The sequence below is a fragment of the Sapajus apella genome, unplaced genomic scaffold (assembly GCF_009761245.1).
Source record: "Sapajus apella isolate SASKATOON/1434 unplaced genomic scaffold, GSC_monkey_1.0 scaffold43, whole genome shotgun sequence".
Taxonomy (NCBI): Eukaryota; Metazoa; Chordata; class Mammalia; order Primates; family Cebidae; genus Sapajus; species Sapajus apella.
In genome coordinates, this window is record NW_022436983.1 from 19,162,989 (window position 1) to 19,302,038 (window position 139,050).

Sequence of the window (139,050 nt, forward strand, 5' to 3'; positions counted from 1 at the left end):
GAGTAGGGGGCTGCCTGGGGTAGGAGGTGGGGGTAAATAGCAGGGTGTGGAGCTCAGATGGAGACCCTCTGTGCTTTCCACCCTGTCTGCAGCCCAGCCCTGCCCAAGCTAGGAGTCCCCTCCATGGAGATACGTCACCTGCAGCCACCCCCACACAGCACAGCCCACGGACCTCCTTTGGCTCTCTGACAGGTACTGGACTGGAGTTGGGAGCTGGGCTGGGGGCTGGGGGAGCACATCCTCATCCTGCTCCTCCCTCCCACAGACAGCAGTGAAGAGGCACTGGAAGGAATAGTACGGGGGCTGAGGCAGGGTGGTGTGTCCCCCCTGGGCCAGCCATACCTGACCCTGGATCAGTGTCGGAGCTCTTTCATGCGGCGCAACCGAGACCCCCAGCTCAATGAGAGAGCGCACCGTGTGCGGGCGCTACAGAGCACACTCAAGGTTAGGTGGGGGCTCTGGGCATGGCAAGGGACTAGGCTCCGGGCTTCAGGCTTTGGTTTGCAGCTCTCACCTCTACCCTGGGCACCAGACTCCAGACTCGGATCTGGACTCTGGGCTTAGCAGCTGACAATGGGCTCAGCTGTGGACTGGGCCAGGTTCTAGGTTCCAAGTGGGGATTTGGGTCTCACCTAGGCTCCTCACACCATGCTGACCAGGTGCTGGCTTCCAGGCCCTAGACTGCAGAGTGCAGTTGGGGCTCAGACTCTGCCTACTTCCCAGGGTGATTGTGGTCCCTCAGCCCCTCCTCTCCACATAGGCAAAGCTGCAGGAGCTGCAGGTCCTGGAGGAAGTACTGGGTGACCCAGAGCTGACTGGGGAGAAGTTCCGTCAGTGGAAGGAGCAGAACCAGGAGCTGTACTCAGAGGGCCTGGGGGCTTGGGGAGTGGCGCAGGCTGAAGGCAGCTCCTATGTCTTGACCTCTGACTCCAGAGAACAGTCCTTCCAGTCCCTGCCCTCTGACCCTGAAGATTCAGCACTCCCATCTCTGCCCTCTGACCCCAGAGAACAACCTCCAACCTCTTGACCTCTGACCCTGGCCAGCACCCTAGCTCCTGACCTTTGACCTGACAGCCACCTCAACCCTAGCCTCTGACATGTCCAGAACAGAGCATCCCTGGATTCTGTTCAGGGTGGGAAGTGGTACTGCTAGTCATGGTCCCACCCCGAGCTGACCCCTCTGCCTAGGCCCCCATCATTCCCACTCCTGTCCCCCCTGGAACTGGGTAAAGTGAAGTGAGCTTTGTGCCACCCTCTCCTCCCTTGCCAAAGAAGAAATTCTTCCACCTCATCCTCCCATCCCTGGGGACACAGCCCTGCCCCCCAGCCCTAGTTCCTTGGCAATTCTCCCCCAAACTGGGTCTGCACAGGTGTTCTTTATTTTACATGAGGGACACTTTCCAACCAAATAAAGTCAATTTTTCTAAAAATGAGTCTATATGTATCTTTACTTTCGTATTAGAATTGGAAATCTGCCCCCCGGAGGGGACTGAAGTGAGTGCTCTTGGCCAGAGGATAGGTGGCTGACCCTTTGTGCAGCCTATCGGCCTGGGCTGCCCCTGAGCTCCAAACCTGCTAGGGTGGTGGGTGGATGACCCATGGCTAATGAGGGCTCTGACTCATGTCTACCTCTCCCCAGCTCTTAGAAGGCTAATGGTGATCTCCTACCCCATTTCCGGGGGGACACAAAATGAGAAACTCACTTTGCAGATGGAGAAACACACCTTGCACGGAAAAGTGGTAGGGACAGCGCTGGAGACTGGGCAGGTAGGATGAGGCAGCTGGTGGGGAGGGGTGCAGGTTGAGGTCTGCCCTGAGAAGGCCCTGGGGAAAACATTTCCTCCACTCCTCATGCCAGCCTCACCTCCAGCCCCTGGATCCAAGGCAGGGACACATCCCTGTGACTCCTGCCAGGCTGCACAGATCTAACCTGCTCCCATCAGCCTCTGACATCCGCCCCCAGCCCAGCATCCCTGCAGCATCCCCAGACTTCTGTGGGATGTGGAGGAGGGCCACTGGGAAGAGCTTCTCTCCAGGTTGGAATTCCTTAGTAGAATGCAGAAAGCTGGAGGTCACAGAGGCCTCTGTGATATCACCACAAGGGGAGTGAGACCACTTGGAAAGAAGACTCTTTGAAGAGAAGGAAGAAACTAAACAACCATGACTTACAATGAAAAGGCCCAGCGGCAGCAGTGGAACGCCCATACCGTCCTCTCCAGGTGGAGCAGGGCTCAGGAGAACCATATGGAGTTTGGAGAGGCAGTAGTTGCACTGAGGGCCCGCCCCTCTGTCCTGCAGAGTACCATTCACGAGTCCTACAGTCAGCCAGAGGAGCAGGTGCTCATCAACCGCCAGGACGTCATGAACAAAGTGGTAAGGATAGCTCTCGCCCCACAGTGGCCTCCTGCAGCTGTGCTCATGGGCAGCAGGCCCTCATGGTAACTCTGCCCCCTCTACTCTCTAAACACTCCCAGAGGACCCTCCCCAGCAGTGATCCCTGAGTGACTGCCCATGGTATGTTAGTAATTCCCTGGCAGTACCCTCTGTAGGAACCCTTATATAATGATTGTCTTCACTGTCAGAGAGTCCCAAAAGATTCTCTGGCAATGACTTCCACAAAGATCCTCCAATAGTAATCCACTTTTAGTGGCCATTTAGATAGTGACCTCTACACTGATGTCTCCACTCCATGATCCACTCTCAGATGACTTCCCCCGAGTAGAGTGGGCCCCAGGGGCCCCCATTCTCTAAGAGCAAACCTCCAGGCAGAGGCTCCCTATGGTGACAGCTGCCTGAAGGAACGTCCTGCCCTCTCCCAGGATGCCTGGGACGTGCAGGAGTTCATCACTCGCATGTTCATCAAGCAGCTGCTTCGACACCCTGCCTTCCAACTGCTGCTGGCCGTGCTGCTGGTGATCAACGCCATCACCATCGCTCTCCGTACCAACTCCTACCTGGACCAGGTGGGATGCCATCATGGCCTCTACCCCACTAACCCTAATGGGGGCTTCCCTCTCCCCAGCCTCAGCCTCCTCAACTGTCTATGATAGTTGAATTGGATGCTCTTCAAGCGTCTGTCAGCTCTGACCTTCTAGCAATCTGGAGATCAAGGAAGACTTCATGGTGGAAGGGCTCTGTAGCCTGGCTTTGATGAATGCATTGGATTTGTAGAGGAAGGGCAGGAGAAGAAGGATGTGAGCAGAGGGAGGCAAATGGATACTTTCTGGAGGAGGGGTATTCAATTCTAACCAGCAGTCACTAAGGGAGAATCACTCAGTGCCAGGCAGGCACTGACTGTGCAGAGTGCCAGGGTCCCAGGGATAGTAGGCACAACTGGGTCCTGTCGCAGACACACAGAAAATCTCACTACAAGTGCCTAAGTAGCACCCAGAGTACATGGAGGCTCAAAGAAGGCACTCAAACCTAATCTGGGGCATCAGAGCCGGCTTCCTGGAGAAAGTGACAATAGAGCTGAGAGTAAAAAAGCAGTAGGATGTGGGCCAGGTGCGGTGGCTCACGCCTGTAATCCCAGCACTTTGGGAGACCAAGGTGGGTGGATCACAAGGTCAGGAGATCGAGACCATCCTGGCCAACATGGTGAAACCCTGTTTCTACTAAAAATACAAAAGAATTAGCCGGGCATGGTGGCGGGCTCCTGTAGTCCCGTCTACTCGGGAGGCTGAGGAGGCGGAGATTGCGCCACTGCACTACAGCCTGGGCAACAATTCGAGACTGTGTCTCAAAAAAAAAAAAAAAAAAAGAAATAGGATGTGATCTTTGTCACTACAGCAAAGAAAAAGAAAACAAGGACATGTAGGAGTTGGCCAGGCAAAGAGAGGTGGGAGAGAGAGCGTTTGGGGCAGAAGAAACAGCATGTGAGAGACTTCTCTGTGTCCAACTTGAAGTTCAGTATAATTTATCTTTGATGTTTTAATTTCTTTTTTTTTTTTAGAGGCAGGGTCTCTGTCACCCAGGCTGGGGTGCAGTGGCGCCATGTTGGTTCAATGCAGCCTTAAGCTCCTGGACTCAAGTGATCCTCCTGCCTCAGCCTCCCAAATAGCTGGGACTACAGCTACAGGCACAAGCTATGATGCTTGGCTAATTTAAACATTTCTTTTTGAGCTGGGCACAGTGGCTCACACCTGTAATCCCAAAATTTTGGGAGGCCAAAGCAGGTAGATCCCTTAATGTCAGGAGTTCAAGACCAGCCTGGCCAACATGGAGAAACCCCATCTCTCTGAAAATACAAAAATTAGCCGGGTGTGGTGTTAGACATATAATCTCAGCTACTTGGGAGGCTGAGGCAGGAGATTCGCTTGAACCAAGAAGGTGGAGGTTGCAGTGAGCCGAGATTGCACCACTGCACTCCAGCCTGGGTGACAGACTGGGCGACTGGAGCGAGACTGTGTGTCAAAAAAATTTTTTTTTCTTTTTTAGAGGCAGGGTCTCACTATGTTGCCCAGGCTGGTCTGGAACTCCTGGGCTCAAGCAATCCTCCAGCCTTGGCCTCCAAAGTGCTGGGATTGTAGGTGTGAGCCACCACGCTGGGCTGAAGACTATTTAGAATGCTTTTTTGAATAATGGTGTGGATGTCCTATTGTCTCCGGTGGCCACCAGGGTGGAACTGAGAGAATAAACAAGGGAAAAGAAGCTTTTCCTCATCGTAGGCAGAATTCCCTTTGGGAATTTGGAATAGTTGAGGAACCCATAAACCTTAACCTGTCATCTGAGTTTAAGCAGCTCAGCTCAGCCTGGCATTGGCCGATGGATAGGAGTGGTGGCAAGGTGTGGGTAGCAGGAGGCCCTCCCAACCCCGTTATGTGGCAGTGGGCCCTGAGGCACTGAGTCTGTTGCACATTGGGGTGAAGAAAGGGAGTACACATTGGGAGGCTGAGGTGGGTGGGTCACTAGAGGTCAAGAGTTTGAGACGAGCCTGACCAACATGGTGAAACTCCATCTCTACTAAAAATACAAAATTAGCCAGGCATGGTGGCGTACACCAGTAATCCCAGCTACTTGGAAGGCTGAGGCAGGAGAATCGCTTGAACCCAGGAGGTAGAGTTTGCAGTGAGCCAAGATCTCACAAAAAAAGAAAGAAAGGGAGGAGACACAGTGACTTGGGTGACTGCTAGGTGGAGTTGGGCACTGTGGGGGCTGTTAGTGGGTTCGAAGCCATGTGAAGCTGAAGGAGAAAGTTTGAGGTTGGGAGAATGTGAGTTAGGCTCTGGACAGACCCCAGTCATCCATCTACCAATTCATCCATCCAGGGTGCATGTCCTGGACCCATGAGTAGCAGGATACCCAGGAGTTTGGACAGACCTGACCTGGAGAATTTGGAGAGCTAGAGCAGCAGGAGAGGTTAGGACAGATGGAGCTTGGTATCCTCCATTCTCAGGGGCCAGGCCTTTTCCTCCCAATCCTGGAGCCTGTTCTGCTTCTCCTACCTCCTTCTCCAAAATATACCTACACTAGAGGTTAGGGACAAAGGTCTATAATCAGACAACAATCTTTTTTTTTTTTTTTTTGGATACATTGTCTCGCTCTGTCATCCAGGCTGGAGTGCAGTGGTATCATCTCAGCTCACTGAAACCTCTGCCTCCTGGGTTCAAGTGAGTCTCCTGCCTCAGCCTCCTGAATAGTTGGGACTATAGGCGCCTGCCACCACGCCCAGCTAGCTTTTTTTTTTTTTTTGTATTTCCAGTAAATACGGGGTTTCACCAAATTGGCCAGGCTGGTCTTGAACTCCTGACCTTGTGATCCACCCACCTTGGTCTCCAAAGTGCTGGGATTACAAGTGTGAGCCACCTTGCCCAGCCCAGATAACAATCTTTATCGACTAGCTGTGTACACATAGGCACCACTCTGATTCCACTTCTGTAAGACGGGAATGAAACCTTCTTTGCAGGATAACAGTGATGGTAACATGAAGTGATGCGTGAATGGCCCTAGCACAGTGCCTGGCACACACATGCAAAGTGTGCTTTAAAGGAAGTGACAAGGGTGCTGAGGACCAACAGCAGCAATGATATGGGCCTTTCCTCCCCCAAAGACATCGTCTCCCTGCCGGCTTACCCAGGCCCTGCTCCACTGACCTCTCTGCCCCTCTTTTTTCTCTGTCTTCCATGTAGAAACACTATGAGCTGTTCTCTACCATAGATAACATTGTGCTGACCATTCTTATCTGTGAGGTTCTCCTTGGCTGGCTCAATGGCTTCTGGATTTTCTGGAAGGTGAGATCCCAAGCCCTTTGCCTCTACTCCTTCATGGGGACTGCACACCACCCAGTCCACCCCTATAATCCTGGCCCTCCAAACTGAGGGGGTGTGTGTGTGTGTGCGCGTGCGCGTGCGCACGCGCGCAGAAAGAAAGAGTTGTGTGTTAGTTCTGAGATGTGTACAATGTGGCAGAAAGTAACTAGTACTAGAAGTGCAGCCTCCCTGGGCTCCAATTCCAATCCCTGCTTCAGCCTTCCCCAGCTCTGTAGTCTTGGATAAACCTGACTTCCTCATCTGAGAAATGGGGCTGAGAGCATCTACCTTAATTTACAGAGGTCAGCAGGGATAAGCACACTTTTTCTGTAATTGGCCAGATAATAAAGATTTTAAGCTTCATGGCTGTACAGTCTCTGTTGCAATGACTCACCTCTGCCGTGGCAGCACAAAAGCAACCACAGACCACGCAAAAATGAAATGGGCACGGCTGTGTCCGTGGATGCCCAAATTGGAATTTCATGTAATTTTTACATGTTACAAAATCTGATTTTCCCTATTCACTTGCTTTACTCCTACTTACAGACTTGTTCAGATGCCTTCTCTTCCAGGAAGTCTTCCTGTGTCTCCCAGACTAGGTTAGGTGCCGCTTTGTGTCTCCATCATGCTATGCACTTTTTTTTTTCTTTTTTGCATGGAGTTAAAATTTGCTGTTTATCCATCTCCCTCAAAATAGTCTGTGAGCCCAACAAGGCAGACACCCTATATTCTCAGAAACTGGATTTGGATATGGCACACAACAGGAGCTACATACTGAATGGATATACAGGTGGATCTGTAGACAGGCAGACTTGTATCTCCTTGTGTGGAGAAGGTACAGACTCCGAGTGTGAGAGGCCAGGAGGACTTGTGCTTATGGGGCTGCCCAATACATTTAAGAACTTTTTTTTTTTCATTAAATATAGTTTTCTTGCTGGGTGTAGTGGCTCATGCCTGTAATCCTAGCACTTTGGAAGGCTGAGGTGAGAGGATCACTAGAGGCCAGGAGTTTGAGACAGCCTGGCCAACATGGTGAAACTTCGTCTCTACTAAAAATACGAAAACTAGCTGGGCATGGTGGCGCATGCCTGTAATCCCAGCTACTTAGTGGCTGAGGTATAAATATCTCTTGAATGGCGGAGGCGGAGGTTGCAGTACACTGAGATTGTGCCACTGCACTCCAGCCTGGGCAACAGAGTGGGACTCTGTTTCAAAAAACAGTTTTCTTTTTGAATCTTTAACACAGATGCTGGTCAAAACTATATTGAAAGGTACCCACAGAATTCTTACTTCTTTCTTGCCCCCTCATCCCCTTTCTCCCACCCCTATACTTTCTAGGTAATGTTTTTATATTTATAGTCTCTTTTTTATTGTCTTTGTCCATTTAGTGTTGCTATAAAGGAATACCTGAGGTTGAATAACTATAAAGAAAAGAGTTGTATTTGGCTCCCAGTTCTGCAGGCTGTATGAGAAGCACGGTGCCAACATCTGCTTCCAGTGAGGGCTTCAGCCTGCTTCCACTCATGGCAGAAGGTGAAGCATGTGCAGATCACATGGCGAGAGAGGAAGCAAGAGAGCATGAGGGGGAGGTGCCAGGCTCTTTTTAACAAGCAGCTCTTGAGGGAACTCACTCATTGCCATCAGGATGGAGCCAAGCCATTCATGAGGGATCCACGCCCATGACCCAACCACCTCCCATTAGATCCCATCTCTTTTTTTTTTTTTTTTTTTTTTTTAAGATGGGGTTTCACCATGTTGGTCAGGCTGGTCTTGAACTCCCGACCTCAGGTGATCCACCCGCCTTGGCTTCCAAAGTGCTTGGATTATAGGCATGAGCCACCACACCTGGCCAGGTCCCATTTCTAACACTGAACATCAAATTACAACATGAGATTTGGAGGGGACAAACATTCAAACTATGGCATCCTCCCAGTAGTTATTTTTACAATAATCAGCAAATATGTATATACTCTCAATCTTCTCTTTCCTAACAGTAACATACTATAAACATTATTCTGTACTTTACTTTTGTCACTGAATGGATCCTGACAATCTGTCTGTATCAATACATAGAGATCGTTCTCATTTTTCTTTCTTTCTTTTTTTTTTTTTTTTTTTTTTTGGTAGAGATGAGGCCTTGCTATGTTATTCAGGATGTTCTCAAACTCTTGGCCTCAAGCGATCCTCTCCCACCAGCCTCTCAAAGCACCGGGATCACAGGCATGGGTCATCGTACCTGGCCTCGTTTTTCTTTTTATAGCTACATAGTATTCCATTGAATTTAATGTAATTTAATGTGCCATAGTTTATCCAGTCAGTCTCTTCTGATCATTGGACATGTTGGTTTTCTTTTCCTTTCTTTCTTTCTTTTCTTTTCTTTCTTTCTTTTTTTTTTTAAGACAGGGTCTCATCCCTGTTGCCCAGGCTGGAGTACAATAGCACCCATCTCGGCTCACTGCAGCCTCAGCTTCTTGAGCTCAAATGATCCTCCCACCTCACCCCTCTAAGTAACTGGGACTACAGGCACACGCCGCCACCCCCCGCTAATTTTTATATTTTTTGTGAAGACAGAGTTTTGCCATGTTGCCCAGGCTAGTCTGGAACTCCTGAGCTCAAGCAATCCTCCTGCCTCAGCCTCCCAAAGTGCTGGAATTACAGGCTTGCACCACTGTACCTGGCATGTTGGTTATTCTCAACCTTATACAAATATCATTTTTACCTCGACCAGAGTATCTGCGGATCAGATTTCTAGAAGCGGGATCACTGTTCAGATTTTTCATACCTGTGAGTTTCCTCCTCTTCCCCACCTCATTCCTGTGTAAGCGCTTCATTGGACAAGGGGCTTGTAAAGTGTGCCTGTCTCCCTTTCCTGTGCTGTGAGAGCTATTTCTTCTCAGAACTGGCTACTGAAGCAGTGTTCCTTGATGTTTCCACTAGGATTCATTTTTATGCTGTTATTAATTGTAGTGTGTGTCACATAAAGGCAGGAGCGGCCAAGTGTTTTCAGGTTACCTAACTGCAGGGCAAGGCTGTTTTGAGCATGCTTTAGTCAAGCTGGGCACTCAGCTTAGGGACCAGCTGTGTATCTGTGAGGGTCTTCTCTGTGTGTCTGAGACTGTGTTTGGCTATTGACACATGTATGGGACAGTGAGTACACATGTGTTTTGTGGTACATTTGGGGGGTGGCAGGGTAACAGCAGTGGATGGTAGCTGACTGGTCCTGCTCCGAGAGGGACACTGAGCCACCATCTTTGGGATTTGGGGAGGGGAGACCTAGAATGCCCCCATGGGCTGGGCCTGACAGACTCCACTGGGGCTGGCCTACCCCCCAGGACGGATGGAACATCCTCAACTTCATTATTGTTTTTGAATTACTGTTGGGGTTCTTCAGCACGGAAATCAATATCCCCGCCATCAACTACACTCTCAGGTGAGCTGGGAGCTCTGGAGAAATGAGGGGAACCTATCTGGAACCCAGAAATGAGATGGGGGGATAATGACCAGCTGGAGATCAGCTCTGCCTCTCTAGGCAGCTGGTGGAGGGTGGGCGAAGGGAGGGGGCTGGGAAGGGACTAGGGGCACCCCTGAGAGGCTCTACCATAGGGCACTTCGTCTGGTGCATGTGTGCATGGCGGTGGAGCCCCTGGCCCGGATCATCCGCGTCATCCTGCAGTCTGTGCCTGACTTGGCCAATATCATGGTCCTCATCCTCTTCTTTATGCTGGTCAGTGCCTGCCCCTGCCCCTGCCCTCGCCCCCAGCTGTTTCCCTTCCCCGTAACAGGGCCCTTGGGTCATTGTGAATAGAGGGGTGTCTGGAGGAGCAGAGAAGCCTGTGGGCCTGAATCCCTGTGACTCTCTTGGCAGTGTTCATTTGCATGACATTTTCGTGTCCTATTTCCAGGCCCTTGGGTGAAGTTGGGGTGGGGCTCTGTTCTCTCTGGCAGGTTTTCTCCGTGTTTGGGGTAACCCTCTTTGGTGCATTCGTGCCCAAGCACTTCCAGAACATGCGGGTGGCGCTGTACACCCTCTTCATCTGCATCACCCAAGACGGCTGGGTGAACATCTACAGTGACTTCCAGTGAGTGCTGGTGGGACTTCTAGCCTCATCCTGCCTGTGGGGCAGGGAAACCAGTAGGGTGTGAGGGCTCTCCCTGAGAGTGGGAGCTCCAGGGATTGGGATGAGGATGGTCCCGTGGAAGCGGGGGTTCCCAGGTCTTTAAACAGAGGAAAAGGAAATACCCAGGCTTGTGGTACCTGATGCCTTGTCCCCCTTGAATCTCCATACATTCAGAGTCCCATTCCAACCCTGTTATGGGGACTTCTCCCATCATGCTAACCAGCTGGGTAGCTGGCTTTGGATAGGGAAGTGGGTCTGTAGTGTGCCTCAGGTTACAGAGCCACCTCCCAGCTCAACAAACTGCCTGAACTCCTGGAAACATCAGGTCTCGTTTCAATCATTCTTAAACCCACTGCCCACACTCATTTTTGTGTTCTATTCTTTACCTCTTTTCCATTAAGTCGACATCCTATTTCTTTCCATACTCCAGAAAGTGGGACCCCTTAATTTCTTTTACCTCCTACATGTGAGTATAGAAGCCCAGTAGATAAAGGGCCTCTATAGTTATTCTCCATTATGGCGTAGGTAGTGGATAAAAATCAGACTGGCTGGGCATGATGGCTCATGCCTGTAATCCCAGCACTTTGGGAGGCCAAGGCAGGTGGATCACCTGAGGTCAGGAGTTCGAGACCAGCCTGGCCAACATGGCGAAACCCCGTCTCTACCAAAAATACAAAAATTAGCTGGGCATGGTGGCAGCTGCCTGTAATCCCAGCTATTCAGGAGGCTGAGACAGAAGAATTGCTTGAACCCAGGAGGCAGAGGTTGCAGTGAGCTGAGATCATGCCACTGCACTCCAGCCTAGGCAAAAACGCCATCTCAAAAAAAAAAAAAAAGAAAAAAAAAAAAGATTGTAGCTAATAGATTAAACTTAATGTACATGTTAATGTGCACATCCTCATCTTGCAGGGTTGGTTAGAGAATCAGCCGCAGTCTGTCAGCACAGCGGATGCTTAGGAGAGTGCAGCTATCGAGACAGGAGTAGGGAATGGGATCTGTACAACAGCAGTGACACAGGCAGAAGTCCTAGTAGGACTTGGGATGGTTTTCCCATTTCATAGATAAGGAAACTCAGGCCAAAAGGGCCAGGGAAGTGATGGGGCCCCTGCCTGCCATCTGCAGGACAGAGAAGAGGGAGTATGCAATGGAGATTGGGGGTGCCATCTACTTTACCATCTTCATCACCATCGGTGCCTTCATTGGCATCAACCTGTTCGTCGTCGTGGTGACCACCAACCTGGAGCAAATGATGAAGGCAGAAGAGCAGGGACAACAGCATCGAATAATCTTCAGTGAGGTGCATGGGATGGGGAGAGCAGAAGGGAGGAACAGGAGTGTGTGTGAGAGCGGACTTGAGCACATGTGCATGTATGTGAGTGCTCGCATAATCAAGGGCCTGGAGAAAGTCAATTTGGAGACCTGGAGGCCGCAGCCCCCCATCTTGAGTACCCACATACCAACTGGAGCTTCTAAAAGGTGTGGATTTTCTAGATGTTAGATTTCCAATGCAACTCAGAACTGAGCATCTGGGTGACCTTGGGGCATTTACCCAATCTAAGCCTCAATTTTGTTCTTCTGTAAAATGGAAATAATAATAGTACTTAACTCATAGGGTTCTTTTATGAGGGTTATATGGATAAATGAATAGTGCTTGGTGCATGGTAAGCACCCAATTAATGTTAGTTACCGTATTATTCATTCAGGGGCAGTACTTCCATAAGGTTGGGGAAAGGAGGAGAGTACTTCTAAAAGAACAGAGAGCTGGAGCCTTGGGCTTGAGAGTAGGCAGGACTTTAATAAGTTTCCGGGTAGGGTTTACCAGGGTTGAAATCTGGGGCAGGACTAAGTTTTGAAAAGCGGTGAGAATTTTTAAAGAGGTAGGGGAAGGGCATGTGCATTTAAAGTTGGGCTCCCCCAGCAAGGTAGGGAGGCTAATATTGGTGAGAGTGAAATGAGGGCCCTCGAACCCCGGGATCCTAAGAAACTCATCCTCCTAAAGCCAAGCAGGAAACAGGTGTGGGGGACATACCTGCCTGAGCTGTCCCAACCCCTCTCCATGCCCCGCTTCCCAGACAGGCGCAGAGGAAGAGGAGGACGAGAACCAGCAGCTGCCAGTGGTGCACTGTGTGGTGGCCCGCTCGGAGAAATCTGGTCTCCCCCAGGAACCCCTTGTGGGGGGCCCCCTGTCGAACCTCAATGAAAACACTTGCGACAACTTTTGCTTGGTGCTTGAGGCAATACAGGAGAACCTGACGCAGTACAAGGAGATCCGAGATGAGCTCAACACGTAGGGGAGGGTACTGGGGGTGCCCTCAAGTCATGTGAGTCAGAGCTGGGTGGAGCATCAGAATCTTCTGGCCTCACGCCCTCACCATTTTATAAAGCAGACCCTGGGCCCAAGAGAGGTCCCCCAGCTTATTGGTGGAAGAGCTGGAATCCAGACTCCGGGTTCCTCCCACCTCACACAAGGGCACAGCTCGGCCTGGGTCTCTGTCAGGGCTGCGTGAGAGTGAAGCGTGGGTGACTCCAGGGAAGAGGTGGGAGAGCTGCTTCCCTCCCCTGCAGCCTTCTGAAAGGCACTCACTGCTCCACCCCCAGGATCGTGGAGGAAGTGCGTGCAATCCGCTTCAACCAGGAGCAAGAGGCAGAGGTGTTGCAGAGACGCAAAACAAGCGGGTCGTTGGAGGCTTTGTCATCCAAGGACCTCCGCCAGAAGTCTCACCAGCAAGACTTGCTCAGTGCTCTCATTGACATGGAAAAGGTGTGCCTTCCCTTTCCCACCCAATGGGCACTCACCCTGACACTCCGCCCAGTCCAGCACAGACCGGCCTCCGGACCATTTGTCAAATTTTCTGTCTATTCCAAAATCTGGTCTGCCTCTTTTTTTTTCGAGACGGAGTCTCACTCTGTCGCCCAGGCTGGAGTGCAGTGGCCTGATCTCGGCTCACTTGCAGCCTCTGCCCCCTGGGTTCAAGCGATTCTCCTGCCTCAGCCTCCCAAGTGGCTGGGATTACAGGCACCTGACACCATGCCTGGCTAATTTTTGCATTTTCAGTAGAGACGGAATTTCACCATTTGGCCAGGTTGGTCTTGAACTCCTGACCTTGTGATCTACCTGCCTCGGCCTCCCAATGTGCTGGTGTTACAGGCGGGCGTCACTGCACCCAGCAGTCCACCTCTTAAATTTCCACCCACTCCGCTGTCACTGCCCATTTGGTTAGGTTCTGCACTTTCCTTCTTGGAGAGGTTTCACCCTTCCAGTTAGTTTCCTCTCTAGCATCTTCAAACCTACCCTTTCTTAGTGTGTGTGGCATCAGCCAGCTCAGTGCCTGACCAGTGACAGATACTTAGGCCCACTGTGGGTACAGGACCCCAGGATCTATCTAAAGTACATAGAAGCAGCTGCCTCCTGAGCTTCTGGCACACACCCATGTTACTCAGTTTCTTTTTCTGCCCCCACCAACATCTGCTCAGGATACACCCTGGGCTCCCAAACTCAGAGGGGGTACTAGGTAGGCTCAAGTTAGACCTATGAAGAACTTCCCTGGGAGGCCCGGCTGAGGCAGCTGGTGAGACTACAGGAGGTGAGTAAGGGAGCCTACAATATCAGGGTAGGGAGATTCACAGGACCTCTTGGTTTGCAGGTTCATGACTCGAGCTCACATATGCTCCTTAAAACACGCAAGAGCAGCCACTGAGAGGCCAGGATGGGAGCCAAGGGGCCTGCACACACACACTCCCAGCTGCTGCGTCTTCCTGTGCCCTTAGTGTGGCTTGGCACAGCCTGGCCAGAGGACATCCTCTCCCTTACACCTGGGCAGAGGCCAGAGACTCTGAAGGTGGCAGCATCCACAGGGCTTGTGCCTGTGAGCCCTAGGTCCAGAGGAGCCAGGACAGAGAAGGATGCTGGATGATGAGAGTGGGAACCCTAGCAGCAAGGATGAGCACAGAGAGGGGTGCTGGCCAATGCAGCCAGGATTTGACCTAAGGATGGGCAGCCCTGGCCCCTGCTCTCACCCAGAGCTGGTGGGGGGCCTCAGTGGGCCCCAGCACCAAGAAGAGAAAGGCAAGGCCAGTGGGGCCAGACATCTGTGTATTGACAATAAAGTTTTATGTTGGAATCAATGTCTCTGACTGGTAGATTTCCAACCCCTTGGGGCAATTGCCTGGGTCTGATAGGGAAGACAGATCTTGCCCCTCAAAATCCTGTTTGTCTGGTGGTAGAGTCACAGACTGCCCTCAAGAACTCCCAGTCTAATGGGAGGGAGAATTGCACCCCTAAAAATTTCTGACTTAATAGTGCAGCTATAACACTTGCCCTCAGGGTCCTAAGCTTTGTGGAACAAAGTCTGGTCCTTATGGGTGGGAACCCCTGTCTGCTGAAGGAGATGGCCCTACCTGCTCTCTCCTATCTGAAGATGGAGACTGGTCCTCGCTCTGGGGAGCCCTTGTCTGATGGGATCACCAATGACCAAGTCACACAAGTATAGGCAGCTCCATCCTAGGGCAATGGAGCATGACTGGTTAAAGTATGGCTCCTGGCAGCTTCCTGGAAGAGAGCAGGATTTTGTGGGTCAGGTGAATGAAGTCTGGTGGGGGACTTAGGAGCTGTGAAGCCTATTTGGGACCTTCATACTCAGGGCCATTGAGAACCTCAGCAGGTTCCAGAGCTATGCAATCAGGAGGGAGTCTGAGAAAACTGTGGCAGTTATGGGCAATAGAAAGAGCTACCTTGGAGGACAGGAAACCCGGGTTCTGGTCCTTCAGTGAATCACTTGGCCTTGTTTTCCCCATCTGTGCAATGGGGAGAGGGTGAGATTGATCTTCAGCTCTAAAATCAAAATAATCCCCTCTTAGCCCAGGAATTGGAAGACCAATAGGATCAGCTATGTCCCTGGGATGCAGGTTCACTGGTGTTGGGTGTGTGGGGATAGCCTAGAAGGTCTGGACATCTGCCCTGCTGTTCAGTGAAGCCTGACAATTAGGAGCTGTGGGGATATTCACCACTTGAAATGGCAGTCCCCAGAGGTCCACTGATTGCAGCTGATGGGAAACCCCACCCTCCATCCTCCTCCCATCAGCATTGGTTCCAGCCCTGAAAAGCCCCCTGGGGTCTATTGGGAAGGAGCCTGGGCACTTGGGGATGGGTGGTGCATTCAGCAAGCAGATGAGAGGCAGCACCAGAGCCGGCAGTGCCTTCCCATCTTGGAACCGTTAATCTATTCCCCTGTTTGAACCAGGACTTCTTCCTAGCACCCTCCAGGACCATTACCAGCATAGACATGGGCAGCCAGTGGCTTTTGCTGTTGCTGTTGCTACCTATTGGGGATGGCACCCTCCAACTGCCTGGGGAGTATCTACACAACTTTTCCATCCATCCTTCTCTGGGGGCTCTTTTAGCCCCTCTTCTTGCTGGCCAGAGAGGGAAGAAGGTGGCAGATCAGGTGGTGTCTTCAGGAGGAGCTAATAGTTTGAGCATCGCTATCCTATACCCCCAATTGTCTGAAAGGCTTGGAGCATGGCAGGATGACCTCCATGGAGCTCCTGGCCTTGACCACCTATCTCTTCCAGGATGCTATTTTGTCTGTCTACTCCCTTCATCTTGTCTGTCATCTCTTCTGTCTCTGCCTTTGTCTTTCCCATCCAGGCCAACCTAATAGCCTGGAGTTTCAGCAGGCTAGTTCCCTCCCGAGCTGGCCTGGAAGTAAGGGCCCAGGAAGTCATACTCCCTTCCCCAGCCCTACTCTAGCAAAGAGAAACTACCACTCCCCTTGCCTCCCTGAACCTGAGTTAGGAGTGCAGCCCTGGATTCTGAGCTCCTAGGATGGTATGAGGACACATATTAGGAGGTAGCTGGAAATTGTGTGTCTCATCATCCCTACAAGTCCATAACTTTCACCAGGGACAGGAGCATCCGGGGCAAACTTTCCAGGAAGCAGACACCAATTCTGATGAGAGGAGCAACAGGGGATAATTGTTCCCAATAGCAGGTCTACTCATTGAGTACCCGCTAGGTGTTAAGCACAGTGCTGAGTGCTTCACACGTACTGTTTCATCCTCATGACCATCTGTGAAGTGGGTACAATTGTCATCCCTGTTTCACAGTTGAGGAAACTGAGGATCAGAGACATGAAGTGATTTCTATGTCCCCCATGTCCCCATGGGGGATGTATCCTCCATCACAGAGCTGGGATGCTAACCCAGATCTGACTTCAGAGTCCAGATCACACTTCTCAAGGGAGCTTCTGTAGGCAGGAAGCCTCAATATCATAAAGATGTCAATCCTCATCAAATCTATAATTGCAGGGCACCTCCAATCACAATTCCAGCAGGTTGTTTGTAGAAATTGTTAAGCTGATCCTAACTTATATAAGGAAGAACAAAAGACCAAGGATAGTCAAGATAATTTTGAAGAACAAGGTGGGAGACCCACCCTACCAGATATTGGGACTTACTATGAAGTGCAACCAACCAATGGTGTTGGTTGGGGGAAGGATGGACTTTTCCATAAGATGCCAGGGATAACTGATTAACCACATGGAAAAAACATAAAGTCAGATTAAATGAAAACCTCTCTCCCTGCAAATAAAAACTTGAGACCCCTATAGCAAGACATGTAAGTTAGTTCAAACTAGATCTTTGTTGCAAATGAACCCCACAGACGACTAGAGTTTAGAATGCCCTTCCACATTGAACCAAGCCCCTCACTGTGCTGAGAGAAACATAAAGGCCCAGAGAGAGGTGAGGCCTTCCCACGTCACCCAGCAAGCCAGTAATAGAGCCAGGTCTAGAGCCTTGGTCCCCCTACCCTTTCCAAGAACCCTTGCCAGTTCCCCTGCCCTGTTGCAATCCCTTAGCTCTGTACAGGGCTGGAAGAAAGTGGGTGTGGGACTGGGCACAGTGGCTCATGCCTACAATCTCAGCACTTTTAGAGGCAAAGGCAGGAGGATTGCTTGAGGCCAGGAGTTTGAGACCCGCTTGGGTAACATAGTGAGACCTCATCTCTACAAAGAATTTTTTAAAAGGCCAGGTGCAGTGGCTCATGCCTGTAATCCCAGCACTTTGGGAGGCCAAGGCGGGTGGATCATGAGGTGAAGAGACCGAGACCATCCTGGCCAACATGGTGAAACCTCGTCTCTACTAAAAACACAAAAATTAGCTGGGCATGGTGGCACACACTTGTGGTCCCAGCTGCTAGGTAGGCTGAGGCAGGAGAATTGCTTGAACCCAGGAGATGAAGGTTGCAGTGAGCCAAGATCACCCACGGCACTTCCAGCCTGGTGACAGAGCTAGGCTCCATCTCAAAAGTAAATAAATAAATAAAGAGAAAAATATTAGTCAAGTGTGGTGATGTGCACCTGTAGTCCCAGCTACTCAGGAGGATCGCTTGAGCCCAGCAGTTCGAGGCTGCAGTGACCCATGATCGCACCAGTGCACTCCAGCCTGGGCGACTCAGACCCTGTCTCTAAAAAAAAGTGGAGGTATGGATGGTACCAGAAAGGATGTGTCCCCATAGCGTTGGGGACAGAGGTTGGTGCATCTTCAGAAACAGGTGATGGGAAGGACAAAGAATGAGCCTGCCACCTCGGCTGGGTCATCTCCAATTTTCTTTTCTTTCTTTTTCTTTTTTTTTTTTGAGATGGAGTTTTGCTCTTGTTGCCCAGGCTGGAGTGCAATGGCATGATCTAGGCTCACTGCAACCTCTGCCTCCTGGGTTCAAGCAATTCTCTGACCTCAGCCTCCTAAGTAGCTGGGATAACAGGCATGTGCCACCACACCTGGCTAATTTGTGTTTTTTGTAGACATGGTGTTTCACCATGTTAGTCAGGCTGGTCTCGAACTCCTAATGTCAGGTGATCTGCCCACTTTGACCTCCCAAACTGTTGGGATTACAGGCGTGAGCCACTATGCCTGGCCAGCCTCCAATTTTCTGAATTAGCCTTTTGAAAACTGCCAAGAGGCTGGGCATGGTGGCTCATACCCATACTCCCAGCACTTTGGGAAGCTGACGCAGGCAGATCATTTGAGGCTAGGAGTTCGAGACCAGCCTGGCCAAAATGGTGAAACCCTGTCTCTACTAAAAATACCAAAATTAGCTTAGCATGGTGGAACACACTTGTTGTCACAGCTCTTGGGAGGCTGAGGCAGCGTGTAGAGGTTGCGGTGAGCCAAGATGACACCACTGCACTCCAGCCTGGGTGATAGAGTGAGACTGTCTCAAAAAAATAAAAAAGAAAAAAATAAAGAAAAAAAAGAAACTGCCAAGAATGCAAAAACAGCATATCAGGGGGTGGGCCTATTTCTGCCCATTACCCAGGAGAAATAAGAAGGTTTCCAAGGGATTCAACTCAACATACTTGATTTGGGCCTTTCTCTCTAGAGAGAGCAGCTGGCTCAGGCTTAAGAATGAAGCTATGTTTTCGTATGGCAGTACAGTGTGGTAGGGAAGGCACTGGGTTCTGGTGTCTGATAGACTTGGTTTCAAGTGCAGTGGCAACACTTCCTGGCTATGTGACCGTGGACAGATGTCTTCACCAGTCTGAGCCTCAGTTTCTTCATTTGATAAATGGCAATAATAGTCCTTTTTTAAGGTTGGTTGTAAGGATTTAATGTGCCAATGTTGTGCATTGCAGCAACACTTTACCTGGACAGAGTGACAGTTGAACAATATCAAAATGATCCTTGACTGCTATCACACTCAGTGAAACACTTGGCTTGCAATTAGGGGGTCACATTGTTCGAAAAATTCATATCTTGCCTGGCGCAGTGGCTCACACCTGTAATCCTAGCACTTTGGGAGGCTGAGGCAGATAGCTCACTCGAGGTCGAGAGTTTGAGACCAGCCTGGGCAACATGGTGAAACCTCATCTCTACTAAAAATACAAAAATTAGATGGGTGTGGTGGCTCATGCCTGTAGCTACTCAGGAGGCTAACGGAAGAGAATGGCTTGGACCCGGGAAGGGGAGGTTGCAGTGACCTGAGATCACATCGTTGCACTCCAGACTGGGTGACAGAACAAGACTCTGTCTCAAAAAAAAAAAAAAAAAAGGAAAAGAAAAAATATGTATATTTAAATGCTAGAATCATATTCAATGCAGTAGGAAACTAATATCAAACAAGGCATCAAGAAACCAAACACCAATCAAGATAACAGATTTCTATCTTTTGCTGACTTTCACTGTCTAGAGTAGCCATCGAGTGTAATGAGACATAGCTGCCTGCACAAGTAAAATTCTCTCTCCCTGGTATATGTCATTGAAATCTATTGGCACAGAGCTGGCACATGAATGTGAACTGGTAAGATTTATATATATATATAAATCAATACCACCTATATTATATAGATAATATATAGATTTACATATTTGTGTGTATATATATATATATATATATATAATTTTATTTTAGAGACAGGGTCTCCCTTTGTCATCTAAGCTGGAGTGCAGTGGCACAATCAGAGCTCACTGTAACCTCAGATTCCTTGGTTTAAGCTCAGATTCCTCCGGCCTCAGCTTCCCAAAGTGCTGAGATTATAAGCATGAGCCACTGTGCTGATTTGATATGATTTTTAGAGAGTCTCTGAATAGAATATTTGGCAAGTCATAATATCTGAAAATAACTCTGGTTTGGTGGAAGGAGCAGGTAGATTGCTCTCCCGTTTATTTTTATTTTTTATTGCTTCTCACTATGTTGAAAAGGCTGGTCTCGAACTCCTGGTCTAAAGTATTTCTCCCATCTCGGCCTCCCAAAATGCTGGGATTACAGGCATGAGCCACCACACCCAGCCTAGATTACTTTCTGTTTATTCATTATTTTTCACAGGTAGTGTTATAATCTGGGGAGTTGTATCAGATACAACACACTCTGCACCTGAGGAAACTATGTTGTGTTCAACTACAACTGCGATTCTATTTAACAAGGGGAAAGACAATGTCTCTCCAGCTGTACTTAACAGTTTACCAACAAGACATCAACGTCTGAAGCATACAACACCAGCTACTCCTCCAACCTCTCCACAAACCAGCAGTTCTACTGTGTCCACTGAGCAGACAGCTTTAATACATGAAACTCAAGAAGAGAAATTAAATACAACTATCAGGACAATCTCCAACGGTACACTGCTGTCAAATTCCATGATGACTTCTACATTGAAGGACCAGGGAGGGACATCAAGAACCATAGCTTTATCCAGCATGGCCACTTCAGTGGAGACCCCAAAACAGAATCAGGGAACTCCAATTATAACTCCATCAGTATCAAACACCACCATCAATGGGATAGACTCATCAGTGTCCATTGGCTCTCAGGAATCTGACACAATCACATCCGCCACAGCATTGAACACACCAGGTAGTGATATTCAATCATCTGGATCCATGGCAACCACTGTCTCTGGGGAGTCAGCTACAACTACCTCCTCAACAGCACTGAACAAACCAGGCAGTGATGTTCAATCATCTGGGTCCATGGCAACCACTGTCTCTGGGAAGTCAGCTATAACTACATCCCCAATGGCAATGAACACACCAGGCACTGATGTTCAATCATCTGAGTCTCTGGCAACCACTGTCTCCAGGAAGTCAGCTGTAACAACATCCCCTACAGCATTGAACACACTGGGTCCATGGTACTCACTGTCTCTGGGAAATCAGCTATAACTATATCCCCAACAGCACTGAACACACCAGGCAGTGATGTTCAATCATCCAGGTCCATGGCACCCACTGTCTCCAGGAAACCAGCTATAACTACATCCCCAAGAGCGATGAACACAACAGGCTGTGATGTTCAATCATCCATAGCACCCACTGTCTCTGGGAAGTCAACTATAACTTCATCCCCAACAGCCAGTTTTACTTTTTTTTTGAGACAGGGTCTTGCTCTGTGGCCCAGGCTGGAGAGCAGTGGCACAATCACAGCTCACTGCAGTCTCAACCTCAGGGGCTCAAGCGATCCTACCACCTCAGCCTTCTGAGTAAATGAGACTATAGGCACATGCCACCATGCCTGGCTAATTCTTAAGTTTTTTAAGAAAGGGAATCTCCCCATGTTGCCTAGCCTGGACTTGAACTCCTGGATGCATGCGATTCTCCCGCCTTGGGCTCCCAAAGTTAATTTTACTTTTAAATTACTAACTTTTTTTTTTTTTTTTTTTTTTAAGACGGAGTCTCGCTCTGTCACCAGGCGGGAGTGCAGCGGCGCATTCTCAGCTCACTGCAACCTCCGCCTCCCAGGTTCAACTGATTCTTCTGCCTCAGCCTCCTGAGTAGCTGGGATTACAGGTGCCTGCCACCATGGCCAGCTAATTTTTGTATTTTCAGTAGAGACGGGTTTAACCATGTTAGCCAGGATCTCTATCTCTTGACCTTGTGACCTGCCTGCCTCGGCCTCCCAAAGTACTGGGATTACAAGCCTAAGCCACCACACCCGGCATAAATTACTAACTTTTTTTTTTTTAAGATGAGGTTTCACCATGTTGGCCAGGCTGGTCTCAAACTCCTCACCTCAGGTGATCCGCCCACCTTGGCCTCCCAAAGTGCTAGGATTACAGGCGTGAGCCACCACACCCAGCCAATTACTAACTTTTAAGCAGTTCATCCAAACTTCAGCAGAAAGTATGGAGAGGGCAGATGCAAAAAGAAGGGAAGGTTAAGTATTAGCTTTTCATTCATCACTCAAATAGTACTGGTACTTGGCATGTATCAGTTTGGATAACTTGTGTTGCAAGTAGCAGAAAGCCACCTCTAATTGGCTTGAGTAAAATACGTAAATCTTTTTTAAAAACTGAAAACATGAGCCTTGCCAACATAGGGAGACCCTGTCTCTACCAAAAATATAAAAATTAGCCAGTGTGATGGCACACACCTGTAGTCCCAAATATTTGGGAGACAGGTAGGAGTATCACTTGAGACTAGGACTTCCAGCCTGAAGTGAGCCAAGAGTATGCCACAGCACTTCAGCCTGGGCAACAGAGACCCTTACTCAAAAAAAAAAAAAAGGAAAACATGAGACCAGGCACAGTGTCTCATGCCTGTAATACCAGCACTTTGGGAGGTCAAGGTGGGTGGATTGCTTGAGTCCAGGAATTTGAGACCAGCCTGAGCAACATGGCAAAAACCCATCTCTACAAAAAACATATAAATTAGCCAGGCGTGGTGATGTGCTTGTAGTCCCAGCTACTCAGGAGGCTGAGATGGGAGGATCACTTGAGCCCAGGAGGTGGAGGTTGCAGTGAGCCGAGATTGAACCATTGCACTCCAGGCCTGGGCGACAGAGTGAGAACCCATCTCCAAAAAAAAAATAAAAAAAACTAAAAAAAAAAAGGAAGAAAGAAAGAAAACATGAACAAAATAAAACAAACTTTGTTGGCTCATGAAACTGGCAAGTCTGGGAGGAAGACCTGCAGGCTTGAAGCCTCTCCCTCCAGGCTCTCAAGTGCCCGCAACTACCCTCAGGGCTCTCCTCAATGAGTTTAGGCTTTTCCAGACTGAAAGAGTCATTGACTCCGCGCAGTTTAGGTCCCTCAAAAAAACTACAGGGCCTGGCTTCCAGATTGGAATAGGAGAAAAATCAGAGGACAAAACAAATTAATACCTCAAAAAAATAATCTTAGGCTGGGCGCAGCGGCTCACGCCTGTAATTGCAGCACTTTGGGAGGCCAAGGCCTCCTGACCTCGATCATGAGGTCAAGAGATCGAGACCATCCTGGCCAACATGGTGAAACCCCATCTCTACTAAAAATACAAAAATTAGCTGGACATGGATGTGGGCGCCTGTAGTCTCAGCTACTCAGGAGGCTGAGGCAGGAGAATCGCTCGAACTCAGGAGGCGGAGGTTGCAGTGAGCCAAAATCGTGCAACTGTATTCCAGCCTGGCAACAGAGTGAGACTCCATCTCAAAAAAAAAAAAAATCTTGCCAGACAACTAACAGAAACCAATTGGGCTAATGAAAAACAGTGTCTCACAGAGACCAAGGGCAGGCTCCAGCCAGGTTCTCCAAGGACTGGAACTAGAACTGGGAATGTAGCAGGAACCAGGGGCCACTTCTCTCTCCTCTCAGTCTTGCTCCTCCCATTCCACACCTGCACCCACTCTGTCATTCTCACCTCCCAGTCCGCATGACAGAAGATGACCACCTCACCTCTCAAACTTTATGCTTCCTCTTTTGAGGCCCAGTTCCTAATTCCTGGGAAAGAGATTTTAAGTGGATCAGCTAAGGCCAGGGGCCAGAGCCTACAGGGCAACAAATATGGCTGTGAGGAAGAGTCTTTGTTTGTTTGATTGTTTGTCTGATTTTTGAGACAGAGTCTTGCTTTGTTGCCCATGCTGGAGTGCAATAACAAAATCTCGGTTCACTGCAACTTCCGCCTCTGGGTTCAAGTGCTTCTCCAGCCTCAGCCTCTGGAGTAGCTGGGACTACAGGTGTGCACCACCTCATCTGGCTAATTTTTGTATTTTTAGTAGAGAAGGGGTTTCAGCACGTTGGCCAGGCTGGTCCCAAACTCCTGATCTCAGGTGATCTGCCTGCCTCAGCCTCCCAAAGTGCTGGTATTACAGTCGTGAGCCACCCTACCTGGCCAAAAGTCCTTATTTAAGGAAGTGTTTGCAAATTGGGCTAATATCCCAACAATGTCTCCTTCCCCAACAGTAGAACTTGAATTTCCTCCCATGGCATAATTCCAGGAAGCCTCAGGAGGCCCCTGCCCTGTGTCCTCCTGCAGAACTGTCTAGGGTGTCGGTGAGCCTACACTGCTGGACACAGAAAATCAAGGTGGTTCTGAGCAGCTGCTTCCTGCAGACTCGCCACCGGATGCTGACGAAAGGTGCCTTCTCAGGATGCTCCAGCATCAGCAAGAAAGAACAGCATCTCCATGTCCAGGTCTTCCTGTTAGAGAAGGAGGGTACTTGTGGACTTTGCCTCTCTGTAAGTAAGCTGAGAGGCCACCTGATGGCAGGAGGGGCCAGGAAAGGAGTCATTGGCCACCAATCATGACTTTATTTCCATTCGACTAAGAAATTCTCTGGATTGGAGTCAAATCCCAGCCATCAGACCAGTCTTTTTGAGGAAAGAGACTGGGTTGTCCCCCTTCAGACTGGGAATACCCTTGTGGGTGATCCCATGTTTGATGGATTGAGTTATTGACTTCCAAACTGTTGTCAGTCACGGAATCCTCTAAAATAATAACAACCCCAGCCACAACCAATATTTATTAATTTCTTACCATGTGCCATGTGTCGTGATCAAATATTTTTTTTCTGAGATGGAGTTTCGCTCTTGTTGCCCAGGCTGGGGTGCAATGGCGCCATCTCAGCTCACCATGGGCTCCACCTGCTGGGTTCAAGAAATTCTGCCTCAGCCTCCCGAGTAGCTGGGACTATAGACGCGTGCCACCATGCCCAGCTAATTTTTGTATTTTTAGTAGAGATGGGTTTCACTGTGTTGGCCAGGTTGGTTTCGAACTCCCAACCTCATGATCTGCCTACCTCGGCCTCCCAAAGTGCTGGGATTACAGGCATAAGCCACCATGCCCAGCCTTTGTCAAACACTTTTCTCACTAAATCGTCACGATAATCCTGTGAGGTTCCCATTTTACAGATAGTAGATTTGGGATTTTCCCAAATCACACAGCTAGCTATTACAGAGTGGTTTGTGCTTCTAACTGCTCACTGATACTGCCTATTCTGTTCCATAACCTAAGCAAGAGATCCCATGAATCCCTGGGTGGCAGAACTAGAGACAACGGCAGACAACTGGGAGGAACTAAATCATCTTTTTTTTTTCCTTTTTCTGAGATGGAGTCTTGCTCTTACAGGAAGGAGGCAACCTGGTAGGGGTGGGTTTGGCTGACATTCACCACCGGGGCTATGCACAGCTGATGCTGAGCGTTGTAGAGTCATTATTGATGAAGCCAGGGAGAACCTGCAGAAGCTGCACCTCCAGAGAGTACAGGGCGCGGCTGTTGTTGGTCTAGAAACAACAAGAAGGCTGCCATTATTCTCAGGTCTCCAGAGGAAATGCCTTCTCCTACCTTCATTTGCTGCAAGTTATTTTTTAATTTTAATTTTATTTTATTTTGAGACAGAGTCTCGCTCTGTCGCCCAGGCTGGAGTGCAGTGGCGCTATCTCAGCTCACTGCAACCTCCGCCTCCCAGGTTCAAGGATTCCCAAGCCATAAGTTGTTTATTTAAATAACAGTGGGCCAGGCAAGGTGGCTCATGCCTATAATCCCAGCACTTTGGGAGGCCAAGGCGGGTGGATCACAAGGCCAGGAGTTTGAGACCAGCCTAGCCAACATTGTGAAACCCTGTCTCTAGTAAAATAAAAAGAATTAGCCAGGCGTCGTGGTGGGTGCGTGTAATCCCAGCTATTCGGGAGGCTGAGGCAGGAGAATTGCTTGAACCTAGGAGGGGTTCAGTGAACCCAGCAGAGGTTACAGTGAGCTGAGATCGTGCCATTGCACTCCAGCCTGGGTGACAGTGCAAGACTCTGACTCAAAAAAAAAAAGAACACTGAGAGAGTTCTAGGAGCCTAGCCATGCACTTAGCCATTCCATATTGAAACTGCCTTGTCTGCTTCCTCTCTGGCTCAGCCCTGGGAGCCTACTGAGTTCTCTACCTCTCTACCTCTAATCCAGGCACATAAGTCAGCACCCTCAGGACGTTGCTCCCCTATGCTCACACAGAGGCACCTCTTAGATGGAAATTCAAAGCATTAGTGAAAGAAAAGAGATGGTTCAGGCTGGGCTTGGTGGTGTGTGCTTGTAGTCCCAGCTACTTGGGAGGCTGAGGTGGGAGGATCGCTTGAGCCTGGAGGTCAAGGCTGTAGTGAGACGCAATCATGCCACTTCCATCCCGCGTAGGCAACAGAGTGAGACCCTCTCTCAATTAAAAAAAAAAAAAATGCTACTATGAAGGAATACATCTGAGTTGTTTATGTAAATTACTGTGGATGGCTTCAAGGGTCGTAGGTCTGGGGATCTATGAGGTGGCACCTCACTTTTTAGGCAGACGAGGAAGAAGGTAAGCAGGTTTGTGCCTCCTGTCCTTTATTCTCTATGATTACCAGTGCTCAGTGACTTTGGGGAGGCAGAAGGTGTGGGTGAGTGTCTCTCCCTCTGGAGTTTCATGATGAGAGTTTCACTCCTGTCCCTCTCCAGATATAGCACTATCCGTGTTCCGGGCACTGGGGACACCATCATCATCTTGTGCGTCTTCACAGACCCTCAGCTCTCAACTCCGCTTGAGAACAGAACAGTTCCTCTTGGCATGCCCCTCTACGTGGTCCTCAAGGCCACAAGCAGTGATTCAGGCTGATTTGCCCTGGTGATCAGTGAGGTCTTTGCCAGTACCAACATCTCCAGGGCAGGTACCGTTAAGGCCACCTACCACTTTGTGAACAAGAGGTAAGGGTCAATCAGGCCTGGTGACCTCCTGTGTGTGCCAGACCAGCTGTTGGATCTGGCTTGTGCTGGGTGCTTTTAGACCCTTGAGCACAGATCCTGTCCCTCTTCTTGGTATCCCTGGCATGCAAACACTGGAAGAAAGTAAGTGCTGAGTGAATGTTTCTTGAATAATACTATCATTCCCATTTTGAAGATAAGTAAATTAAGGCTCAGATATTAAAGCCTGCCCAAGATCCTTCAGCCAATAAATAACATGCATTTCTTTTATTCTTTGCTCAAACAAGTACTAAGGGCCTACAATGATAAAACTAAAAAACAAAGACACAACATTTCAGAGTGCTATATATATGTTATATATTGGACATTCATTATATTTAGTAGCTAATAATATCTAATACTGACATAGCATTGACTCTACGCCAGGCAGTTTGAATCACTTAATTCATTTAAGCCTCACAACACACTCTATGAGATAGTTATATTTTCATTCAGTTTCATTATAGAGAAAGTGAGGCTCCATTCACACAGTTAATAGATCTTGCCAAGTGTTGGGAACACAGAGACCATAAATCCAAGTTCTTCCTCAACATTTTTGGGAAGAAGCTGGGTCTCCAGACTTCTAGGTCATATTTTATTAACAAGGCTTCACAGAACACAGGAAATCATTTATTATCCTATTTATTACTCCAAACAACCCTATGAAGTATTATTTCCCCCACTTTACAGCTGAGAGAATAAGAGAGGACTCTGAGTTTAGGCGACTTCACCCAGGACACACCATCGGTCTCCAGAGTCCAGGCTCTGACACACCATGTCAAACCTGTCCTCGCCTGTTATTCCTTCTTTGTCAAGAGGAAATAGAACCCATGATTAAGGGTGTGGGCGGGCGCTGGGGCCAGGCTGCTCCCTGCAGAACCTTGGGCAACCCTCTTTGAACCTCAGTTTGAGCCTCAGTTTCTTCATCTTTAAAAGCGGGTGGCAGGGGGCAAAAGTATGCCTTCTTCACGGGATCGGTGAGGATGAAACGCAACAATTCATGTAAAGTTGTCAGCATGAGACCAGCCTCTGCACCTATACAAGCAAACGTAAAAAGGGCACAACGGTGCTCGTCCATCGGCACCGGCACCGCAGGCACGTGACGCTGCCTTCTCCCCACAGCTGGCCCAATTGGGCCTCTCTGGAGGTGACGCTGGCCTTCAGCCTGATCCGCTTCTCGACCAGCGATACACTCTAGCTGCACAGCCGAGTGACCCTGTGTGACAAGCGGGTGAGACGCCAGTGCCAACCAGTAAGCGGGCAGTCCCAGGGCCTCCTGCGCAGCCGCCCCAGTCTCGCCTGCAAGGCAGTTCCCGCGGGGCAGGCCGGGTAGCCAGACTCCCAGCAGTGCAGTCGTCACAGAGGCGAGGCTGAGGCGGGGCCTGGGGGACGGCGGTGCTGGGGACAGGCCAGTCCTTCCGGGGGCGGGGCTTGTTGCAGACGGGGCGGGATTTTGAAGATCTAGGTCTTGTGGATTGGTGAATTCACTTGGGGGCGGGGAGGGAGGTGGGGCTACGTGGGGTCTTGGGCAAAGTCCCCGCCTGGCCGGTCTTGCTACCCTTGTGCTGGCGTCGCCCACAGACCTGGAGTCAGAGGAACTCTCCTGGGAGGGATCGCTCCCGAACGCGGCAGGGCCTGGAGCGCGGCGGCAGCTGGATAGTATTTGGGCCCATCCGAATAAGCGGTAACGGGATCATTTCTGGGGCCTCCCTAACTCTCTTCCAGAGCCTCCTACCGACCTGCTCTGAGACTCCGACCCGTCACCAAGTCCCCTACTTCCTTCATGCCCTCCACTCTTCCCTAAATGCAAGTCTCCTCCCCGAGCTCATATCCTCCTCGGCTTTCCCTCTGCTCTCTTCACCGAGTCCTGGTTTTACTCGTGAAACTTCGAGTCTGAGCCTTCTCTGCCTGTCTCCTTCCATTCTCACCTTTCCTGTCACATCAGATCACTCTTTCTCCCAGGCTGTCCCTCGTGCCAACCTTTCTCTTGGTGAATCTTCCTTACTGATCTAACAGTCTCTCCCTTCTTTGTGTTCCATAACGGTCCTTCAAAACTCCAACCCTCTCGGGAAAGCCCGTCTTCTACTAAGTCCATTCTTAGAAGAGGCAGAAGGTCCATCATCACACTCTTCTGAATCCCAGTTTCAAAGAGACCAGGCCTTTTGCCCAATCTTGATAAAATGACGGGAGAATGCTAGCATTGTCCTGCCAGGATGGCCGCCTTAAGTTCAATCTCTCTTTCTATGTGGTTTCAGAGTCCAGTGCCTCCAGCAGCAGAAGCTGGACAGGTTGGTACAAAGAGATTGCTGTGATGAAGTTCTCATGGTTGCACCAGGGTCTGAGGGTGCACACTTGGTCCTGGCAGGTGGGGGTTTTGGATGTTGTTTCTGCTCAACTCTATCTGACCTGAGAGAAGTCAGTTAACCTCTACTTATTTATTTATTTATTTAGAGACAGAGCCTCACTCTGTTGCCCAGGCTGGAGTGCAGTGGCACAATCTCGGCTCACTGCAACCTCTGCCTCCCTGATTCAAGCCATTCTCCTGCCTCAGCCTCCTGAGTAGCTGGGATAACAGGCAGGGACCACCATGCCCAGCTAATTTTTGTACTTTTAGTAGAGGCGGGGTTTCACCATGTTCGCCAGGCTGATCTTGAACTCTGGACCTCAGATGATCCGCCTGTCTCAGCCTCTCAAAGTGCTGGGATTACAGGCATGAGCCATCGTGCCCAGCAGTTAACCTCTTTGAATCTCAGCTTCTTGGGTCTCAGCCGTATGTGGCACTTGTCATTGTAGGGCTGGTGGTTTATCCTTCATCAGAATCTGAGACTATCCCAAAATGATTGGAAAATTCAAGATACAGGGACAAGCAGGTAGGAGGTGAAAATTCAAGATACAGGCCATGCAGTGGCTCACACTTGTAGTTGCAGCATTTTGGAAGGCTGAAGTGGGAGGATTGGTTGGGGCCAGGAGTTTGATACCAGCCCGGACAACACAGCAAGACCCTGTCTCTATAAAAAAGTTAAAAATTAGCTGGACATCATGGTACGTGCTTGTAATCCTTGCTACTTGAGAAGCTGAGGCAGGAGGATTGCTTGAGCCCAGTAGTTTGAGGGTGCAGTGAGCTATGATGCCATCACTGAACTGCTGCCTAGGAGACAGAGTGAGACCCTGTCGAAAGAAAGGGAGAAAGAAAGAAAGAAAGAGAGAGAGAGAGAGAGAGAGAAAAAGAAAGGAAAATTAAATTCAGAATTCTCAAAAAAGAAAGAAAGAAAGAAAGAAAGAAAGAAAGAAGACTGCTGCCTAGGAGATAGAGTGAGACCCTGTCGAAAGAAAGAAAGAAAGAAAGGAAAGAAAGAAAAGAAAATTAAATTCAGAATTCTCAAAAAAGAAAGAAAAGAAGGAAAGAAAGAAAGATGAAAGAAAGAAAGAAAAAATTAAATTCAGAATTCAAGATACAGAGCCAGACAGGTAACAAGGACAAGTGAAGATGGCAGAACAGGGTCCACACTGAACACAGACAGAGTGCCTCTCTTCCCCATCCTTCCCACCCCCAATTTAACTTGCAGACAGTCAGTCCTGAGAAAGCTTGTTGAATGAATGGATTTCTAAATAATTCCCTAAAGGGGAATATCTAAATCTAAAAAGTTTCCCCTGCTCTCAATGCCACCTAATTTTGTTTTACAATTATTTCTTTCTTTCCTGCAGGAGCCTGGATGGCCATCTTTCTTCTGACAGTGATAGGCTGGACGCTGGGATAGAAGCCTGACACCTCCTCCAACCCTAGTCCTTGGCCTCTAGTTTACTTGCCTGAGGCAAAGGTGGAGTGGAGGAAGATTTAGGGAAAGCAAGTAGTCCCTCTTATTGTTAGGGACCAGAGATACTGGGCTTGCAGATGAAACCAACATCTGGTAAGGAGTGTGGCTGCTCAGCCTCAGGCTGTGCTTCCTCATCCCACCTTCTCTTCCCATCTCTGGAACTCTTCTACAGGGAGATTGAGTTACTCAACGTGATATGGGGAGGTACAGAGGGTATGCCTAAGAAACAGCAGGGAATTCTACTTTGTTTGATTCCTTTATGTATAATCCAGATTTCATAATGAGGGGATTGAGGATGGGAGGGAGAAATCACTTTGTTCTGTATTTCTCCATATGTAAAATGAAAGAGTTTGAACTAATGATCTCTGCTTCAACATGGGCACTCTATGACTCTCATTCCAGGGAAAGTTCCTGGGCCTTGGCCAGCTGGCCCTAAGCTTCCTTTCTTTTTTTCTGCAAAATGGGCACGAACTATTCAATTTCAGAATGAGGATAAATGTATACACACACTATTATCCAAGCCTCCTTCTCCTGCCCCTTCATTATTTCTGACCTCATTAGCTCCCCCTTCCTAGTAGAGGGTGAATATGGCAGCAGTGTTTGTGTGAGTATCATTCCTTTATTCCAAAACAGGTTGGAATCTGTTATGTACCTGTTAACTGTATTAGGCCTGGGGGATTCAACAGTACACAAGACAGCCTTTGACATTATAGAGAGGACAGTTGAGTTTGGGGAGCAGGTAGTGAGGACCAGGAAGCAAGACAGGCTTTATAAGTTGGCAGAGGTGGGACCTACCCCCTAAGGTACAATTTCACAAAAACACAGGAAGACTCTGTGCCTTCTTTTGTTGTTTTGTTTTTCAAATACACTTTTTAAAATTAATGTCCCTGATTATTTTGGAAATTAATTTCCTGGGGGAAAACATCAGTACAAGCAAAGCAATAAAAGTTAAATTTGCCTGGGCACAGTGGCTCACACCTGTAATCCCAACACTTTGGAAAGCCAAGGCGTGCCACATAACTTGAGCCCAAGAGTTTGAGACCAGTCTGGGCAACACAGGAAAACCCCTTCCTCTACAAAAAAATCTAAAACTTAGCCAGGCATGGTGGTGTGTGCCTGTAGTTCCAGCTACTCGGGAGGCTGAGGTGGAAGAATCACCTGAGCCCAGGAGGTCAAGGCTGTAGTGAGCTGTGTTCCTGCCACTGTACTCCAGCCTGGGTGATAGTAAGACCTTGTCTAGAAAAAAAAGAAAAGCTAAATTTAATTTAAATTTAATAGTCTTAATATTTCATTTGCAGGAACATTTTGTTATCTTTAATGCTTTAACAGCTCCTGAAAAAAATTATGTCAAATGGTCAATCCATATTATTTTTTCATGCACATCAAAGTCACACATTTATTAAATCATCATACAATTAATTAGATTTCATTGTGAATTCATATTGATTTTATAGGTCTGTAGTAGACTGTTTAAACAGCCCTGCTATCTAAGGCATTAGCCCTTGCCGTTATTTAAATTTCACTATTCAAGATTCATTCCTTTGGCTGGTGGTTCTGTTCCCCTTTGAAACAATTTTCCAGTCTGACTCTTCAAGCACATATTAATGCAAATAGAGTTAACGGTTCCTCTTCCTGGGGACCAACTTTGGGGAGGGAGGCGGGACTGATCCTTTACCCTTCAACCTGAACCCTGGTCCCAGGCTGACCACTGCCTCCAACCCAGACCAAGCCCTGACCGTGACTAGTCAATGACCCAGGCCACACGCAAACTCCCGGTCACAACCGGAACCCCTGCTTCAGGTGGGAGAACTGAGAGATGGGCGTTGGAATGGAAGGAGGATGAGGACGGTTGAGTTGATTCTGGGGTCCCCGAGCCGCCAGCTTCCCAACCTGCACAGGCCCAGCAGGCGCCTCCAGGTCTAGGTGGTGCGCAGGGCTCCACCTATGGGCAAAACGGGGCAAGGGGCAGAGAAGGAGCCAAGTGGTGGCGGGGTCATGCGCAGAAAGATCCGTCCGGCTCTCAGGGTAGCGTGCAGGGGAGGGACACCGGCGTGGCTCGACTGCCGATTGGTCAGAGTCGGCCAGAAAGGGGCGGGAAGCCGGCTCGGCTCGACTCCCGATTGGCCAGAGGCAGGCAGAAGTGGGTGGGGCCAGACGACGCGCGCTCTGTGGCGCGCGACCTGGCGGGCGTGCAACGGCCGTTAGAGGAGCTGAGGGAGGGAACCGCCGCCCACCGCAGACGTGGTGATTACAGTCAGTGTTCCCCAGTGAGGGATTTCGCCGTCCGCTTTCAGGCCCGCGTAAGTTTTCCTCCCTCGGAAGTGCCAGTCCTAGTGGCCGACCTGACCTCTCCTCCCACAGCCCCGGCGAAGCCTCAGACGCTCTCCAACTGCCTCCCTGAGGGGCCGGCGAGAGCGAAGCGCATGCGCCTCACCTCCGAAGCGAGTGCCCCTGCACACGCCCTCTCGCGTCCGAGTCTCCTCACTTCTCCCGCTGCCTTGCTTTGCCCCCCGTGGTTCACCCCAGGGCAGTCGTTTTACCTGAGTGCCAGGCCCTGTGCCGGTAGCCAGGAACACGGGGCGGCGCGTTCCTTGCCCTCGTGGAGCGCACAGCCATGCGAGGGGAGTCGCCGTTAAGTGGGGTAATCCCTCGGCGTGCAGTGAGGGTAGGGTGGAGAAATCTTCCAGAGAGCACGAAACAAGGCGCGGATCTAGTCGGAGAGGTCAGGGAGCCCTCCCCGAGGAGATGAAGTTTGAGCTGAGATTGGAAGGATGTGTAGAGAATTAAGGTTTGGGGGTGGAGAGCACTTGCGGGGTGAGGGGGAACCTTACCCCGGTACTTCTCAGCCAGGCGATTTTGGTTCCCTGGGGACGTGGGTCGATGTCTGGAAACATTTTTGATAGTCACAGTTCCAGGGCTTGCTACTGGCATCTAGTGCGAAGAAGCCAGGGATGCTGCAACACAGCCTACCGTGTACAGGACGCCCCCACAACAAAGAAAAATCCCCCAAAATGTCAATAGGACGGAAGGTGAGGAAACCTCCTTTAGCAAGAAGGAGCTGGTGCTTTGATTGAACTGCAAGTTTAGTGTGTTCAGGTTTGTTTGTTCAACCGTGTATTCAGCGCTTACGTCAGTCAATGAGAGGGGTCAGTCAATGAGAGGGATTGGAACCACGTTTGTCGTTTACCAGCTGTATATTCCCAACGCGTGACTCAGAGCCAGGCGCATAGTAGGCACACAATCAGTTTCGGCTGATGAATTGAACACTGGGATAAGTAGGAGGGAGTGGTGATACAAGGATGATGAAGCTAGCCAGGCCTCATTTACTTGCCCTCAGACCTTGTGTGCATTATAATGATCTGGTGGTTTTGCATGTCTCACTTTTCTTTGTAGAGGCAACTTCTTGTCAAGAATTTGGCTTCTCTTTGACAAGATTTACTGAATGATCAAGGCGATGAAATAGTGTGATGTGGTGTGAGATTCTTCACGTGTCCGTGTCAGCTGTCTGTGCATCCCTTCAAATCTCTCTTGTCTTGATGTGGTTCACTTAACAGCTGCCAAGCATGATGTTCCACACTTAGATTGTAATTCTTACAGGGGAGAAATACAGCAGTCAGAGTCTAATTCTTGGGTAGCAACTTGGGGAAATAAAGCCTAGGTGATGACCAGGGATGAAGTGAAGAAATTATATGAACTGTTGCTGCTCATATAATTGAGGATTGTAGCTCTAGCTGTCTGAGGCAGAAACTCCAACTTGTGGTGCCATGCTTGATCTCTTTTTTTGTGTTTCATCACTTGTAGAATGCTGACTAGACTCCTGTAGCATTAGAGTACAGTCCTGGCTTTGAAGCCTCTTCTAGCTGCGTCGTGACCTTCACTACTCTAAACCTTTATTTTCTTATCCATAAAATGAGGGTAATAGTGACTGCTTCATAGGGTTGATGTGAGCATTAAATATGACACATGATACTTAAAAAGTGTTTAGCACAGTGTTTGATAGGTAGTAAGTGCAGAATGCATGTTAAATTTGTTGAATGAGTATTTCTGTAGTTTAAAGGGCTTTGAAGATAGAAACCAACCCTATTGGATGCTTTTTCTTTTTCCCCTGTCTGCCACTATTCACTGCCTTTCTAAGCTTTATAATTGGTTGTGTTACTTCTTGTACATTCATTTCTCTCATTTTTATCCCAGGAAATTTCTGTCTCCTTCAGTTGTCCCAAAAATTTCCACCAGTAGCTCACCTAATTCTGAACTTAGTTGGAAAAAGTCAAGAATGATTTATTCTGTATTGTTTTACTCCTTATGGAGTTTCTTTTTTGAGATATTTGTTGTCAATGAAGGTCAGACTCTAAAATATTTGAAGAGATTTATTCTGAGCCAAATATGAGTAACCAGTGGCCTCTGACACAGCCCTCAGGTGATCCTGATAATGTGTGCCATGGTTTTAAACATTTTAAGGAGACATGAGATATCAATCAAATACATGTAAGATTTACATTGATCTGGAAGGGCAAGACAATTCTTAGAGGGTGGGGGCTTCCAGGTGGTAGGTAGATTTCCAAATTTTCTGATTGGCAGTTGGTTGAAAGAGTTATTATCAGAAAGGAATGTCTGGATTAAGCGATTGTGGAGACCAAGGTTTTATCAAGCAGATGAAACCTCCAAATAGCAGACTTTAGAGAGAATAGATTGTAAATGTTTCTTATCAGACATCTATGTTAATGTTAATGCTTTTCCTGAATTCCAAAAGGGAGGAAGGTATAATAAGGTGCACAGGACCCCACCACAATTATGACCTTAACAGGTTTTTCAGGTTAACTTTGGAATGCCCTTGGCCAAGGGGAGGGGTCCATTCAGATGGGTGGGGGTGACTTAGAATTTTGTTTTTGGCTTATATCACATATCATAAAATTTAATTTTATATGTGTGCAATTCAGAGGTTTTTAATATATTGGCAAGGTTGTGCAGTCATCACTATCTAATCCCAGAACATTTTGATCACCCTGAAAAGAAGCTGTATCCATTAGCAGTCACTCCCTGTTCTCCTACCCTCCCTCTTCTCAGTACCTTGCAATCACTTATCTGTGTCTCTGTGGATTTGCCTATTCTGATATTTCATATACATAGGATCAAGCCTTTTGTTTGGCTTCTTTGACTTTGCATAATGTCTTCAGAGTTCATCCATGTTGTCACATGTGTCGCTACTTCATTCTTTTTTTTACAGATTCTCGCTCTGTTGCCAGACTGGAGTGCAGTGGTGCAATCTCAGCTCATTGCAGTCTCTGCCTCCTGTGTTCAAGCAATTCTCCTGCCTCAGCCTCCTGAGTAGCTGGGATTACAGGCACACACCACCACACTGAGCTAATTTTTGTATTTTTGGTAGAGACAGGGTTTCACCATGTTGGCCAGGATGATCTTGATCTCCTGACCTTGTGATCCACCTGCCTTGGCCTCCCAAAGTGCTGAGATTACAGGCGTGAGCCACTGGCCTCCTTTTATTACTGAATAATATTCTGTTGTTTGGATATACCACATTTTATGTATCCATTCATTAGTTGATGGACATTTGTGTTGTTTCCACTTTTTGGCTATTGTAAATAATGCTGCTATGAACATTCTTATTGAAGCTTTTGTGAAACATATGTTTTCATTTCTCTTGGGTATATACCTCAAGAGTAGAATTGCTGAGTTGTAGCGTAACTGGGAGTTCTCCTTCTATCAACCTATTTTCAATTTGTTTGAATTTGGAAACGTCTTAGAATCCAGTGGGCCTAGGCTGGGTGTGGTGACTCACGCCTGTAATCCCAGTACTTTGGGAGGATGAGGCAGGTGGATCACGAGGTCAGGAGTTTGAGATCAGTCTGGCCAACATGGTGAAACCACATCTCTACCAAAAATACAAAAAAATTAGCTGATGTAGTGGTGTGGACCTGTAATCCCAGCTACTTGGGAGGCTGAGGCGAGAGAATTGCTGAACCCAGAAGGCAGAAGTTGCAGTGAGCCGAGATCAAGCTACTGTACTCTAGCCTGGGTGGCAGAGCAAGACTCTGTAAAAAAAAAAAAAATAAAGAATCCGGTGGGCCTACCATTTTGTTATATTTTAAAGAAAGGAGTGAAGAAAAGTATTTTGATATTGACAGGAAAGGAAATCACTGGTAAGGAGGTAATTAATCCTTCTATGTCATCATTTAACTCACTGAATCATACTTGCTATAAACTGAAGCTTTTATTACTGAACAAAGCTTCCCTCACCCAGTATGTGAAGAACTGGGATTCTACAGGCTGATAACCCTTTCTGTTGTAAATACAGTGAATTAATAAGGGTTTGGGTTATTGTTACTAAGAGAATACTATAGAGGTCACTAAAGTACATTAGAGAAATAGTACCGTATAGTCTTCTTTTCCCTCCAGAGTTGATTTTCACCTCTAAGAATGGTGTTCTGTGAATTGTCCCAAACTCTTTTGGGGCTCCTATAAATTTAGAGTTTCTAAATTGATACTTCTTGATCTTCCTTGGACTGTACAGTGCCACTTTTGTTGATGTAAACTGCCAAGTAATAACAGCACTTAGTTTGTGTCAGACGCTATTGCAAGTTAATTACAAATGAATTAACATGAATTAGGTTGTGTCGTTATCCTCATTTTTATATGAAGAAACTGAGGAACAGAGATTCTAAGAAATTTGCCCAAGGTGACATGGCCAGTAAATTGGTGACTAAAAGTTTAGTGTGTTCAAGTGTATTTGTTTAGACTTCAGATCCACTTCTGCTGAATTCTCAGCACCTATCCCTAGTGTACTATAAATATAAATGTTTTAAATAGTGAGAACATGGGACGAGAACTTCATGTTCCCAGCTCAGGATTGGGGTTCTACTTATGATCAAGAGTTCTTTCTTTCCATCTTTATGCATTACATGACTAACTTTAATTACTGGAAGAATTGAGAAATCTGTTTTATGTTAATCATAATTGAGACTGTAATACTTCACTGTTGGTTTAGTTTTTTAGTTCTTTATCCACCTCATCCTGTCATCATGTCCCCATGGCTAATATGATTCATAGTAAAGTTTGTTAATTAAAAGTAATATTTTTAAATTTTGTGAAAATCAGAGGGGTTCTAGGACCATTTGGTTTTGGTCATCTCTGTTTGGTTCTAGGTTTTCTGGTACTGGATTTAGGAAGAGAAGTAGGGTGGAATATTGGGAGTTAGTTTGTCTTTAAAAATATCCTTAGGCCGGGCGCGGTGGCTCACGCCTGTAATCCCAGCACTTTGGGAGACCGAGGCGGGTGGATCATGAGGTCAAGAGATCGAGACCATCCTGGTCAACATGGTGAAACCCCGTCTCTACTAAAACTACAAAAAATTAGCTGGGCATGGTGGCGCGTGCCTGTAATCCCAGCTACTCAGGAGGCTGAGGCAGGAGAATTGCCTGAACCCAGGAGGCGGAGGTTGCGGTGAGCCGAGATCGCGCCATTGCACTCCAGCCTGGGTAACAAGAGCGAAACTCCGTCTCAAAAAAAAAAAAAAAATCCTTAGAAGTAAAACACTTAAAAACATAGTTACTCCTAAATATCCTTAGGAGTAAAACATGTAGAATACTTGAATATTGTTTTTTATTTTTTTGAGATGGAGTCTTGCTCCATTGCCCAGGCTAGGGTGCAGTGGCGTGATTTTGGCTCACTGCAACCTCCGCCTCCTGGGTTCAAGCAACCCTCCTGCCTTAGCCTCCCCAGTAGCTGGGACTACAGACATGCGCCACCATACCTGGCTTAACTTTTGTATTTTTAATAGAGATGGGGTTTCACCATGTTGGCCAGGCTGGCCTCAAACTCCTGACCTCAGGTGATCCGCCCACCTTAGCCTTCCAAAGTGCTGGGGTTACAGATGTGAGCCACCACACCCGGCCAAATACTTGAATATTCTATATGAATATTGAATATTCAGTTGAATAGGAACTGAGTTATAGGGAATTAAAGATACTGCATAAAACTGACTGGTTATTTCTTCATTCTACAGGTGGCTCAGATAACTGTGATGGCCATGCAGGAGAAATATCCAACTGAGGGGATCTCTCACGTCACTTCACCGAGTGAGTAGTCAAACGTTTTGGGTTAAATTCTGACTTTTGTTCTGTTTTTTCATATTCTTTAAGGTAAATGTTAAGCAAGCAAGCATTCACTGAAATACTGGTGCTAGAACCACAAAAATAACATGGGGCTTCATTGAATATAAAAACCGGTCTCTCTGAGGAAACAATTATTTATCTCTTGTCTTACATGGCTTTCAACAGGATCACATGGTTGGGAGAGGAGGACACATAAAGGATTGGAACAGAATGACTTTGGAACATAGTTCCATTTGAAATCAGAAAAACACGGCATAAATTACTGTGTTCTATGTTGTCTTTGTCCTCTGGGTGGGTCAGTCATCTGCTAACCCACAAAGATTGGAATTCTTTGATGCCAACAGATTCTGTTGCATTGTTACTAGAAACTCAGGAATTTATCTTTAGAATGGATTAACAAGATTTTAAAACTTCTGTAGATATATTAAATATATACATCTTAAGTATCCTTGGAGGATTGGTTCCAAGACCATCTGCAGATACCAAAATCCACAGATACTTAAGTCCTTGATGTAAAATTTTGTGGTATTTGCGTGTAACATATACATATCCTACTATTTACCTTAAGTCATCTCTAGATTACTTATGCAATGCAATAAGTAATACCTAATGCAATGTAAATGCTATGTAAACAGTTGTAGCATATTATTTAGGGAATAAGAGGAAAAATAAGTCTATACACATTCAGTAAGATGCCATTAAAAAAAAAATTTGTCCCTTGCACGCACACTCTCTCTCTCATGGAAGCTTTCTGTCTTCTTCTCCTTTTTTTCTCTCTCTACGTAAATAAAATAACTCTTCTGCAAAAAAAAAAAAAATTTTTTTTTGGTTGAATTCACACACGGAGAAACCATGGATATGGCTGAGTGCTGTGGCTCAGGCTTGTAATCTCAGCACTTTGGGAGTCCAAGGCAGGTGGATCACCTCAGGTCAGAAGTTCAAGATCAGCCTGACCAACATGGTGAAACCCCATGCCTACTAAAAATACAAAAATTAGCTGGGTGCAGTGATGCCCACCTGTATTCCGAGGTACTTGGGAGGCTGAGGCAGGAGAATCACTTGAACCCGGGAAGCAGAGGCTGAGGTGAGCCAAGATGACGCCACTGCACTCCAGCCTGGGCCATAGAGCGAGACTCTTGTCCCCCCAAAAAAAAGGAAAATAAAAAAAGAAACCATGGATGTGGAGCGCTGACCTGACTGTATATTAAACACGTAAATATATGTATACACTGTACAGACATATTAAGTAGATAATATATATTTCCAATAAGAAGTATTATAGAAAAATGACTTGCTGAATTCTGGGGTATTGGTATAAGAAGAGGGCACATTTAATTCAACGTAGGGTATGTTTTATTTAACTTAAAAATTTCACAGTGCCTTACTCATTATAGATATTTGGTAAATGTTTGGTGTATTCTCCTAGGCATGCTGCCTTGGATATAGTAGGCACCATTAGAAGCATTGGTTGAATCAATTCGAGATTCGTTCAGCAAATATTTTAAAAATATCTGCTATGTGCCGTACATTCTCTTAGGTTTGTACAGTTTCTTTTTTGTTTTCTTTCGTGTTTTATATTTTTGGCAGGAAAATTGTGTTTATTTAAAAAAAAATCTGGGCTATGAACATGCTTCACTGCCTTGAAGAACTCCAAGCCAAATAAAGAGACCAATATTAAAAGCAGCATAACTGGTTATTTTCTTAAAAATACATAAAAAGAATCAAATGCAACAGTGTAGGAAGACAATCACCCCTGTGTCAGAAGTCACGACTTCTTCCAAATAAAGAATATGACCCATCTGCCATATTGAATCAACATTTGTTTCAGGACATGCCATGTCAAAATAAAGAGTCAACCCTTGCCTTTAACAATTATATTGCATTATAAAAGCACTTTACAGCTCCATCCCATCTTTAAGTATAAGTTACTGGTATGTGGGCTAATGATTATCTGGAGGCATTTCTCTATTCAGATCCATGATCCAAGTGCTCTCTGAATATTGCAAGGTGACAGTAAGTGGGAAATGGAGGAGGAAGAGGAAAGAGAGGGGACTAAGGTTCTCCAGTTTAAGGTTTTGTTGCAATGAGGGGATGAGGAAGTATGAAGATATTTTTGTTGTCTTTTTATCTTTATACTGTGTTAAGTAATGCTTGCAACATAAATTCAGCAAGCTTTTCCTGAGCTGTAACTCAGAAGTTTTCTTCCTGCAAAAATGTATATACAAATGTGTTTATTATTACACAGCAATCTCACAATAACTAGTAATGATGAAAAGGGCACACTCCTAGTATATTTGTTTGCAGTGGGTTTGTACAGTTTCTATAACAATTATGTATATAATGCAAGTTTTTGGAACATAGCCTTTCCTAACAAAGCTCATTGCCTTTCTGATTTTTTTTTTCTCTCCAGTAGTATCTCATTCAGATTAATAATGATCTTAATAATTGATAAGGATGCTAGTGATAGGACTTGCACTGTAACACAAAAAATTTCAGCTTTTTTTTGAGACAATCTCCCTCTGTGACCCAGGCTGGAGTACAGTGGCATCATCACGGCTCACTGCAACCTCTGCCTCCTGGGCTTAAGTGATTTGTCCCTCAGCCTCCCAAGTAGCTGGGATTACAGGTGCACACCACCATACCCAGCTAATTTTTTGTATTTTTAGTGGAGATGGAATTTTGCTATGTGTTCAGGCTGGTCTCAAACTCCTGAGCTCAAGTAATCTGCCCACCTCACCTTCCCAAAGCATTAGGATTACAGGCATGAGCCACTGTGCCCGGCCAATTTCAGCATTTAAACTTGAATTTTGAAATAAGCATAAACCTCAATATATATACCAAAATATGTTTTTAACAAATTACTCTTTGGAATTAGGGTATGGAGTAGGTGGATAGAAAAATGGTAGTGATGAAGAATGGAAGATTAGTAGTAGTAACAGGGAGTGGTTTCTAGTAGGAAGTCAGGAAGATGGTAATAGTGGCCCTCAATATTCCTTTTTTTTTTGTTTTTGTTTTTGTTTTTTGAGACAGAGTCTTGCTCTGTCACCAGGCGCCAGGCTGGAGTGCAGTGGCACAGTCTCGGCTCACTGCAACCTTCGCCTCCTGGGTTCAAGCAATTTTCCTGCCTCAGCGTCCGGAGTAGCTGGGACTACAGGCGCGCACCACCATGCCCAGCTAATTTCTGTATTTTTTTAAAGTAGAGATGGGATTTCACCATGTTGGCCAGGATAATCTCTATCTCTTGACCTCATGATCCACCCGCCTCGGCCTCCCAAAGTGCTGGGATTACAGGCGTGAGCCACCGCGCCCAGCCAATCTTAACTGTTTCAAAAGTCCTGGCAAATTTTATGCTAGAAAGAGAGAGCTGTGTAGACTCACCACTCACCAGGAGGTCAGATTTCTTTGCTTTGGGCTAGAATTACACCAACTTAGTATAGTAGCATTGGCTAATCTCATGATGTTCAGAAACTCTGTTGCCTATGTATTCTATTAACAATTACAGATTATTGATTGTATAAAGATTAGGCAAATTCTTTCAAATCAAATAGTCACTGTGATCCAAAGAATAGAAGAAGTCTTTGGGGAAAGTTAGGTTGCCTTCAATAGAAAGCAGAAGTAATAACAAAAAAGGAGCAAAAGCAAAAGAAAATAGTTTTAAAAAATGGGAGAAGCACTAAACTTGGAAGAAAGGAATAAAGTAATTTGTGTCCAGATATCATTTGCCTCTCACTAGCTGAGAGTCTGTAGAACTGTATTTTCTGATAGCAGCTCTCACTGACTTTAAGTTAAATGGAGGATAGGTAGCTGCCATAGTTTTTTTGCTTGTTTGATTACATGGATCACCAGATACACCTTAGGAAAATTATAGTGTTTTTTGTTTTTGAGATGAAGTTTTGCTCTTGTTGTCCAGGCTGGAGTGCAATGGTGCGATATTTCAGTTCACTGCAACCTCCGCCTCCCGGGTTCAAGCGATTCTCCTGCCTCAGCCTCCACAGTAGCTGGGATTACAGGCATGTGCCACCACGCCTGATTAATTTTGTATTTTTAATAGAGACAAGGTTTCTCCGTGTTGGTCAAGCTGGTCTCAAACTCAAGTGATCTGCCCGACCTGAGGTAATCTGCCCACTCAATCGCCCAAAGTGCTGGGATTATAGGCATGAGCCACCACGCCCAGCCAATTATAGTGGTTTTTACAAAAATAATTTAAATTTTAAGTCTTTGCTAGAATGTCAGTGAATCAAGTATTTTTGAACACCTCCTGCCTACCTCCCACCAAACAGAATACTTTAAGTCAAATAAATATCATCAGTCTTTTTGTCTTAACCTGCTCAGCAGTTTTGGTGATTTCTTCACATTGCTCTCAAGATAAAGCCCGAGACTCTTCAGATTGACTTTCAAAACTCACTTTGATCTCAATAGGATTTACCTATTGAGGGTACCCTGGTCCAGTGAAGCAGTTATTTTCAACTGGGGACTGGACTGCTTGTTGCCCTAGGAATCATTTGGAACTATATGGTTATTTTTTGGTTTCACAATAATGGTGGGCTTGGTTGAGGGTTGCTGCTGGCATTCAGTAAGTGAGAACCAGGGATGCTAATTGTCATCCTTAGAATGCCAAAAGCACCATTGAGAAACTGTAAGAGGAAAGAATGGGAGGTTTGGAATCAGAGAGAACTGTGTTCAAATATCAGCCTTCCCTTGTGTAAATTTGGGGTGGCAATACTTTTCAGTAAGTAGGTAGGCAAGATTATGTTTGTAAGGTGCTGGGGCTTACAGGTTTCAATAAATGGCCACTGCTATTAAATATGATTCTTGGCCAGTTGTGGTCACGCCTGTAATCCCAGCACTTTGGGAGGCTGAGGCGGGCAGATCACAAGGTCAGGAGTTTGAGACCAGCCTGATCAAGATGGCAAAACCCCATCTCTACTAAAAATACAAAAAAAATTAGCCAGGCATGGTGACGCATGCCTATAGTCCCAGCTACTCGAGAGGCTGAGGCAGAAGTATCGCTTTAACCCAGGAGGCGGAGGTTGTAGTGAGCCGAGATCATGCTCATTTGCTCTCCAAGAGCAAAACTCCGTTTCAAAAAAAAAAAAAAAAAAAATTAGACAGCTCAGGCTGGGTGCCATGGCTCACGCCTGTAATCCCAGCACTTTTGGGAGGCCAATGTGGGTGGATCACAAGGTCAGGAGTTCGAGACCAGCCTGATCAAGATGGTGAAACCCCATCTCTACTAAAAATACAAAAAATTAGCCAGGTGTTGTGGTGGACACTTGTAATCCCAGCTACTCGGGAGGCTGAGACAGAGAATTGCTCGAACCCAGGAGGTGGAGGATGCAGTGAACCAAGATTGCGCCACTGCACTCCAGCCTGGGCAACAGAATGAGACTCTGTCTCACAAAAAAAAAAAAAAGAGAGAATTAACTACCTTAGAGTAGCTGAAATAGGCACAGGAGAGAGGAAAGGGTAGGTTGCTGCTATTCTCTCATAGGTTTAGGTGATTTTTTTAAAAAAAGATTTGATGGGTTTATATCAGCTGGTTCACAGTAAAGGTGGGAAATGCCACTTGTTTCAGATTCCAGTGTGATTCAGAAGGGCAATTCCCTGGGAACTGAATGGCAGACCCCAGTTATCTCTGAGCCCTTTCGGAGCCGCTTCAGCCGCTGTTCAAGCGTAGCCGACAGTGGGGACACAGCCATTGGTACATCATGTTCAGATATTGCAGAGGGTAAGTCTGTATTAATGATTTGATTACCAATAAACATTGTCCTTTTCAGATTGCATTTTAGGTATATTGGCATTTCCAGTTTCTGCTATTTCCAGAATGTTCATAAGGTCAGTCCATTTCAGTCAAGGAGTCTTTCATTCTTCTTACCCGATGCTTCTCACATCTGGTCCCTTCATCTAAATGTCTATTTTTTATCTTATCTAAAACAACTTTTTTTTTGGGGGGGTGACACTCTGTCACCCAAGTTGGAGTACACTGGCCTGATCATGGCTCATTGCAGCCTCCCAGGCTGAGGTGATCCTCCCACCTCAGCCTCTCAGGTAACTGGGACTGCAGGTATGCACTACCATGCCTGGGTAATTTTTTTGTGTTTTTATAGAGATGGGGTTTCGCCATGTTGCCCAGGCTGGTCTGGCCTCCTGGACTCGATAGAACCACCTGCCTCGGCCTTGCAAAGTGCTGAGATTACAGGCATGAGCCCCTTTTAAGCAACTTTCTGATAGGTTAATTGGCCTCAAGTCTTTCCTTCTGCTGCCAGATTACTTTTGCTGAAAGCCTAATTTCATAGTTTTCCTTTCCTGTAAATCTTCGATAACGCCTACTGCTTGGGCGATAAAGGTCAGAGGCTTCAGTTCTTCTGTGATCTGTCCCTATCCCACCCACTCAAACATATTTCCTGCTGTCACCAGGTCTGAACTTACAGGCCTGTTTTTTTGTTTTGTGTTTTTTTGTTTTTATTTATTTATTACTTTTTTGAGATGGGTGTCGCTCTGTCACCCCGGCTGGATGGAGTGTAGTAGTGCCATCATGCTCATTGCAGCCTTAAACTCCTAGGTTCCTGAGTAGCAGGGACTACCGGCATGAGCCGTCACACCCAGCTGATTTTTTTTTTCTTCATTTTTTTGTAGAATTGAGGTCTTGCTATATTGTCCAGGCTGGTCTCAAACTCCTGGCCTAAAACGATCTTATTGCCTCAGCCTCCCAAAGTGCCGGAATTACAGGCAAGAGCCACCATACCCAGCTTGTTTTTGGTTTCTGATACCAGGGTATGTTTTTCCTTCTTTAATCTGGGCCCATGTGTGTGATGCCTCCCTCCTCTTGCCTTTCCTAGCTATGCTGATCATACTATTCAAGATCCAGCAAATGTCCCACAGGCTTTTCCCATCCCTTACACTCATTAGTCATATCATTCTCTTTGCATTCTTGTACCTTTATTATCCCTGCCACTTGTTTTGCACTGAAGTAACAACTGCCAGGCAGTACTTTATAAGGGTATTTTGTTTTTCCACTTAGATTGGTTAGTTCTAGAAGGCAGAGGACCTAATGATAATAATTACTGTTGATTATATGCTTTGTGATAGATACTATAAATATTTTCTGTATTATTTCACTAAAGCCCTTAAGAACCCTATGAAATGTCTTATTTTACAGATGAGAAGGTACTATAAGTATTTTCTGTATTATTTCACTAAAGCCCTTAAGAACCCTATGAAATGTCCATTTTACAGATGAGAAGGCTGAATTTAAAAGTGTTTGAATGAGTTGCTTAAAGTCACAAAACTAGTCATTTTGATCATCATATGTTGTAATTTTAAAACATCTACTCCACAGCCACTAGGATGGATATACTCCAAAAGATAGTAAATCCCAGCTACTTGGGAGGCTGAGGCAGGAGGATCACTTAGCCCAGGAGTTTGAGACTAGCCTGGGCAACATAGTGAGACCCCGTCCCAAAAAAAAAAAAAAAAAAGATAGTAAGTATTGGTTCAACCACCTTGTTACACAGGTTGTGTGTGTGACTCTATTTTTAATTCCTTTAGGAAAATACATATGTATTTCCTTTCTGTACATTATTTTTAAATTATAGCAGCTTTTTTGGTGAGAATGTAGAGAAATGGTCTATGCATTGCTAGCAGGAATGTAAAATGTTGCAGCTGCTTTGGAAAACAGTTTGACAATTCCTCAAAAGGTTAAACATAGAGTTATTCATGACCCAATAGTTCTACTCCTAGATATATACCCAGGATAAATGAACACGTAAGTTTTTTTGTTTGTTTGTTTGCTTTGAGACAGAGTCTTACTCCGTCACCCAGGCTGGAGTGCAATGGCGCAATCTTGGCTCACTGCAACCTCCACCTTCTGGGTTCAAACGATTCATTAACACACCTGGCTAATTTTTGTATTTTTAGTAAAGAGGGGGTTTCACTGTGTTGGCCAGGCTAGTCTGGAACTCCTGACCTCCAGTGATCTGCCCACCTTGGCCTCCCAAAGTGCTGGGATTACAGGCATGGGCCACTGCACCTGGCCTCTAATCTTAACTCATACATTTTGTTTATGAATCTGTCTTAGAGTCTAGTTAACAAGAATCCCTATAACTGGTATACAGTATAGTTCATTATTGCATCTTTAACTGATCTTTAAACTGAATACCCATGCGTTTGATTCCACCCTTCACTAAGGTGTTTTACTTTGGAAGATTCTCGAGGGACAGAGTAGAGGTAGGTATTGAAGAGTTCAGAATGCTTTCAGCTCTTTGCAAAAGACTGAAATAGTCACTGGCGTAATTTAGACTACTGAATTTCTTCAGGTGTAGACTGAAGTAACTGAGATTTAGTAATAGCTGAATCTATGTTTGCCTTACTCTGGCTAAAAATTAGTTGTTTTTTAAGGCGGGGAGGGGGCAGAAAATGTAGTTAAGTAGAGGAGAGATTTAGAACTATATTCTTAAAATGGCAAAACCCCAATGTTTTTGGGAAGTGTAGCCTTCTGTAAATAAAAATCACATATCCCTTTTTTTGTTGTTGTTAAGAAAATTTTTGTGGTTTTATTATATCATGAGGCATTGCAACATCTGAACAAATCAATGTCTGGGCAGTGAGGTAGCTGCTTTCTCCTTCACATCTTTGGGTTACTAGAGCAGCTTGTCAGTAGATTAAGAAAAAAAAAAGGATAACATTTTGCATTACTTAAGTCTGTCCAAGGCATGTGCTCGTACAACACAAACTTCTCCCATCATATGCAACTAGTCTAGCGTCCAAACATCATGCACAATATCTCCGCGGCGGCAGCACACTGCTGCGACCCTGCTCACTTGTGCATATTTGGAGCATCTGGAGGAGTGGGAATAGTATTGGGAAGAGGAGGGAGGAGGAAACAGCATGAATGCCTGGCTGAGAGGAGGTCAGCTGAAGTTGTGCAGGGCGAGCCTGAACATGTCATTGGTACAAACCCAAGCACTGTTGATGTTCTTTAATAGAAACATCTGGTGGAACCCTATAATGGGGTCTTCATCCGCCTGAAGCTGGCCCACAGCCATGCTGATGATGTAGCTATCTGGTGTGGGGGAATGATCCTGCACTGTGATGCTGTGCTGGATTTTCTGGAGCGGAATGCTAGACAGCTTCTCCACAATGACAGCTTTCCCCTGGAACTGTTGTCCTTCCCACGTAAGGCATGACACGTCAATGTAAATTGCGCCTAGTTGGATTCTATCATTATCTAATAACTAGTAATAATGTTGAATGAAGCTGGATCCAGTCTACTCCCATATTGGCTTGTCTCCCATTCTGGAGTGTCACCTGGCCTCACAGACACCCAAGGGGCTGGCACGGTGGCGGCGGCGGCAACCCAGCACGATCTGTGACTGACTGTCCCTTCCGCCCTATACACTATATTTTTTAAAGAGATAGGCCTCACTGTGTTGCCTATACTGGAGTGCAATGACTGTTCACAGGTACCATCATAGTGTATTATAGTTATGAACTCATGGGTTCAAGTGATCCTCCTGAATTAGACTACTGAGTAGCTGGGCCTACAGAGGTGCAACACCTGCCTGGCTCTCATACACTAAATTTTAAATGCCTTTGAAAATTGTAGAAGGTAGAGGTCCCTTTGAAAATGAGCATTGCTATTTTGTTTCAAAATATTCTAAAACACAAACTAGACTTAGGTATAACTCAAGAGTCCCCAACTTCTGACCCGTGGACCAGTACCAGTCCATGGCATATTAGGAACCAGGCCACACAGCTGGAGGTAAGCAGCAGGCAAGCAAGCATTACTGCCTGAGCTTGTACCTTCTGTCAGATCAGTGGTGGCATTAGATTCTAATAGGAGCAGGAACCCTATTGTGAACTGTGCATGTGAGAGATTTAGGTTGCTCAGTCCTTATGAAAATCCAATGCCTGATCTGAGGTGGAACAGTTTCATTCCGAAACCATCCCCCTGACCATTGTCTGTGGAAAAATTGTGTTCCACAAAACCAGTCCCTGGTACCAAAAAGGTTAGGGACCACTGGTGTAACTTGACATTTTATAGCACAGTTAGTCTGAATCAGGCAGTTTTCTTGACATAAATAGATAAACCCAATAGATAAGTTAAAAATGTGGACAAAGACTTCACCTTAATTTCCTAATATGCATGGTCCATTTATCATCTATAAAAAATTAGAAAAGCCGTATTCGTCTGGGTCAGTTGGTACTTTTCTTCTTGGCTTTGGTTTTGGCATTATTTTGGGGTTATCTTAGTCTATTTTCTGTTACTTATAAGAGAATACCTGATACAGTGTAACACATACAGAAAAAATGTTTATTTTGCCCACAGTTCTGGAGACTGGGAAGTCCAAAGTCATAGTGGCAGCATCTGGCAAAGGCTTTTGTACTGCATCATAATTCATGGTAGAAAAGCAGAGACCACAAGAGTGAGCCAAACTTCCTTTTTAAAAAAAATTTGTTTATTTTCTTTTGAGACAGAGTCTTATTCTGTCACCCAGGGGCTGGAGTATAGTAGTGCGATCTCGGCTTACTGCAACTTCTGCCTCCCATGTTCAAGTGATTCTTCTGCCTCCTGAGTAGCTGGGATTACAGGCACCCACCATTATGCCCAGCTAATTTTTGTACTTTTAGTAGAAGCAGGGTTTCACTATGTTAGCCAGCCAGGCTGGTCTTGAACTCCTGACCTCAAATGATCCACCTGCCTCAGCCTCCCAAAGTACTGGGATTGCAGGTGTAAGCCACTTCACCCAACCCAAATTTGCTTTTATAATAGCCCATTCCTTTGAAAACTAACTTACTTCTGCTAATCTATATGAGGCTTCTACTCTTATGACCCATTCACCTCTTAAGAGGCCCCTACCTCTTAATACTCTTACATTGGCAATTAAGTTTCCAACACATGAACATATGCAGGACAGACATATTCAAACCATAGCAGGGGTTGTGGACTCAAAACTGAATTTGATGAATCTAGAGGGAGAGTGGTGCTGTAGAGGGAGAATGGAAAGAGGTGTTACTAAGTTCATGGTAGCAACCCCTCATGTGCTACAACCTAACAGCCTTCTGTTTTGTAATTGCACTATGGGAGCAGTGACAAATGGAAGAACTGATACTATGGTGCTGTTATGGAGGATTTAAAATATATTGCATATGGTCAAGCGCAGTGGCTCATGGCTGTAATCCCAGCACTTTGGGAGGCCGAGGCTGGTGGATCACTTGAGGTTAGGAGTCCAAGACAGCCTGGCCAACATGGTGAAACCCCATTGGTGAAAAATACAAAAATTAGCTGGGCACGGTGGGACGCTCCTGTAATTCCAGCTACTCGGAAGGCTGAGGCAGAAGAGTTGCTTGAACTTGGGAGGCAGAGGTTGCAGTAAGCCGAAATCACACCACTGCACTCCAGCCTGGACGACAGAGTAAGTGAGACTCCATCTCAAAAAAGAAAAAAAAATGTGCTGGGCTCGGTGGCTCATGCTTGTAATCCCAGCACTTTGGGAGGCTGAGGCAGGTAGATCACCTGAGGTCGGGAGTTCAGGACCAGCCTAGCCAATATGGAGAAACCCTGTCTCTACTAAAAATACAAAATTAGCTGGGCATGGTGGCACATGCCTATAATCTCAGCTACTTGGGAAGCTGAGGCAGGAGAATCGCTTGAACCCAGAAGGTGGAAGTTGCAGTGAGCTGACATCGCGCCGTTGCACCCCAGCCTGGGCAAGAAGAGTGAAAGTCTGTCTCAAAAAAGAAAAAAGAAAAAATATGTATTGCTTACTAGTCTTGGAAGACTTCATCACTACCAGTCTGCCTTAACTTTGTTTACTAGTCTTATGTTTAAGTTGTGAGACATTAGAAACTATGTCCTTTAACTGAGAGATTTATTTCTTGGTCCTGAGAGACTAATGCATGTTATCAGGACTTATTCAGGTATTTGTTTTGTTGTGTATGTGTCTGTGTGTGTTTTTAGTGTGGTCTTTTATGTATCCCCAAGATCACCTTGAGTATAGGAAATTAAATAATATGCATATAAGGCTTGCACATCTGTTTTTAAAGTATTTATTCCTCTTGTCTAACTGAAATGTTTTACCCTTTGACCAACATCTCTCTATTGCCCCTGCTCCCCAGCTTCTAGTAACCACAATTATTCTCTCCGTTTCTATGTGTTGAGGTTTTTTTTTTTTTTTTGTGTGTGTGTGTGTGTGTGTGTGTGTGTGTGTGTGTGTGTGTGTGTGTATTGAGGGTTTTTTTAGCTTCCACATATAAGTAAGAACATGAGTATTTGTCATTTTGTGCCTCGCTTATTACTCGTACTGCCCTCCAGGTTAACCCATGTTGTTGCAAATGACATAATTTACATCTTTTATAAGGCTGGTATTCCATTGTGTATATAGACTGCATTTTCCTTTTCTGTCAGTTGATTCTGTAACTTGGCTATTGTGACTAATTACTCAGTAAACATGGGATTGTAGATATCTCTTTGACATACTAATTTCACATCCTTTGGATATATACCCAAAAGTGGATTGCTGGATCATATGGTACCTACATTTTGATCCTTTGAGGGACCTACATACTCCATTGTTTTCCACAGTGGCTGTATTTGCATTCCCACCAACTGTATACTCAGTTCCTTTTTCTCTACATCCTCTCCAAACTTGTTATCTTTCATCTTTTTGATAATAGGCACTCTCACAGGTGTGAGTTTGGCTGGCCCATATTTTTAAAGAGTTGCTTAAGGTCAGACATGGTGGCTCACACCTGTAATCCTACCACTTTGGGTGGATTGCTTGAGTCCGGGAGTTCGAGACCAGTCTGGGCAACATGGGCTCCATCTCTACTAAAAATACAAAAATTGAGGTGGGAAGATCACCTGAGCCTGGGGAGGTCAAGGCTGCAGTGAACTGTGGTCATGTCATTGTGCTCCAGCCTGGGTGACAGAGTGAGACCCCATCTCAAAAAAAAAAAAAAAAAAAGTTGTTTAATGAGAAGAGTAGCTGATCTATACTCACATAATTCTGGGAACCGTTATGGTATCTGTTGTCATTATCTGAGTGTGCTCTGTGTTGGTGGGGAAAAAAGAAAGAGAAACAAGTTGGTAGTCAGTCTTGTCCATGGAAGATATGCTTGATTTGGGAAGGAGTGCTGAACATAGTTGAAAAGAGAAGAAATTGGTGTTCCTTGTCTCCTTATTCAGTTTTCTGCCTGCTGAAAGCAATAAGTATATTACCTCACATTCCTTCCTTATTGTTTGCTTGCAGTAGTCCCCCTCAGAGTAGTACTTGAAAGTTGGAAATAGGTAAAAATGTGAACCTTCTTCAATAGAGCTAATCAAACAGTTGTCTCCCAAGGCCAGGCAAGAGCCAAAGGAAGCATGAATTTAGTCTGAAGGAAAAGTTAAAAACAAAAAAACCCGGTTGGATACATACAAGGAGGCAAGTGAAAAGGCAAAATATAAAATAGAAGATTTCAGTGTGTACCCAATTGAGAGTGCTCACTGTGCTAGAGTGAAACCTGAGAGTTACTAAGAATAACTTCACATATCCAGGCAGTCAGGTGTAGGGTATAGGAGAGAGAGCAGAATCCTGCCTCAGATGCCATACTTTCTCTCCTGCATACTGAGCAAGACTCTCTAGTTTGCTTTATTCTTCAGATAGGTGGACTCGTTGCCCACTTTCCTGGGGGAGCTTTTGGAGGTTGAAGAAGATTCTGGCAACTCTTGGAAAGGATATTTTTATTAGATTGGAATATAACTGAGAGTTGTCCACCTTCCAGATGAGTAGGACCTAACTCATTTTCCTTAAGTAAGTAATTTTTTTTAAGTTCAGTTTTCAGCTTTGTCTGTTGACTGACACGATTTTTTAAAAATTCTAGTACAAAGGACTAAGTTGAAAGTGAAACCATTATTGCCTTTTGTTTGTTTACTTTGTGAATGACATTTGAGATCCTGGAACATACGTCTCCGAGTTTGGTTGCTGTATCTTTCTGCCTTACACTTTTGATGACAGTGCTCTCTCTGCTTGGTCTCAGGACAGAGAGCTTCTGGCATAGCATTCAAACTCAAGAAAGCTTGCTGCTTCAATTTTGACTTATGGAAGACTATTCTCTCCACAGATTTTTGCAGCTCAAGTGGCAGCCCTTCTTTCCAGCCCATCAAAAGCCACGTAACCATTCCAACAGCCCATGTGATGCCTTCTACTTTAGGGACCTCTCCTGCCAAGCCAAATTCTACACCTGTTGGACCCTCTTCCTCCAAACTCCCTTTGTCAGGGTTGGTTGAAAGTGTGGGAATGACAAGAAATGGAGACCTTGGTGCAATGAAACGTTCTCCAGGCCTATCTAGAGATCTCATGTATCTCTCTGGTACTACTGGAGAAAATGGAATTGAGCAGTCCTGGTTTCCAGCAGTGGGCCATGAAAGACAAGAAGAGGTGAGAAAGTTTGATATTCCTAGCATGGAATCTACCCTCAATCAGTCGGCAATGATGGAGACACTCTATTCAGATCCTCACCACCGAGTCCACTTCCACAACCCAAGAACCAACGCAAGTAAGGAGTTGTACAAAGTACTACCTGAGGCCAAGAAGGCACCGGGCAGCGGGGCAGTGTTTGAGCGGAATGGACCACATCCTACTAGCAGTGGGGTCCTCCCTTTGGGACTCCAGCCAGCTCCTGGACTCTCCAAGCCTCTGCCCTCTCAGGTGTGGCAGCCGAGTCCTGACACTTGGCATCCCCGAGAACAATCTTGTGAACTCAGCACTTGTCGGCAGCAGCTGGAATTGATCCGTTTACAGATGGAGCAAATGCAGGTAGAGGTCCTTCTTTCCTTGGATTTTGTAGGTTCTGTACAGTTCTTAGAATTTTATAGCTTTTGTCCTATGAGTTTTGGCTTTAAAGAAAATAGCTGTAAAAGGAAGGAAGATGTTTGTAGACCCGAAATGTAGGCTTGTGACCTGTTGGTCATTGAATCTGTTTGGTGGTCAATTTAAGCACCAGATAGGGTCTCCAAAATCGCAGAAGGTTAAAAGGGAAAACCTTAAAAGGTATTTGTACCAGTCACTAGGCTAAGTACTTTCACATTCAGAATTTTATTTAATCTTCATAGTATGCCAAGGAGGTAAATGTAGAAACTTATCAGGTTCTTAGACTACGTAATCTGTCCAGGATCACAGAGCTGGTAATTGGTAAAGCTAGGGTTTAAAAACCATCTTGGAGGTTGGGCGCAGTGGGTTACGCCTGTAATCCCAGCACTTTGGGTGGCCAAGGTGGGCGGATCACAAGGTCAGGAGCTCAAGACCAGTCTGGCCAACACAGCGAAACTCCATCTGTACTAAAAATAAAAAAAATTAGCCAGGTGTGGTGGCACATGCCTGTGGTCCCAGCTACTTGGGAGGCTGAGGCGGGAGAATGGCTTGAACCCGGGAGGCAGAGGTTGCAGTGAGCCAAGACCGCACCATTACACTCTAGCTTGCGTGACAGTGTGACTCCATCTCAAGAAAAAAAAGTTAATAAATAAATAAATACCATCTTTGAACCCCTGTGTGCGTGTGTGTGTGTGTGTGTGTGTGTGTGTGTGTTTGTTTGAGACTGAGTCTCCCTCTGTTGCCCAGACTGGAGTGTAGTGGCACAATCTCAGCTCACTGCAACCTCCACCTCCCAGGGTCAAGCGATTCTCCTGCCTCAGCCTCCTGAGTAGCTGGGACTACAGGGGCATGCCACCATGCCCGGCTCATTTTTGTATTTTTAGTAGGGATGGGGTTTCACCATGCTGGTCAGGAGTTCAAGACCAGCCTGGCCAAGATGTTAAAACCCCGCCTCTACTAAAAATACAAAAATTAGCTGGGCATGGTGGCGGTTGCCTGTAATTCCTGCTACTGGGGAGGCTGAGGCAGGGAATTGCTTGAACCCAGGAGGCGGAGGTTGCAGTGAGCTGAGATCTTGCCACTGCACTCCAACCTGGGTGACAGAGTGAGACTCTGACTCAAAAAAAAAAAAAATCCTTGTGCTGCTGAAGAGTGGGAAGGAAGGAAGTAGACATATTCTCCTTCCTTGGTTGGTGAGGACATCCTAGCTCCTGGTTTGCCTCTGTTGCTAGATAATAAAAGATAACTGACCTTTTCTTAGAAACTAGAGCCTTTTTGAACAGGGAGTGTTCAGTTGGCAGAAACCTTCCTGGCAGGTTCTTTCCAGTCATGCCTCAGAGCTAAAATTATTTCATAAACATTGGGCCTTATCAGGCTGAGCCAAGCTGGGCCTTGACTACAGACCCAGCTGGTTACTGCTCAGGTGTTTTCAGGCGTGTATGGGTCAAGATCAAGCCCCTCTGGGCCTACTGAAAGTGGCACTTGCTTTTCAGCTTCAGAATGGAGCCATCTGCCACCATCCTGCTGCTTTTGCTCCTTCACTGCCCATCTTAGAGCCAGCACAGTGGATCAGCATCTTGAACAGTAATGAACACCTTCTGAAGGAAAAAGAGCTTCTCATTGACAAGTAAGAGAGCAAGGGGTACCACAGGGCCAGACTACTCTCCCAGGCCCCATTGAAGACACCTAATGGAGTCTTCCCAAGGACAAAGCATTCCTCCTCTGTGTAGGCCATGTCTTGCCTCATGGTAGAGGTAGGTTGATAAGCAGCCTAGTCGTACATCGAATGTGATAGGCCAGTTAGGTATTTCTTCCGGGACTCTAGGGAGTACCTAAACGGGGTAGCCAGTTCATTGCAGCTGATATTTTCCTCATTTCCCTTCAGTTACCTTTCTCTTTCCTTCAAAAAGTACCGATATCCAGAATCTAAGATCTTGCTTACATAATAGGGATTGTACTTAGTAGGGGCTCATATTGTGAGGGGCTAGCATTAGGACCCTGACCCGATTCTTCTGTCTTGTGCAGGCAGAGGAAACACATCTCTCAGCTGGAGCAGAAAGTGCGAGAGAGTGAATTGCAAGTCCACAGTGCCCTCTTGGGCCGCCCTGCCCCCTTTGGTGATGTCTGCTTGCTAAGGTTACAGGTAAGTATTGGCAATCAGGATGGCATTCTGTTTGTCATAACTCAGTGTCTTCCCTGTGCTTGGCACCGTTAGTATCCAGAAGATACAAAAGAGATCAGTCCCTGCCCTGAAAGAGTAAACATACTAATTATAAAGCACCCTTTATCATGCCCTTGTGGGTGGAGAAGAGGCTAAGAACCATGTGAAAGTCTAGATGCCTAGGTGTCAAGACATACTTGGGAAAAAGGTAGATAGTAAGGTCCTAGAGTTGAACGATGTTATTAGAAGTATCTGCTAGCCCTGGCCGAAAGAAGAGAGAGGCAAAGGCAATGAGGGATTTAGAGCCATTCTCTCTTTTTTTTTTTTCCTCCTGCTCTGTTGCCCAAGCTGGGGTACAGTGGCACGATCTCAGCTCACCTCCACTTCCCAGGTTCAAGCGATTCTCCTGCCTCAGCCTCCCGAGTAGCTAGGATTATAGGTGCCTGCCACCACACCCAGCTAATTTTTGTATTTTTGGTAGAAGCGGGGTTTTACCATATTGGCCAGGCTGGTCTCGAACTCCTGACCTCTGGTGATCTGCCCTCCTCAGCCTCCCAAAGTGCTGGGATTACAGGCGTGAGCCACCGTGCCCAGCCTGCCATTCTCATTTGTATCCTCCATATCTAGGAGCAGCTGAAAAATAATCATAATTCTCACTGAGATCAATGGTTATGGGGGTTGAGAGCTTGAAAAGAAGCCTACTTTGTTGACCAAGCTTCTGTAATTTGGGCATTTGAATGTTGGGTATTTGATAGGTTATAGCGCTGGCTTTGCTACCCAATTAAGACATTATCCTGTCTCGGAATCAGAATGTTTTTTTTTTTTATTTTTATTTATTTATTTTTTTTGGGACGGAGTTTTGCTCTTGTTACCCAGGCTGGAGTGCAATGGCGCGATCTCGGCTCACCGCAACCTCCGCCTCCTGGGTTCAGGCAATTCTCCTGCCTCAGCCTCCTGAGTAGCTGGGATTACAGGCACGTGCCACCATGCCCAGCTGATTTTTTGTATTTTTAGTAGAGACGGGGTTTCACCATGTTGACCAGGATGGTCTCGATCTCTTGACCTCGTGATCCACCCGCCTTGGCCTCCCAAAGTGCTGGGATTACAGGCTTGAGCCACCGCGCCTGGCGGAATCAGAATGTTAAGAGTGGGAAGTGCCTTAGATGAAATCTAGTTAATTCTTTGAATTTACTGATGAAAGAATTGAAGCCCGAGAAAGAGGAAGACCTTGCCTAAGATTATATAGAGAATGAGTGGAGAGAAGCCAGGCTTTGAGCCCAGGTCTTCTGGTGTCTTGTCCTGGGTTCCTTCCAGTATGCAGTGGCTTAGGTATTGCTTTAAGGCAGTGGTTCTCAAATGTGAGTGTGCATCAGAATACCTGGAGGGCTTGTTAAAACACAGATTATTGGGACCCATCCCTACAGTTTCGGATTTGGTGGGCCTAGGACTTAGGCTTAAGAATTGCATTGCTAACAAATTTCAGCATCAGGTAATGCTGATGCCGTGACCCAATTGAGAAGCACTTCTTGAAGAAATTCTTGGAGAAAAATGATATTTGACCATGAAGTATGCTGGGAATAAGTAAAGTACATGAGACTATAAGGGTAAAAGACAGTTACATATTGAGAATTTTTCTGGCAGGAATTGCAGCGAGAAAACACTTTCCTACGTGCCCAGTTTGCACAGAAGACAGAAGCCTTGAGCAAAGACAAGATTGAGCTTGAAAAGAAACTCTCTGCTTCTGAAGTTGAAGTCCAGCTCATCAGAGAGTCGCTCAAAGTAGCATTGCAGAAGCATTCTGAGGAAGCGAAGAAACAGGAAGAAAGGGTGAGCTGAGTAGCGGATAGCTCTAATTCACAAAGGAGTTGGCAGTCAGCTGTCTACTCTAAAGCCTAAGCTGTTGCTGGGCCCCATTCCTGGAACTAAGAAGAGACAATTGGGTAAGATCCTCCACTGGCTTCTCACACAGAATCAGTGAGGATCTCCTTTTTGCTAGAAATGCAATTCTCCCTCTCTCCTTTTGCTTCATCTCCACAAAACCACAACTGTCAGGGAAAGTTGTATGATCCCTCACTGTCCCAGGTTGTGCTATGCAATGTGCCACCAGCTGGTCTGGGTAGAAAACCAACCTGAGCACTCATACCAGATGGCACTGTTGCAAGATGTTTAAATACCTGTGGTATATTTATATCATTCAGTCTGGTTTCTCATCCTACCTAAAAAGTAGAGAAAAATTCCATGTGCACAGCTAGTTTGGATGTTTATTTTTGCCAGTACTCTTAGAATTGCCTTAGGTTTAAAATTCTTCAGTTTTATTGGTACCTCCCAATTCACGGCTTGCTCTGAGGCATGTATTTTTGGAGGACCAGTTTAGTAATGTTTAGCTCTGGACTACTTGTATCAAAACAACTAGAGCAGTACTTCTCAAACTTGAGTGTTTCAAAATCACTTGGGGATCTTGTTAAAAATGTTCTGCAGGCCAGGCATGGTGGCTCACACCTGTAATCCCAGCACTTTGGGAGACCAAGGCAGGTGAATCATGAGGTCAGGCGTTTGAGACTAGTCTGGCTAACAAGGTGAAACCCATCTCTACTAAAAATACAAAGAATTAGCCAGGTGTGGTTGTGTGTGCCTATAATCCCAGCTACTCAGAAGGCTGAGGCAGGAAAATTGCATGAACCCGGGAGGTAGAGGTTGCAGTGAGCCGAGATTGCACCATTGCACTCCACCCCGGGTAACAGTGCGGGACTAAGTCTCCAAAAAAAAAAAAAATGTAGATCAGATTCAGTAGTTCTAGGAGGGGGCCTGAGATCCTGCATTTCTTTCTTTCTTTCTTTTTTTTTTTGACAGTTTCGCTCTGGCGACCAGTCTCGACCAAGTAGTTGGGATTACAGGCATTTGCCACCACACCTGGCTAATTTTTGCAATTTTAGTAGAGATGAGGTTTTGCCATGTTGGCCAGGCTGGTCTTGAACTCCTGACCTCAGGTGATCCATTCACCTCAGGCTCCTAAATTTCTGGGATTACGGATGTGACCCACTGCACCCAGCTGGATCCTGCATTTCTAACAAGCTCTCAGGTGATGCTGATGTTGTTGGAAAAGGAAGAATTTAAGAGGATTTGTTAAAAAAAAAAAAAAAAAAAGAAAATTTCGAGTTGTGTTATGCTGGGTGTGGTGGCTCATGCCTGTAATCCCAGCATTTTGGGAGTCTGAGGCGAGTGGATCACCTGAGGTGAGGAGTTCAAGACCAGCCTGACCAACATAGAGAAACCCCGTCTCTAGTAAAAATACAAAATTAGCTGGGTATGGTGGCGCATGCCTGCAATCCCAGCTATTCGGGCGGCTGAGGTAGGAGAATTGCTTGAACCCAGGAGGCAGAGGTTGCAGTGAGCAATAAGAGTAAAACTTCGTCTCAAAAAAAAAAAAAGTGAGATAAAAGAAAATTAAAATAATTTATATATCTAAGTTAAGTAATTAAATACCAATAGATTTATGATAAAATTAGTAGTTGTAAAAACAAATTTAAAAAATTAAAAAATTCATTGGCTCATACATAGTAACCCCAGCACTTTGGGAGACGGTGGCAAGAGGGTTGCTTGAGCTCAGGAGTTTAAGACAAGCTTGGGCAACATAGTGAGACCTCTTCTCTTTTTAAAAAAAAAAAAAGGCAACATTTTTTTTCCCCCTAAAATCAAATTTATTACTGAAGGATTTTCAATTTTTATTTTTGAATGGTTATACAGTCTGAATGACTAGTTTATAATCCCAGGTTTGTTCTTCAAAATGGTGTTACTGGCCGGACACGGTGGCTCATTCCCGTAATCCCAGCATATTGGGAGGCCAAGGCAGGTGAATCACTCGAGTTCAGGAATTCGAGACCAGCCTGGCCAACGTGGTGAAACCCCGTCTCTACTTAAAAAAAACAACAACAAAAATTAGCCGGGTATGGTGGTGGGCACCTGTAATCCCAGCTACTTGGGAGGCTGGGGGAGGAGAGTCACTTGAACCTGGGAGGTAGATGTTGCAGTGAGCTGAAATCGCACCACTGCACTTCAGTCTGGGCAACAGAGTGAGCAAGATTCTTTTCTCAGAAAAAATAAATAAATAAAGGGTGTTACTGTTGTAAGGGGAAAAGTCTTCTCTGACAAAGAAATGACACTAATGAAAACAAAAGCAAGAATGATCCACTGGTACCACAGATTGCAGAGAAGCTTGTCAGTGAGCAGTTCCCCACCTATCGCAGCAAAGGCAGGGAGCATGAGCTAAAAGTATCTTAGAAAAATCAAACAGCACCTGCAACACACTCTTAAGTAAAAGCCAAGCTTGTAAACTATTACTTCTCATCCATGTTGCTCAAATGTGAAGGAATTAAATATAAGGCTAAAATATAGTGAATCTCACTTCAACTTCCACCTTCCTGGCTCAAGTGATTCTTATAACGGCTGGGATTATAGGTGCATGCCACCACACTGGGCTAAAGTTTGTACTTTTAGTAGAGATGGGGTTTCACCTTGTTGGCCAGGCTAGTCTTGAACTCCTGGCCGCAGGTGAACTTGGCCTCCCAAAGTGCTGGAGTTACAGACATGAGCTACTGCCTGGCCCTCACTGCTTCTTTTTGGAATATAGTTTTTCTTCAAGTGAGACTATGACTATCTCTTCCCATTCTTTTAGTTCCTGGGGTGTTTTACAATATTCCATCTAATCATATCTACATCTCTAGACAAGTGCTCCATCATGCTTTCCACAGTGGTGGTTGGTGTATAAAAATTCACCAGGAAATACCTACCTCTGCTATACCATTGACTGTGGGGTGGAGATCTTAGAAGAAAGTGCTTGTTTGCGCAGGTTTTCCAAGTCCCTCACTATTGCTCCTCTGTTCATCAGGGTTTCTATCATACATTTCAAAGCAGCAGTCGTCTCTGGCTGCGGCATGGCTGTTAAGATTAAAGCCAGCTTGTAGCCAGGATTCCCAGAGGCTTGCTGGGTGACTTGGAACTGGGCCAGTTCCTGGGAAGTGAAGGGGCAGGATGGCAGGGACCTGGAAGTAGCTGGGTTGCATGGCTCCCAGGTGTTGAAAGCAACAAAATTTTTTTAAAAATTTGCAATGAGCCAAGATTGCACCACTGCATTCCAGTCTGGGTGACAGAGTGAGTGAGATCCTGTCTCAAAAAAAAAAAAATGATGTTACTTTTGTAAAGGGAAAAGCCTCCTATTCAGGAGGCTGAAGTGGGAGAATCACGGGAGCCCAAAAGGTCAAGGCTGCAGTAAGCCATGATCTCACAGTTACACTCCAGCCTGGGTGACAGCAAGACCTTGTCTCAAAAATAAATAAATAATTAGTTCTGTGCCCCAGCACAACCCCACAATAGTATCTATCCTGAGCTCTTTTCTTTCCCCCGATAATGTATAATTGACCTTGGAACAATACATTTAAACTGCACAGTTCCACTCGTGTGTGTATTTTTTTTTCAGCCAAATTTGGATCAAAAATCAAGTATTCAAGAGATGCAAAACCAAAAGTATATGGAGGGCTGATATATGTGCAGTTTCTACTGGACCAGCTTTGGGACTCAAGTTTGAGCAGATTAGGATATATAAAGGTGGTCCTAGAACCAGTGCCCTGTGTATGCCAAGGGACAGCTGTATTTCTGAATAGTATGCTTTTCCTGCAGTTTTTTTTCTTTCATTAATTTTAGACATCTGTTTTTGTTTCATGGATACAGTATCTCTGACAATATTGATTGTAGCTATTTTGGATGTTTACATCTGTTTATAGTATTTCTTGTTCTCTTAAGGTCCTTTTTTTCTGTTCTGGTGACTTTCATGTTAGAGGCTTGGTGATCATTGAATGGATGGGCATTCATATTTAAGAAGGAAGCAGGCCAGGTTCGGTGACTCATACCTGTAATCCCAGCACTTTGGGAGGCCAAAGTGGACAGAACACCTGAAGTCAGGAGTTTGAGACCAGCCTGGCTAACATGGTGAAACCCTGTCTCTACTAAAAATATAAAAAAATCAGCTGGGCATGGTGGCAGGCACCTGTAATCCCAGCTACTCGGGAGGCTGAGGTAGGAGAATTGCTTAGAGCTGGGAGGTGGAGCTTGCAGTGAGCTGAGATCTCGCCACTGCACTCCAGCCTTGGGAGCAAGAGTGAGACTCTCTCAAAAAAAAAAAAAAAAAAAAAAAAAAAAGCATTTAAAAGCCGGATGAAAACTCTGGGTTCATGGTGGTTACCTGTTGGACTTCACTATAGGATCAGACTTAGACTATCCCTTTCACTTGGGAATCCTCAAATGTCAATATCTGGATGTCTTCTCTCACTCTCTAGAGAAGAATCTTCAACCTGCTGCCTGATGGAGAGGCTGGAGGCAGGAATCCTTTTAGCCTTTGGATTCTCGGTGCTGAGAAGGCGATTGGGCTTAAAGTCCCCACAGCTGGGCCGGGCGCGGTGGCTCACGCCTGTAATCCCAGCACTTTGGGAGGCCGAGGCGGGTGGATCACGAGGTCAAGAGATCGAGACCATCCTGGTCAACACGGTGAAACCCCGTCTCTACTAAAAATACAAAAAATTAGCTGGGCATGGTGGCACATGCCTGTAATCCCAGCTACTCAGGAGGCTGAGGCAAGAGAATTGCCTGAACCCAGGAGGCGGAGGTTGCGGTGAGCCGAGATCACGCCATTGCACTCCAGCCTGGGTAACAAGAGCGAAACTCCGTCCCAAAAAAAATAAAAAAAAATAAAAAAAAAATAAAGTCCCCACAGTTCTATACGTAGTGTTTTTTTGTTTGTTGTTGTTGTTGTTGAGACAGAGTCTCGCTGGAGACTCTGGAATGGCTGGAGTACAGTGGCACTGCAGCCTCCACCTCCTGGGTTCAAGCAGTTCTCTTGCCTCAGCCTCCAGAGTAGCTGGGATTACGGGCGCCCACCACCTACAACACCTGGCTAATTTTTGTATTTTTAGTAGAGATAGGATTTCACCGTGTTGGCCAGGCTGGTCCCGAACTTCTGACCTCAGGCAATCCGCCACCTCAACCTCCCATAGTGCTTGGATTAGAGGGTTGAGCCACTGCACCCTGCCTAATGTTTGTATCTTTTCTAGTGATGGAGTTTTGCCATGTTGGCCAGGCTGGTCTCGAACTTCTGGCCTCAAGTAATCCACGCACCTCAGCCTCCCAAAGTGCTGGGATTACAGGTGTGAGCCACCACGCCCGGCCATGTACATAGATTTTTACTTATACTTGTTTTCAACCCAATCCTTCACCCTCTCTGCTATGACAAGTATTCTTGCATCTGGAATCTCTCATTGATTTCTCCAGTGAATAGTCTCCTGATAGGGAAGCTAGGGAAGCCCAGGCGGATATCTAGCTAACTTGCATATAGATTTCTGGGGAATTCCCTATTTTTTTAGATCTGTGGTTGATACTTGCCTCCATAGTGAGCTGGTACTTAAGTTCAGAGGCCCTTGGGAGTTGGGAGGAGCAGATTTTCTTCCATGTTGTCTGTAAACACTGCAGATTGCAACTTTTCTGCCCCAAGCTATTTATCCCCTGTTCACTTTTATCTTTTGGAAACATTAAAGCCTTTCTTTTCTTTTCTTTTTTTTTTTTTGAGATGAGTCTTGCTCTGTCACCCAGGCTGGAGTGCAGTGGTGCAATCTTGGCTCACTGCAACCTCCACCTTCTGAGTTCAAGCGATTCTCCTGCCTCAGCCTCCCAAGTAGCTGGGACTACAGGCGCATGCCACCATGCCCAGCTAATTTCTGTGTTTTTAGTTTTAGACGGGTTTCACTATATTGGCAGGCTGGTGGTCTCGAACTCCTGACCTTGCAATTCACCTGCCTTGGCCTCCCAGAGTGCCGGGATTACAGGTGTGAGCTACCATGCCCAGCTGTATTAAAGTCTTTTATAGGCTGGGCATGGTGGCTCACTCGTGTTAATCCTGGCACTTTGGGAGGCCAAGGCAGGAGGATTGCTTGAGCCTAAAGAATAGCCTGGGCAACATGGCAGGACTCCATCTCCATAAAAAAATTTTTAAGCCAGGCGTTGTGGCTCATGCCTGTAATCCCAGCACTTTGGGAGGCCAAGCTGGGTGGATCACCTGAGGTCAGAAGTTCAAGACCAGCCTGGCCAACATAGCAATACCCCATCTCTACTAATAATACAAAAAATTAGCTGGGCATGGTGAGATTAGCCTGTAATCTCAGCTGCTCAGGAGGCTGAGGCAGGAGAATCACTTGAGTCTGGGGCAGAGGTTGCAGTGAGCTGAGATCATGCCACTGCACACCAGCCTGGGCAACAAGAACAAAACTCTGTCTCAAAAAAAAAAAATTTTTTTTTAATTAGCTGGGCGTGGTGGCATACTCCTTGTAGTCTCAGCTACTCAGGAGGCTGAGGTGGGAGGCTCACTTGAGCCCAGGAGGTCAAGGCGGCAGTGGGCTGTGTCACTGCACTCCAGCATGGGTGGCAGAGCGAGACCCTGTCTCAAAAAAAAAAAAGAAATCTTTCCTAAACTTCTGTTTCCTCCCCTGTTGTTTCTCAGTTAATTTTTTATTTTCTTTCTGTCATTTTAAAGATGTTTTTGGAAGGGAGAAGAAATAAACATTTATGGTCAGTTTATCATTTTCCATAAATCAGGTGATTCTGATACATATTGAAGTGTGAAAATCACTGGTTCAGAGATTTAAGAGTACAGATTGGACCTAGGATAAAGCTTTTCGCTGATTTTCAGGGATCTTTATTAGTTCTGTTATCTCTTTGGATTAAATGAGGCCTGTGCCGCCTGTTTGACATTTAGTAGATCTATATCACTTTTTCTGTTTTCTCTTGCTTCCCTCAGCTTCCTTGTTCATAAGCAAACAAAACAAAGCACCGTAATGATGAAGAAAACGCCTCCATTCAAGTCTTTATTGAATACCTGCCCTGTGCCAGGCATTGTACCATGTGTTTAGGATATAATAATTAGCAAACACACATAGTTCTTCCTCTCAAGTTTCATTAGTCTTTCTAGTTGATTGCATGGCTTTATATCATGTGTGATATTTAGGGAATCATATGTTATCTTTCTCACCAGAACAGACCAGATTGGTTATATGTCTATCGGAAAGTTTTATACTTCTGCAGTCCGATACAGATGCAGACCAACTGGAGTTAGTGTCAGACCCCACAGATTTAAGGGCACAGTTCTCAACAAAACTGTGTTTACTTCAGATGCCAACTGCAAATTCTGGGGTCTTCATGCCACCCATATTTCTGACCAACTGGCTGCAGATCTGTAGGCTTTATGACCCCTTCAGGTTTAATAATTCCCAGAACTACTCACAGAACTCAGGAAAGTACTATAGTTATGATTACAGTTTTATTATAAGGGATACAATTCAGAGTCAGATGTAGTGGCTCATGCCTGTAATCCCAGCACTTTAGGACGCCGAGGTGGGTGGATCACCTGAGGTCAGGAGTTTGAGACCAGCCTGGCCAACATGGTGAAATCCCGTCTCTACTGAAAATAAAAAATTTAGCTGGGTGTGGCGGCAGGTGCCTATAATTCCAGCTACTAGGGAAGTTGAGGCAAGAGAATCACTTGAACCTGGGAGGTGGAGGTTGCAGTGAGCCAAGATCGTGCCATTGTACTCCAGCCTAGGCAATAAGGGTGAAATAGAGTTAAATAGAACTTTGTCAGCCACTCATAAGCCCCTCTGTATCTTATGTGCTCATTTAAAACAAGGTGAGGGCAAGATACAAGAATACAATTCAGGACCAGCCAAATGTAAAGAGACATAGGGTGAGATCCAGGAGCATCCTGATAGCAGAGCTTCCATGCCCTTTTCTTGTGGAAGAAGGGCATGTAAACACAGCACATTTATGTATTCGCTCACCAAGAAGCTCCAGTGAGCTTCCATGTCCAGAGTTTTTAGTTGGAGTTTCATTTATATAGGCATGATTGAACTCTATCATTCATCCCTGTCCCTTCTTCATAGTAGATTAGTTAGGCTCAAACCAGTTGGTTTTTCTGGTGATCTGCATCCATTCTGAGTCATAGTATTGGCATAAATTTATTCATGATGGGTTCTGGCCCACTTCTGTCCAATTCAGGAAATTCCAAGGGCTTAGAGTTTACCTCCCAGGAACCAGGTACAGAGATCAGACAGATTCTGTATTATACAACAGAAATGCTGCCAGTTTTAAAAAAAACTGCCCTAGAAGCCTTTCTCCATCCTTGATTAGAAAGTTTGTTCTTTAGTTTTTTTTTTTTTGAGACGGAGTTTTACTCTTGTTACCCAGGCTGGAGTGCAATGGCGCGATCTCGGCTCACTGCAACCTCCGCCTCCTGGGTTCAGGCAATTCTCCTGCCTCAGCCTCCTGAGTAGCTGGGATTACAGGCATGCACCACCATGCCCAGCTGATTTTTTTTGTATTTTTAGTAGAGACGGGGTTTCACCATGTTGACCAGGATGGTCTTGATCTCTTGACCTCGTGATCCACCCACCTCGGCCTCCCACAGTGCTGGGATTACAGGCGTGAGCCACCGCGCCCGGCTGTTCTTTAGTTTTATACCCAAAGCCTAAATGGCAAAATTTGTTTAGCTTCCTGCCTTCATTGCAGTAGACCAACATTCACAGCCTCAAGGGTTGCTTCAAAAAAAAGTTGATGTGGCCGGGTGTGGTGGTTCATGCCTGTAATCCCAGCACTCTGGGAGGCCGAGGTGGGTGGATGGCTTGAAGCCAGGAGTTGGAGACCAGCCTGAAAACATGGCAAAACCATATCTCTACAAAAGATAGAAAAATGAGCCTGCTGTGGTGGCATGTGCCAGTAGTCCCAGCTACTCCAGGGACTAAGGTAGGAGGATCACTTGAGCCTGGGAGACAGAGGCTGCAGTGAGCTGAGATCACACCACTGCACTCCATCAGGGTTCTAGAGGAGTGAATAGTGAAGACAGACTTTTGACATTTCTTTTCCTAGGTCAAAGGTCGTGATAAACATATCAATAATTTGAAAAAGAAATGTCAGAAGGAATCAGAGCAGAACCGGGAGAAGCAGCAGCGTATTGAGACCTTGGAGCGCTACCTGGCTGACTTGCCTACACTGGAAGACCATCAGAAGCAGAGCCAACAGGTAGCAGCAATGTCTTGGCATGCTTGGGGTATCAGGGAGTGGCCAGGCAGGGGAACTTTTTCATCATCTGCTGCATGCAGTTATCCTGTGACTTCCTGAAAGGAGAATCTCAAAGTAGTCATGTCCAGATTCACATTTGTCAGATTTGCAACTGGACTGCAAATTTTTTGAGGCACCTGGAGAGAGTCTTCCTTGGCTTATTTCACCTAAACATGGGATCCTATCTCTCAGCTTAAGGACTGTGAGTTGAAGAGCACAGAGCTACAGGAGAAAGTGACTGAGCTGGAGAGTTTGCTGGAGGAGACCCAGGCAATCTGCAGAGAGAAGGAGATTCAACTGGAAAGCCTGAGGCAGAGAGAAGCAGAATTCTCCTCCACTAGACATAGGTAAATAACCCTGTGGGATTGAGGGAGGGAGTGGAGAATTAGCTTTTGGTCATAGCCACCCTGCTCACATACCTGTGTGGCTTTGGGTGATTTGGGAAAATCATTTTACTTCTCTGAGCTTTGTTTTCTTTGGACTGTGAGTAATAAGGAAGCTGCTTTTATGGGAAAGGAATATGTCTTTGGCATGGAGTAGGGATGTAGTGGGGGCTTACCTTCACAGCCTTTGTAAGGATCTAATTCAGTGCCTGACACGTACTTCTTAGTATATATGTGTTGAATACATGAAAGGACTTTATAAACTGGGAAATGAGGTATCTGTATACTTTTAAAAGGGGGTCCTGGTGGTAAGAACTGAGAGTTATCCACATTTTGAGCCATGTAAGCTAAAGGCTACCAGGAGCATCTGTTTCTTCTCAGCCCTAGAGATTGTTCTCCATTGCCATGACAGGTTCTGAGAACAAAACAAGATGCCATAATGTGCTCTCAGGGTGTCTTGGGAGCCTCCTCCATATTAATAGCAGTTTCTGAAAATAATAGTCTATTTCAGCAGCCTCTTGGACCAAATCCAGTTTCTAATGGGATGGATTGTATTTCTCATCCCATATTTAGCCACAGTGTCTCTGTTGGTTATCTCAGGAGATGGGCTTTGCTGTAAGTAATTATAGGGACCCACTGGAGGAAATTACTGGTTGGAGTCAGAAGTGGAGTTAGGGGACAAAGTTGGCTTTGCCCCAGACTATGTGTGCCAAGAAAATAGGAGCTTTTGTATTTTCCAAACTTCCTACAATGTACATGTATAACTTATAACCTAAATGCATGGGATAAATATTCATTTTCTGAATATCAAAACAAAGCATGCAAGAGCCTTGGGCGGGTAGAGAATTGGTGTCACATTGTATAGATTCTGGCCCCTAGGGAAGAGAACTAACATGTATTGAGCAGCTTTTGTGTAGCATTCTTATATTACAACAGACCTAAGTATTATCCCCAGCTACAGCTTGAAGGGGACTAAGTGTCTTGCCTCAAAATGTGCAATAAATAACAGAACCCAGAATCAAAGCCACTTGTCTCTTAACTTCAGAGTTCTTGAAGAGGCCACTGTCTTTCAGCCTGCAAGATGTGCAGCCTGTGGAGGAGATCAGTGGAGAAGGTCCAGAGGTGGAAATAGAGTCCTGGCAGAAGCAATGTGATTCGCTTCAAAAGGTGACTGAGGGTGTCCAGGCTGTAATGGGGGATAGGCTGGGAGGAAAGAGAAGATTGTGTATTGGGAGGGAGACATGAATTCTTGGCCTTGAGCTACCTAGGATTTGTTACCAAGAGCTTTTCTTTCTTTTCTGAGAAGTCATCCTGCATAGTAATTTATATTTAGATAGTCATCCTTATAAGAGGCAAACTTTACTCATTTAGAATACAGCAAAAGAGGAGGAGTAATATGCCTCTGAATATCCAGACTAGATGACCCAAAATGGTGCAGTAAAGTTTGGTGTACTATACTCATGGCTCAGGCCCATACATAAACCCTCGAGTTGAGCAGAGTTCTAACCAGTGAGATGGCCTTGTTTCTTAATCCAGCAAAGATGAGGGAGCCAGGGGCTGGCTGGTGAAACTGATTGCAGGTTAGTGAAAAAAGAACACCCAGAAATGATAGAAATAATACCTGCAGTCTTTAAAAGACAAGAAACCAGGCCTGTTTAGGGTCCCTCCTTGGATAATCATTATAACCAGAGATGTAAATAACAACAGGCATCATAGCCCTGGAAATGGCAAGCTTCATTAAACTGAATTTTTAGCCATGTCCTTGTACCAAAAAACGAGTTTGCCCTGGCTATATATAAACTTGACTCCACTGGCCTACAGTCATTAGAATGAGAGTCCCCTTTCCACCAGTAGTGGTCATGGGTCCACACTACCTTCCTGTATAAACCTTTGTGATTGGAACACAGTACTGTGAAGCTAGTTACCACAATTGAGAGTCTGATTTATATTTCTGTAGGTAGAGTTCACTAATCACTGTTAATGGCCAGACCACATGTCCTAGTATAGCCCCCTTGCCCTCTGACCTCACCATCAGCCTTGTGCTTGCAGCCTTCCTTGATAACTTTGCCTTTCAGATTGTGGAGAAGCAGCAGCAGAACATGGATCAGTTGCGCTTACAAGTACAGGTGAGCAGGAATCCTTGAGACATGGTGGGTAGAACTTAATGACGGAATCTCTAAAATTTAGCCAACATTTATTTTGTTCTCTGCCATGCAAGTTGCTCAGTGTTAGGGATACAAGAAGAATGAGACCCAGTCAGTGCTTTTGAGCCTGGCTGAGAGAACACAAATACAGTAGGGAGTTTCAGCACATTACTGTGAGAGCAGTGCCCACAGTATCCTGGTGGGAGGAAGGAAGGTAAAAGATTTCTGGAGATCCTGAACCTAGAAGGATGAGGAGTTAGCCAGGCAAAGATGAGGAGCTGGATAGGATGTATTGGATTCCAGATAGGAGGAACAGCATGAGTGGGAACATGGAGACGTGAAACAGCATAGTTTGAACGTGGTGCTGCCAGCAGTTTGATACTGCTGAAGTATTCACTTTAAGTTGGTAAGTGGAGACCTGGGCATTCCAGGCAATGAGAAGGCTTTATCTATCAATTAAGTTAGCTTTTTTTCTTTAGGTAGGTGTTGGGCATCTATTACAGCATTTTTAAAAATTTATTTTATTTTTCTTTTGAGACAGAGTTTCACTCTTGTTGCCCAGGCTGGAATGCAATGGCGCGATTTTGTCTCACTGCAACCTCCGCCTCCTGGGTTCAAGTGATTCTTCTGCCTCAGCCTCCTGAGTAGCTGAGATTACAGGCGCCTTCCACCACATCTGGCTAATTTTTGTATTTTTCATAGAGACAGGGTTGCACCACGTTGGGCAGGCTGGTCTCAAACTCCTGATCTCAGGTGTTCCACCTGCCTCGGCCTCCCAAAGTGCTGGGATTACAGGCGTGAGCCACTGTGCCCAGCCTTAATTGGGTTGTGATGTGGTCAGGTTTGCAACTTAGGCCATGTGGAAGATTGGCATCCTGGAGAGAGGAAAGGTCCAGAGGACTGTTGAAGAAATTCTAGTGAGAGATGGTGAGGGAACCTGACATAAGGCAGCACAGCAGCAGAGAGATGTGGGGGGACAGATTGAAGTGACTTTAGGAGGTAACATCAAGCGGAATCAGTGACTGACAGGATGTAGGGGTTGAAGAATAGGGAAGAATCAAAGATGACTCCAGGTTTCTATTTTGGGCCAGAGTGGGAATGTCTTTAACTGGGTTCTCCAAGAAATCCTGGGTAAGCAGGTTCACTCAGCTTCTCTTTGGACTTGAAAAGTTTTCACACCAAAACATCTGAAATGCACTCATTTTGAGGGAATAAATGGAGGCTGCAATCTTGCCCTTTGCCATTATGTGTATTGGGCTATGTCTAGTTCACCTCTTTCAAGTCCTGTAAGGAGGTAGTCAAGCCTGGTGGGCATTTTAATATGTACCCATTTAAAATTCCAGGTTTTTAGTAGTTTTTAATGGATCTCAAAGTAGGTTTCCTAGAACCCTGGGGTTTCATAAAATTTGGAAAAGCCCAACATTTTATATGGCACATTTACCTATGATAAGACTACATAGGCAAATTTAAATATCAGATGAATTTGTTGGAATTAGATAGATTCATGATGGTCACTTTGGATTTTTCATGATCATGGGGTGTTTTTCTTGGCAGTTACATTTTTTTTTTTTAAAAGATGGGGTTTCACCATGATGGCCAGGCTGCTCTTGAACTCCTGACCTCAAGTGATCCACCCACCTCGGCCTCCCAAAGTGCTAGGATTACAGGCATGAGCCACCGCGCCCGGCAGTTACATTTTTTAAAATACAAAATGAGAAATATCAAAAAAAATTTTGACACTTCATTGAAATCAATTTCAAAATTTGAGGAAAAATTCAATGAATAGAATGAGAGGCTGAAGTTTAAAAGCTTAAATATTTCCCTTCCCCTGACCACTCCTACACACACAAACACAAATACACTTAAACACAACTCACAAGATTAGGTATCTGTGAGTATGTTCTACCGCTTTCCATGTCTCTGAACAGCATTTAATACACAGTATTATCAGGAGTACTTGACTGTTAACTCCTAAAAGACAGGAACTGTTTGGTGTTCTATTCAGTGTCCTCAGAGCCTATCATAGTAAGTGCTTAGTAAATATTGAACTCAGCTGAATAACACATTCCCTGCCCTCAAGAAAGTTATGTTCGAGTGGCGGGAAGGATCATATGCATAGTCAACTAGAATATTAAGCAGATGTTGGATATTCACCATAAGCCATGATGGATATGAGTGGCAAGGTAGGATTAGGATGAATTGGATCTGATTTGCATATTGAAGAAAGCTCAAATGGACCTTGGAGGTTTCCTGGAGGTAAAAGAGCAGAAGAGCAGATTGAGCAAAGAAGAGAAGTGAGCAGAGGCATTGACACTACAGCCTTCAGGGATGAGGGCCAGTCATTCATTGTAGCTGGTGTAGAGGCTAGCAGTGTGGAGGATGGAAAGAGATATGGCTAGAAAAGTAGGTATGCCCTGCTAAGAAGCTGACCTCTATTTGGTATGTGGTCAAGGGCTATAGGAGGGTTTAATGGGAGGTCACAAATCAGGACTGTTCTAAAATAATCTTTTAGCATCAGTGTGTAGGTAGAGTGAGTCTTCACTACATAGTTCCAGCCAGCGGTGATACTGTCTGAACTAGACTTGTTACCCCTACTGTGTTCCCTCAACATCTTGCTGTGTGATTCAGAGCCTAGAGCAGGAAGTGGCTCAAGAAGAAGGAACAAGCCAGGCCCTGAGAGAGGAGGCCCAGCGAAGGGATGCAGCCCTGCAGCAGCTGCGCACAGCTGTGAAGGAGGTGAGCAGCAGTAGTCGGGCCTCTTGGTTCTGCCTCCACAAACCCTATTTCTTTGTATGCCCTTCCCATGTCTACCCAGTGTTTGAAAGGGAGAGGTCCCTGCTGAGCTTTGTGGGTAAAGGAAAGGTGCATTGGATCATCCTTTATATTGCAGACCCTAAGCTTGTTGTAGCATGTCCATAATTACCCAGTAACGCATTTTGATATGGAAAATCATTCTCTCTTTGTCTGCTTGAAGCCCCAGGTTTCTGAGTGGAGGGTTTAAGAAAGACTGAGGATTTGGTGGCCTTCATGCACTAAACAGAGCTGTCAGCAGGGGGCAACCAAGTTCACTGACTGGCCTAGTACCTAGGAAGGAACCTCCTTGAGTAAGAATTGTCACATGGCCCAGTATGGGTAGAGGGCCTGGGACTGAAGGAGGGACTCTATTCAGACTCTATAAAAACACAATCAAGGTAGGAAGGGAAGGAAAGTAGATTAAGCTGTCAGGAAGAGAGGGAAACAGGCAGACATACATGAATAGCTGGTTTTTGTAATAAAGTCTGACTCCACTCAGGTGAGAGGTTGAAAAGGCAGGACTCGTTCCAGTACTGGATCCTCCAGGTCTCAGTTTCTCCAGCCCCCACCCAGTGGCTACTAGTTGTCACATTGTCTGTCTTACCCTCTTTATTCCTTTGACACACTGTGATCAGGCTGGCTGGTGGCCACTTTTGTCAGGGTGGCAGGGAGAGATTGAAACCAGTGTCTCCTCAGATTTCACGGTTCACATTAAGCCTTCTCTAATAGCCTGGCTAACAGAGTTGGCTGAGGGACTGGCTTGAGATAGAGTTCCTAGGGGCGGGAGCATCTTCTCTGGTTCTTGAACAGAAACTTGGATGCTGATGACTCAGAACCAGCTGAGGGTTGGCCTCCTCTCCAGTGCCTAACCTACCCACAAGAGGAGCGAGGCCTGATATTGATGGTGGGAGAAGTGCTAAGCCTGTTGGCAGGGATAGGATTGGGGAAGGGGGACACTGCCTGTGACTCACCCATCCTCTCCATACCCACACACACTCATGCACAGATACTCTTCCTCTCCCTGGGCCTGAGTTAATGGGCTTACCCATCTATCTGCTCAGCTTTCAGTGCAAAACCAGGACTTGATAGAGAAGAATCTGACACTCCAGGAGCACTTGCGCCAGGCCCAACCAGGGTCTCCACCTTCACCAGACACGGCCCAGCTGGCACTTGAGCTACACCAGGAGTTGGCCAGTTGCCTTCAAGATCTGCAGGCTGTCTGTAGCATTGTGACCCAGAGGGCCCAGGGCCACGACCCCAATCTCTCCCTGCTCCTGGGCATTCACTGTGAGTCCTCAAACCAGTCTGGGGGCCCAGAACAAAGGAGCCTTCTTTCTCTTCTCTCCCTTGTCCCCCTTTCCCATATTCTTAGGATAATATGGGGACAGAGTGCATAGGCCTGGCCACCACCTTCTGGACATTTATTTGTTTCACAAAGTAGGTGTTCATAAATCTGTTTTTGGAAACAAGCTGTGGAGTACTTGCATGCAGCACAAACTAAAAGTGGGCCTTTAGCAGCAAATTCCCAGCCCACTATCCCCAGATTTTTTTTTAAGATCATGTCCCAAGACTATGGGTTCAAAATACTGCCTATCCATATTGCCCCCTCCACATGAAAATGTCTCCCAACTGACTTGCTAACATTCTCTTGAAATGCTCTTCTCTCCAGCAACACAGCACCCAGAAACTCAGCTAGATTTGCAGAAGCCAGATGTGATCAAGAAGAAACTAGAAGAAGTCCAACAGCTGCATCGTGACATTGAGGACTTAAGGACCACCATGTCAGACAGATATGCCCAGGACATGGGAGAAAATTGTGTCACACAGTGAGGAATTCTGGGGGATTCCCCCAGGGAGGATCTGGGCTGCTGAGAGCCTAGTCCAGCAGGTTTCTGCCCTGACATTCTCTTGTCTGCTATTCCCAGAGAAGTATCAGAGGGGATAGGAGAGCCTGCATCTGGGGGCCAAGGGCTGATTAGGGAACTGTGTCCTACCCCACACTGGCATGTTGGATTATGTTTGTCCTGTTAATTCACTTTCAAGGGTGAGTTACTAATTAACTTTCGGCAGGTACAACAGATAAGTCTTCACAAAGTGTTCCCAGTCCTAGGCTGACATCAGAGATGAACAAGCTGTCCACTTTTCTTCTCTATCCAATGGGTAGAACCATGTTCGTTCCCACTTTATACCTTGGTCCTGCTGATTACAGAGCTCATCAGAGGGGCCTGAAAAGGCTGAGCGAGTACCAGTAACAATGGCCATTTAAGAATTCTCAGGCCTCCTGTGCCAGCCTTCCTGGGAACTGAGCTGCTTTCTGGGTTTTCTGATGCCTGGTCTCACTTTTTATTCCTCAGGGCTCTTGTTCTCCCAGAAGCCTCAGGGTAATGTGTTGGTTAGCATATAACTACTAGGAATGGGGACCTAGGGATTACAGCTGGGACTCTTTAATCTGCCTACCATAACAAGAGATACCACTCTCCAGCTGCCTTGTGTCCTTAGGGCCCTGGCCACGTGTTTAGCCCAGCCCCTTTCTCCTTTGTTCTCAGGCCTTCCAGGTAGCCCCCTTCCTGGGCTTAAGAGTACATAGTCTTCTCTGTGCTTCTAGCCTTGGGCAGAATTCTAACCCAGAGACCAAAGGGCAACTGTCAAGCTGCTTACTCCCTCACCCAGGGTTACACCCTGTGCCTAGCCCTCTAATTTGTGCCTCTCATGTTGGGGGCAGTGGGGGTCAGTCCTTTCCCTTTCCTGCTCTGGCCTCCTTGAAACTTCAGAGTACCCAGTACAAGTCAGCTTTAAAGTACAGCTTTCAATGTTTTCTGGGTTGTTTCTCTGGGGCTTTAGGGAGGGCCCTTTGCCCTCTGGTTTTTCTTGCCTTCTGGTTTAGGGAGCATCTCACACTTGTTAGTATCTGGTTGTTGGGCCAGCCATGCCTCCTCTAGATCTGGAGCCAGGCCAGGCAGGGGCCATGTGTGGGCCAGAGTCAGCCACAACAAGATTTTTGCTAAGCTTTCGGCTGTTGGCAGCATCCTGGACCTCACGCCTGGGCCTGAATGAGGCTCTTTCTTAAGTGTTTTTACAAGTTTGTATTTTATTTATGGAGTGACTTATCCCTTCCATTCAGAGCAGCCCCACCCAGCCATCCCTTCAGCCTCTGGGCTCCTGCCTCTTAAAGGCAGAGCCGCCTGGTTGGTCTCCACCCTGTGCATTGGGAGCCCAGCCACCATGCTCACGGATATTTTTCTTCATAAAGTTTCTAACCAGTTATTTATATGAATCTTTGTTATGTCAACTTGTTTGTATTGCCTATTTTGATTATAAAATAAAATATCTTAACAGACTCCTCAGTTTTCCATAGCCTTCCATCACCACCACCACCATGCTATTCTACCCCTCACTTTGGCTTGTTAAAGCCAAAGTCTAGCTGTTCAGCCAGGTTCCCCAGGCAGCAGCAAGGAGGAACCTTTAGCAGGTCCAGCCTCATGTCCATATCTCTGCCACATCTGCTCCTCTGTCGTTCTATAGGAGCAAATCTCTTCCCACTCACTTTCTGTTGGGCAAACCTGCCCTGAGTCATAGCAAAAGTTTGTCACTGGAAAGTTTCAGCAGTCCTTGCAGGAAGTCAGCAGCCTCTGTAAGTCGCTTTACCAAAGCTAAGAGTTGTCTTTGGGCTGTTACCTGCCTGAGCCCTGGACCAGGGAAACACCTAAAAAGCATTAAGTTGAATGCCACACAGATGGCTAGGTCTCCAAAATTGGGCTGGTTGCTGCAGTCTGCTCCCTCAATCCCTGAATTCTTGCTGGGAGTAGTAGTGGTTTGGGAATGCCATCTGCAGCATGGAGCTGGGGTTGAGCTTGGACCACCCAAGACCAGAGGTGGATCTTAAGGGTCAGCTTGAGCCCAGGCTCTCGAGAGTCCTGACACCACCTTCTACTGCCACACTTTACAGCTGTCAGCCTTGGTCTCCACCTGGTTCCTTGAGGGTGTGGCCCCAGCGTCCTGCCACCACCCTTCCTTGTGTAAACCTTCTCATCTGAGTGGAGAGGAACTTGAAGGAAAATCTCTAAGCACAGGCTCTTTCTGCTGTCCTTGGTTCCTATCCCCCAGGGTTAGTCGGGGCGGGGGTGGGGGGCAGGTTCCCTTGGAGCAAGGTTCCTTAGTTTGGGAACTTGGGTTTGAAAGCAGCTCCAGCCTTCCAAAGCCCCAAGCTACGCTGTATTGTACTATTAAGTCACCTCCTCCTGGAGACGGCGGCTCTCGGGGCTGGGGAGTTGGATGCACCAAACCTGTGTGAGGCTGGAGAGGAGGCCCCTGCCAGACCCTCTCCAGGCCTGTGCTGCCATTCAGCCTCTCCCCAGTCACACACTGAGCTCCAGATCAGGGAAGGGCCGAAGACGACTAGCAGGGCAGCCGCAGAAGGGGCGGCTCTGCGTGGGACGGGTCTCTCTGCACGTCTGGTCACCGGGGGGAAAGGAGGGGGCCTTCGGCGCGCGGGGCGGTGTCGCGCAGGCCCAGCCCCGCCTGCCCACGCCACCCATTGGTCCCGAGCGTGATGACTTGCGGGCGGAGCAGGAAGGAAACCGCTCCCGAGCGCGGCGGCGGCGTAGTCTACCGGCAGTGCAGCTGCCGCTACCACCGCCTTCTGCCCACCGGCCTGTCCGCGTATCCCCAGCATGAGCGGCCTGCGCGTCTACAGCACGTCGGTCACCGGCTCCCGCGAAGTAAGTGTGCGCCTGGACTGGCGCTGGGGAAGAACGCAGGGCTGTGTCCTGGTGTTTCGGACCCTAGCGCCCCGGACCCGCCCCCAGGACAGGGGCGGGGTGGGTAGGGGGCGCCGGCGAGGTGCTGGGCATGGTCTCCCGAATCCAGTCCCGAGGCCCCATTCTGAGCGTCTTGGCGGGCATCCTGGGTCCTTTGCAGCCGCAGCATTAACTGCCCGCGCCCATCCCCCATCAACCCCACACCCATTCTCTGCACTCCCACTACCTGACCCTGACCACAACTGCAGCCTGCTCTTCCGGGGCCTGGGGATCCTGCCCTGCCCTCCCCACCCTGAGCCTAATCTCACTTCCCTTTACTCTGACCCCCTCCCCGTGGTTGATGATCCCTCTCTTCATCTGCACTACCTCAAGCCTGACTCACCCTCCCAACTCCTAGAGGCCAGAACCCACCCCTTGTGTGGAGGGGGATGGGGGGACAAAAGCTCCCGGTCACAGCCTCTCAACCTGACCAGAGTTCCCCCCGTTAACCCTCCAGCCCATCCACTAACTCCTGCCCACCCTCTGTCCCCAGATCAAGTCCCAGCAGAGCGAGGTAACCCGGATCCTGGATGGGAAGCGCATCCAATACCAGCTAGTGGACATCTCCCAGGACAACGCCCTGAGGGATGAGATGCGAGCCTTGGCGGGCAACCCCAAGGCCACCCCACCCCAGATTGTCAACGGGGACCAGTACTGTGGGGTATGAACTGGGGGCTGGGGGGAGTGTTGGAGGAGGACTCTGGCCAGGGTTAGATCAGGTGGTCACCTGAATGCAGGAGGCCCAAGTGCCACAAAGCACTTAGGCCTCCTGCATTCAGGTGACCACCCCTTGCCTCCCCTTCCCCAGGACTATGAGCTCTTCGTGGAGGCCGTGGAACAAAACACGCTGCAAGAGTTCCTGAAGCTGGCCTGAGTCAAGCCTGCCCACAGTTCCCCTGCTGGACGCCATCACCACACTCCCCCCAGCCTTCACCTGGCCATGAAGGACCTTGTGACCAACTCCCTGTCATTCCTAACCTGACCTTAGAGTCCTTCCCCCAACCCAGGCCACTTCTCCTCCCTTGTAAATGTAGTCCCCCCTTCTCCATTCAAAGGCAACATTCCTTATCCACTAGTCTTAGAAATTGTCTTAAGCAACAGCCCCAAATGCTGGCTGTCCCCAGCCAAGCCTTGGGACCACCATCCTGCCTGACACTGGCTGATGGGCACCTCTGTTGGTTCCATCAGCCAGAGCTCTGCCAAAGGCCCCGCAATCCCTCTCCAAGGAGGACCCTAGAGACAATTAAATGTCCTGTTCCATTGGCACTGTATCTGTTTGGTTGTGGCCTGGGCCTCCTGGGTCCCTGCCCTGGGTAAGGTTGGTAGTTGTGACTGTGCTGAGGCTGTGCTCTGTGGGAAGGTTGGTAGAGCTGTCCTCATGGGACTGTCACCTCCATGTTAGTACACCTCCATGTTAGTGCATGTGTTTGGATATGTCTGGCACACACATACCTGTATGGATCAGTGGTTTCTGGAGATGTCTGGGACACCCTCCAGTTCACATGCATGTGATGGTGTCCACATCACGCTGTGCTTTGTGTGTACTGCACATTTGCATGCCTGTCAGCGAGTGTGGCCATCCCATGCGCCTGCCTGTGTTGGAGCAGAATGGCTAAGTATGAGTCATGGGAGGTGGGCACCCACAGTGGCAAAATGGCTTTGTGCAGTGTTGAAGTGTCCCCACGAGTTGAAGAGTGGGTCTGTGCCTTTCTGTGCACAGGTATCGGCTGGCTGCACACATTCACAGTAAGGCTCTGCTGCCCCAGCTGGGGCCAGCTCCTTCCCTCCACTGCATCCCTCCCTTCACAGGATCTGCTTAGCCCTTCTTGGGAGAAAGAGGAACCTAGAAGACAAAGACCCAGCAGCCAAGCCCGCCAGCTGGGGCTCAAGTTACCAAGGGGCGGGTCGGCACCGCCCTCTCCCTGGCCCAGCTGGTCCCAGGCCTTTCCTACATGCCTGGCGCGATGGCCCACCCCTGAGAGCCTGGCGGAGCAGCAGGGGCGGTGCTTTATTGGGGGCTGGGGCCAGGACTGGGGCCGGGCCCAGGACAAGGACCAGAACTGAAGTTCAGGCTGGACTTCGGGTCTCGGCGTGACCGCAGCAGCAGTGCTGCTTTGGGCACAAGACCTGCAGCCTGCAGCGTGAGTGCATCGTCCTGGTAGAGGGTGGGCGGGAATGTGCTGAAGATCTCAAAGGCAGAGGCATCCATGGCCCTGGGGACCAGGCACAGCAGATCAGGCTGGGCAGTGGGGCCAGAGCCCCTCTGCGGCCCCAGCCCGGCCCTGACCCCACCTGGCCTGCGATAGCAGGGCTCGCACATCCCCGATGGTGTTGTCAGGCTGCATCATCAGTAGGAAGACCTGTTCCCCATTTTCAGACTTGATGCGCAGCATGGAGAGCGGGGGTGCCGGTGTGTTGGGCGACTCCTGGCTCCTGCATAGCCCAGAGGCCATCAGCGCTTCCAGTGACCCAACACCCCCAGGCCCTCACCTCCCCGTCCTGCCCTCACCTCTCTCGCTCAGCAGCCAAGGTGGGCGTCTCCACCACTATCTCCTGGATCCGGGCAGGCAATGGGCAGCAGTTCTAGAAGGTATCAACGGAGATGGAACAGAGCCTTAGGCCCCATTTGAGTCATCCCCGCAATCCTTAGAGGGACACATCCTTGACCAGGGACAGATGAGACCAATGAGCAAACCGGGAGGGGGTGTTCTGTATGAACCAAGGCCAGAGGAGAGGTAATGGAAGGGAAGGAGGCTCTGTCTAATGGAGACAGATGATGACCAGGCTGGAAGCCTATCGCAGCCTGGGGTCAGGGAAGGCTTTCCTGGAAAATGACAACTGAGCTGTGACTGAAGGATGAGTGCGAGTTCTTAGAAATGGAATGGGTGCAGGGATATTCCAGACAGCATCAACGAAGATCCTGGGGTCAGGGGAAGCTTCCTAGAAGAGGTGATACATTTGGGCAACTGCCAGCACTGTGTGTGGCTGAAGCTGGGGATCAATTGGACTGAAATGAAAAAGCTGGTGTGTGGAGGGGCCTGGCAATGTAGGATGGGCCTTGAGTGCCAGCATAAGGAACCCGGCTTTATACCAAGAACCACTGGAAGATTTCAACAGGAAAGGTAGCCTGGAGGATGGTCAGCAGGGGCAGGAGTGGCGGTTGGAGGCAGCTGTCTGGGAGAGAGACTCTAGACCCTAGACCAGGGTGGTGAGTGCTGCTAATGGGGAGAAGATATGCATCTGGGAGAAGTTCTGGGGATGGACAGACCAGACAGGACTTAGCAATGTGTGGGTAAGGGAGGCAGAGGAGGCCTGAGAAACAGGTTTGGTGCCTTTCACAGGTGGACACCTAGAAGGAGAAGCAGGATAGGGAGTGAGGAGACAGAATGATGAGGGCCAGGTAGAGTCTGAGGGGCCTGTAGGGCCACCACAAAGGGAGTACCCAGTACTGAGTTGGATATTTTGGCATAAACCTTGATGCGGTGGCCTGGGCATTGGGCTCGCCCCTGGCCTGGACTCTGACTTGAGCCCTCTTAAAACCAACCCAGCTGCTTCCTGGGGCCCAGCCATTGCCCTCACCAGCCTCACAGTTTTCAGGAGACAGTGGAGCAACAGCTCTGAGGGACTCATAGGGGCCTCTAGCTTGAGTCTCCAGATAGGACACTGCTCTGGCAGCTGGACCAGGACTGGTGATAAAGTTCCCCTAGGAGGGCTGGGGGAGTCAGGGTTGGCCTCACCTGCAAGGTATCCCTAATGGGGCCCCGGATGTCAATCACCTCGCCTTGCCGGATCACACACTTGGGAAGCCTGTTCAGAAATTTCTCAGCAGTCATCCTGGAGCCTGCAGGGGGGCATTGAGAACCAAGGCCCAGGAGGGACTGTGAGTGGTGCTGGAGCCTGCCTGGAGCTTGTTCTTCAGTTCCCCGAGCCCTGGCTCAGCCTGGAGGCCAAACTCACCTGGGTGCTCCTCCACCCTGTCCAAGGCCTTGCGCATCCGCTGCCGGCCCACCACACGGCCCTCACCTGGGAAGGGATCCAGCCCATCCTCCAGGTAGACCTGATTGCGCAAGTCACTCACCTGGCAAGAAAGAAGGGAGACAGCAGCAGGCCCAGCTCTTCAGCCCTTTGCCCCACTTTCATCGCTATTTGCCCAAACACACGCCAGGGTATGGCCTAATGCAACCCCCATTTTAACGATGAGGAAACCCAGGCCTCAGGAGAGCCGCAGTTCATTCTAATGTCACCTCCCTGGGCCCTGCTGCTCCTACAAGCACCCCATCCACACTAGCTGAATCTGCAGTACTGACACCCTCAGAGACTCCCCATCTCAGGAGCCTACCAGGAAAACAGAGTGTGAGGGGCTCAGGAGAGGACGAAGACCCTGCTTTTGTCCAGTCTGCAGCACAAACCCCATCATCATACATGGCGCCCCACTTCCCTCATCAAGGGATAGCTACGAGGCCCCCATGGTGGCACAGATGCCTTCAACGCCCCCAGGCATGACTCATGCTGTTTCCTGAGCTCTGGTGGCAACATGCTCCCTCCCTGACATGCCCTCGCTGCAGCACTAACCTACTACCCTCTGGAACACATAGCCTCATGGGCTCCAGTGGTGGCACCTACCCACAGGCCAGCTCTACCTTGTCCTTGAGTCCCAACATCTGTTCCCTCTGCTTTGCATTTGTGGCTCACAGCCCTGCCTCCCACCCTACCCAGATAGCTTCAGGAGGCTTGGGGGAAGCCGGGCCACTTCTGCAGGGACCGCAGCTTGTCAAGGTATCCTGAATGCTGGGGAGGACTAGAAGGCAGTGGCCCCGCAGCCAAGGCTGTCTCCATGATGCCAGCAGAGGGCGCTGCTTGCTGCTCAGCCTCTCCACTCCCTTCCCAGCTGGGCTTCAGGCTCATCCTCCTGGAAGGCTGGGGTGCCCCTCAGAATGGGAGTTGCTTCATGAGGCTGTGTATACCCACTCCATGCAAAATCTCCAAAAGTATGGTTTGAGGAGCAGCTCACCTTAAAGGGGACCCCATTGGGGTACAGTCGCTGGAGCTCTGAGGGAAAGAAGCCATCCAGTATGTCTCGGAGGCAGCGCTGTAAGGGGAGAGGAAAAGTGAAGGGGTGGCCTGGGCTTGCACCCACCCTGCCCTGCCACTGGTCTGGATGCCAGTCCCTGGATCTGGGGTCACCCAGTGCCGCACCCTCTGGAAACATTGAGTACCAGGGCTTGGGAAGGGGCCTCTGTAGGTCGTGCGTTGGCCTGGGTGCCCTGTGGAGGGCAGGCTGGGCCTGGGGGTAGCTGGCTCCATCATCCCCAACTAACAGTGGAGAGCAGGGGCACTAGCACAATGCCCCCCACACCACTTCTACCTGTGTGGAGGGATCGTAGAAGGGCTGGAAGGGCCCGTCGAACATCATGATGCCATTCCGGTAGACCTTCAGCGGGATGGGCTCCAGGGTACAAAGCCGCGCCCCGCCAGGCACTGGTGTCACCTGGGTGTCACCCTCTACCACCAGCTCACTAAGATCCTTCAGGCTGGCCAGAAGCCTGTCAAAGTCCACCTCAGGGGGTGCCAGTGAGTCCCCTGGCAAAGAGGACAGACAGACACCTATGAGCCCTGGCCTCTGCGGCTCCCTCCCAAGCTTGGCAGTGGTCTTAGTGTCTCCTTAAGTAACTGCCTGGGGAAAGGGAAGGACAACTAACGCTAGATAATAAGAGCAGCTGTCTTTTATTGAGCACTTACTTTGTGCTAGGGGTTTACTATCCATATCTCATCCCCACTTCTTACAAGCCCATCTGTAGGGGCTATAATCACTTCCATTTTTCAGATGAGGAAACGGAGGGTTAGAGAAAGTTACATGGCTTGCGAGGGACACAGCAGTAGGCAGCAAAAGCAGGACCTGATCTCAGATCTGTGTCAGGCACTGGGTTGGCAGCTGAAAAGCACAGGGCAGAGCTCCCAGCTCTGGATCAAGGTCTTCCAGGTTCAAATCCCAGCTCCTCCACTTCTACCTGTGTGACCTTAGACCGGTCATTTAATGCTTATGCTGCAGCATTGTCTTCTAGAATGGGATGACAGTAGTATCTGCCCCCTAAGATGGCTGTAAGTCTCCAGGATGACCACGTTAAGAGCCAGCTTGGAACACGCACCCTGTCCATGTTTGCTACTGTGTCCAACTCCACCTTGCACATGTGGTCCTTAGGCCAACCCTGAGGCTATGAGGCAGGGGTTGTTTATCTCCATTTTACACATGAGGAAACAGGCCCACAGAGCTGAAAAATGACTCTTCCATGTGGTAAATGAAAGGAGGAACTAGGAAGGGAGCCAGGGATGACTCTCAAGTCTGTTTTCCCACTCATCTGCACCATCAGGAGAGGGAGGTCAGAAGAGGGACAGATGGCTTTTAGGGAGGATGTAGGGACAGCTGCTGGACAGAACAGATATGGGACAGACCTTAGGTTGTGCAACTATTTCTGGGTCACAGACCCCTTTGAGAAACTGACGAAGCTCTGGCCTCCTCTTCTGAAAAATGTGTGGCGCATACAGCTGTGCACTGGCTTCGGGGGAAAAGATGGAGGGTGGGGACAGCCGTGACAGATAACAGAGCAGAAAGGTGGAGGGCAGGTGGATGCTGGCTGGGGACAGACCAGGGGCCTGTTGTGTCATCTTTGATGGGACCTGGCCCCCAAGTAAGTCATCTGTTCAGGTGTACGCTACCACACACCAGTAACTTTCGGGGCCTCAGAGAGGCTGTTTTTCAACAGGACAGGCAGGCTGCGGCAGGAAGTGGGTCAGGGCTCTGGGGACTGAATTCCCTTCCCCTCAGCAGTGCAGTGGCGGTACCAGGGAGGTGCAGATGTGTTTCCTGTTGCCTTTGCAGCGGCTGAAACGGTAGGCCCCAGCTGGCCTTCTCCTTCCCCTATACTTCCTACTGTTGAAGAGGCTATCCCTGCCCCCACCTCCTCCTGGGGTTTCCCAGGAAAAACTCACCTAACAGAATGATATCAAGACATTATTTTAACAACTACTTTAAAACCAAACTGGCGAACCTGAAAATTGTAGCAGAACAGATCATCTCATACAACGCCAGTCTCAACTCTCTTTTTTTTCTTTTCTTTTTGAGAGATGGTCTCTGTCACCCAGGCTGGAGTGCACCAGCATGATCATGACTCACTGCAACCTTGACCTCCCGGGCTCAATTGATCCTCCCACCTCAGCCTCCCGAGTATCTGGGACCACAGGCAGGTGACACCACACCCTGCTACTTAAAAAAATGTGTTTTTGTTTTGTAGAGACAGGGTCTTGCTGTTGCCAGGGCTCCCTCCTCTTTATAGATGGGGAAAGTGAGGCCTAGAAAGTTCAGATGACATGGCCTGATCAGACCAGACAGAGCCAGGAAGAGCACCAAATATACCAACTCGTAATCCAGTACTCCTGCCACCTCCCAGGGCCAGGGCTTTTTCAGGCTGATGAACATGGGTCATCGACATGGGATGGGGTCAGAACAGGGAGGATGCAGAGAAACTATGAAAGGGAAGAGAGAAGCTTGCCAAGAAAATGGCCCTGGCTTAAAGAAGTAAAAGCGGGTGGGTTCAGCAGGCGTTGGATGTGATAGAGATGAGACTGGGGCCAGGAAGAACCACAGCTCTGGGCAAACCAGCACTGAAAGAATGAGACAGGAAGAGCTACCACAGCAGGACTGTGCGAAGCCAGTCAGCCGCCACCACCCCACAAGGGTTCAACAGAGGCCTGACTCGTGGATGGAGAGAGGTGCAGTCAGGGTGGGGGGGGTGTCGCACAGGGTGAGGAAGGTCAGAGGGCAAGTCCCAGGCCTGCCCTGAGCTAGCAGCAGAACTCCAATGGGGAGGCATTTCCTCTTTCAGCCACAGCTGTCCTTTCTGAACAATGGGGAGAGGGTAAGAACCCTGTGCTGCCTGCAAGCTCCAGCTGGTGAACCTGTCTCAATGATGACCCTGTGCCAAGCACCGGAAGGCAGGCATCACTGTTCCCGTTTTACAGATGAGGAAACTGGGCCTTGTGAGGTGTCACGCCCCAGATCATGCAGCCTGCAGGGCCCAAGTGACTCAGCCTCAGTGGTCAGTGATCACGTAGGCTGCCTCTCAATATTGGTTCTTGGGAGGCTGCTTACTGGGGTCCCTTTTCCAGGGAGGGTGGCAATGCTGGGAGATCACCTCTGAGGCCTCATCCAACTTTGAGAGCCCATGAGCATATTAAAATGAGGAGCAGGGAGGTCAAGTCTAAGCTCTTTGGCCCAACTCCCAAGACCCTTACTTAGCACCTGGCCTACCCAGCCTCCCCTCAACATGCCCCTCCCCTTGCTCTCTGCTGGGCACTGAAGGGCACTTCCAAGCTTTGTGACCTTGGGCCTCTATAGGTCTCAGCTTCCTCTTCTGTACAATGAAGACAATAAAAGCTCCCAAGCTTCACAGGGCTGCTGTGAGGCTCAGAAGAAGTCCTTGGCAGATGGTGACTGTTGTCCCTAGCACCACCCACTCAACGTCGGCGCAAGCTGCTCCCACTCACCCCCACCTCCTCCTGAAGCCTTGCTAGGAGCATCCCCACCCTCCGCCCACCTTGAGGCGATATGCCTGCAGCCCTTGGGCCGGCTCCCTTTGCCCTCATCACAGGCCACTGCTATCTGCTTGCTTGTTTGCCTTTCAGCCATGCTGGGTACCCCTTGAACTCGGGAGCGTTGAGCCCTGGGCCTGGCCCAGAGTGGCTGGGCCACTAGAACAGGAGCACCTGTGCTCTGCTGGGCCCTGTCACTCATGCACAGGGTCCTGCCAGGCCACGCCCAGAGTGAAGACAAAAGGGCGGCAAACAGTGACAATGGCATGTGTAAGTATCACTGAGGGGGTTGTGGAGCCCAGAAGCGGGCCAAACCCTACCATCTCAGTGGAGAGCTGGCAGCCCCTCACTGCACGAGTGCCGTGGCGCCCCAGCAGCTCACGTGGTGCCGCCCTCCCTGTGCCTGCCCGACCCTCAGGCAGACAGTTGCAACAGGAAGTGGAACCACTGTTACCACACACCTGCAAGCCGGCCCCACCCTGGGCACTTTCCTGCAGTCACTCTGCTCCTCAGAAGGGCCAGTGCAGGAAAGGAGGCCCTGCGGGGCTGGTCACTGCCAGAGCACTCAGCAAGCCTGTGGCATGGCAGGATCTGAACTCAGGCCTGCTGGGTCCCACCCGCAGCTCTCTCTGGTCCCTGCCATTGAGCTACGCACCACCCTGTCCCCACCTCATCCTGTGCAGACAATTGTCACAGCATGCTCTAATCATCCGAGCCTGGGCACATGGGCATCACAGCCAATCACACACAGCGACACATGCCCTTGCCCATGTGCCAAGCACTGGGACAAGCATGACAACAGCTAGGTGACAGTGGCTGTCACAGTTCATCACCACATCCATTCTGTGGCCCTAGGAACACTTCAGCACGACTGAGGAGGAAAGGAACTCAGAGGGGGTCAGCAAGCTGCCGATCTGGGGTCTGACCCAACCTGAACCCCGCCTCAGCCACAGCCTTTAGCCCCTTCCCTCAAGGAGAGCCCTCCCCACAAAGCCACAGCAGCAGCACAGTCCACACAGGGCAGGTGGGTTTGCTGACCAGGGGAGAGAGAATGGGGCAAGGCACTCTGTGGGGACAGAGCGGGAGCAATGGCTGGATGTAAAAGTGTAGGTGGGGAGGAGCTGGGCCAGGCAGCTGTGGCTGGGGGCATTGAAGGGCAGGCCCAGGGGCAAGTCACACAGGATGCGGAGTCAGGGGTTCTCCAAACCAGACTCAGGAGTGTGGGGCTCGGGAGGAAGGAGGGAGGCATTCAAGGTGCCGGCAAGGAGAGGTGGAGCCACAGAGGGAGGCAGGGACTGACTGGGGTAGGGGAAGTGGGGACCTCAGACGGGGATGGGAGGGTCAGGATTCTCAGGGGAACAGGAAGCAGGGAGTGAGGAGCTCAGAAAGTGCCAGGGGGAGGGAAGCGAGAACCTCAGAGCTGACCAGAGCTCTCAGCCCCGAGACCCAACACCTGGCCCAAGTGGTGTGTGACCAGAGCAGGACTGTCCCTTTCATGTCTCCGAGGACCCTGAAGCATCTGGCACAGCATCATCCTCTGTGAAGCTGGCAGAGAGAGCAGGAGAGTGAGCAATCCAGCCTGAGGCCAAGCCTCTGCACGGTTTCCCCACTGCTGGGCCGCTGCACGCCCCCACCGGCCCTCCTCCCTAAGGCAGGAGTCCCAGACTCCAGAACATTTGAATCATCCCCCCTGGCTCAGCACAGACGGCTCTGGCTCACACTCCACGAGCCTCCACCCCAGTGCCTGTGGGAGCCTCTCCAAGAGAGGGAGAGCAGAGCGATCAGTGAGCATCAGGCCAGCGGGCTGTGAGCCTGAGGGCCCTGGGCAGGAGCAGACTGGTACCTGGGGAGAGAGGAATGGGGATGCAGGGTAGAGAGAAATCCCAGGAACAGAAGCTGCTAGTGATGAAACACATGTCATTCATCTGGCAGGAAGAGCTGAATCAAGGCCCCTCCCAAGCTGAAAAAAAAAATCAAAAAACAAAAGAAGGAAGAAAAGGCATGAGGGGGCCATGTGGCCAGGGCCTCCAATGGAGTGGCGGTGTTTTTCACAAGTGACTTTGACTTGAGGCACTCAGAGAACAACCAACCAATCAGGGCAGAGTAGGAATCCACAAGGCCAGGTCCAGAAACCAGCCATCAGGAAAGGAGCAGGGACGTGGCCCTGGCCAGGAGGAAGGCTGCCTGGCAACAAGATGGCAGGCCACCTGAAGCCTGAGCCCCACCTGCCATGGCAGGGCCTGGGGTGCGACACTAGGGAGCCTCTGGCCTAGACTCAGGATATACATTCTCAGAGCACCTGCGGCCACCTGATAGGGCCTCACCTCACACTCACACCAGGGCTCCCTGGAGAACTCTCCCCATGACACCCACCCTGGGTTCAGTTAGAGCTTTGGTGCTGGCATGCCAGGGCCTACAGTGTCCTGGGCAGCAGGGCCACGCTCCCCTTCCCAGAAACATCCAGGCTGCATAGCGTCCAGCTTTGCTATGTCCCAAATGGACTCAGCATCTTCTCCGCAGCTGTGCTCCCTCGAGTCATTCCTGACTCCTCCAGTCCCCCTCATGTACAGATACCAGGGCCACGAATTCCACCTAAATCTCTCTGCCAGCACCTTCTCACCATCCCCACCCTCGAGCCGGACATCATCTCATCTTCTGCCTTGGTGACCAACTGCCTTTGGATGGGCTCTCAGCCTTAAGTCTTTTCCCTCTCCCCTCAATGAGTCCATAGACTCCTTAAGTGCCTCCCTTTACCCATCTGTGAAATGGAATAACCTCTGCCCCTGTCAAGGCTATGAAGGCTATGAAGATGCTGGCGGGGCACAGTGGCTCACAACTGTAATCCCAGCACTCTGGGAGGCTGAGGCAGGAGGATCACTTGCATCCAGGAGTTCAAGATCAGCCTGGGCAATACAGCAAGACCTCAACTCTACAAAAAATAAAATCAGCTGGCTTTGGTGGCACGTGCCTGCAGTCCCAGCTACTCGGACAGCTTCGGTAGGAGGATTGCTTGAGCCCAGGAAGTTGAGGCTGCAGTGAGCCATGATTGTGCCACTGCACTCAGCCTAGGCAAAAGTGAGGCCCTGCCTTAAAAAAAAAAAAAAACCAGAAAAAAGAAAATTCTTTGAAAGCTGCAAATGGCCAGGCACGGAGGCTCACACCTGTAATCCTATCAGTTTGGGAGGCTGAGGAAGGCAGATTAGAAGGTCAGGAGTTCGAGACCATCCTGGCCAACATAGCAACACTCTGTCTCTACTAAAAATACAAAAATTAGCCAGGCATGCAGGCATGGTGGCAGGTGCCTGTAATCCCAACTACTCGGGAGGCTGAGGCAGGAGGATTGCTTGAACCCAGGAGGTGGAGGTTGCAGTGAGCCGAGATCACGCCACTATACTCCAGTCTGAGCAACAAGAAAAAAACAAAAGCTGCAAATGGTGCACAAATGGGAAGTGAGGTTTTTAGAACAAGTGGTGAGGGTGCTGCACCCTGAGATTTGGGGGGCTCTGGCCACAGCCCAAGCCTAAACAGGAGGCAGGATTCTCCTGTTTGGAGTCTGGGTTTTTACCTAGCAGGAGACGGGAAACCAAGAAGGTGTCATCATCTTCCAAATGGGCCCCTTGGGAGCTGTGCTCCTGTTCCCGGGGGACCACCCCTGCCCTCTGACTTTGGAAACGAGGGCTCCTGTTTGTCAGGCCAATGGCTGCAAGTCCAGAGCCAAGCGTTCTGTGTTTAACTCGTTTGCTCCTGTAATTCCCAGGGAAGGAGAACACTCCTGTTTTGTTGATGAAGCGAGGCTCAGAGAAAGGAGGTCACCTGCCCTAGTCACACCTGGGATGAGAGGTGGCATCGAGATGAGGGCCCAGGTGTGCCTTACTCTAGTGCCTGGAGAAGCATCTTTTGGGTGACAATCTCCATTCTTTGAAGAGAATGGGCCTGGTTTTCAGAAATGGCCAGTTCTATGGACCCAAATCCATAGGAGGGGACTGTGGGGGGAACATCCCTCTAGATATTACCGGCCAAGTTAAAAAGAAGACATGGTGGGGGCCCACAGAAGTAGGTGGATTCCAATGTCCATAAGCGAACCTGGAGAGGGAGGCCATGCCTGGGAATCTGGGAGCAGTTTCTAGAACAGAAGCATTGCTTTTTTTTTTTTTTTTTAATTGAGACGGAGTTTCACTCTTGCCACCCAAGCTAGAGTGCAGTGGTACAGTCTTGGCCCACTGCAACCTCCGCTTTCCAGCTTGAAGCAATTCTCCTGCCTTAGCCTCTTGAGTAGATGGGATTACAGGCATGTGCCACCACACACGGCTAATTTTTGTATTTTTAGTAGAGACAGGGTTTCGCCACCAGCCAGGCTGGTCTTGAACTCCTAACCTTAGATGATCTGCCCACCTCGGCCTCCCAAAGTGCTGGGATTCAGGCGTGAGCCACTGCACCCGGCCAGAAGGATTATTGCTTGTTAAAGGCAACAGCTTCTAGATGGGTGACATTTTGTAGACTGTGCAACCTGAGGCAAATGAGGCCTTGCTACCTCTTGTATCTCTGGGTCTCTGACAGATGAGCAAGAGAGAGCAGAGGCGGGACTGGGGAGAAATGGGCCAGCAGGTTAAGTGCTCACTGATGGAGGCCGAGGCCGCCCCTGCACTGTGCCAGGGGCAAGGTGTGGGCTCTCCGGGGCGCCTTAGGTGGGGGGCCAGGGCATGAATGAGATGGGCCTCTGGGGAGCTGCTGGCCAACAGCAAGCTATTGGAGAATTCCTTTTGAAGAGGGCCTGGGGGATGCCCTACTCTACCTGGCTTCCAGAACTTCCTGGCCGTCATCCAGTCCCTCTCGCCATCCTCTGAGACTGTCTTGCTCTCTGAGTCCTCCTGGTCCATGGGCTCACCCACCCACTGCAGGCCATAGTCGCTGAGGAACCGCTGTGGAAAAGAAGGGGGAGATTCCAGGGCACTGTCAGCTCAGCCCCTTCCCAGGGAAAGGCGGTGTCAGCCCAGAACCCAGCCTCAATCCCCAGGCGACAGGGCCCCCAAACTGACCCAACAAAGGGATGAGTGGGGTGTATCTTGCCACTTCTTGGATGTGACCTTGGAAAGCCACTTCAGCCCCTAGAGCCTCAGACTCCTCCTCTATAAAATGGAGATGACACTGCCTGCCACACAAGCTTATGAGGAGGACTCAGTAAGATCACCCACATCGGTGCCCGGCCCACGTGATGGCTTGGTAAAGTCAGCCTGCTTGTTGCAGGAGCCGCGTGGCCTGGCGCCAGTGTGAGGAGGAGGCAGGGCTGAGGGATGTGACCCACGTGCCAGCCTCCCTAGGGCTTGGCCATACATCCCCTCTGCCACAGGAAACTTCTGAACTGTCTTAACGTCCACACCCCTCTTCTCTTCTCAAGCCACAGGAACCTAGTTCCATCGCCACGTCACTCTGAAACTGCTCAACGTGCAGCCACTGCCAGCCTTCCCGTCACCAAGTGCAGAGGCACGTGTCTGTCTTTATCTCTATCTGCTAGTTTTCCTCCCATCTCCTGGGCTGTTCCTTTCCAATTTCCTTCACCGTTTCCCCATCCAACACCAACTGGTGAGAGCCCAGCTCCATCCACACATTCTCCCAAATACATATGGACAGAGCCCAAATTTGTATATATGCAGATCTCACCTGAGCTCCAGACTCACATATCCAACTGTCTACGCTTGGATGTCTAATCACCGTGGCTCCCACCCCCTCGCTGCAGGTTTTCCTGCCTCCGGAAATGACACCCCATCCACCTGGGGAATTCTCTGTGGCCCATTCCTCCACAATGACCTGCAAGGCCTGGGATGTCCCCTCCAATGCAGCCTGGAACCCGTCTGCTGGGCTCCATCTGTCACCACCGCCTTAGTTCAAGCCACCATCACCTTTCTCCCGGACAATCCAGGGCCACACCTGCCTCCCTCTGTCCTCTCCTTACCCACCCACCCACCCTGACAGAGCAGGGTGGTCTTTTTGTCATGTCACTTCTCAAACTAAAGCCCTTCAATGGCTTCCCATTCTTTCAGGACAGGATCCAACTGTCACCACAGGTGGCTCCAAGGTGATTCGGCCCCTACGATCTCTTTTCTCTTCTTTCTCTACACAGCCACCAACCATGAGCCAAGTTATGTGGTGGGACGTGGCACCTTTCCTCTCTAAGGCCTGGATCCTCTTCCCCCATCCCCTCCTCACTCACCAGACATGTCACTCCCACAGTTGGTCCCCCAGTGTGCCTCTATGGGTGTCATCCATTTATTTATTTTTTGAGACGGAGTTTCACTCTTGTTGCCCAGGCTGGGGTGCAATGCTGCAATCTCGACTCACCACAACCTCTGCCTCCCGGGTTCAAGTGGTACTCCTGCCTCAGCCTCCCAGTAGCTGGGATTACAGGCATGTGCTACTATGCCTGGCTAATTTTGTATTTTTTAGTAGAGATGGGTTTTCTCCATGTTGATCAGGCTGGTCTCCAACTCCTGACCTCAGGTGATCTGCCCGCCTCAGTCTCCCAAAGGGCTGGGATTCCAGGCATGAGCAACCATGCCTGGTGGTGTCATTCATTTAATCATGTACCAGCATTTTCTGTACTTGTGTACCTGTGTACTCGCTTGTCCCCCTTCCCCCAGTCTGGCAGCCTCACGTAGGCAGGGACCATGTCTGTCTTGTTCATGCTCTGCCCCAGGCCCACCCCAGGCAGATCCTCCAGATGAGGCTGTTAAATGAATGAAGTGATAACTGGGTGGCTGGATGCACGCAAGGGCAGTCATGCCCCCTGCCCTGAGGCTCTGGCACAGCCCTCAAACCGTGGCCACTGCTCAGGGACAGCCCCAGGTACAAACAGCCTGGAGCAGGAAGGGCTCTCAGCTGCACCTGGAGGTTTGCCGCCGAGGTCTTAAATTAGATCAGGGCTTTGGAAGCCAACTCTGCATGGAGAGGGAGAGGCTGAATCCCAGGAAGAACTTCCGGCAGGGCCCATGGAGGGGTGGGGGACACAGAGGACGTATGCATGCCTGGGACCCTTCCCTGTGCCTAGTGTCCCTCTAGTTCCTTTGCTGTTTGAATGGCTCTGTGAGTGGGGGTAAGACAGGTGACTGGATTAACTGAGTTCCCAGTGAGCAGAAGTCACAGCCAGAGGCAGCAAATGGCTTAACCAATTCAGTCCTGGGTCCTGGGTGCACAGCAGTAAACAGAAGGAAATTGCTCCCTCCTTCATGGAGTTCAGAGTCCCACAGGGAAGCGAGATGAGAAACTGAGGAAGCACAGGATGGAGAACCTGCTGAGGAGGCCCCGGGAGAATGACTGAGGACAGTGGAATTGGCCAGGGGGAGGTGGGGGAACATTTCAGCAGAGAGAACAGCATGGCCCAAGGCCCTGAGTTGAGAAAGAGCTCCAAGTGGTCACAGACTGGGAGGAAGGGCCTCATGGCTGGAGGGCAGAGTGGTTCAGATGAGATGAAGAGGCACACAGGGGCCGGCCTGCGGGGGCCATGGTGAGGACTGTGCAGTTCAGTCCAGTGGGAGCCATGAGGTCTGCTAAGCAGGGGAGGGGCATTTCAGAGTGTTGGTCAGGCCCCAAAGCAGGGGTGTGCCCCAGCCCTGGACACCTCCCTGGCTCTTTAAATTCTGGGCCAGTCCTGGGTAGGGAAATGCAGGGCAGGGCCCTGGGTGGGATGGGACGAAGAGGGGCCCAGAGAGGTGGGCTCGGACCTAGTTCCCAAAGGGTGTGCTGCACAGAGCTGGGGACTGCTGGCTGCCCGCATCCCCGGGGCCCACCGCGCTCACCTCCATCTCCCCGACCTGCCGCTGCAGCTGCACGCACATCACCTCCAGTTCCTCCTGCCGCTGCAGGGTCACCTCGGCTTCAGGGAAAGACAGGGATGGGCTTCAGCTGCCCCAACAAGACACTGCCAGGTCAGCTCTGCCCTGAGGGTCACCTGGAGAAACTGTTCTGGGGATCCCCTGAACTGCCTCTTGGCCCCCCGACCTCTCCCCTGACCCTGTGGTGGGTGCCTTGATGGGCTCTAGAAGGCCGCCACCCACTCAGAGCCTCTTGTCCTCCACACTTCAAATAGGACTCAGACCCACACAGGAGGGCACGGAGTGACTTCAGCACTGTCCCGGATATGTCACAGCCCCTCTGTGGGTTCAGCTGTCCACACCCCACCCAGCAGTCAGCTTGATGCTCTTGATGCCAGAAGCCATTGTCCAAGATTCCAGGAACCCCAGGCCCAGGGGAGGTGCCTCACCCAGGGTGCAGACCAGCCCCACAAGAGCCTCCTACCCGAGTGCTGCTGGAGTGTCTGCACTAGGTCCTCCAGGGCTGCTATCTTCTGATCCTGTAGCGTAAGACACAGGGTGAGCACAGGGCCTGTGGTTCCCAGAGCCTTGCCCAGACGGGAAGCTCCAGAACTTTCCCTACATTGGACACTGGGGAGCAGTCAGCCCCTGCCACCCTTTGGTACAGCCACTGCTCCTGGACCTCAGATAACCCTCGAGGTTCCTCTGAGTGGGGAGAGGCACAGCTCACACCTGAGGACCCCAGCATCTGGGGGTGCCGCGCTCTGCTCAGAAGTCTGCTGCTCCACCCAATCCAGGGTCTACTGGGCCCTGCTCAGCTGAGGGGAAGACCCTGCCCCCAGCCTCTCGGCTCAGATCACAGGGACCAAGATCAGGCCCAGGACACACCTGGTCCTCAAACTGGGCAGGTCAGTGGGGGAGATGATCCTAGAACCACCCGCCCTAGTCCAACTCCTGGCCTCCCCAGCCCAGCCCCTCTGCCTCTCAAGCCAGCCCTTGGCCCTCTCCCACCTGGGGCCCCACCTTGGATAGTATCTCATCAGTCTGGGCCTTCACCTGCTGCTCCAAGTCCCACAACTTCCTCGTCATGGAGGCCATCAGCTCCGAGTCATGGAATCCAGGGACTGCCAAGCAGACAAGGTCTTTAGAGCCCAGGCCTAGAGCTGAGGCCAAGTTGTGGGGGTGGAGGGAGGAGGGCAGGGGCTGCAGGAATGGAAATTAAAGAACTGACAGCAGCTCCCACTGGCATCTTAGGAACTGTTCTAAACACTTCATTTAGATCAGCCCCATGTAATCAGTGAAATACGCCCATGAAGTAAATGAACTATTTTAGGAAACTGAGGCATACATAGAGGGATCGAGTAATTTGTCTAACATATACAAGGAAGTGGTGTAACAGATGGGCCACATCACCCTGAAGCATTGCCAAAAATTTCACCCTCAGTCTAATCAAACCTCCAAATCTGGTGTCCAGTTGGTAGGCAAAAGGGCAGATAGAGGAGTGAGGCAAACACCGCATGGGCAAACCGCCAGATAAAGCCAGAATTCGAGTAGCCAGGACTCTTCAAAATGTCTATGTCACTTTTAATTTTGGTTGTTTTTTTTTTTTAAGAGATGGAGTCTTGGCCGGGTGCGGTGGCTCATGCCTGTAATCCCAGCACTTTGGGAGGCCAAGGCAGGTGAATCATGAGGTCAAAAGATCGAGACCATCCTGGACAACATGGTGAAACCCCATCTCTACTAAAAATACAAAAATTATCTGGGCGTGGTGGTGCATGCCTGCAGTCCCAGCTACCCAAAAGACTGAGGCAGAGGAAGTGCTTGAACCTGGAAGGCAGAGGTTGCAGTGAGCCAAGATGGCACCACTGCATTCCAGCCTGGTGACAGAGCAAGACTCAGTCTCAAAAAAAAAAAAAAAAAAAAAAAAAGATGGAGTCTTGCTGTGTTGCCCAGGCTGGAGTACAGTGGCACAACCATAGCTCACTGCAACCTTGAAGTCCTGGGCTTGAGGAATCCTCCCACCACAGCCTCCCAAGCAGCCGGGACTACAACTGCACACCATCACGCCTGACCAATTTTTTTAAACTATTTTTTGTAGGGAAAGGGTCTTGCTTTGTTGTCCAGGCTGGTCTCAAACTCCTGGTTTTAAGTGATCCTCTCGCCTTGGCCTCCCAAAGTGCTGGGATTGCAGGTCTGAGCCACTTCACTCAGCCTTGTCTCCTCTTTTTTGAGACAGGGTCTTGTTCTGTTGCTCAGGCTGGAGTGCAGTGGTAAAATCACAGCTCACTGCAGCCTCGACCTCCTGGGCTCAAGTAATCCTCCCACGTCAGCTCCCAAGTAGCTGGGATACAGGCACGTGCCACCACACTCAGAAACATAATCAGTTGTTCAACCTAGATGGAGAATGTATGGTATTCACTATATTATTATTTCAACTTTCCTGTATGCTGAAAATTTTTTCAAAATAAAAAGTTTTACATCTGTGTAGTGTGGGAAATAATTTTTTTTTTTTTTTTAAGTATGAGAATGGGACAGGCCTGGTGGCTCATGCCTGTAATCCCAGCACTTTGGGAAGCCGAGGCAGATGGACCATTTGAGGCCAGGAGTCTGAAACCAGCCTGGCCAACATGCCACGACCCTGTCTCTACTAAAAGTACAAAAATCAGCCGGCATGGTGGCACCTGCCTGTAATCCCAGCTACTCAAGAACTGCTTGAACCCAGGAGGTGGAGGTTTCAGGTTTCAGTGAGCAAACATCGCACCACTGCACTCCAGCCTGGGTGACAGAGTGAGACTCTGTCTCAAAAAAAAAAAAAAAAAAAAAAAGTATGAGAATGAAGAAAAGAGAAACATACAGGAAGAAGCAGGCCTTTTCTTTTTCTTCCCCCAGACACTGTCCTTTCTACGTACGAAGCAGGAACTGCAGACATTATTGTGCAACCACATGAGGCTGACATGTCAAGGCAGGTTCAATGGAAAGATGCAGAAACCTGAGCCCCGATGTCATCTTTGAGTCACTGAGTTAACACCCCTGGAGCTGCCTCTTTAGGACTTCTCCGCATGTGGGATAACAAAACTTCCTAATGTTCCTGTTGGGTGAGGAAGGGTTTTCTTTGACTTATAGTTAAATGTGTCTTAATTGACACAGAAACATTTGGGAACTGTCTGCACATGGGGTACAGGTGAGCTCACTGGGGCACAGTGGACACAGAGGAGAACCCAGGCCAGAGGAACATCACATTGAAAAGCTGAGTGTCCAGGTGCGGTAGCTCCCACCTGCAATCCCAGCACTTTGGGAGGCCAAGGCAGGCAGATCACCTGAGGCCAGGAGTTCGAGGCCAGCCTGGGCAACATAGTGAAACCCCATCTCTACTAAAAATACAAAAATTAGCCAGGCATGCTGCTGAGTGCCTGTAGTCCCAGCTACTTGGGAGGCTGAAGTGGGAGGATTGCCTGAGCCTGGCAGGTGGAGGCTGCAGTGAGTAGTGATTTGTGCCACTGCACTCCAGCCTTGGCATCAGAGCAAGACAGTCTCAAAAAAAAAAAAAAAAAAAAAAGCTGTAGGGGAAAGAAGGAGCTGGTGATGACAGGTAAGAGGCAGAGCCTAGGAGCAACAGGCAATGGGAGGGCAGCAGCTTGGTGCCTAAGAGCTTGGTAGGGGTCCTGAGAAGGAAGGAGCAGTGGACAGTGTAGGATGCTGCTGGCAGAGAAGTGAAACAGGACAGACCAGTCTTCATATTACCTTGGTAGGGAGAGATACTGCCTGGGAGTGGGAGAGGAGGGGATGACAGGGGAAAGCAGGGAGAGGACACCTGTAGCTCTTTTAAAGAGAGAACCTGCTTGCTGTCGTTACTACTGAACGTGACCCAGCTGGGTGTGGTGGTTCATGTCTGTAATCCCAGCACTTTGGGAGGCTGAGGCAGGAGGACTCTTTGTGCCTAGGAGGCTGAGGTTGCAGTGAGCCATAATCACACCACTGCACTCCAGCCTGGACAACAGAGCAAAACTCTGTCTCAAAAAAATAAAATAAAAAAGTTGGGCTGGGTGTGGTGGCTCACGCCTATAATCCCAGCATTTTGGGAGGCCGAGGCGGGTGGATCACAAGGTCAAGAGATCGAGACCATCCTGGTCAACATGGTGAAACCCCATCTCTACTAAAAATACAAAAATTAGCTGGGCATGGTGGCGCATGCCTGTAGTCCCAGCTACTCAGGAGGCTGAGGCAAGAGAATTGCTTGAACCCAGGAGGCGGAGGTTGCAGTGAGCAGAGATTGCGCCATTGCACTCCAGCCTGGGCAACAAGAGTGAAACTCTGTCTCAAAAAAAAAAAAAAGAAAAAAAAAGAGACCCCAGCCAGGGTGTAGGAGATCCCGGCTTTGTGATTAAATGGCTGCCGGACCTTAGGCCAGGCTCCTCCTGCCTCTTTTTCCGCCTCAATTCCCTCCACTGGTAAAATGGAGGGACATGGCGGAGGATTGGCAGGCCCTTCCCTAGGGCTGGCCTCCTAATCGGCAGCCACCCCTCTGAGCACCCCGTGTGACAAGCACTGGCTAGGGGCTTTCCTCCAAGGAGCGTCTCATCAAATCCTCCCAACACGCTGCCCTCAATGTTCCCATGCCTGCCTCACAGAGGAGGCAACAGAGACAAAGAGAAGGGAAGTTGCTTGCTCAAGACCACGGCTAGCGAGCTTGTGGAAAGTGCTAACCTCAGTCCCAGCAACCCCAGATGCCGCCCAGCACTCAGTGCAGCTCATCCCTGCCTGCCCACATCTCCCCTTTTCTCAGACCTGTTAAATCCCCCCTCTGGGAAGCCACTCTGATTAGCCCCATCCCACTTGAGGCACCTCCATGAGCTCATGGAGGTGCCACAGCCCTCCATTGCATTGCCACAGCCCTCTGCAAACGGTGTAGACCACGCTAAGCGGGCTAGCTAGGTGGCTTTGGGCCTTGCCAGAGCCCTGCAGAAGCAGGAAGCTGAGCTCTATCCTCGGGCCCTTCATCCCTCTCTGACCCTGAATCCTGGGCCCACTGATATCATACCTGGTAACTACAGCCACAGCCTGGCTTGGGGCTGGGCCAGGTCTCCTGAGCTAAGGGTGGGGCTTGTATGGCTTTATGCCAAGTCACGTCCTGGCCACGATCAGCCAGGAGTGGGAGAAGCTGCCTCAGACCCAACAGGCGAGAGGAAGGGCCATGCCTCCCCCCGCCTTGCCCTTTCTCTGAGGCCCCCTCCTGCTGCTGGGACCCAGACCCCTTCAGGCCTCTGCTCTCACCTTGCCGACTCACAGGGGCACCTATGCCGCCATAGCAGGAAGGGATTGAGATCTTTTCTTCTGAGCCACGCCCATCACTCAACGTGTCCACCTCATCTTCTGCAGACAGGGATGCCTAGGTCACCGCTCTGGGCCGAGGCCTAGAGGAAACTCAGGCCCTGGGCCCTGGCCAGTGCGAAGCTGCCTATGTACTGCACCTCAGGGAGTATGAGGAGAGAACTCGCAAGGCTGCAGAGCAAGGATCCAACCAGAAGGGGCCTGTTCTTGGAGTTCTTCCAGCCCAGCTCCCAGGGGACCTGCATGGCCAATGCCAATGCCACGGTGGGGTGTTGAGGGGCGGGGATCCAAAGGCCTGAGCTACAGGAGTCGGGGTGGCAATGTGTGGGCTGGCCTCCCGGGAGAAAAGGCTGTCATGCTGGAGGAGGCTGGAGGGGGGAAGAGGGCTGGGTAATCTCTTGGCCCTCACATGGTTTCTGGGCACACACTAGCCAGTCCTACAGTCGGTCAAGGGTTTCAAATGTTGGTGGCAATATCTGTGCCAAGGGTGTGGGCTCTCCTAATATGAGAGCTTCCAGGAGGGAAGCCCAGCCCTCAAGGAGAAGAGGCAGGAGCTGCAGATAACACGGTGGAGGCCGCTGCTCCAGCTGATAAGGGCCTTCATCGCGTGCTTTCTCTCCATCAGCCCAACTGTAGGAGGTGCAGGCACATGAGAGGCGAAGAGGGCATGAAGGCAGGGCACACTTACCATCTCCGTAGATGCGGATTCCTCGCCTCCTGGGAACCCAGGCAGGAAGAAGGAAGAAATATAAGTTAGGACCCCTGGAATGATACCAGGGATAGCGCTGTGGGCACCAGACTTCAGCCAAAGCTCAAAGAGATGGAAACAGGCCTCTGCCTCCTGAGGACTTCCAGCCCCAAATCCCAGCCCCAGTCTGGGGTGAGCCAGAAGACAGGCTTCAAGGTGTCTGACTCTGCCCAATGGTGGAGGATGGGGAAGGGGTGAAGGGCAGAGTATTAGGTGGGAAGACTACAAGGCTTGCAGAGCCCATGAGCTCAGCCCCAGCTCTGCTGTGCAAAGGCTGAGGCCTGTCCCTTCACCTCTCTGAATCTTCTAGGCCTTAGAATGATGCAAAGTGGTATTCCCAAGAGCAAGAAGGAAGAGAGAGGTAAAAAATGTTTTGAAAACATGAAAGTGCTAGACAGATGTAAAAGATTTCCTTTACTGAGAACCTTACACAGAGCCTGGCCCAGGATGGGTCCATAGACCATCTGTGTTTGCAGAATTAATCAATGAACAGGGAACAGACAGATGGGATGCTAAGCCACTCCTACAGGCCCCATACTTTACTAAAAGCACAATCCAGTTTATGCTCAAATCCAAAATTGGGCGCCCCAGAAGAAAATGTAAAGAAAAAGACAGTGGTCAGGGAAGACTATGTGACCCTTCTTTGTATTCCCCAAGACACTAGGAGTCATTGTCCTCTGGCCATGCGAGGATGGAAGAGGACACAGGGACAGGGATAGAAAGACCCCCAAGGCTGGCTCCTTACCCAGGATTCACAGGTTCCGAGGGCAGGGGCACTTTCCGGGTCTTGCTAAGGGAGGTCAAAGGTGAGCTCATAGTTCCACTTCTAGAATCCAGCTGTCAGGAACTCCCTAGAGGAATGCAGGAAGTCAGCCCTTGGGGACAGAGGAGACAGACTCAGGGCTCCAGGCCCAGGGGGTAGCCTGAAGTTTCCTCTTCCCTGGCTCCTCTTCCTAATGGGAAGCACTGTGTATGCAGAAGTACACTTTGCCTCATCCACTGCCCCGACAGAGGTTTCCAGAAGTTTCTGTTACCTGCCTGCTCTTCTGGGAATACAGCTCTCCACTCTAACCCGAGAGACCTTTGGCCTGGTGGTCCTTGGGAAAGGACAGTGAGGATGGGATGGGATGGAATGCAGAAATGAGTCAGAAGCCTGGGACTTCCTCACACTTACAGCCTGGGAACACTACTACCCAGGAGGCTGTCTATCCATCAGCGAGCTGGGTGGCACAAAGCCCAAATGTTTCCTTCCCTCCCAACAGAAACCAGGTGCCACTCCCAACATCTCAGAGCCAGAGAGGGCAACCCACAGACAGGATTCAATCAAGACACAGTCTATGTGACACCAAGATTAAGACACCAGATTCTGTCACTCACTGGAGCAACCCATCTTCAGTTTCTTTTAGTGTAAAATAGGAGTAGTGATAGTATGGACACAGGCAGGGTTCTGAGCAGATTCAGAGAGAACAGAGAACGTCCAGCCCATCACCAAGCTCAAAGGAAGCACTGAAAAATGTGAGCTGGGGCTGCTCTGAGTTTTTGCTGTTGCTGGCACATAGAAGGCACTCATAAATGTTCGTTTCCTTTCCTTCCCTCTTCCTTCTGGAAAGAGTACATCTGAGGGACATCATTGAAGGCTACTACTCTTTTCAGTAAATGAAGCAGATTAAGTCACTAATATGTAGAACCAAAGGACCTCTACTAGGGAGGTTTTGGAGATGGAGTCTCACTGTGCTGCCCAGGCTCATCTCCCATCTTGCCACCTCCCACACTTGAGCCACCTGAACTGCTAGCAATGCCTCAAATGCACGTGTGTCCCCACTGCCTCAACCCCCAACTCCTACCTGCACCCTTCCCTTGGCCAGCTCTTTTTTCCCCCCTTCAGTTTGTTTTTCACTTATATTTTAGCTTTTTATTTGAAAATTATGATAGATTCACAGGAAATTAGGAAAGATCTTTGTATCCTTCTCTCCTCAATAGTTACATTTTATATAACTACAGTATAATATCAAAATCGGGAACTGACATTTTTTAGACGAGATCTGGCGCGTTCAGGGTGGTAGACACTGACATTTTTAATACAGTTTGTATGTATAAGTCTATGCTGTTTGATTGCATGGGCAGATTAAATCACATAGGTCAAGTCACATGGGTAACTACCACTGCAATCAAGATACAGAACTATTCTAGACCCACCAAGATATCCCTTGTGGCCCTCTTTATAAAGTCACACCCATCCTGCACCCCTCCCCCAGCCCTAACCACTGGCAACCAGAACGCTATTTTCCATCTCCATAACTTTCTTCAAAAAAGTTATATAAAAGGAATTATACAGTATGCAAGCTTTTTCATTTGAGATATAATTCACATATTTCACCCTCTTATGGTGTAAATTTTTTAGTATATTCACAGAGCTGTGCTACTATCACCACAATTTTAGAACATTTTCATCAGCCTTAAAAGACCCTGTACCCTTTAGCAGTCACCTCCCACTTACCCTCTAGCCCTCACCCTCTTTCCTAGCCAACCACAAATCTACTTTCTGTTCTATAGACTTGCCCATTCTGCACATTTCATATAAATGGAATATATACTGCAATATACTAGAAATGATTGAAATTTATACTGTAAAGGAGTGAAGTATATAGTAGGTGAATTATATCTCAATAAAGCTGCCATAGAGGGAAAAAAAATTCCTAAACCAAACCCAAATCTTTCCTCAAACTCACTTTCTCCAACTTCTCCCTTCTTGATGGTACCCCGTCACCCAACCAGAACATTTTTCTCTCCTTCCTTCCCTCTTACACCATCTTCCCTCTTACACCACACCCTGCAGGTTAAACTCTCTCACACACAGCTGCCCCTTTCCATGCCCACTGTCGGCCATCCTAGTGGGAGTCTCACTGCCTATTCTGGGGACTGTCACATGGCCCCCAACTGACTTTCCTACTTCCAGTGTCACTCCAGTCCAATCAGACACTGTCTCCAGGTTAATTTTCTCCCAGATTACAGGGGACACTGCGGGCAAAGGCTGCATTTCCCCACCCGTTTGGGGGGACTCCTGAGGGCAGGGGTGTGTCTCTTCCTCCTTCAGAATGGGGAGCCCTGAGGACAGAGTTGTCTACCTCTTTCACTTTGGGGCTTCCAAGTGCAGGACTATGGCTTCCCCTCAGGCCGAAAGCTCCTTAAGGTAGGTTTGTTACCCACTTCAGACCTGGCTCTAAGAGCAAAGCTGTGTACCATGCCTCCACATCTTTGGGACCGAACTAGTGCTGTGCTTGACTTAAAACATCCTTCTTCACACCTCCTCGGCCTGTCCGTCACCCCCAAGGCCCAGCGCTCTGGCAGGACACAGTCCGACCTGCTGCCAGCAGTCACTCCCTAATGCCCCCAAGGACGCGCCCAGCGAGCGACGTCTATCACGACCTAATCCAGCCCTGGCAGCCGTGTCGCCTCCTCCCGCCTCCAAGCGTAGTCATAGCAAGCAGGGTCCCGAATCTCTCCGGTGGGAGCCGCGGAGCTCGCGGGCCCTCGGAGCTCTCGGGGATCGGGCTCCAGCCTGCGTGGGGACTCCAGGAGCAGAAAGGTCTTGGGCCAGACTCACCAAGCAGGGCCGCTAGCCGTCCAGCGGTGCCGCCATCTTGTTGTCACGCGGTTTCCTAGGCGACCAGGACCCGTGCACTTCTCATTGGCTGGTTTGAGGGCGGCCTGAGCAACCAGCAGACCGCAGAGGGGAGGGAATACAGTCGTCTACGCTCGGATTCTATTGGCCCACAGAGTCGGCATTCTTCGTGGGATACCACGAATCCCAGAATGCACCGCTCTGAGCGGGCTCCAAGTCGAGGGAAATGGGGGGGCGGGGTTGTTGTTTCATACCCACAGGTGTGGGAGGAAGGAACCTGGTATTAGATTAATGAAATTGCTGGAAGCCTCTGGACCTGAATGTGTGATCCCGGCAGTGCCGCTATTTTGCTAAATTGATCTTGGGGGGAATTATCCCTCTTAGCCTGTTTCCCCATATGGTCAGTATTACAGTACTTCGCTTTGAGGATGGATTGCAATGATGCAAGTACTTAATAAATGTTTTTTGTTGTTGTTGTTTTGAAGGAAGGAACTAATAAATGTTTCTTAAATCTGAGTTTCTGTGATAATTCCTTGACCAGATTTGCGCCCAGATTTGCACAAATTCTAGTTCTTTTTTTTAAGAATTGGGTAAGACAATTTCCCCTCCGTGAGCCTCATCTGTAAAATTGTGTTGGATTAACTCAGTCACCACAGCAGCTAAAGGCAGTTAAGAGCACGAACTTTGGAATTAGGAGTCCTGGCTCCTGACTGTGTGTTCTTGGACACTTTATACACCTTAGTTTTTATATCTGTAAAATGGTGATAATACCCACCCCCACTGGGTTGCTATTAGGATTAAATAAGATAATACGAAGTACATGATTTTAAAGGGGAAAGCCGAAACAAACAAAAACACTTGTACACAGCACTTTTTCAAAAACGTTTCCTGCTGTTAATCATCATCATCATCTCTCCACCCTTTCAGCTGTGGTGGTCTGGGAGTTTATGATTTCTGATCTCAGGCACTCGCTTCCTTGTGCCAGTGTTCAAAAGCCCCTTTCTCTGCACAACACAGACCGCCTTTTTTTTTTTAGTAATTTATTTTCCGTTTGACTTTCTAACGTACCACACTTTCAGGGAAGGGCAAGCTCTGCTCACTGCAACCCCTGCCTCCCTGGCTTAAGCCATCCTCCCACCGCAGCCACCAGTGTAGCTGGGACTACAAGCGCGAGCAACCATGCCCAGCTAGTTTTTGTATTTTTTTGGTAGAGATGGGGTTTCGCCATGTTGCCCAGGCTGATCTTGAACTCCTGAGCTCAAGCGATCCAACCATCTCTGCCTCCCAAAGTGGATGGCATTCTTTATATGCAAATTGGAAGCTAAAGAGAGCTACCACTACTGAGTGCCTTCCAAGTACTAGATGGCAACATTATGAAATTTACAGATGAGAAAACTGAAGCTCAGAGTACTACAGTGGCTTGCATAAGATTATAAAGCAGAAGTGGATTCAAACCCAGAACAGTCTGCCTCAAGAGGCCATGCTCAGGTCAGGTGCAGTGACTCACGCCTGTAATACCAGCACTTTGGGAGGCCGAGGTGGACAGATCACAAGGTCAGGAGTTCAAGACCAGCCTGGCCAATACAGTGAAACCCTGTCTCTACTAAAAATACAAAAATTAGGTGGGCATGGTGGTGGGCACCTGTAATCCCAACTACTCTGAAGGCTGAGGCAGGAGAATCACTTGAACCCAGGAGGTGGAGGTTGCAGTAAGCCAAGATCGCGCCACTGCACACCAGCCTAGGCGAAAGAACGACTCTGTCTCAAAAAAAAAAAAAAAAAAAAGGAGTCCATGCTCTTCCTAGAAACTTTCACTCTGGTAAACCAGGCAGGCATAGATAAGCCAAGGATGCAGATGGTAAGGAGTCTAGGCGGAAAGTGTGACTGGAAAGTGGAGGTGGAAAGACCTCTTGTTGCTGAGCTGCTCCCAGAAAGTTTTCTGACATTTTAGGTCTACGAAGATGAGAAAGTCTAAGATCACGCTGGGGCCAAGTGTTTTTTGGGGTTGGAGCTATAGTCAGGGAGATTAGCAATTTCATACTGTCACCTTGCTCATGAATGTAAGCAAGCGTGGGAGGCAGGAGCTCTGGCCTCATGAGCCCTGCTGTGGTCTGCCCACTGTTTCCTGCCTCAGCAAGAACCAGATCATGAGTGGCATTTACCCAGGGACCAGGATTTACCCCATCCCTTCCTCCCACCCAGGGCCTGGCTCATGATTCCAGAGCAGGAGGACACTCAGCAAACATCTAGTTCCTGGGAGGGAAATGGGGGCCCTCTAACCTGGCAGGTCAGTCATTTGATTTTTTTTTTTTTTTTTTTTTTTTTTTAGGTGGAGTCTCACTCTGTCTCCAGGCTGGAGTGAAGTGGCGCAATCTCGGCTGGCTGCAACATCCGCCTCCCAGGTTGAAGCAATTCTCCAGCCTCAGCCTTCCAAGTAGCTGGTACTACAGGCTCGTGCCACCACGCCCAGCTAATTTTTTTGTATTTTGAGTAGAGACGGGGTTTCACTATGTTGGCCAGGATAGTCTCGATCTCTTGACCTTGTGATCTGCCAGCCTTGGCCTCCCAAAGTGCTGAAATTACAGGTGTGAGCCACTGCGCCCAGCCCCAAGTTGTTTGATTTTTTAAAAGATAACATTTATTGGGGAAGTAAGAGCTTTATTGTAAAAATATACACTTTCACTGGAGAAACATGGAAAATAATTGCCATCATTTGTTGAGGATACATTGTACTATGGGCCAGCATAACTTAACAACTCCATAAGGCTGGGCTCTGTCACTTAATAGCTAGCTGTTCCTGCTCAAGATACGTCACTTACCAGAGAGTCTCAGTGTCCATACCTGTAAAGTAAAGATACTAATAGAATCTACCTCCTAGGATTATTGTACAAATTGAATTTCCCGCAATGTGGCACCGGCCCCAGCATTAGTGGGGACAACAGCTGAAAAAAAAAAAAAAAATATATATATATATATAATTTGTTAAAATACCTATAATGTTGTTACATTATTGCTTCTGAAAAGGCATTTTTCTTTTCTTTCTTTGCTCATTTATTTATTTTTAGAGACAGGCTCTCTCTATATTGCCCAGGCTAGATTTGAACTCCTGAGCTCAAGGGATCCTCCTGCCTTGGCCTCTTGGCCTCCCAAGTAGCTGAGACTATACCCTCTTGCCACCATGCCCAACTCAAAAAAAGAAGAGTTTTTGGTTTGGCACAGTGGCTGAAGCCTATAATCCCAACACTTTGTGAGGCCCAGGTGGGTGGATCACCTGAAGTCAGGAGCTTGAGACCAGCCTGGCCTACATGGTAAAACCCTGTCTCTCCTAAAAAACACAAAAATTAGGCCAAGTGCGGTGTCTCATGCCTGTAATCCCAGCACTTTGGGAAGCTGAGGCAGGTGGATCACCAGAGGTCAGGAGTTCAAGACCAGCCTAGCCAACATGGCGAAACCCCATCTCTACTAAACATATAAAAATCAGCCAGGTGTGGTGGTACGCACCTATAATCCCAGCTACTTGGGAGGCTAAGACAAGAGAATTGCTTGAACCCGGGAGTCGGAGGTCGCGCCACTGCACTCCAGCCTGGGAGACAAAAGCGACACTCCATCTCAAAAAAAAATTACAAAAATTAGCAGGGCATGGTGGCAGGCACCTGTAACCCAGGCTACTTGGGAGGCTAAGGCAGGAGAATTGCTTGAACCCAGGAGGTGGAGGTTTCAGTGAGCCAAGATTGCACCACTGCATTCCAGCTTGGGCAACAGAGCCAGACTGTCTCAAAAAAAAAAAAAGAGTCTAAGAACATCTGATTGTTTTTTTTTTTTTTTTAACCTATATTTATCTTCCCACATCTTAGAAGGTCTGGAAATCTCTGAGGTCTCCAGGCTGATAGAAGACTTGAGTGTTGTGAAGGCTTTGGAGACCCATCCAACCACTTCCAAGCTGGAAGGATTCCCTCCGAACTCCTGAGATGGTGTCGCCCAGCCTCTTCTTGATCGCATATAGTGGTGGCTATTCACTGCCTGATTATGGTGCCTGGGAGGAGGGTGGTCCTGAGCAAGGCTCTTTCTGGACCTGTTTCCCACCTGCAGGGTGAGGAAGTCGACCCCAGCTCTGGGGCTAGGTGGCTCTGAAAGTCTATTCTTGAGAGTAGACAGAGTCTACTTTGCTTTTAGGTCATTTTCTGAAAGATTCTTATCAGTTATGAGCCCTCTGGGGTTAAAGAGTTTATTGAGTTCTACCAGCTCAGGAAATAAAAGGTAAATAATAAAGGAGAAAGAGTTCCTCCAAATCTCTTTAGCAGAATAAAAATCTAGCTCTTTCTCCCACCTTCCCCCTTCTCCACCCACATCACCACCACCTTAGATGAAAACTCATCATCTATAGCTTAGCCTGGTATTTGGAGCCGTCCTATTCTGGGTCCTGCCTTTCTCATGTTCCAGAAACCGTGACGTTCTTCCCTACGTTCTGGCCTCTCCTTCCAATGAGAGCATCCTCTCTTGCCTCTTCCATTTGGGAAAATTCCCATTCGATCCTTCAACCAGTTCAAATGTCCCCACCCCCGTGAAATCATCTCTGATTCATCCCCACTCCCTCACAAGCAGAATCACACTCTACCCTCCACTCTCTGAAAGCCCAGCTGCCATTATAGCATTCTTTTGTTGTTGCTGTTGTTGTTGTTTGAGACAGAGTCTCATTCTGTTGCCCAGGCTGGAGTGCAGTGGCGGGATTTTGGCTCACTGCAATCTCTGCCAACAGGTTCAAGCAATTCCTGTGCCCCAGCCTCCCGAGTAGCTGGGATTATAAGTGTGCACCACTACACTTGGCTAATTTTTGTATTTTTAGTAGAGATGCGGTTTCACCATGTTGGCCAGGCTGGTCTCGAACCCCTGACCTCAGGTGATCCGCCCACCTCTGCCACCCAAAGTGCTGGGATTACAGGCTTGAGCCACCACACCTGGCCCATTATAGCATTACTTACTCAGCTTTGTGATTTTAATATATGGGTCTCCCTGCTGGACTATAAATTCCTCAGAGGAAAGGACCCTCACTCATTCATCTTGCCTGACATACAGTAGATGTCAATAAATTAATCAAAAGAGTCAATTAGGCTGGACGCAGTGGCTGTAATCTGAGCACTTGGGGAGGCTGACGGGGGGTGGGAGTGCGAATCACAAGATCGGGAGTTCAAGACCAGCCTAACCAACATGGTGAAACCCTGTCTCTGGCCAGGTGCGGTGGCTCACGCCTGTAATCCCAGCACTTTGGGAGACTAAGGTGGGTGGATCACGGGGTCCGAAGTTTGAGACCAACCTGGCCAACATGGTGAAACCCCATCTCTACTAAAAATACAAAAATTAGCTGGGTGCAGCGGCGGGCACTTATAATCCCAGCTACTCGGGAGGCTGAGGCAGGAGAATCACTTGAACCTGGCAGATGGAGGCTGTAGTGAGCTGAGACCACGGCACTGCACCCTAGCCTGGGCAACAGAGCAAGACTCCATCTCAAAAACAAACAGACAAACAAAGACATGCTGTCTCTACTAAAAATATAAAAATTAGCCGGGCGTGGTGGTGGGCCCCTGTAATCTCAGCAACTCGGGAGGCTGGGGCAGGAGAATTGCTTGAACCCGGGAGGCAGAGGTTGCAGTGAGCCAAGATCATGCCATTGCACTCCAGACTGGGTGACAGTAGTGAAATTCTGTCTTTAAAAAAAAAATTCAGTGAAAGTTGCCACAAAAGATTTAAGAAAAATTAAAATAATAAAAGAAAAAAAAGAGTGAATGAGCAAAAGTCTGAATGGATAGGTAGGTGAATGGAGAGGTGGATGAACGGGTAGATGAAGGTTCGCCTTCGATGCCCTGTGATGCTACTGAATCCCAGCCTTGTCTCAGTGGGGATGAAAAATTCAGGGCAGATCACACTGTGATGTGTGAAAACTCTCTTCCCCTTCCTCTCTCCCTGCTGTATTCCATTCTATCATTGATCAAGTACATACGGAGAACCTGCCCTATGTGAGACTGTGCTAGACCCCAGGGACAGTCATCCAAAGACACTGTGGAACGGGAGTGGGATGGTGATCTGAGGTGCTTTGCATGCATGGGCTCTTGTTCTGCAGGTCTCAGCACACGCATTTCTTCTGAGTGGTCTTTCCCGACCACTGACCTGGAATATATCCTCCCCACACTTCACTTCTTCTTCTCCTCCTCACATTACCCGCTTGATTTCCTCATGCCATTTGTGAAAATCTAAATTACCATTGTTTTTATTAGTCTTCCCCACTCGAATATCAGCTCCATAATAGCAGGGAGTGTGTCTTTATGTTCACTGCTGTATTCCCAGTTCCTAGTTCAGTACCTGGCACACAGCAGGCACTTAATAAACACATTCTGCTCTCATAATATTTTCTTATGATCTTCACTAATTTTCTCTTCAGTTGTGCCTAATTGGTTGTTAAACCTATCCACTGAGTTCCTAATTTTTATTACTGTATTTTTCAGTTCTAGAATTTCCATTTGGTTCTTCAGTTCTTCTCTATAATGTCTAGTTCTCTCTCTCTCTCTCTCTCTCTCTCTTTTTTTTTTTTTTTTTTTCTGAGACGGAGTTTCGCTCTTGTTGCCCAGGCTGGAGTGCAATGGCTCAATCTCAGCTCACCGCAACCACCATCTCCCGGGTTCAAGTTATTCTCCTGCCTCAGCCTCCCGAGTAGCTGGGATTACAGGCAAGGGCCACCATGCCTGGCTAATTTTGTATTTTTAGTAGAGACAGGGTTTTACCATGTTGCCCGCACTGGTCTTAAACTCCTGACCTCAGGTAATCCACCTGCCTTAGCCTCCCAAAGTGCTGGGATTACAGGCATGAGACACCGTGTCTGGCCTAACTTCTAGTTCTTAATCTTGTCCAGTGTCAATCTTATCCTGCTGCTCAGAAGGCAGAAGAGGAAAATGTCTTTTAGTATAGTAAGCATAGTTATCTGAAAATTGGATTATTCCATTGTCTGGATCTTTTGTATAACTTTCTACTATCTGTTTCTTCTTTTTGGTCACGTTGTCTTCAATTTCTTTCAGGGTTGGGCTGTTGTTTCCTGTTTATTCTCACTCCCCATGGTCCAACCCAAAACCTAGTGGGGGCGGAGTCTTTCAGGGCTCCCCTTTCTTAGGGGATCTAGAACTATAGTTTTTCTCCCATCCAGTTGTAGGCATATGAATATGAGAAAGCTCGGCTGTTTCTCGGCTGTCCCCTCTGGAAGTGGCAAATACTTTTAGGAAAAGAGCAGCTCCAAATAAAGGGCTTGCTTCTCTAAGCCCCTCATTTCTTTTCTGTATTGATAACCGTTCGGTACTGACTCTAATGTTGCCCCGTAATAAATATGTACTGGATGAATAAATACAGGACCGCTAGCTCCAAGGCAGGAATAGATATAGACGCATTAAATGCATCATTCTTCCGGCAGTCCCTGACACCTACTCTGTGCCATATTCTGCGCTGTGCTGAGTAAGACAAGTGACAAAACCTAGTCCCAACCCACAAGGGACAGACCACATTCTTGGTAGACACAATATTTAGAACAGAGGTCAACAGAAAGGGCCCTTCTAACATTTAGGAACAACTCCTCTCTTTGAGTTTCCTAGGGCAAGTGAAAAGTTTTCCTGGGGAAGGGGCTTCTGAGCTAAATCTTGAAGAATAAAGAAGAGTTTGCAGTTTGGGCAACATAGCAAGACTCCATCCCCCACAACCCCAAAAATTAGCTGGGCGTGGTGGCATGCACCTGTAGTCCCAGCTACTCAGGAGGATGAGGCGCGAGGATTGCTTGTGCCCAGGAGTTCAAGGTTACAGTGAGCTATGACTGCACCACTGTACTCCAGCCTGGGTGACAAGGGCAAGAACCCGTCTCAAGGAAAAAAAGAAAAAGAGTTTTCCAGGTAAAATAACTGGAGAAGGGCTTTCCTTCCAGAGGAAATACATGGATTATAAAAGACACTCCTCAGAGCGTCAGGAGGTGAAAATGAAGCTTCTGAGGTTTGCAAGAAAATGTTTACAAATATGAGTCTGGCATTTAGTATCCTCACATGCATCTCCAGCAGGGAAAACTATAACAGACTGTCTGGCTATCTCGTTGTAAGAGGGTAGAAGATTGTACAGTGTGATGGAGCTAATTTTCAGCAGACTAATCTCAGACTTCAACATGGGTATCCTGTCTCCTGGACCAGTGCCCTCTGGCACCGGCCACCTCCCCGGCTCATATGAACCCCAGAATCACCCACCCCCACCAATCCTAGAATCAACAGCACATCAAAGGCAGCTGAGAACTTGAGTCAAGGGTGAGGAGAGACCTCTGGGTGAAGGAGCAGGGATGGGGGCAGGGAAAGGTGGGTGGCTGTGGGCTCCTCCTTATTCTCTCCCTCCCTGCCCGTCCTCCCCACCCCCTACTTCCTGGCTTTCTTTTGTCAGTTTTGACTCTCAGTTCTTCTCTATTTTTTTTTTTTTTTTTTGAGGTGGAGTTTCGTTCTTGTTGCCCAGGCTGGAGTGCAATGGTGCGATCTCAGCTCACTGCAACCTCTTTCTCCTGAGTTCAGGCAATTCTCCTGCTTCGACAGCCCAAGTAGCTGGGATTACAGGTGTCTGACACCATGTCCAGCTAATTTTTGCATTTTTAGTAGAGACGGGGTTTCACCATGTTGGACAGACTGGTCGTGAACTCTTGACTTCAGGTGATCCACCCGCCTTGGCCACCCAAAGTGCTGGGATTACATTCGTGAGCCACCGCCTGGCCCTCTTAATTTTTGTTTTGTTTTGTTTTTGTTTGAAACAAGGTCTTGCTCTGTCTCCCAGGCTGGAGTACAGTGGCACAATCATGGCTTATTGCAGCCTGGACCTCCCAGGCACAAGCAATCCTCCTGTCTCAGCCCCCCAAGTAGCTGAGGCTATAGGTTTGTGCTACTATGCCCAGCTAATTTTTCTTTCTTCTTTTTTTTTTCAGAGATGGGGCCTCCCTATGTTGTCCCAGTGGTCTCAAACTCCTGTGCTCAAGTGATCTGCCTGCCTCAGCCTCCCAAAGTGCTGGGATTGCAGGCATAGCCCCCATGCCGGGTCTGTTTTTTTCTTTGGACCTGGCCTTAGCCAGGTCTTCCCCAGGCTTGCAACACATGGCCCAAAACAATAGAAGAGAAGTGAGGGGAGTTTTCCCTTTACTACGTAGCATGTCAATGAAGCCTAACATAGACTAAGGAAGCGAGAGTTCGAAGACAGAGTGGGCCTCAGTCGGGCTGCAGGTACCAATTCCTGGGGCCTGGGGGGAGTTGGTATAGAGGAGGGGATGGGAATGGAGGGAACCAAGACTTAATGGGTGAATTCTAGGGCAGTCCCAGAGGTTTCATACAAGACTGTGGCTTCAGACAGACCTGGATTCAAGGTCAAATGAGACTAGCTTCACCATTTACCACCTTAGCAAGTCACTTAACACTAAGCCTCGGTGTTTTCACTGGTCAAATGGGGATAAACGGAGGGCATCATGGAGGGAATCAAGTGAGAGGAGGCATAAGGCATAGAGCATTGTCCAGGCAGCTCTGGGCTCCTCTCACCCCTCACCCTTTACTGGGCCCTCACAGCCACTCCCTCACCCCAGTCCCCTTCCCCTGCAGTTTAGTCACCTGCTTGGTCCCCTCCCTAGCTCCACTCCCATTCATCCTCAGTTGATAAAAGCAAGCCATCTGCTTGCAACTTTCTCTACCCAAATCACAAAACACTAGATCTTGGCTGGTCGAGGTGGCTCATGCCTGTAATTCCAGCACTTTGGGAGGCCGAGGTGTGTGGATCACTTGAGGTCAGGCATTTGAGACTAGCCTGACCAACATGGCGAAACCCTGTCTCTACTAAAAATACAAAAATTAGGCGGGCAAGGTGGCTCGCATCTATAATCCCCGCTACTCAGGAGGCTGAGACAGGAGAATCACTTGGGAGGCGGAGGTTGCAGTGAGCCGAGATCACACCACTGCACTTCAGCCTGGGCGACAGAGCAAGACTCCATCTCAAAAAAGAAAAGAAAAGACAAAAAAAAGAAACCCCATCTCTACTAAAAATATATATATATCCTGGTTTCCAGCAATTATCGTGCCTCAGCCTCCCAAGTAGCTGGGACTACAGGTGCATGCCACCATGCCTGGCTAATTTATTTTTTTTGTGTGTATATATATATATAATATATACACAAAAATTATATATTATATACACATGTATACCAAAAAAAATTAGCCAGGCATGGTGGCATGCACCTGTAGTCCCACCTACTTGGGAGGCTGAGGCAGGATAATTGCTTGAACCCAGAAGTGGAGGTTGTAACAAGCTGAGATCGTGCCACTGCACTCCAGCCTGGGACAGAGTGAAACTCTATGTCAAAAAAAATAAATAAATAAAATAAAAGCACACCAACAAAACGCTAAGTCTTAAGAAACTTCAGAAATAATCTATTTCAGTCTTCCCAATTCTTGAAATGAGGAACTGAGGACTAGAGAAAGCCCAGCTAAAATGTGGGCTTCCTGATTCCTAACCCCCAGCACTTTCACAGAACTCTACCATCCCTTCTACAGTCTAAATATTCCCCAAGTCTTCATTCAGAACCTGCAGCCATCTACAACCTTTCCTTGAATCCCGGCTCTAACCCAGCCTTTCTCCTTCAGCTTCTATCCCCTGCCCCAATCTTCTCTAAACAACAAACTCATTTATGGAATTTTGCTATGTGCTGGCTTTTAAAAAATGGGTTGTTATTACATGTAATCCAGCAGTTCTTTTGTTAATGGGTCAGAGAGGTAGAGTTTCTGGCCCCGGGTCTCAGAGTTGGTCAGTGATTAAACCAGAATTCAGCCTGCAGGATGCATGACCCCAAGCCTCGGGCCCTACTTACTCCCACCGATGCCTCTGGGTTGACGTCTCTCCTATCTCATAGGATCTGGCCTGCTCCCTCAGCCAGGGCCTTAGAACCTAGGGCCTGGCATCATCCACCCCTAGATCTGCAGAAAGGAAGCCATACCCCTCCTCCACCTCGTAGGACCTCCTTCCTCTCCCTACTCAACCCCGCCTCCCCTGCCTCCTGGTTCAAAAGCAGCCAAGCCAAAAGAAGCTTCCAGAGAGCCCTGAGATCACCTCAAAAGCTGCTACAAGGACAGCCACCAAGATCCTTCCAAAATGAAGCGCTTCCTCTTCTTACTCCTCACCATCAGCCTCCTGGTTATGGTACAGGTAAGAGCAACCCCTGGCAAACTCCCCAAAGTTGCTTGGCATGGAGGGGGAGCATACAGGATGTGAGCTGGCAGAGCCCCAGCCTTCTCTCCTGGGAGCACAGCCGATGGACTCCAACAGGAAAATCAGGGATGCAGGGGGCCTGACCACCCAGCCTTTCAGCTCTTCCGGCTGGGGCTGGACTGCTTGAGGGCTGCCCTGATAGAAACCTGTATCCACAGCTGAGGAGCACTTACAGGGTGCCAGGGGCATTGGGGCACCCAATAATAGGGAACTAGGAGACTTGGGAAGACAACCCTTGTTGGAAGTGAGGAAGGCATCAGCCCACAGGGAGTCTGGGGAGATGGTCCTTTGGGGAGAGGCCAGGAGATGTCCAAGGGAAGGCTGATTTGGTTCTGGAGGTGACAGGGGACACTCCAACCCCCACTCCCATGCCAGAGAGAAGCCTGGATGTTCGGGAATGCAAAGAAGAAAGAACTCTCCCACTTCAGAAACAGCTGGAGTCTCAAAAGCAACTGCTGTTCCAGGAGGCAGCTTTGGTAGAATCCCAGGTGCCCAGAGGGGAGTCAGTACAGGAGACAGGAGCCATCAAGTTCTTGATCAAGAACAGCTTGATCACCATCAAGACCAGCTTAATCTCCATCAAAAACAGCTCTAGCTGAAGCTCCATCAAGCATTAAGGACAGCTTGATTACCATCTGGGCATTTTCCTACCCCACATCCAGCCACCCACACTTTGCCAAGTGCTTTCTCACTTGGCCCCAGCTCATGTGACCTTCACAACTGGGATGAACTTCTCCCTGCTGAGAAGAGGAAAGAGGCTCAGGGGAGCTAAGCCCTTTGTCAGGCTAGGAAGGTCAAGGGCTAGGGCCCCCCGTCTCCCTCTATGCCAGAGGGGCTGGTGGCTGGGGAGAGGTGAAAAGAAAGATTCTGTGGCTGGGCATGATGGCTCATGTCTGTAATCCCAGCACTTTGGGAGGCTGAGGTGGCCGGATCACCTGAGGTCAGGAGTTCGAGACCAGCCTGGCCAACATGATGAAACCCCATCTTTACTAAAAATACAAAAATTGGCTGGGCATAATGATGGGTGCCTGTAATCACAGCTACTCAGGAGGCTGAGGCAGAATTGCTTGAACCGGGGGTGGAGGTTGCAGTGAGCCAAGATCACACCACTTCACTCCAGCCTGGGCAAAAGAGTGAAACTCCATCTCAAAAAAAAAAAAAAAAGCCGGGTGTGGTGGCTTACACATGTAATTCCAGCACTTTGGGAGGCTGAGGTAGGTGGATCACAAGGTCAGGAATTCGAGACCAGCCAGACCAACATGGTGAAACCCCGTCTCTACTAAAAATACAAAAATTAGCTGGGCATAGTGGTGCGTGCTTGTAGTCCCAGCTACTCAGGAGTCTGAGGCAGAAGGATCTCTCGAACCAGGGAGGCGGAGGATGCAGTTAGCTGAGATCTCACCACTGCAATCCAGCCTAGGTGATAGCAAGACTCCACCTCAAAAAAAAAAAAAAAAAAAAAAAAAAGTCCCCTGAGCTTATCCCACTTCTCCTCCTGCAGATACAAACTGGAGTGTTGGGAAACAACAGCACCAGCCAAAGCAGCACTGCCTCGTCATCAGCCAGCAACATACGTGGAGGCGGTTTCCTTTTCTTCGTGGCCAGCACCCTCATCCACCTCTTCTGTTTCAGTTGAGGTGACATGTCTCCGCCTTAGCCCTGTGCCCCCTGAAACAGCTGCCATCAGCAAGTGCGAGAGAATCCCCTTTCATCCTTGGGAGGGATTGATGCCAGACATCACCAGGTTGTGGAAAGTGGCAGGCAGTGCCATGGGGGCAATGGCCAAAATGAGGGGGTACTAATGTAGGGGCCAAGTACCACCCAGCTGGAGATCAATAAAGTTACCCTTACTTGCAGTGGGGTCCTACATGTGGTTACTGGATATCCCTATGCCCCAAGAGCCAGCTGTGGGGCAGTACCAGAGAGCTTCTCATGCCCCCATCAGAAGGGAAGTTGGCACCAGGGAGCAGCCCCCAGCTTCCCTACCTAAATTCCAATGCTGAGGGCCCCTCCCCTTAGAGGCATATCACAGGGACAAGGCCCACAATCTGGCATCCTCACCAGCCCCTGCAGTTGCATTTGTTTCACCCATCCCTGGGTGTTTGGGAATGATGGTTCCAGAGATGCCACCACCCCGGACATCCCAGGCTCAGAGAGCCCCTACCCAACTACCTAGTTATCTTCAGGATGATAGACCCAGGGAGATCCCCAGTCCCAGGGACACCCCTCAACATGGTCTTTAGATCCCTGGCAAAGCAGCTCTACAGGCATCTGGGGCTGGAGAATGATGATGGGTGGCTGTTTACCTCCCATGCTGGCCCAGTGGCTAGGAAGGGCAAGCAGCTGCTCTGACCGCTCCTACCCTCCTGGGTTTGGGGCGTCGGAAGTGGGTGCTGCAGAGGTGGATGCTGCAGAGATGGAAGGGAGCCCCAGGTACCCTCCCACCTCAGCTTCTTTGAGGACATCCAGGGACAGAGGGAGCTCCTCCTCTTCTATGCCTTTCCCTCTCTGAGCCGGGTTAGAGGCCCAGAAGCCCTGTCCTGGCTTTTCTAAGGCCAGAGTTGGGGTGAGTGCAGCAGAGCCCTGGGGGCACAGCCCTTCAGGGTGTGGCTCACACTCATCTCCCGTGCCTGGCCCACTGCGCCCCCATCACACTAATCTCCAGGTTTTCACCCCTGGACTTGTATGCAGTTGCATTTGTTTCACCCACGGATGTGAAGGGTAAGGTGGGATGTTTCACCCAAGAATATGCCTAGAATATTCTTCCTCTGCCTCCTGGAGCCTGGCCAACTCCTTCCTATCCTGACATCTCAGCTGCGGGTCCCTCCTCCAGGCAGCCTGCCCTGCATGCCTGGTGGGGTGACGTTCCTGCTGTGTGAGTCCCTCCACTTCTTTTCTCCCTTCTCATGGATGCATCACCCTACCTGACATGATCCTCAATGGGACTGTGACTGAGAGGCTCAGTTTGTGTCTGTGCCCACACAGCCCAGGGCCACGCCCAGCTCAGAGCCATGCCCAGCTCAGAGCCAGCTCTAGCAATACATCATTTGGGCGGCTGCACGAGACTACACTAGCGCGTCTGGTCCCAGGGCGCCCTCTGATGGCAGAGGGAGGCCTAACATCTGAAACCCAAAGCTGGAGCCTGGAGGGAAGAAGCCAGCCTGGGCATCAGGGAAGCAGGCCGGAGAACAAATCCCCACCCCACCCCAAAATATCAAGGTGCACAAAGACGAGGATACCTGGCAACATATTAGAAAATAGCTTATGTTACAACAAAAACCCTATAAAAACATTCATCCCAGCAAAAGCCTCCAGGGCTAGAAGATGAGGGGGAAAGGTTCAAAGAACATGGATGGTCCAGATCTGGGACGCCCTGTTCTTGTCCGGCTCCCATAGCACCACGTGGTCCCGGTCGTAGCCCCGGCCTCCTGGGGGTGGGATAGGGATTAAAAGATAGGGAGATGGTCAGAGAGAGCTGGGGCTCCACGGCTCTCAGCCCCCTCAGGAGTCCTCTTCCCCACACATCCCATCTTACCCTTCACATCCAGGATCTGGCCTTCGAACATCTGGCTGCAGATGTGGCCCGATTCACTGATGCTCCATGTCTGGCGTGGTAGGCGGCTCTCAGCCCACAGCACCACCTTGGAGCCTGGGCTAGGGGGTCCAATCACCTGCAGGCTCATGGTAGGGGCCATCTGAGGCCCCGGGAGGTCATCAGGCATTGTTCCTCCCACAGGGACTCCACCATACCCAAGAAACCCTTGACACATCTGCTCCGAGTCCTGGCTCTTAGGAACTGTGACCCTGGGCAAGCCTCTTAATCCTCCTCAGTTTCCTTGGGGATGGGAATCCCCAAATGCTGGCTTTTGTGAGGGTTCAATGTGAGGAAATATAAAATGGCTGGAAAAATATTAACTTCTCCAGGAATCCTTCCATGATTGGTTTATAGCATCCAAACATAGGTTTATAGCATCAGACAAATCTCTACACATTTACTGGCTGTGTGACTTTCAGCAAATTACCTAATCTCCCTGTGCTCTGATTTCCTCACCTGTAAAATGGGGAGTATAAAAAGGCTTGCCCCATGATACTCTAGACTAAGGATGACAGGAGGCATTTGTGTGAAGAACTCAATGCGGAGCCTGGCACATGATCAGCCATCTCTCTCATTCTAGGTAGAAGACAAAACCTCTCAATAGCCTACAAAGACCTACAGTCCCCATAACCTTTCCGGCCTCATCTCCTGCTATCTCCCCCTCTAACTCACTCTAGCCACCCAGCTAGGCTTGCTAGCCCAGAAAATCCCAGGCATGTTTCCTCCTCAGGGCCTTTGCACTGGCTGTTCCCTCTGCCTGGAACACGCTTCCCTCAGATATCTGCACAGCTACCTCCCTCAAATGTCACCTTCTCAGGAAAGACTCCCATCCATATCACACCTGATACTTCCTATTTTCCTTTTTTTGGTGGTGGGAGATGGAGTCTCACTCTGTCGACCAGGCTGGAGTGCACTGGCATGATCTCAGTTCACTGCAACCTCCACCTCCAGGGTTCAAGCAATTCTCCTGCCTCAGCCTCCTGCGTAGCTAGGATTACAGGCGTGTCCTGGCTATTTTTTTGTATTTTTAGTAGAGACGGGATTTCACCATGTTGGTGAGGCTGGTCTCGAACTCCTGACCTTGTAATCCATCCACCTTGGCCTCCCAAAGTGCTGGGATTACAGGTATGAGCCACCACGCCCAGCCTCTCCTTTTTTTTTTTTTTTGAGACAGGGTCTCCCTTTATTGCTCAGGCTGGTGTGCAGTGATATGATCACAGCTTACTGCAGCCTCCCTCTCCTGGGCTCAAGCACTCCTCCCACCTCAGCCTCCTGAGTAGCTGGGACTACAGGTGCATGCCACCATGTCAGGCTAGTTTTTAAATTTTTTTGTACAGATGGTGTCTCATTATGCTGCCCAGGCTGGTCTTGAACTCCTGAGTTCAAGAGATCCTCCTGCCTCACTCAACCTCGAAAAGTGCTGGGATTACAGGCGTGAGCCGCCGCGCCTCGCCTATTTTATGATTTATCTTCCTCTATTGAAGTTTCATCATCTAAGACACAAAGATATTCTGCTCATTTAAGTTAGTTCTGTCTATCTCTCCCCCTTAGGATATAAGCTTCAGGACGACAGGCATCTTTTCTGTCTATCACTGCTGTATCCCCAGCATCTAGAACAGAGCCTGGCACATAGTAAGTGCTCAAGAAATGTGTGTGGGGTAAATCTACCTTTTCGTTTATTTTAATTTTTTTTAGAGACCAGGTCTTATGCTGTCACCAAGGCTGGAGTGCAATGGTGCAACCCTGGCTCACTGAAGCCTTGAACTCCTGGGCTCAAGCCTCCTACCTTAGCCACTCGAGTACCTGGGACTACAAGCATGCACCACCATGCCCAGTTAATTTTTTGTTTGTTTGTTTGTGTGTGTGTGTGTGTTTTGGAGACGGAGTTTTGCTTTTGTTGCCCAGGCTGGAGTACAATGGTGCAATCTCGGCTCACTGTAACCTCCACCTTCCAGGTACAAGCGATTCTCCTGCCTCAGCCTCCCGAGTAGTTGGGATTACAGGCATGCACCACCGTGACTGGCTACTTTTATATTTTTATTAGAGACAGGGTTTCTCCATGTTGGTCAGGCTGGTCTTGAACTCCCAACCTCAGGTGATCCGCCCACCTTGGCCTCCCAAAGTGCTGAGATTACAGGCATGAGCCACCACACCCAGCTTGTTTATATTTTGTGGAGACAAGGTCTCACTATGTTGAGGCTGGCCTCAAACTCCTGTCCTCAAGCAATCCTTCTGCCTCAGCCTTCCAAAGTGTTGGGATTATAGGCATGAGCCACCATGCCTGGCCAAATCTACCATTATTAATAGGACTCAAGTTCTGTCATCGGTATCAGAACTGGGAAGTCCCTTAGAAGCACCCATTTCATTGCTCCTGTTTTACAGACTGAGGCCCAGAGAAAAGCATGACTTGCCCAGGGGTACAGAGTCTGAATTCTCCCCCTCCTCAAGGTCCTGGCTTCTGTGTACATCCCTCTGTGTTGCTGATTGTGCTAGGACTCCCCAAAGTGGACCTGTGAATGCCTAGGGCCTGGGTGTCCCTGTATCAGTACCTGATTCTTCAGCAGCCCATCCTCATAGTACCAGATGCAGCTGCCTCCAGCTCGGGGATCAGAGACCACCACACGGCCTGCCTTCATGTCCTCCACGTGATCCGGCACTGCCAGGAATCCCCCCAATGCTGCATTCCAGAGTCGAAAATAAACCCGGCGCTGGTGGCAGAAAAAGGTTGAGAGTCAGGGGTGCTTGGATGGGATAACCTGAGCCCCTGATACCCTCAACTCTCCAGTATCAAGCTCCCAAGCCCTCCTTCCTGTCCCCAAACTTTCCTTGACTCTGTAAGTCACCCGTTCTTTACATACACATAGAGAGTACATGCATCTCACACACACACACACACACACACACACACACACACACACACACACACAGTTTCATGGTCATAGAGATACCCACAGATGTGTGCAGAGGGACAAACTGACAGATACACCTCTGGTCCACATGGTGACACAGAAGTTCACAGAAGACACAAACACATGTATACACGCAGCCATCCAACTCACATGTCCTAACCAAAGATCCATGCAGTCTACTCCGTACCAGGCACTTCTGTTTGCTACAAGGATGGATGTGTGTGGGAATACAGATGTGCACACATACCTGTGTTGAAGAGGGTTCCTGATGAGGTGGACACTGGACTGTCAGACTGCCATATTGGCTGTTCTTAGATGGTGGCGACAGTAATAACAATAATCACAGCTAACATTTGTTGAGAGCTGACTCACTCAAGCACTGTTCTAAGGGTTTTTTATCTTCAATCCTCAAAACAGACCCATGACACATGTTATCCTCCTTTTAAAGATGAGGAAATGGCCGGGCGCGGTGGCTCAAGCCTGTAATCCCAGCACTTTGGGAGGCCGAGGCGGGTGGATCACCAGGTCAAGAGATTGAGACCATCCTGGTCAACATGGTGAAACCCCGTCTCTACTAAAAATACAAAAAATTAGCTGGGCACGGTGGTGCGTGCCTGTAATCCCAGCGACTCAGGAGGCTGGGGCAGGAGAATTGCCTGAACCCGGGAGGCGGAGGTTGTGGTGAGCCGAGATTGCGCCATTGCACTCCAGCCTGGATAACATGAGTGAAACTCCGTCTCAACAAAAAAAAAAAAAAAAAAAAAAAAGATGAGGAAATGAAGGTCTAAGGCGGCACAGTACTTGCTCAAGATTGCAGAGCAAATCCGTGTCCACTTCTCTGGGCCTTTATTTCCCCATCTGTAAAATGTGAGGGGTGGAGATAATCTCTAAGCTCTCTCCCAGCAATGATGTTATGAGTGAATACAGAGACTACACAAATATCCTTATACAAAGATAAACACGCTGTCAGTGGTGTCACAAGTACAAGTATGCGCAGTCATAAATGCACTCCTGGCCAGGTGCAGAGGCTCACGCCTATAATCCCAGCACTTTAGCAGGCCAAGGGGAGTGGATCACCTGAGGTCAGGAGTTTGAGACAAGCTTGGCCAACATGCAAAAACCCATTTCTACCAAAAATACAAAAAAATTAGCCGGGCGTGGTGGCGCACGCCTGTAATCCCAGCTACTCAGGAGGCTAAGAGGCAGGCGAATCGCTTGAACCCGGGAGATGAAGGTTGGAGTGAGCCAAGATCACACCACTGCACTACAGCCTGGGTGACAGAGTGGGATTCAGTCTCAAAAATAAAATAAATAAATAATAAATAAATGCACTCCCACAGATACACACACACACACACACGTCATCACCAGAACACACAGATGCATGTACACAACACGATGGGCACAGAAATACCCCCAAATGGGAACATGCATGTGCACACACATACGCACAGAGCCTATGGCCTTCCCACATATATGCACATGTGCACTAACAATATTGATGTTCAGACATGCAGGCACGGACATACAGTACACATGTGCAGGCAGTGCTTCCCCAAGAGAGGTATGCTTACTACCTGTGCATGGTCCGTGAGATCATTTCAGTCCTATGTAGATAAACTTTTTTTTGTTTTGAGACAGGGTCTCGCTCTGTCACTGAACATGGAGTGCCAGTGGAGCGATCATGGCTCACTGCAGCCTCTAACTCCCGGGCTCAGGTGATCCGACCACCTCAGTCTCCCAAGTAGCTGGGACTATAGCACAGGCCATAAAATCTAGCTCACTTCTTTTGTATTTTTTGTAGAGATGGGGTCTTGCCATGTTGCCCAGGCTGGTCTTGAACTCCTAGGCTCAAGCAACCCTCCCTCCTTGGCCTCCCAAAGTGATGAAATTACAGGTGTGAGCCACTGCACCCAGCCTATAAACTTTTTTTTTGAAAAATTAATGGTAATGTATTTATTACATCTATTAAGAAAAAAATCATATATACACATCAAACTCATAACTTTATCGATATTACTCCTTAAGACAAGGATAAAGTAAAAAAAAAAAAGTGAATTTTTAAATTTTTCCTCTTCTGGGGATATTGTCTAGAGGCATCAGAATGTTCTAGCATTTGATATATTGTCATAGACTTTCCTACAACACAGACTCTAACAAAACTAGGCTATCCTGAGCTCCTGGTAATATAATTTTTTTTTAGATGGAGTTTTGCTCTTGTTGCCTAGGCTAGGGTGCAATGGCATGATCTTGAGTCACCACAACCTCCGCCTCCCCGGTTCAAGCCATTCTCCTGCCTCAGCCTCCTGAGTAGCTGGGATTACAGGCATGTGCCACCACGCCCAGCTAATTTTGTATTTTTAGTAGAGATGGGGGTTTCTCCATGTTGGTCAGGCTGGTCTTGAACTCCCAACCTCAGGTGATCCACCCGCCTCGGCCTCCCAAAGTGCTGAGATTACAGGTGTGAGCCACCATGCCCAGCCTAGAATTGTTGACCTTTATACCAACAAAGTTGGGAAGGCACCAAAATCTGCATGTGGTATGTGCCCAAGCCAAATTCGAGAGGTTCATGTTGTGAGGTCTAATAACGTTCTAATGAGATTGTCCAAAACAGGAAACATGTCAGGAGGGCCTATGGTGGTTCCATGTGTGTTAAATGTATTTGTGACAGGATCAAGCCTGCTTTCCATATCCAGGAGCTAAAAATCATTATGAAAATGTTGAAGGTACAAGCACAGAGTCAGAAAGCTAAATAAAAAATGGGCTGGGGCTGGGCATGGTGGCTCACACCTGTAATCCCAACACTTTGGGAGGCCAAGGCAGGTGGATCACGTGAGGTCAGGAGTTCAAGAGCAGCCTGGTCAACATGGTGAAACCCCATTTCTACTAAAAATACAAAAATTAGCAGAGGACAGTGGTTCACACCTGTAATCCCAGCACTTTGGGAGGCCGAGGCAGGCGGATCATTAGGTCAGGAGTCTGAGACTAGCCTGGCCAACTTGGTGAAACCCTGTCTCTACTGAAAATACAAAAAATTAGCCAGGCGTGGTGACATGCACCTGTGATCCCAGCTGGTCAGGAGGCTGAGGCAGGAGAATTGCTTAAACCTGGGAGGCAGAGGTTGCAGTGAGCCAAAATCATGCCATTGCACTCCAGCCCAGGTGATAGTGCAAGACTTTGGCTCAAAAAAAAAAAAAACCGGGCTTGGTGGCTCCCACCTGTAATTCCAGCACTTTGGGAGGCAGAGGCAGGCGGATCACCATGTCAGGAGTTTGAGACCAGCCTGGCCAACATGGTGAAACCCCGTCTCTACTAAAAATACAAAAAGCTGGGCGTGGTGGTGTATACCTGTCATCCCAGCTACTGAGGAGGCTGAGGCAGGAGACTCACTTCAAACCGGGAGGCAGAGTTTGCAGTAAGCTGAGATCATGCCATTACATTCCAGTGTGGGCGACAGAGACTCCATCTCAAAAAAAAAAAAAAAAAGCCAGATGTGGTGGCACATGCTTGTAATCCCAGCTACTTGGGAGGCTGACGTAGGAGAATCGCTTGAACCTGGGAGGCATCTCAAAAAAAAAAAGAAGCTTTTTTTGACAGATAGAAATTAATTGAAAGCCTTTTAAAAAGAGAGTTAATCTAGATAAAAATATTAAGTAGACAATGGCTCAAAAGGAATGACGATGTGGCAAAATTGTGACAAAAGTACATAAATTCTGTGTTTGGGAAGCACACAGCCAGACACTCATTCAGACAGGCCTGCCCAGACACGCTCAGCCCCAGACACGCTCAGCTCCAGCCACGCTACCCACCTGCTTGATGGGGTAGAGTGAACCCACCCTCTGGGTGCCGCTGTAGGTCAGCCAGTTGGTGATCTCGCAGCTTCCCACCAGCCACTGGCGACCCCGAAAGTCACTGTGTTCACACAGCACCCAACTGGGCCCAGCAGGTGTCAGGGACACAGAGAAGTGCACAGACACACAAACAGACAGGTGGAAGAGGAGACACAGATGTTAGAATGTTCTCCACCTCCTCTTCTCTCGTGCTGGGATTCCTCTGCCTGGAATAGGGTTCCCATGGGGGAGAGGGAGGCCGGGGAGTAGATTTGGGGTTTGCAGGGTAAAGTAGGATCCTGAAAAGCCCACAAAGCTGGGATCCAAGCCCTGAGAGCCAGTGACCCTTCTCAGTGTGTAATTCTCCCTTCTTCCTGGCTTGGAGGGTGTGGGGCAGAAGTAGGGAGGGGGAAGAGGCCAGAGACCCCCGGGATCTCCATCTTGCCATGACTCATCCCCACCAGCAGCCCCACACCGGTGCCTCCCCTCAGCACTCACACGCCCCCATTGATCCGCACGGACAGCACGTGGTTGTTGAAGCCCTCGGCTTGCAGGCTCCGCACCTCCCTGCTGAGCTCGATCTCCTTCCCCTCAAAGCACTCAAGTCCATACAGGAAAATGGAAGGCTCTGAAAAGTGCTGGGGCCCGGGGGAAGGAGGACGGTGAGGGCAGGAGAGCCCAAGTCCCAGACATAGCCCCACAGTCCCAGACGCCCTGACTTCCAGGTCTGTACATCAGGCCTTCTTCCCTCCTGAGTTCAGTCCTGCAGGGCCACTGACTCCTGGAGGCTGCCAGCTGGTGCTCCTGATTCTCAGGGGCAGCAAGCTCCAGGCTGGGCCCCCAGTTTCCCTCTCAAACCACCTCTTCAGTAAATGGCACTTCTGAGAACTAACCTGGCACTCTGAGCCAGGCTGGAAACCTGGGGTTTATTCTAAATTTTTTTTTCTTTTTTTTTTTTTTTGAGATAGGGTCTTTCTCTGTTGCCCAAGCTGGAATGCAGTGGTGCGATCATGGCTCACCGTAGCCTCGACTTCCTGAGCTCAATCGATCCTCCCACCTCAGCCTCCTGAGTAGCTGGGACTACAGGCACATGCCACCATGCCCAGCTAATTTTTTGTAGAGACAGGGTCTCTCGCCATGTTGCCCAGGCAGTCTCAAACTCCTAGGCTCAAGTGATCCTCCTGGCTTAGCCTCCTAAAGTGCTGAAATTTATTTATTTAATTTTTTTGAGATGAGTCTCACTCTGTCACCCAGGCTGGAGTGCAGTGGTGTGATCTTGGCTCACTGTAACCTCCGCTTTCCAAGTTCAAGCAATTCTCCTGCTTCAGCCTCCTGAGTAGCTGGAATTACAGGAACATGCCACTACGCCCAGCTAATTTTTGTATCTTTAGGAGAGACGGGGTTTCACCATGTTGGCCAGGCTGGTCTCGAACCCCTGACCTCATGATCCACCCTCCTAGGCCTCCCAAAGTGCTGAAATTATGGGTATGAGCCACCACACCTGGCTTCATTCTTTTCATGATAAGAATAACAACAATAACAACACTGACGATAATGGCAGCTCGCATTCATCAGGGTTTACTATGGGCCATATTACGGTAAGTGCTTTATCTGATCTCATTATAACTCTTCAACTACCCTTTAAGGTAGAAGCTATTATTATCCCCACTTAATGGGTAGGAAACAGGCTGGAGAGGGTAAATTGCTTGCTCAGGGCCCGAAAACTGGGCTTCAGCACCAGGTTTATCTATCTTCAGAGCCCAGTGTGTCATTGCAAGGGACTTGGACCCCAGAACTAGCTGCCTGGGGGAGAGCCTGGCCTTGCCTGTTACCAAGTATGTAACCCGGAGCCTGTGCCTCAGTTTCCACATACGGAAAAGGGAGATAATAATGGTAACACTCCTCTCAGGGTTGTAGAGAAGATTAAAAGGCCTTAATATACACGGCAAGCCTTTTTTTTTTTTTTTTTTTTTTTGAGATGGAGTCTTCCTCTGTTACCCAGGCTGAAGTACAGTGGCACTGTCTCAGCTCACTGCAACCTCTCCCTCCTGCGTTCAAATGAATCTCCTGTCTCAGCCTCCAAAGTAGCTGGAATTACAGACACGTGCCACCATGCCCAGCTAATTTTTGTATTTTTAGTAGAGACAGGATTTCACCCCATTGACCAGGATGGTCTCCAACTCCTCACCTCAGGTGATCCACCCATCTCGGCCTCTCAAAGTGCTGGGATTACAGACATGCACTACCACATCTGGCTAATTTTCTTATTTTTAGTAGAGATGGGTTTCACCATGTTGGCCAGGCTGGTCTCAAACTCTGCTTACCTAAGGTGACCTGCCCACCTCAGCCTCTCAAAATGCTGGGATTACAGGCAGGAGCCACCATGCCTGGTTGGTGGGAAGCCTTTTAAATACCACCTGGCACATGCTATGCACTCACTAGGTATCAGCTCTTCTGACTGGGTACTGTCCCCACTGGCCACACAGTCAGTCACCAAGTCCTACAGATGCTAGCCTCTTATTGTGGCCCCCATCACTTCCATCCATCTCTTCCTAGGTGGAGCATATCACAATTCCAGGTCACTGTAGCAGCAACTCCACTGCCTTGCCCCTTCCCATCGGTCTGCAGCAGGCAAGGCTGTCTTTCTAGCTGATGCTGTCACTACTCCCTGCATGGAACATCACCTTGGCAGCACTGGCCCCTGCCCCAGGCCAGCCTGAGTGTTGGTCCCTCCAACCCCGCACCACTTCTGTATCTGGATGCACCGCTCTGAATGTAATCTTTATGTCTATGACCATCCTTACAGGCAGGGCTGTGTCCGATTTCTTTCTGAGTCCCCAGGTCCTGTCTCAGTGGGTGTTCAATGAAGAGCTAGGGAACTAAACTGGCTTTACAGCCCCAGAGTCAAGGGGCCTGGGGCGGTTCTAAAAAGACTGGCATCAACCCCTGCACCAGCACACAGGTTCTGTGTCCAGAACTCCCCCAGCAGCAACTTCTGCTTCCAGGGTTGCCTGGAACTGGTCATGGAAACTCACCAGAGATACCTTCTGGAGAGAGCCCAGGACCGTGGAGGCTAGGCAGCCCATGGCGGTGAGAGTGGGGAACTCGCCCTCAGAGAGAATATGCTGGTCACCCTCGAAGTTCTTCTCATCAAACAGGATCCAGCTGGGGAAGGGGAAGAAATGGAGGGCATCTGAGCCTACCTGTCCCTGGCCTGCCCAGGTTCCCGAGACACAGAAGAGGGAATTCAGACTTGATCGTGATCCCCTGTCCCAGGGAGGTCAAGGATGAACAAGCACTACAACAGCAGGGAATGAGGTCAGACTTAAGAAAAGACTGAATGAAATCATCCTGCCCCTATGGAGGGGAATTTGGCAATATTAAGCAAAACTCCATGGGTAATTACTCAGCAATCTCATATGGAGGAATCCATTCCAAGGACATCCTTTGAAAACATGAAATAACACATGCAGGAGGCTACTCATTATGGCACTTCTGCAATAGCAAAGAGGGGAAGCAGCCCAAATGTCCATCAATAGGGGATTGGCTGAATAAGAAAAAGTGGAGTATAATGCAGCAGTTAAGAGGAATGAAAAGAAGCTCTTAATAAGGTATAAAGTGATCTCCGAAGAGTTAAATAAAAAAAGCAGGTGCATAACAGTGTTTATAGCATACTTCCTTTAAAAAATTGAGATATAATTCACATGCCATAAAATTCATACTTTTAAAGTGTACGATTTGGTATTTTTTTATTAACCTGGGTATAGTATGCTTCCTTTTGCCTAAGAAAATGGAGAAGGGAAACACAATATAAATATTTGGTTTCTATAGCTAAATTTATGAGTGTATATTTGCTTATATCTTAACAGCAACAAAAGTCAGTGGATGAATACACCAAACACTAAAAAAAATGATTTCTTATAGGGGGTGAGAGGGGAAAAGGTGGCAGGGACAGAGATGAAAGCTATTGTTTTTGGGACTGTTACAGGCTGAATGTCTGTGTCCCTCCAAAAGCACATGCTAAAGCCCTAACTCTCAATGTAATGGTCTTCAGAGGTGGAGCCTTTAGGAGATAATTCGGTTTAGAGGAGGTCATGAGGGTGAGACCCCATGATGGGATTAGTGTCCTTAAAAGAAGAGGAACAGACAGGAGCTCACACTCTCTCTCTTCACTACATGAGAACATGGTGAGAAGGTGGCCTTCTGCAAGCCAGGAAGAAAGCTCTCACTGGGGAAGTGAAGTGGCCAGCACCTTGATCTTGGACTTCCTAGTCTCCAGAAATGTGAGAGAATAAATTTCTCTTATTTAAACAACACAGACTTTGGTATTTTGTGATAACAGCCTTAGCTAGGACAGGAACCACGTAAATATTTCATGTAATAATTATTATTATGATTTTAGAGATAAGATCTCACTCTGCTGCCCAGGCTAGAGTACAGTGGTTTGATCATACCTCACTGCAGCATCCAACTCCTAGGCTCAAGCAATCCTCTCTTCTCAGCCTCCTGAGTAGGTATACTATAGGTGCATGACACCACACCCACCTAATTAAAATTTTTTTTCTGAAGACAGGCAATAGCTGGTTCAAAGACCAGATGGGTCTTAAACTCCTGGGCTCCTGCCTCAGCCTCCCAAAGTGCTGGGATTACAGGCATGAGCTGCCCAGCTTCATGATAATTATTCATAGGAAAGCAGAAATAGGGCTAGGTGCAGTAATTCACACACGTAATCCCAGCACTTTGGGAGAACACAGAAAGGGAGGATTACTTGAGCCCAGAAGTTTGAGACCAACCTAAGTAACAAAGTGAGACCCCCATCTCTACAAAAAAGTTAAAAAATTAGCCTAGCATGTTGGCGTGCACCTATGGTCCCAGCTCCTCAGAAGGCTGAAGCAGGAGAATCCCTTGAGCCCAGGAGGTCAAGACTGCAGTGAGCTGTGTTCACACCACTGCACTCCAGCCTGAATGAGAAAATGAGACCCTGTCTCAAACAAAAACAAAAGCAAATCCAGAAATAGATAAAAATGAAAAGTATCCTAAAACCTGAAAATAAATTAAATAAATGAAGCTAATTGTATATTAGGTTGGTGACATAACCACACACACAAAGTATTATTTCTAATGTCTTTAAAACACAGTATTTTGAACTATACATAACTGATAGGATGTAGGTGAATATCCTGAGGACAAAAAGAACCACAAGAGGCCAGGTGTGGTCGCTCACACCTATAATCCCAGGACTTTGGGAGGCTGAGGTGGATGGATCACAGGGTTAGGAGTTTGAGACCAGCCTGACCAACATGGTGAAACCCTGTCTCTACTAAAAAATACAAAAATTAGCTGGGCATGGTGGCATGCGCCTGTAATCCCAGCTACTCAAGAGGCTGAGGCAGGAGAATCCCTTGAACCTGGGAAGTGGAGGTTGCAGTGAGCCGAGACTGCGCTGCTGCACTCCACCCTGGGGCAACAACAGTGCAAGACTCTACCTCAAAAAAAAAAAAAAAAGAAAGAAAGAACCCAACAGCATTCAGTGTTTTTTAACTATTAGTCACGATATTAGCATTATAACTTTGAAACACCTAGCGTGCAGATTTTGGTCTCTAAATATAATTTGCCATTAAAAGGAACCAGGGCTCCTTGGGAAACAGCCAATTCTAGGTTTGGGGCAAAAAAATGTACAAATGATCCGGGAACATCTTATTATACCAAGAAAGTTATTAAAACTACTGGGGTCGGCCGGGCATGGTGGCTCATAATCCTAGCACTTTGGAAGGCCGAGGTGGCAGATAGCTTGAGCCCAGGAGTTTAAGATCTGCCTGGCCAACATGACAAAACCTGGCTCAAGGACCTTATTTGGATGCTGAGAAAAACAAGCTAATTTCACAAAGGCATTTTTGAGACAAAGGGAGAAATCTGAACATGAACTGGGTATTGGGTAATATGAACAAATTGTTATTAATGTCATTATATGTGATAATGACTCGTGGCTAGGGAAAAAAGTCCTTTCATATTAGAGATACACGTTAAAGTGTTTACTCATGAAATTTTATGTTGGGTCAGGGATTTAAAATACTCCACTGGAAAAAAAAAATACTCCACTGAAAATTTAAAAGAGCAGACGGATACAGGAAACAAGATACATCTTTACATTACACAATCTACAGTTTTACGTTTTCCATTAAAACCTTATTTTATTTTGTTTGTTTTAAAACTGAAAGGCACAAGACAGAATAGCTCATTCCAAGGTAGCCAGTGGAAGGAAATTATTTGAAAGACCCTCCTCATGCAGCCCTGCCTCTGCTCCCTGCTCCCCCACCCCTCCACCTCTCCACTCCTCCTTGTCCTCACCTGCCGCCGTGGACCCGGCAGGACTGAGGTCGGAAGGACGCGGGCAGAGTGGCCTGGTCATCTTCGAAGGAGAAGTGGTCACCCAGAAAGTCGGGGAGGGAGAAAAGCTGAATCTAGAGACAGAGAGGCGAGAAAGGAGGGCGATGGAGTGGGGCCCAGAACAGTGGGAGGGGAGAGGTTTGAAACGAGGGGAGAGGCGTGCGCTCAGCGGCTCCCTGCAGAATCCCCGCCTTACCTTTGAGACGAAGTGCAGATCGTGCTCCCCGACCTGAGAGGTGGGACCGAATCGAGACTCAGGGAGGGTGCCGGGCCCTAGCCTCCGCTCCTCTAGGTTTCTGTACTGCCCACCCCGCGGCCGCGCCCTCGGCCCCGCCCCCCAAAGCCCCGCCCAGACAGGCCCTCCAGCCCCGCCCCATCCCCGAACTCCAGGCCCCGCCCCTTGAGGCCCCGCCCCCCGCGGCTGGCACTCACCTGTAGGACCGGCTGCAGCGACGCGAGGGTGCTGTTACCTGCGCCCCAGTCCTCGCAGTTACGGTACACGCCCTTCTCCAGCACGTACTGTTCCCCGGAGAAGCCCACCTCCTGGTAGGCCACCCACCTGCAGGAAGAGTGGGGCGCGGGTCAGCAGGCACAGAGCCGGCCCCTCTCCTGGAACCGTCCCCGGCCCGCCCCGCTTCCGGGGTCACTTACACGCCGCTGAGCACGTGTATGGCCTGTGTGCTGGGGCCATGTTGCACCAGCTCCACGTCCGGCAATGCCTTGCTCACCTCCACGCTGTGCCCCTCAAAGTCCATGGCCTCAAATAGCACGATGGCCGGGTCCCCGAAGTCCTGGGCCCCAGGGACAGTCAGTTTTCTCCTGCCCACAAACCAAAGCCCCTCAGGGTGCCCAGGCCCCAGGGTCACTGCCCACTCCGGGAATTAGGGGTGAGGCTGTCAGTACGGCCTGGAGAAGAGCTGCAGGAGGGAGAGCGGCTAGACCTCAGGGAACACTTCCAGGGAAAACACGGAGAGGGGGTATAAATTCTTCCCTCCACAAATTGTACTAGGGGAGGTCTGGCTGTGGCCAGAGGCAGAGGAATGAGCCAATTGCCTTTGCTTACCGTGCGGATGACCCGGAGGGAGGTCAGCAACTCGTCATAGCCTCCCCAGTGTGACCAGTCAGGGTATTCCCCCTCCTCCAGCAGATACTGGTGGCCCCGGAAGCCCTCCTTCTCATAGCCTACCCAGCTGGGAAAAGCAGGAGGAGGGACAGGCAGGTTCAGTAATAGGAGGCCCATGGATGGGTGAGACAACTCTCTCCACCCCCCAGGCAGCCCAGGACACTCCCCTCCCAAGGGTAAAAGCTAGTGAAGGTGATGAAATATAAGGAAGGGTCCTGAATTCTCACCAGCCACCAAGAACTCTCAGGGACCCCACAGAGGCCAGGTGGGGGCTCTGGCTGTCCTCTGGCTGCTGAAGGTTGTAGATGTCTCGGCTCACCTCCCAGCTGCGGCCCTGAAAGCCTGGGGCCTCATACACCACAGCCTGGGGGCAAGGGGGTGTCAGGATGGTGGGGAGTCATCTGGACCCAAACACACCCAGCCAGCCCAAGAATGCTCTGCCCACATCAGCCCAAGGTGGAACACCCCAGCCTTCCCACCTCCTCACTGAGCTCCATTCCCTTACCCAATTCCTGGCTCTACTCTGACCTCTGACTTTCTTACACATCAAAATCCAGCTCCCACTGAGCCCATCAGGTGCCATCCCCCCAAATCCAGCTTTTGGCCTCCAGTACCCTCCTCTCTGGATTTCCTGTCCAGGCTACGATGACCACACACCTGCACCCCACCACCAAAGGCCCTCTTTGACTCTGAAACCCGGACCCTTACCCTGGGCTCCCCTGGCTTCTCCACACTTGGGCAGCCCTGCAGAGGAGACAGAGCAGAGATGGGAAAGACAGATGGGGCTGGGGATCTAGGACTTTCCTGATCCTGAGAACCCCAACCCCATGTCTTCCCTCTTTCCCCACCTCTTAGGTTAATCCTCCCACTCCCATTCCCAATGGAAGCTCCCAGGAAGCGATCTCCCAAGGGGTGCTATTTTACACTTCATGCCCCTCCCTTCCCACCGACTGCAGGACCATGCTACTTGGGCCCAGGGGGCAGAGCCTAGACCTCCTGGCCTGTCAATGTGCCCTGTTCTTTACCAATGTCATGGGCTTCAGGGAGCCCACGCTGGGGTCTGATGTGCCCCAGGCCTCCAATGTGGGGTACTCTCCAGGTTCCAGGATGTAGGGAGTGTCTTCAAAGAATGGTTTGGGGTATAGTAGCCACCTGGGGGAAGACAGAGAAGCTGCTGTACCCTAGACTCCAAGGGACACAAAGTGGTGGCTGGGAGGGAAGGTTTAGCGGGGAAAAGGAATTTTTCAGGGGAGGCTCCCATTAATCCACTAAAATCTCTTGCAGTAGCTACATTGGTCTCCCTTCCTCTGGCCTTGCCTTCTCTCATTTCACACAGCAGCTACAGCATTTTTCTCTAGCATGCATGGAAAACTGCTTTAACAACCCCAGTAGTTCCCTGTTAGCCTCACAATAAAGCCCAGCTATGCAAAGAGGCTCTGCAATCTGGCCTCCTCCTTCCCTCTGGGCTTCAATTCTCCCCACTTGTTGCTTACACTGACTAAACTGAAAATTTGAAGCTTAGCTCTCTCTTCTCTGGGCCTTTGCATGTGCTATTCCCTCTGCCAGATATACTCTTCCTTATTCATTCAATTAATAAATGTTTAGAAGCATCTGCCCTGTGCCAGACTCTGCTACAGGCATCAGGGATACAGTAGTGAACAAACATACAAAATCTCTGCCCTCATGGAGCTTAGATTCCTGGCCAACTAATCCTGGCCATAGTGTCTCCTCCTCCAGGAAGGCTTCTCTGACTTCCACACTCTGCCTCTCATGGTGTGGTGTTTTTCTGTGCTCCCTCACCCCATAAATCTGAATTGCTATAGTCTGCTTACTTGCCTGTCCCCACCAGTGGACTCTGCACTCCTGAAGGCAGAAACTGTGTCCTGTCACCTCTGTGTCCCCAGCACCCAGCACAGTGAATGTCAAATGAGCGGATTCTAGAATAGACTCACAGTCCTGCAGAGACAGTAGCAGATGCCACCTGCAGGGGCTTCTCCAGGCCCTGGGAGTTATTCAAGGCCTCTGTTAGCTTTACTTGCTCCCCTTTGAGGCCCTCCTCAGAGAAGAGGCTGATCTCTGGGGCGCTGTAGTCCTGTGGAAGGAGGGGGAAATGAAAAACATATAAACAGTCCCCCTTGGACGCCACCCTGCTTCCCCAAGTCCATTTAGCCAGGGCTCCAGATGACTCTGGGAAAACCTGTGTGGCTATTTCCCCAGAAACCAGGAACGTGACTAAGGTGGTCTTTGCAGCCAGCCAAGCCTGAGACCAAAGCCCGTGCTGGTCCCTTGCTGGACCTTTGGGACCTCGGACCAAAGTTCCCGAGAGAACCTTCAAAGTGCCAGGCCCATAGCCTTGCCTATGGGTAGCCTGACTTCCAACCTGGTGGGAGGATGGCCAAGATGGACAGCCACTTCCTGAGTTCCAACTTTGACCCCTCCTTTAGATAGATTCCGGCCTCTGTCCAGACTGGCTTTGCCTGCACCTCATCCTAGGAAGCAGCAGATCCTCTTTGTATCCTGAGTGTTTCTTCCCCACCAGGGCCATTTTCATTCACTCACTTATTCATCAAATATGTATGAAGCATCTACTGCATACAATGCACTGTGCTAAGGTCATGTCCTATCCCATATTATTTAGTCCTCCCAGTGGGCGTTATTCATCCAGTCACAGACAAGGAAAGTGAGACTCAATGAAGTTAAGCAACATGCCCAAGCTCACACAGCTTGCAAGTAACAGAGCAGTATAGTTTTTGTTCACTGTTGCAACCCAGCACCTCCCATGTACTTGGCATATAACAGGTGCCCAATCAATGCTGAATGACTCAAATGAATCCAGAAACATCTGACTTCAAAGCCTTTGCTTTTCTCTTGCAGTTGTTACCTCCCATATGAAGATGAATTTATTGTCAGAAGTTCACAATTAATTGTCCACAAACATTTGTGTGTTTTTAAAGAGGCTTTGTTTTGTTTTTGAGACGGAGTTTCACTTTTTTGCCCAGGTTGGAGTGCAGTGACGTGATCTCGGCTCACTGAAACCTCCACCTCCCAGGTTCAAGCAATTTTCCTGCCTCTGCCTCCCGAGCTGGGATTACAGGCACACACCACCAAACATGGCTATTTTTTGTATTTTTTTTAGTAGAGACAGGGTTTCATCATGTTGGCCAGGCTGGCCTCAAACTCTCGACCTCAGATAATCCACCCACCTAGGCTTCCCAAAGTGCTGAGATTCCAGGCGTCAGCCACTGCGCCCAGCCTCCGGAGAAGCTTTGAAAACTCCTATCCCCTCCTCCTGGGCCACTGCCCTAGTTAAGGCTACTGAGCTCTCGTCATCTCCTACCAGGAAGATTGCAACAGTTCTGGACTCAGTTATTCATTTCTTCATTAAAACAAAAATCAAACAAACAAAAAGAACCAAAATGTCTGATAGACACTGCTTTTACAGTCATTGCTCTTCCTTTTGGGTCACCCTAGTAGTCAGGATGGTTTTGTTAAGCTTAATTTCGGCAGTTTATTACTGTGCTGTAAAAACAATGTTTTCACTTTACAAACATGAAATTATAATTTTTTTTTTTTTTGAGATGGAGTTTCACTCTTGCCATCCAGGCTGGAGTGCAATAGTGCAATCTTGGCTCTCTGCAACCTCCACTTCCTGGGTTCAAGTGATTTTCCAGTCAGGCTCCCGAGTAGCTGGGGTTACAGATGCCCACCACCACGCCTGGCTAATTTTTGTATTTTTAGTAGAGATGGGGTTTTGCCATGTTGGCCAGGCTGGTCTCGAACTCCTGACCTCAGGTGATCTCCCCCACCTCGGCCTCCTCAAAGTGCTGGGATTATAGGCATGAGCCACTGCGCCTGGCCTTTGAAATTATAATGTTAACTTTTCAAACCACACAGCCCTCCCTCAAAAATCAGAGGTGCCCTTGGCTGGAAATCACAGCCCTTCCTGATCTCCCTGCCTGCAGGATCCCTAGTCTTTTCTCTACCTGGCAGCCAGTGGGCTGTTTATAAATCCCCAGTCTGGTTATATGGCGTCCCTGCTCCCAACCCAATCCTCATAGCCTAGCTTGACTGTAAGTCCTGCAGGGCAGAGAGCAGATCTCCCTCCACTGCCCAGTGCCTGGCCCCAGTGCCTGGCCCCAGTGCCTGGCACATAGGAGATATGAGTGAGCATCTGTGAGCAAATGAATGAGCAAACATGCCTGGCGCCTTGGGTCTGACTGGGGCCTGCAAGCTGACCCCTGGGGGGCAGGCAACCCCCACATCCACTCCTACCTCATCTCTGCTGCGCTCACCTCTTCCTGCTTGAGCTTCCACTCAAATGTCCTCAGGCTGCTTTCCCAAGCTGAGGTTGGCCTCTGCCTGGGCCCTGACTTCTCAAGCCAGGCTGCCCACTCCCCAGAATCTCTTTCTTCCTGAGTCAGCTCCACAGTCAGGAATCTACAGGCCAGTCCATATTAAGCCCCTCTGCCCACTACACCATAAGATCTCTCCCAGGGATTTCTTTTGAAACAGAGTCTCGCTGTGTCGCCCAGGCTGGAATGCAATGGTGCAATCTAGCTCACTGCAACCTCCGCCTCCTGGGTTCAAGTAATTTTCCTGCCTTGGCCTCCCAAGAAGCTGGGATTACAGGTGCACGCTATCACATCCAGCTAATTGCTTTTTATTTTTAGTAGAGACTGGATTTCACCATGTTGGCCAGGCTGGTCTCAAACTCCTGATCTCAGGTGATCCACCTGCCTTGGCTTCCCAAAGTGCTGGGATTACTGATGTGAGCCACCACGCCCGGCGTCAGGAATTTCAACTTTAGGCATTCAAGGCTGTCTCCCACCTCCAACTCACTCACCCAGATAACCCTCCTTAGGGAGCCGATGCCTTGGGGACTCCACTTTGTCCTTGGGGCTCTGAGTTCCATGTCTCCTTCAGGCAGGACCAGCTTCTGACCCAGGAACTCTGGCTCTTCATACAGTACCCAGCTGTGGGCACAGAGATTATAGAGTCACAGATGGGGAGGAGGATGTGCCCAGGGCCACTGGGTAGCTGATAGGGTTTCTGCCAGTCTGGCCTGATCCACTTCTCACTCCCCTTTTCCCCCCCTCCAGCCCCAAGTTCACAGCCAGGTGCCCTGCTGGGCACTCTCCACTCACCAGCCTCGAACTACCCTTATGGAGGCTACGGGGGCCCAGCCTGAGGCATCAGCAATGTCTCCCCAGACCTCCCTGCTAATGCCTTGGCAGCCAGACTCTGAGAAGAAGATAACCTGAGAAAGCACAGAAGGGTCCTCAGGCCCCGACCCCAGAACCCTGCCTCCTGCTGCCCCCACCCGCTTGCCTCCACAACCCTACCTTTCCAGGCCTGGTGTTCAGCTTGCCCTGGGTCTTTAAGGCTGGGCTCTGAAACGGAGGGGAGTGATGAAGAAGAGCTATGAGATCACCTCTTTTCTGCCTCCCCACAACCTTCCATTCCAAGGATCCCACATCCTCCCTATTGACCTCCACCCGCAAGGAGCTGGTGCATAGAGGATGCCACACTTTCTCCCAACCCTCAGGGGCCTCATCACCCTGTCCCAGGAGCTCGGTGCCCATCACCCCTATTCCTCAGCTCCCAGGATCTTGGAGCCCCCAAGCCCTTTGGAATCCACAGTACAAACTGCCCACAGTACGGATAGGGAGACTGAGGCCCAGAGAGACGTGGCTTGCACAGGTCAACTGAACAAAACTTTAGACAGAAGCCTCTGCCCTCAGACTCTGACTCCCAGCACCACTCTCTTCACAGCACCCAAGCCGTGACCCGGATGAGGCCAAGCACCTCTCTTGCCCACCCAAGGCCTCACTCACCCACCCCTCCAGGGGCAAGGCACAGGCAAGCTTCTCCGTTGGGGACGGTCTTTCGCTGCAGAGCAGGGGCAACTGTCCTGGCACCTTCCTGAGTCCTGGTGCCCCATGGGGTGGCAGAGCAGATAGTTTTGTGCCCAGCGGCTCCAGGGTGGAGGTTTCCTTAGTGGCAGACACCAGACTGCCGAAGAGAAGGCTGCCTCCGAGACGGGAAGTGGGCCTGCTTCCTCCCTGCAATTCCAACCCCAGCTCTGAGTGGGGGCTCTTGGTTCCTGCAACATGCTTCTTCATCATCTCCAGAGGAGAGCAGGAGACCTGGGTAGGCCTGGCAGGGTGGAGGTCCCGGGAGGGGCTGGGCCCAGCTTTCTCTTGCCTGAGCTGGAGCTTCTCGTCGTCACTCAGATAGGGGTTCTCTGGTTCCTCCTCCTCCTCCTCCTCCTCCTCTTCCAGTGAAGGTACCTCCTGGGGGCTGGGGCCCAGCACCCACGGCCCTGGCTGGTCCTCCTCAATGGCAGGCAGTGTGGCATACATGGCCAGGCAGGAGGAGCGGGGGGCTCTCGGCAGCCGGTGAGTGCGGAGGATCTCAGGGGGCTCCATGCTCCGCAGGGTATCCAGGAAAATCTCCAGGTCAGCGGTCAGGGCCACCTCATCCTCCTCCCTCGATGTCTCTGGGCACATCTTGCCCTCGGTGGGGTCAGAGACAAGCTGGGACTCTGTGCTGGCCTCTGGTTCTATTGGCGCTGGGACAGGGGTGCCTCCTGGGCTGGGGGACACCTTGTCCACTGAGGAAGATGGGGCAGGGGGAACAGCAGGGTCCTGCACAGCATCTTTCTGAGTGAGAGATGAGATGGGGCTCCCTTCAGAGTCCTGGACCTCCTTATCCTGTTTGGAGAGTGGGGTGACAGGAGCAGCTGGACCTTGAATAGTCTCTTCCTTGGTGAGGGGAGTGGCAACGCTGCCTGCAATA

The 139,050-nt window shown here is 48.9% G+C and overlaps 7 protein-coding genes and 2 pseudogenes across 33 annotated transcripts in view; 5 read left to right on the forward strand and 4 right to left on the reverse strand.

Moving 5' to 3' along the window:
* The window catches only part of CNKSR1 (connector enhancer of kinase suppressor of Ras 1), a 12,609-nt gene extending 11,179 nt beyond the window's left edge, over positions 1-1,430 (forward strand). Inside the window, exons 19-21 of the mRNA XM_032300918.1 lie at positions 93-192; positions 266-444; positions 761-1,430. Of these exons, the coding sequence (XP_032156809.1) occupies positions 93-192; positions 266-444; positions 761-1,027 (546 nt within the window). The 3' untranslated portion in view covers positions 1,028-1,430. The remainder of the gene's footprint in view (positions 1-92; positions 193-265; positions 445-760) is intronic.
* Positions 1,431-1,861: 431 nt separating this feature from the next.
* On the forward strand, positions 1,862-14,484 carry CATSPER4 (cation channel sperm associated 4). 2 transcript variants are annotated; one of them, XM_032300919.1, is made up of 10 exons: positions 1,862-2,373; positions 2,820-2,963; positions 6,129-6,230; positions 9,581-9,678; positions 9,852-9,972; positions 10,194-10,327; positions 11,489-11,663; positions 12,439-12,653; positions 12,965-13,127; positions 14,011-14,484. In XM_032300919.1, exons 1-10 carry the CDS (start codon positions 2,161-2,163, stop codon positions 14,062-14,064), a joined length of 1,419 nt encoding a protein of 472 aa, XP_032156810.1. In that variant the 5' UTR covers positions 1,862-2,160; the 3' UTR covers positions 14,065-14,484. The 2 variants fall into 2 exon arrangements, with proteins under 2 accessions (XP_032156810.1, XP_032156811.1); XM_032300920.1 differs by lacking the exon at positions 14,011-14,484 and having other exon boundaries at positions 12,439-12,687; positions 12,965-13,052.
* A 13,849-nt stretch (positions 14,485-28,333) lies between these two features.
* Positions 28,334-75,566, forward strand: CEP85 (centrosomal protein 85). 8 transcript variants are annotated; one of them, XM_032300924.1, is made up of 16 exons: positions 28,334-28,490; positions 29,062-29,171; positions 30,512-30,714; positions 38,639-38,711; positions 44,323-44,475; positions 52,851-53,545; positions 55,093-55,226; positions 55,625-55,742; positions 57,402-57,587; positions 66,717-66,869; positions 67,101-67,255; positions 68,365-68,458; positions 69,367-69,417; positions 72,064-72,171; positions 73,290-73,515; positions 73,898-75,566. In XM_032300924.1, the coding sequence occupies exons 4-16, from the start codon at positions 38,657-38,659 to the stop codon at positions 74,056-74,058; spliced, it is 2,289 nt and encodes a 762-aa protein (XP_032156815.1). In that variant the 5' UTR covers positions 28,334-28,490; positions 29,062-29,171; positions 30,512-30,714; positions 38,639-38,656; the 3' UTR covers positions 74,059-75,566. The 8 variants fall into 8 exon arrangements, with proteins under 8 accessions (XP_032156815.1, XP_032156814.1, XP_032156818.1 ...); XM_032300923.1 differs by having other exon boundaries at positions 29,062-29,094; XM_032300927.1 differs by lacking the exon at positions 44,323-44,475 and having other exon boundaries at positions 29,062-29,094.
* LOC116566515 lies at positions 47,581-48,113 on the reverse strand (annotated as a pseudogene).
* LOC116566609 lies at positions 60,364-63,194 on the reverse strand (annotated as a pseudogene).
* Positions 75,567-76,485: 919 nt separating the features above from the next.
* SH3BGRL3 (SH3 domain binding glutamate rich protein like 3) lies at positions 76,486-78,290 on the forward strand. Its single transcript, XM_032300946.1, is given in 6 exon segments — positions 76,486-76,525; positions 76,528-76,652; positions 76,654-76,780; positions 76,783-76,946; positions 77,518-77,685; positions 77,833-78,290. Coding segments are annotated over 6 exon segments (675 nt in total). The 5' UTR covers positions 76,486-76,500; the 3' UTR covers positions 77,899-78,290.
* A 731-nt stretch (positions 78,291-79,021) lies between these two features.
* Positions 79,022-103,301, reverse strand: UBXN11 (UBX domain protein 11). Of its 14 annotated transcripts, none has more exons than XM_032300935.1 (15): positions 103,096-103,199; positions 100,237-100,342; positions 99,432-99,460; positions 98,687-98,785; positions 94,472-94,539; positions 93,900-93,954; positions 93,401-93,477; positions 90,403-90,529; positions 82,390-82,604; positions 82,036-82,113; positions 80,982-81,102; positions 80,762-80,865; positions 79,534-79,607; positions 79,317-79,457; positions 79,022-79,237 (listed from the first exon to the last, which is right to left on the reverse strand). In XM_032300935.1, the coding sequence occupies exons 2-15, from the start codon at positions 100,305-100,307 to the stop codon at positions 79,033-79,035; spliced, it is 1,464 nt and encodes a 487-aa protein (XP_032156826.1). In that variant the 5' UTR covers positions 100,308-100,342; positions 103,096-103,199; the 3' UTR covers positions 79,022-79,032. The 14 variants fall into 14 exon arrangements, with proteins under 14 accessions (XP_032156826.1, XP_032156825.1, XP_032156821.1 ...); XM_032300934.1 differs by having other exon boundaries at positions 94,439-94,539; XM_032300930.1 differs by having other exon boundaries at positions 94,427-94,539.
* A 10,874-nt stretch (positions 103,302-114,175) lies between these two features.
* Positions 114,176-116,264, forward strand: CD52 (CD52 molecule). Its single transcript, XM_032300954.1, has 2 exons — positions 114,176-114,345; positions 115,910-116,264. The coding sequence occupies exons 1-2, from the start codon at positions 114,292-114,294 to the stop codon at positions 116,042-116,044; spliced, it is 189 nt and encodes a 62-aa protein (XP_032156845.1). The 5' UTR covers positions 114,176-114,291; the 3' UTR covers positions 116,045-116,264.
* Positions 116,265-117,638: 1,374 nt separating this feature from the next.
* CRYBG2 (crystallin beta-gamma domain containing 2) overlaps positions 117,639-139,050 on the reverse strand; it is a 35,992-nt gene continuing 14,580 nt past the window's right edge. For 2 of the 6 annotated variants that reach the window (XM_032300950.1, XM_032300947.1), the window contains 19 exons: positions 138,087-139,050; positions 137,595-137,642; positions 137,397-137,509; positions 137,096-137,225; positions 134,205-134,344; positions 133,278-133,404; positions 132,961-132,996; positions 132,480-132,616; positions 132,193-132,319; positions 131,781-131,920; positions 131,562-131,688; positions 131,326-131,358; positions 131,091-131,203; positions 127,778-127,907; positions 125,241-125,380; positions 124,722-124,845; positions 120,553-120,711; positions 117,944-118,103; positions 117,639-117,836 (listed from right to left, as the gene is read on the reverse strand). The exon at positions 138,087-139,050 is cut by the window's right edge and continues 1,677 nt beyond it. In XM_032300950.1, the coding sequence (XP_032156841.1) occupies positions 117,748-117,836; positions 117,944-118,103; positions 120,553-120,711; positions 124,722-124,845; positions 125,241-125,380; positions 127,778-127,907; positions 131,091-131,203; positions 131,326-131,358; positions 131,562-131,688; positions 131,781-131,920; positions 132,193-132,319; positions 132,480-132,616; positions 132,961-132,996; positions 133,278-133,404; positions 134,205-134,344; positions 137,096-137,225; positions 137,397-137,509; positions 137,595-137,642; positions 138,087-139,050 (3,037 nt within the window). In that variant the 3' untranslated portion in view covers positions 117,639-117,747. Of the gene's footprint in view, positions 117,837-117,943; positions 118,104-120,552; positions 120,712-124,721; positions 124,846-125,240; positions 125,381-127,777; positions 127,908-131,090; positions 131,204-131,325; positions 131,359-131,561; positions 131,689-131,780; positions 131,921-132,192; positions 132,320-132,479; positions 132,617-132,960; positions 133,014-133,277; positions 133,405-134,204; positions 134,345-137,095; positions 137,226-137,396; positions 137,510-137,594; positions 137,643-138,086 lie in introns of all 6 variants that reach the window. The other 4 variants (XM_032300949.1, XM_032300951.1, XM_032300948.1 and 1 more) reach the window with 4 other exon arrangements.

What these genes read in the sequence shown, in the direction of transcription:
- CD52 (XM_032300954.1), top strand. Translation starts at nt 114,292, where the DNA reads ATGAAGCGCTTCCTCTTCTTACTCCTCACCATCAGCCTCCTGGTTATG. An exon ending in GCCTCCTGGTTATGGTACAG is followed by an intron (nt 114,346 to 115,909) that starts GTAAGAGCAACC and finishes CTCCTCCTGCAG; the next exon opens with ATACAAACTGGAGTGTTGGG.
- CEP85 (XM_032300924.1), top strand. Translation starts at nt 38,657, where the DNA reads ATGGCCATGCAGGAGAAATATCCAACTGAGGGGATCTCTCACGTCACT. An exon ending in TCTGCTTGCTAAGGTTACAG is followed by an intron (nt 55,743 to 57,401) that starts GTAAGTATTGGC and finishes TTTTTCTGGCAG; the next exon opens with GAATTGCAGCGAGAAAACAC. An exon ending in AGTTGCGCTTACAAGTACAG is followed by an intron (nt 69,418 to 72,063) that starts GTGAGCAGGAAT and finishes TGTGTGATTCAG; the next exon opens with AGCCTAGAGCAGGAAGTGGC.
- UBXN11 (XM_032300930.1), bottom strand. Translation starts at nt 100,307, where the DNA reads ATGAGCTCACCTTTGACCTCCCTTAGCAAGACCCGGAAAGTGCCCCTG. An exon ending in TGCCCCTGTGAGTCGGCAAG is followed by an intron (nt 94,540 to 98,686) that starts GTGAGAGCAGAG and finishes TCTGCTTGGCAG; the next exon opens with TCCCTGGATTCCATGACTCG. An exon ending in GGCAGGTCGGGGAGATGGAG is followed by an intron (nt 90,530 to 93,400) that starts GTGAGCGCGGTG and finishes TCTTTTCCACAG; the next exon opens with CGGTTCCTCAGCGACTATGG.
- CATSPER4 (XM_032300919.1), top strand. Translation starts at nt 2,161, where the DNA reads ATGACTTACAATGAAAAGGCCCAGCGGCAGCAGTGGAACGCCCATACC. An exon ending in AGGACGTCATGAACAAAGTG is followed by an intron (nt 2,374 to 2,819) that starts GTAAGGATAGCT and finishes GCCCTCTCCCAG; the next exon opens with GATGCCTGGGACGTGCAGGA. An exon ending in CCAACTCCTACCTGGACCAG is followed by an intron (nt 2,964 to 6,128) that starts GTGGGATGCCAT and finishes TCTTCCATGTAG; the next exon opens with AAACACTATGAGCTGTTCTC.